General features: G+C 43.7%; 1 protein-coding gene across 1 annotated transcript; it reads right to left on the bottom strand.

Moving 5' to 3' along the window:
* Positions 1-89608: 89608 nt before the first annotated feature.
* On the bottom strand, positions 89609-141676 carry MDFI (MyoD family inhibitor). Its single transcript, XM_063119157.1, has 4 exons — positions 141546-141676; positions 104467-104688; positions 91422-91688; positions 89609-90136 (listed from the first exon to the last, which is right to left on the bottom strand). Exons 1-4 carry the CDS (start codon positions 141640-141642, stop codon positions 89880-89882), a joined length of 843 nt encoding a protein of 280 aa, XP_062975227.1. The 5' UTR covers positions 141643-141676; the 3' UTR covers positions 89609-89879.
* Positions 141677-144179: the final 2503 nt, after the last annotated feature.

Raw genomic sequence — 144179 nt, 5'->3', positions numbered from 1 at the left:
TAGGCTGGTGACTCTAGCCATGTGATCAGAGCAGCACATATGTCTCCCATTGCAGGAACAGGAATGGTGCACAGCCTCGGCCTTGAGGTGACGTTTCAAGTAGGCAATATGTTTGCGTGTGTGGTTCCAATCCAACAAGGGCTCTATGCACGCTATCTCTTGACATATCAGCATGTCTGAACCCAATCCAAAGAACAAATCAAGCAACAGATGACTGTGCATACACTGTCACGCTCATGGAGGAAAAATCAAGTTATGTATAGACTTTCATGTAAATATTCTAAACTATGGGCAGGTTCATATGGGAGGAGTTCAGGCTCTGATGTTAGCAATCCCCCTGGTACAATAATTTACATATTTAGTGGATTCATTGGACATGTTTCTCTCTCCCTCGTAACACTATTCTTTACTGCATAGAATTGTTGGATTTTTTGTCTTAAGGTCCCCTATTTCAGCTAACCTTTGGGATTCCGAGGTGAAAATATCTGGATCACCAGTTGTTCAAAAAGATAGCTTTACTTGCCAATAGGTGATATGTTCTCTGGGGCAGCATAAAGCACAGGGATCCCAAATTGATTCTAGAAGATGATTTTAAAGATCTAATGTCTCACAGTGGCCTAAACTTTGGCCAAAATAGACCTCCAGATTATGTTTTATGACATCCACTATACATAGGAATATGTTGCCTTTCTGTCTTTCCATTCTTTCCAACACTTCTCCTAGCCTTGCATTAAGATATGGTGAAATCAACAAGATTTCAAATACCACCTGCTAACCATATTGTATGCTTATGTTCTCAAGTTCACACAGATGGATTTGAATGGTTGGTGGATCAGATACATAATAGTAAATAATGTGCGGTTTCTCTATTCGTACTTACCTCTGTGTCTCTCATGTAACTCAGTGCCATGTTACTAGTAAACAAAGCCATATCTTTTCACTGCTGAATGTCTATATATAACAGTGAATGAAAACAAGTTAACCAAACTGACTTGTTAATATACTTTATTTTATTTATTTATTACATTTATATACCGCCCCACAGCTGAAGCTCTCTTGTTGTTTTAAGGATCTCAGTCTTTCCTGATTTCTCATTAAGCAATGGCAAAGGAAGGATCCTGGTTAGACATGGTTAGACTGCCTCCTCCTGTATGAGCCTATCCATACTGACCTCCGTCAGAACCCCCTCACTACTAAGAGAGCCTAGGTTGAAGGGTACACAAGACAGGGCCTTTTCAGTAGCAGCACTCTAACTGTGGAACTCCCTCCTGAGGGAGTTTGGATTGGCTCCATAACTACTGAGTTTAGATGGGCAGTAAAAAACTGCACTGTTTTGTCATGACTTTGATATTGATCTGGCTTTTTAAAAAAGTATGTCCCCCCCCCCTGCTCTTTTGGTTGTAATTTTATTGCTTTTTAAATTGTACTTCTCTTTGAGGGTCATGGTGGGTAGAAAATCAGTTTCTAAGTACTTTTAATAAATTAATAAATAAATACCATAAGTTTTTTTTAGTGTTTCAAGAGCAATGCTGCTGCTAAGCTCCTTACTAGCTTGGCCCAAGTGAGGTTTATTGAGAACAGGGGTGATGCCAACTTCAGCTGGGAAAGTTTCCTGCAGAAATTGCCAGGAAAGATGGCTGTTGTCACACGTGAAGAGGAAAAATTATCCCAGCTGCCTCACTGCGATCACAGTCCCAAACAGGTTCCCACCAATTAGGCATGAGGTCAGATAGGAAATTGGTAGGGATAGATGTCGGGCTTGTTTACTCTTGGGAGAATAATTTCACACACACATGCACATATGTAAGAAGGGGAAATGTTGAGGAGGAAGTGTGTATGGAACATTCATGGCCACAAGAGAGAGCCAGATAGTTACTGGAAAAATTAACCGAGGCCACATAGCGTCTTGATTGATTCTTAACTGTACTACTGCTATTAGAGCTGAACTGAATGGTTGTTGAGACATTTGTATCTGACAGATTTAGTGGATTTGCATTAGTGACAATCTGGACATGAAGCTCTTAATTATATGAATTTCAGTGGCAAAATGTGAATGCCAAATTTTTTAAAAAAACACGGGTCAGAACAAAATAAGGAATTCAGCATTTGCTTATTTAGTGGCATGGGGTGCAATGTACTGGAAGTTCTACATTAGCCCCATTGAAGCGAATGCTTGCACTAGAGAACTTCTGGGTGGATTTTAACCCTGGTTCAAAACATTCTGATGTTCTGATAGATTGCACCATTGGACCCCCTTTTCAGTTTACTTCCTGGACCCCCTTTTCAGTTTACTTTCTTTTAGGAACACCCTTTGCATGTCTAGTTTAATGCTATAGTATTATTTTGCCCCCCCTAGTTCCTTGATTATGCCACAGTTTCCAAGCTTAACGTTTGGTAGTCTATCATGGCAGGAATGGTTAAAAGATTGGATTGCATGATAATAGAGAAACAGACCCTCAGCAGGTCAGAATAGACAATACTGGACTTAAACGTCCAGAGCTGGCTCCATGTTTCCATGTGAACTTGGCATGCCACCACCACCCCACTTCACGGGAGACAAGTGGCTTCAACTCCTCATTCTCACCCTCCTGTCCCTTTGTCCTACACAATTCTGCTATCTGTGGGTGGAGAGAGGAAGAGGTGCTGATGGAGAAAATGAAAGTGGTGTTGCAAGTGGTGCTGGGGCAGTTCTGAGGAGACCACACGAAGCCCTCAGGAACTGCCCATCTATGCTTCCTGGAGCTGACTTGGTATGACAGTTCCTATGCAAATAAATATTATTTGATCTTCTGGCAGTGAAAATGTGCAAGTCTTCAGATAACTTTTCAGAGAACAGTAAGAACCTCTGTGAATCTTGAGAGCTTGTACACACTCAACAACAGGAGGTGGTGGAGTGAGGGAGAAATGACAAGTAGGAATTCTGTGTAAGGTGTGAGGCAGGCCAAAGAACCATTTTTTATTCAAGGAATATAATTCCAGCAGGCATGTTCCAGATACACTTAGGAGAGAGAAAAAGTAGGTGACATCACTTTACTTTCTGGATCATGCGCCGCAAGTTAGCAACTGCCACAACAGATTTCCCCTGCAAAAATCCATGAAAGGCAGTTATTTTCCTTGTGATGGGTCTGCTTGAATGGAGAGGTACATAATTTGCTTGAAGAACATTTCCTAAAGTTTACAGTGTAAAATTGATGATGCTCCCAATCTTGTAGTAGGTGAGCAAATGTGAAGAAATGAAAGAGGTGTGTGTGTGTGTGTATTCAACTGCCTTTTAAAAATATTTCTCTAGTTTTTTATTTAAATTTAAAACCAGTCTATTTTCATTTACTGAAAAATGAATGAGAAAAAATATGTTAAGAACATGGTGATAAATTCAATACAAATGATAATGGGTTTTTATTTTCAAGTAATGTAAAAAATTAAAAATGTATTTATTTAAAGCATTATTTATTCCTCATTCTACTCTAGTTAGCAAGAGGACAGATTAACAATTCACTTGCTGATATGATTATCTTATAGGATTTATTACCCCAGTTTTCATATGGGAGAGCTCCGGCTATTGGGCGGTATAGAAATGTAATAAATAAATAAATAAATAAATAAATAAATAAATATATGGGAATTATCTTATGTGAAAGCTACCCCACATGAAAAATTACAGTCCATGGTGACCCAAGACTGGGCAGTAGTTAAGTTCTCACTGTTGAATTTAATAGGTGTGGAAGGTGAATTCAATCCAAACAGCCTGTTCTCAACTCTTGCTGTTCATCTGTTTGAAAGAAAGCTTTTTTAAAATCCATTTATTTCAAAATGAAAAAAAAGTTTTTACTGTATTATTATATAAGTCACCCTAAATGTCTCAGTTGGTGATGCTGGTGATGTGGACATAGATGGGGAAAACTGTAAGCTGTTGTGTGCATTTGATGACGAGTATACTCTAAATTGATTATACTAGGAAAGAAAGTGCTGTTGCCCTTGCTTTGAGTCATCTTGAAATCTAGATTCCTCCTCAAGTGCTGGCACAACAAAGTGCTGGATACTGCATCAGTATGAAGCTGGGACAGAGGCAGTTATCGTGTACATCTGTCAGCTAAAGGGAATGGATTTGATCTCTCTTTTCTGGGTAAAATACTGAAAGCACTGCAGCCAGGGTATATAATTTTTTTTTACAGTAATAGACTATTTGGTATAGATCAATACAGGCTTAATTAAGATCAGATTAGTATCATGAACATGCAGGTGGGTTCCCTCCTCTCTGTTCTCTCTCACATGTCAGTTCCCTTCTTCCTTTCCTAGCTTGCCTAAGTATAATTTTCCATGATGCCCAATTTGGGCACACTAAAGTTAGTGCCAGCCTTGCCTCAAAACCATGATTTGATAGTATGGTTTGAAGTGAGTTTGCAAACCATGGTTTGGAATCAATCCTAGATAGTGTTAATGATAGTTTACCTAATTTAGAAATCATGGCAAGCTGGTCAGGCAAGCCAAGGAGGAGGAGGAGGAGGGAGTCTGCTAGCCTATGTTCCCAATTCTCCAAACTATAGCTGGGATTAACGTGATGTCTGGATTGTCCATAGTTGTGGCTGGCCTGTGGAATAGGGATTAGCTAATGACCCATATGTTTTGGTTATATAAATGCTTTGGTATCTTGTAGGAAGTTCTGTTTCCAGAGTACTGGATGATGTTTTTTTCTGTCCTTCATATCCTTTTTCTTTCTGGATAAAGAAAAACCATTGTGCTATTGATTCCATCTCCTCTCCTGAAATGCATAATCTTCTGTTACTTACATCTCCAAAACTGTTGTGGAAACAGATGAGATTACAACTTCAGATGAGGAATTTACAGTGAGGCCTGCTCAGCCTTTAAAATGGAGAGGAAGGGGGGGGGGGTTAATGTGAATTCCATTGGGGAATAAAAAGGGAGAAATATCTGATCTCTCTCCAGTCCAGCTCTGTGTCCAAAGAGAGGGGGGTCAGATATATGCCTCAGGTGTCAGTCCTTTGGCTTTGGGAGAGCTATGCCAATCACACATTTAGCACATTAATTTTCCATTGACTGGTAAAGGCCTTGTAGACAGTCTAATAGTAATTGGGATTATTTGGAGAGACTGGCGAGCCCAATGCGACCTGTCATTAAAGCGCATCGGATCTCACAGCTGTGAGTCATCGGGCATCTGTACTGCTGGGGTTGGGGAAAGACCTGGCTGGCTCAGATCTCAGATTCTAAATTCTGCAATATGACATCTGTTTAGTATGCATGTCAATGTTTATCAATATAGCAGGTGCATAAGGGGAATATTACTGCAATTTGTAGTCCTAACAGGCACTTAAATGTTTATTTGGATAAGTAAAGTTTCCTCTGTACCCAATTCTTTTGCTAACAGCAAATCCATACAATTCCATGGCAGTGTAGAGGTGACAAAAGGGCCATCTGAATCTATTATTATCATCATCATCATCATCATCATCATCATCATTATCATTATTTCTATACCACCCAATAGCTGAAGCTCTCTGGGCAGTTTACAACAACAGTACAAACTCTTGTTTAGTGTATAAGCAGAAATATTCCTAATATGGTTTGAACAGTAGGTGCAAAATCATAATCTGGCCTCAGTGTCTCACAGTGCAACCTGGAATCACTGATCACCAGCAGCTCTCCTTAGTTTCAGATAGGAGCTTTTCCAGCCCTACTGGGAGATGCCTGGGATTGAACCTGGGACCTTTTTGCATGAGAGGCATGTACCCTACCACTGAGCTATGCCTCCTCATTTGTAGGAAGTGGCCAGACATGCACAAGATGGTTGCGCAAACAGAGCTGTTGAATAAAAAACTAGAGCTACCTCCTGGATAAATGTTTCAGTGCTTTTATTGATGTTTTACATTGTCCTTTTTCGTCCTGGGCAGGATCTATACTACTAGTTTAAAACAGTTCATAAGAGTAGTGAACAACTGTTGGGGCCTAGGACACACTCCACATACTGTTTTCAAAGTGGGATACCCTGTTTGGTGTAGATCTGGCCCTGTACACTATTTTGAGCAACTTGCTTTGGAAAAGTGGCTTGTACAGGTAATAAAGAAGAAAAGCTTCAGTTGGTTGTAATACCATAGCTTGTGATTTTATTTACCCTCTAAACCAGAGAAAGGCAACACCTTTTTCCCATAAAAGGCTGTTCTTGTTACCTGTAGATTAGTTATGCTTAGCTATATCTCCATTTCTGTGGCTGCAGATAAATGTGGCTGAATGAAATGTAGGAGAGAGTTTAATCAGTGAAAATAGAGTATTATTTTCTATCTTTATTCTCATGAATTCCCGAAATAACTCCTGCTATTTGTTTAAGTGATTTCTTGTTTTGTCCTTAAGTTATTTCGGACATCCAGGAAGGGCCACAGTTCAGTCACAGAATATGTGCTTTGTTCAATCCCCAAAGTCTCTGCTTAAAAAACAACCATCAGGCAGCAGATGGTGCTAGAGACCCTGGAGAGCACCTGCCAATCAAAGCAGACAATATTGGGTTATATGAGCCAATTGTCTGACTCCATATAAAGTAGCTCCATATGATCACTTTCCACAAAGCCTCTGCCACTTTGTGACTGTGGTGATCTATTACATAAAGAGAAGTGTTAGTATGTGAACAGAATGCTGATCTAGATGAACTTTTGGTCTGATCCAGAATTGCTGTTCTTATGTCCTTAGGGTCAAGCAGTGAGATCAGAAAGCTCTTATAAAAAGGATTACATCATTTCTTCTCCTGTTTGTGCAAACCAGGAATTCCTGCCTACCTGGATATAAAATCTGGGGAAATTGTGGTAGCTAATCCATGTGAGAATGCTGGTTATCACGCTCCTTTGTCGTAAGTAAAAAAAAGTTTCACACCAGTGCAGTTCTGCGAATGACAAATGGGTATGGGTCACTTACGGACTTTTCTGGTATCACAGAGTTTGAAATGAAGTGATGTTGCTCCATTTTAATGCCTGTGATTCCTCATATGAAACAAACGAGACCTGCAATCCACTGGCCTGTGAAATGGTTTCCGTGTGCCCAGTGACACTTTTGACACTTTCTCCCCAGCAGAGCATTTTACCATGCAATGCGAGGAACTCCTGGGGGCGGGGGGAGATGTGGAGTGGGGGGAAGAAAATTGTTCTTCATGAACAATCCTTAGCACACATCTACAAAGTTCTCTGGATCAGAAGTGGGGGTATGAGTATGTGCTAATCTTCAGAGTGACTGGTACTTAAGTGATCAACTTGGCTCTTCTCATGGGTCCTGGTATTAACTTCTGCTATTTGGAAAGAAAAAGCTGAAGCCACCAGAGACCACCCAAATGAGTTTATTCACTTAAATATTTTATCCTGCTTCTCCATCTGTTCTATGTGTCCCTTGGACCCATTACAATAAATAAAACAAGCACTTCAAGTATTTAAAACAATTTTAAAGCACTATATTACAATTGTTTACTTTTTAAATGATATAAGGAAGGATTTTTAGCCCAGAATAGATAAGGGTATAGTTAGAGAATTCCTAGTTAGTTGTAATGAGTTTAAGTCTCCAGAGCCAGATGAATTGCATCCTAGGGTGCTAATGCAGCTTGTGGATATTATATCAGAGCCACTCTCATCTTTGGGATTTCTTGGAGAACAGGCAAAGTGCTGGAAGACCGGAGACAGATAAATATTGTCCCTATCTTCAAAAAGCGGGAAAGGGCAAAACCAGTAAACTACAGACCAGTCGCCTGATGTCAAAATTAGGAGCAATTCTAGATTGGAAGTGGGTAGAAATTTGGTGTGTGTGTGTGTGTGTGTGTGTGTGTGTGTGTGTGTGTGTAGCACTTACTTGGCCCATAATGTGCCTGTAAAGAATGCTGTGTTTTCCCCCATACAAAGTCCCTGGCAATGATGCCATGTCATCACAGTACCCCCTTCGGAGAGACAATAGTAGCCTCATTTCAAAGTAGCTGGCCCATGGGCTGCTATCAAGCATACAGCTTGTCTTTTTAAAGTTAAAGAGGGAAAAGGGACTTTCTAAACATTGAGCTATGAAATTCAATTAAATTCCTTGTTCCATCTTTGCAGCAAGACTATTATATGCAAAAAAGTGAAGATCTCAAACAATACCTTGTATGGATCAATGGTTAGATAAAATGTGGGATTATGCAATTATGGCAAAACTACAGCAGAACTGTTACAACAGCTTCACTAGCTATAAATCAGTTTCTGGGCACAATTCAAAGGGCTGGTTCTGATCTATGAAGTCCTACGTGGCTTGGGACCAGGCACTTTGAAAGAACATATTCTCCCCTATGAGCTTGAGCCAGATCTACACTGAGCAGGGTGTAACACTTTGAAAGTGGTTTTAAAACGGCATATGGAATGTGTCATGGGCTCCAACAGTTGTCAATCCTGTTATAAACTGTTATAAAGCAGTAGTGTAGATCCTGCCCTGGTACTAAAATCCTTGGGAGAAGCCCTTCTCTCTGTCCTGCCCCCTCCGGAGCATGCTTGGTGCAAAAGTGAGAGAGGGCCTTCTCAGTGGCGGCTCCCAGGCTCTGGAACTGCCTGCCAAAGGAGGCCACTCTAGCTCCATCTTTGTTGTCAAAGGTCAAAGACTTTTAATTTTATTTTGGCAAAGACATTTTTATTTTGAGCTTTTACGTTGATGTGTGCCTAAGTAGGTTTTAACTGGCAGGTGCTGTTTGTTTCATTTTTACTGATGTGTTCTTAATTCTGCTTTTAATTGATTTGATATTTTTAGAGTGCAGTCCTACGGGATTGATGCTGTATAGACAGAGGGGTCCAATCACAATTGTAACCGAATTCTTACCCAAACACATATTTGTTTGGAAGTAAGGTCTGACAAAATGTGGAGGGACATTGCTACCCGTAAAAAAAATGCATTGGTTTCTAGGAGCGAGGGTGGACCATTCAACTGAAATCACCAAGATGAAATTCAACAGAGATAAATATAAAGTCCTGAGTTTAGGTACCAAAAAAATCAAAATAAAAAATGTATCAAAGGCACACATAGAAAATGGGGTAGACCTGGCTTCACAGCAATGCATGTGAAAAGGACCTAGGGGTCCTTTACAAGTTGAACATGAGCCAACGGTGAGGTGCAGCTGCTAAAAACACGAATGCAATGATTAAAAGCATAGATCCAGAATTCAAGAAGTAATAGTTCCACTCAAGCTTGAGCTGATCAGGCTGTGTCAAGTTCTGTGTCCACCACATTATAAGGACATTGACAAACTAAAGTGTGTCCAGAGAAGAACAACCAGGATGGTGAGGGGTGTGGGTGACATTTAGCCTAGAGAAGAGCGACCACAACTTCCGGGAATGCTCTTGCCACTGCAGATTTCCTCTATGGCCATTTTTTGGGTATTTTTTTTACATACAAATTTTATTTTGAAATTTTTGAAAATTAACACTCTATTTCCTCCCCCCTACCTCTACATGCGATAGTCCAAGCATTCAGTAATTATAATAAATTAAGGCAGAAAAATACAGAATACATTATTCACATGAACCAGAGAGACCGATATGCTACAGGCAAAGTGTTATGAAATTGAATGTTACCAACATACATAATAAATTGATACCAATCCATAGTGAATGTATCGTGTTCCCTACTTCCTTTTGCCAATTGTAACTTGTTTGTTAATTTTTCAGATAAGGTAATCTTCCAAACCCGAGTCTACCAGGCATCCAATGAAACTCCTTTTAGGTCCTTCCAAAATTGAGCAATGACCAGTCTGGGTATTTTTTCAACACAGACCCTGGACAGCCCTTTCGAGCCACGGAAGAGGCCCGGATGTGCGGTAAACCATGTGGAAGTATGTGTCCTAACTACGGAGGTGGGATGGATAGTGAAGCCATGCAGCGGCACATGATTCCACAGTTCTGTGGTGGTCCCACTTGCAGTGGTTCCGTTAATCCTCCCCTCTTCATAGTTCCACTAACCACCACCAGCCTCCTTGCACGTGTAAATGGGGCCCAGCCCAGGTTGTCTTGGAAGGTGCGGTGGGCTCTCCTTTGCTGGAGGTATTTTAACAGAGGTTGGACAGCCACCTGTCTGGGATGCTGTAGTTACATTCTGCTTTGCAGATCCTGCCTTGAGCAGGAATTGGACTAGATGGCCTACAAGATTTCTTATAAATTTGATTTTTTTTAATTTAAAAAAGCAAATATATTAGAGCGCCCCCTCCAACATTACAGCCTCCAAGTACCCCAAGCTAGTCAAGTTATTTTAGAATCTAAAGCAGAAATTCCACTAGCAACTTTCCATCTTCAGGCCACAACACTACAATAACAATTGAATAAACAACTATTTGCTGCCCTTTCATGACACCCAAAATCAGCTACTTGAGACAGCTGCCTCACCCTGCCTAATAGTAGGGCTGGCCTTGCTAAGACCCATTTCTGAATTTTGGAGAGATCCATGCGAGTAATTGGAATATTGAGAATCAGGAATATTTGCCCCGCATGAAAAGACAACCTGGGGACCTGGTGCGTCAGGCTACCTACGAAGTTTGGCCACAGATGACCTGCTCCAGTCTTGAAATCGCAAGATCTATGTCATCTTTTCCTTTCTAACTAAGAAACTCATTCTTACCATTTCATTATATGGAGTCTGGGTTTTGGTTATATTGGGGTTCATTCCCTCCCTCTCCCCCCCTCTCTCTCAACTGAAATCCTCCAGTTCCCTTTCCCCACTATTCAAGAGCCTTTTCAGACCTCTCACAGTTTTCATTTCATGCTTCTCCCCCTCTCCCTCTCTTTCTCTTTCTCTCTCTCTCCTTTTTAAGGGGGCACTGAAATTTATACAATATTTAAGTAGCATAGCGGAGTCCTGGAAGATATTATTAATGTAAAAGGGACAGGCTGGAAATGCACTTGAACCTGGTTACAATTAGAGGGTGATTTTTCTAAAGGTCAATGAATTCAGATAATATCCACAGGGGGGAAAAGAAATTTAATACCTTTTTAGTGAATTAATTAATTATAATATTATATCGGCTTGGGGTTCTTTTCCAGAGTGATTAAGGGAGCGATCTGTCTTCGGAGAGGCTGGGGGAGTCAGCAAGTGAGCGAGAGACTGACAGAGTGAGGGAGAAAGGGGGAGAGAGGCACTTTAATGCAAGAATAATGGAGCCTTTTCTTTCCTTTAAAAACTTACTGTATTTCAAGGCCACGCGCTCTCTGCCTTCCTGGGCCTGCTTCTTTCTGCTCTTTGGCTAGGCATTTCCATTATGTTGGCACCAAAGCCCATAGAAAGCCGAGGCCTTTATTCCTTTAGGATGAGGGTCAAAAGCAGAATGTGGAGGAGAGAGAAATGTATACATGTGTGGCAGACAAAGCACAAGCTAAAGGGAAGTCTCTCCATTGACTCCCTAACCTTGTTGACCAATGCCCAGTGGAGCTCTTAAATATGTAAAGAATTTTTGCTTGATTAATCATTGCCCTTTTAACTGAACAATTACTTGGATTTACATATTTTGCATATTTCCAAATCTGCATATTTCTAAAACTTCAACATATGCATTTTTCGGAGATACTGAAGGAAGTCTGAGATAACATTCAATTTAATAAACAAAGACTGCTACTAACCATTAGGATTAAAGACCATCTTTAAGATTTTCTTCTTAATTCATTACAGTAACACACTAAAATTAAAACAGGCTTGGAAATAAACACATATGTCCCTCCTCACAGATTAACATTTGCTCTCACCATTTATTGACCACAGCTGCAATTCTAAACACATTTAGAAAGTGGGATTTACTTCTGTGTTGGGCGGGATCGACACTACTACTTTGAAACAGTTGACAACTGCTGGGGCCCAGGACGCACCCCATATACAATTTTCAAACCGTTTTCAAAGTGTCCTATCCTGCTTAGTGTATGTGCATTTAACATAAAGCTTCACCACTTTAGTTGATTAAACCAGCAATTGAACCAATTATGACTGCAATCCTAAACACACTTACTAAGGAATATACCCTACTGAACTCAGTAGGGTTTATTTCTGCATATTGACTGTACTGTAAAACCTGCAGACCTGCTAGCCACCTGTGCATCATGCTGTGCATCTTTGTGAACTTCCTAGAGAGCTTTGGCTATAAAAATGCAATAAATAAATAAATAAATTGCTATTTGAGGTTTTCTGTCCCCATCTTTTATACGTGTTTTGCCTGAAATTGAAGACACTTTTACTTTAACAGGCTTTTAGTGTGTGAAACCTAGTTTTAATTTTTGCTTCTTGGAATGTATAGAATCTCTTACTTTTGCTGCAACTAGGTTTTGCTTTGCTTGAAGTGTTGGCTGTGTTTTGTTATTGCTTTTTAAAATTGTTTCCCTATTTGCATTGTTATGTATATTATATAGTTTTACAGTTAAGCAGTATGTCACTCTGGGAACTTTTCATAGCAGAGTGAGATATAAATAAAAAAAATATTATTATCCAGCTCTGTCAGCAGACTGCTGTTGAATCCGAAAGTACCCACAGATGTAGCCACTTTGACCCTTGCATTTTCTTTAAATTTACTAACTTGCAACATCTCATGACCATCACAAGCCCATTCAGCAGATCCATCACTGTGCTGATCCACATGACAGAGCTAAAAAATCCAGCATGGAGCATCTGTCAACAGGCCCTTAAGAATTAAAGCTCAATCACCTTTGCATGTGGAAAGCCCAGGAAAACTTCTCTGTGCTAGTCTTTGGTCCATGGTGAGCCAGTTGTGTTTAGGGTGCCACTTAGGGCTCTTTCACGCAGAGTTTTTGTAGTGCAATCAAGATCAGTTACTCAGGGCTCATCTACACCAAGCAGGATATTCCATTATGAAAGTGGTATGAACGCGGTATATAAAAGGCAGGAGCCACACCAAGCAGGATATAGTGGTATGAAAGTGGTATATGGTATGTGTCAATGGGCCCCAACAGTTGTCAGTGCACTTCTATACCACTATAAAGCAGTAGTGTGGCTCCTTCCTTTTATATACCGCTTTCATACTGGAATATCCTGCTTGGTGTAGCTGAGTCCTCACTGAAGATTGCAGGTCCTTTTAATGATGTTGTCATCCTCCTATGCCTTTCCTGCCATTTTTTAGTTTTATTCCACCATGATTTAACTCGCCGAAAATGCAATGACAAGTATACACCGCCATCAAAGAGCTGATGTAATGGAACATTGCTGTTCCATTTATATAGCCAACATCTGCTGGCTATATAAATGGAACATATGGAACTTCCCCACAAAGGAAACGGTTAAAAAAACGGCAGGGAGGAAAGAGGGAGGCTCATGTATTGTGCCCATCGCAATCTCAGAAAGACTTTACAAGTAGAAAGCCCAGTAAAGGTGAGGAATTTTTTGCTTTAATGTCGAGAAGCCCTTACTCATTGCCAAAAAAGAAAAGAAAAAAGGCTAAAGGCATCACCAAAAAACAAGACATCGTTTTGCATAAAATTTCTTAAACTATTAATATGTAGAAATACAAATTTAGAAATAATCACTACAATTTAAATAGAAAGTCAAAACATTTCATCCTAGTGATGCAATAAATAAATAAATAAATAGTGGGAGAGCTGCGACCAGGTGACCTCTCTACCTTAAACTGAACTTCATTAGTGTCATTGTCATTGTCATCATTGTCATTGTGACCAGCTGCTCAGTTTTATCAGAATTTTCTTTCTTTTTTAATTAATTATTTTAACATGGTGTTTTTATTGTGCTGGTCACTGCTCTGAAATCTTTGAATGTGGAACGGAATGCAAATATTGTAAATAAATAAATTGGGAAGCCTCATGCACTGGAGTATCCTCATCTCTGCTGAAAGCCAAGACTTGTGCTGGATGACGGCAGCTCATGACAAGTTCACCTTAGGGGTGGTGGGGGTGCCACCATTTGCAAGTGATTGAAATATTTCCCTCACATCCAGGAGGTACCTAATAGATGTGCAAACCTGCTCTGGCAAGTGAACTCTGCATGTAGAGTAGAGATAGTGATCTGTCTTCCAAAGTATTATTTTCCTAATATTGGAATATCTCATTGGGCAGTATCCTTTGCTGCCTGTATGTTAGTGGGACAGACCACTAGCACAACAGGAAGCTAGCAATTCCTCAACATCTCGAAAGAATGGAATCACTCATTTCCAGAATGGGTCAGCTTAGCGGAGCTTGCAGAAGAGTGCTTTCAGAAATGCTAGTTCCTGTTGTGCTAGCAGTGAACTGTATACATGCAGTGGAACTAGTGGAGGCACAGCGGCAGTGTAGGATACTGCCCACTATCTTTAATGTGTTTATCATCATTTCTATAGTGCTTTTCAGTGTATCAAAGTTGTTGTTTCTTACTCTTATCTCATTTTATCCTCCACGAGTCAAGCGAGGCTGAGAGCCTTCCAAGTCCAAACTTAATAATCTCTACATGGCCAATGATCTTTTACAAAATCCCCTGACATCTCAAGAGAAAACTTGCCGATGGGCAACTGAGGCATAAGGCTAATGGCTATGGCCCCCTCAAGCCACTGGTACAATCCCTTCAGCTCTACAGAGCTGTCTTGGAATCAATGGCTTAAGGATTGCATCCAGAGTGCTTTGACCAAAGTTGTACAGAAGGTGGTGTGGGGCAGAGCTAGGTAACTGCTTTATCATCACACCACGTTCAGCTGGCTAGAAGGAAAGTAGCAGGGCCAGTGGGGCTGATGTCAGGTGTTTTGTACTGCAATTCCCATCATCTCTGATCATGGGTCACATTGGCTAAAGCCGTTGGGAGAGCACCATGTTGTGGGAGGTTGCTCTTCCCATTCAGTACTCTCTGACCATGTCATTTCAGGAATAGGAATGGCACCTGAGTTTGAGCTCCAATGGGAAGCCCTTGATGTGTGAGCACACTTATGTACCCCAAAGTCCTCTTCTTTAAAATGAGAGAGACAGAGGTAGCTTTACAGATGGATATAAAATGTGCAGATAATACGTTAAGCATTTATTATTATTTTATTATCTCTACCATGCAACAGCTCTAAGCACCCCCACGAGCCTAGCAAAACGCTTAAGACCCAAGTGCCTCGCTCTGTCGTGTTCGCTGGCATTAGTTTATCCTCTACCCAAGCCAAGGCTGAAATTTACACTCTCAGCTAATCCACCCAGCCAGTGAAATTAATTATAGCCTCATACATTAAAAATTAACATAACCTTTCTGGATATATATATACTTATAAGCAGAGGAGCATGCTGGATTCCCTCAGCTACTGTAATTGGAGTTGCTTTTTCCTAAAGCTCCCCCACTTTTTTAAAAAAGATGTGGACATTTGAAATCATTAATCATGGATCTTTGGAAGCTGGCAAAGTTTAAGAGCCTGTAATTGCATTCTGTCCTGAAACTGTCTGTTGGTGTGGGTAAAGGGGAGGCGTGTCTTATTTTTCATGAATATTCAAATATGGACATAGCTAGGGGTGGGGATGGATTTCTGAGATTTAATCAGTTGTCTTGCTAGGAGACCACCAGTCAAACAGAAGTTTTATTTGGGTTACACGATATTGTGGGTTTCTGAGAGCCTAACAGTGCTTCTGTCTCAATCGCAGAATTTAACAGGGGGTCCATATACAGCAATGTCAGCAATTTGTAAACCTCCCATATTCTCCCACTTCTACTTCTGTCTTTTTTCTTACCAGAAAAAAAATCAATAAAGAAGGAAAAAGATGGAACAGCTGCACAATGTTTTTGACTGGGAGTGTTGGGAATCTTCTGTCTGAAGAGAATCTACTCTCTAGCCCCTTGTGCTAGTATTTTTCCAAAATACAATTGGTGTTTTGTAAGTATGTGGTAATTAATACAGCACATTATTAATGCGTTTATAACATGATTAAGTGTCACACGCAAATGCATAGTGTCGTAAATTATTGCAGGAGAAGTAGGACAAGTTTGAACGGGCAAAGCACATGCTACAAGACACAGTATCGTGCTGCAATTCTGGGAGAAATGAGAGGACGTGCTGCTATTTCAAGTTCGTTCTTTTTTTGAGTCTGCTAACTCCATGCACACCTTGGAGGTTTAAAAATAAAGTGTGAGGTTATTACTGCTGCATAACTGTAGGTGTGCAATGAAAAACAGCCAGTCGTGGGGGGTGGGAGAGAACACCACAAATTTCCTGCTCACAAATCCCATGAAAATCCATGCAAGGAAAGTATGAGAAAGGGGGAAAAAATGGAGGAGGAGGAGAAAAAATGTAGATCTTACTATGGAAGCGGGAAAGGATGGGAAACAATGTTGCAAAGCAGGTTTTATAGGTTTAAAACCACTCCCACCACTAAGAGATATAACACCACTAGATTGGACCACACATGCCTTTGCAGCACATGGAAAGTGTAAGCGCTTAAAACTGTCATAAAAGTAGTTTGAGAACAGAAGAGAGAGAGAGAGAGAACTAGAAACAGGACAATGGGTTCCGCTGTGCATTGTGTGCCCACATGTGAGACAGATGTTACGTCAGGGGAAATGCGCTAGTGTAGAGTGGGTCTTGGAAGCACCCTGAATGATTGAGGGCCTACTTGGCATCTTTCAGTGATGCATGCATAAGCTATTTTGTTGTTGCTCTGATGATTTCAGATTGCACCTAGGACTGTTGGGATAGAAAAACAAATAAAAATGCTTGGTCCCCCATTTTTGCATATATAAACTCCAGCTGTTAGCTGGGTCTGTCTCTATCCTTAACCAAAACACACAAGTTCCATGATGGGTGGAAAACAGAAGCCGATGGAAAGTAGACGGATCCAGGTGTTTTAAAAAATGGGGTGGGGTTTGGGATTGACCATTGTTTTTTGTTTCTTCATCCCAACCGTCCTACAGATCTACATGCAATCTTTTATATGGCTTCAATATCAGCCAGCGACTTTCCTCCACACTCCCACTTTTCATTTGTTAATGTTTACCATCTAGCCTGGTGAAGAGTTCTTCAGAACTTGAAAGTTTTCCTACTGTTGGCTTGGCATGGCATGAACTTTGGCATGGAACTTTGGCTTGGCATGATAAAAATATTACTCTAATATGGATTTTGAATTCCCCCTTTTATTTCTCATGACATTTTATTTTATTTTGAGGTAAAGTTTTAAAAATGGCAACAAAAAGAAGATACATAATAATATAACAACATCACTAAAGAAACAAAGAAATTCCCTAATTATAATTCTTAGACTTGTGGAACATCTACAGTTAAACAGGCTAAGTAGGAGCTCAATATCTAATGACGGAATAAAAATACAAGTTAAATGGCATCTACCAGGACTGTGTGTGACTGTACTTGGTAGGAATTTGATCAAATGTTTGAAGAGTTTCAACATAGGGAATGAATAGTAACCATGGTGCTATAATAGAATTAGGGTTCTATGCTGGCTGCACTTGCTGAGTAAGTTCATACATAGACATAGGCCTTAGCTAGACCTACCTGATAATCCAGGATGGAGGAGGGAAGATCTCACATTGTGATTAATGCGAGACCCCTCCTCCATTTACCCGTGAGGCGCGACAACCTCAGGAAGAGAGGTGTTGCGCTCACCATTTTTTTATTTTTAAAGGAAAAGCAGCGCACGAACACTCATGCGCTTAAGGTAGGTCTTTTTTAAAATTTAACTTAATTTCCCCGCTCCCCTCACCCTACCCTCAATGGGCGCAGCTCCCAGCTCCGTGCGAGGAATCGTGCAGAGCTGGGTCAAACCACAGCAACGGACCACACGTTCTGCAGTCTCGGGCTCAAAGGGGTTCACCCCGTGATAAAGCCCAGTCTAGCTAAGGCCATAGAGCCAGTTTGCACAATTACAATGGGGGAAATAAGTCACAGTAGCTTATTTCCCCCCCCCCATGTGTGCTGGTTTCATCCTGGGGGGATTTGCATGATAACCCTCGTCGGTGTGTGGTGCTAACCCAGTGAAGGTGGCTTGTTGCCATGGTTAACAAGCCATCCAGAACTCATGGGCTGTTTTAGGTTTCTGGGGTGGCTTCTTAACCATTTCCAAAAGCCACCCTCACTGGGTTCACATGGAGCTTTAACTTAAGTGCCACTGATTTCAGTGAGTCTGCTCTAAGTATGACTTAATCAGAATCCAACCCAATGACTCTACTCAGTTTATATAAAATTTAGGTACACATTAACAATATTTTATCAGGCTCCCACAACAGAGTCCCTTTTAAAAAGGGCTTGCAGGTAAACTGGCTGGAGGTCTTGCAGACAGAGATGAATGTGTGAAATATTGACTGGAGATGAAAATGTGAAAATCTGGCAGCCGTTTGGGCCTTTGGCAGACAGGCAGGAACTACTGTGGAACTTCTCCCCGCCCCCCCCCCCCAATTTTAACACTCTCAACTTTACTCTCACTTTTCTTTTGCACTCTCTCTAGCCTTGTCCCCCCCCTTTCCATTCCATTCTGTCTCCTGCATTCTTTCATGGTTGCAATTTTTTAGACAGGACACACATGATGGTGGCTAGTTAGCTGTAGCAGTTCCTGTCCACTCCCTTCCTGTGCCTTGCACGGAATGGGGAGTGAGCCTCAGAACTTGCAATGCAATCCTATCCATGCCTATTCAGAAGTAAGTCCCACTGCATTCAATAGGGCTTTGGTGTCTGAATTCCTAGACAGTGACTAACAATCTGATCATAGGAGCAGAAACTGCAGTCTGTGATCTAAAGCAACCTTCCCCCAACCTGGTGCCTTCCAGATGTGTTGGACTACAACTCCTATCATTTCCCCATGCTGGCTGGGAATGATAGGACTTGCAGTCCAACACATCTGGAGGGCACCAGATTTGGGAAGGTTGATTGAAAGTGATCCCTGGTGTGTAAAGCAGATGAGATAATGTTGAAATCTGCTTCTGAATATTTACACAACTTGGTCCCAAGAGTTTCAGAAACACAAGAGAGGGGGGCTCTCGGTATTGTGCACATGTTACACCAAGTGCACAATACTCCTTTGGTTCTGCATTTGCACTCATGGTGAGGGGAAAAAAAACCCATCCTTTAGTGTGTACTAAAAGGGTATTAAGACCCCACTCTTTTACTGTGCTTTAATATTCGTTGGCCTGGTTCACATGACATAAGAGTGGTTAATAAGCCACAGTGGCTTGTTAACCACATCCATGCATGCCAACTCATTTCCCCAATTACCACCCAGAACCTGTGGGTTTTTTGTTTGTTGGCTTTTTTTTAAGGGTTCTGGGGTGGTTATTTAATTACCCTACCAAGTCACTTTCACTGGGTGTGGACAACACTAGACACCACAGTGGGGTGTGTGAATTGGCAATCTGGTGCCCACAGGCACTGCTGTGGTGATCATGCAAATCAGGTCAGTGCAACTGGGAGGTAAAGGATAGCTAATTTGAATGAACTTGAATATGCATGCTTAAGCTGCTGAGCTCTATAGTGGCTTTCAGCTCTGTATTCTACAAACTCATGGGGTGTTCTAAAGATGTGGCCCACGGTCTCTAAGCATAACAGTAGCAAAGCTCTGGATCCATAGTTCTTGCCTGATGAGCACTCTTAGCTCATTCCTCTTGCCTGGGCCTTCTTCTTGTAAAATATTTTGTGATTCTATAAGCCACAGTGTCCTTCCTCAAGCAAGTTTAGACCTCAGGCACAGTTCACATTCCCTTATTCTCTAATGCAGGGATGAGCCATTTGTGGCCCTCCAGATGTTTGACCTACAACTCCCATCAACTCTAGCCAGCAAAGCCAATGGTGAGGCATGATAGGAGGTGTAGGCTAAAATAGTTGTAACCACACATTGCCAGCACCTGCTTTAGAGAGTCTGCCGCTCTTGTCCACCAATGTCTTCCTGTTTATCCTTGTCCTTTGAGCAAAGTTAATAGCAACATCAGAAGAGGCTGATCTGGTAGCCTCCACATTCACTCAAGTGAACAAGATTGGGACCAAAATGGCAGGGACCCGTGAACATTATTTGATGCCTTTGCCTAGATGGGTCAGACAGAACAGGAATTCTGGTGGAACAAATAATCAGTAAATAATATCTGATCAACTTGTGTGCCTATTCATTTATTTATTTAATATGGGTGAATTTAAAATGGAGCCATGAGGCTTATACACACACACAAACAGGTGCTTTTTCTCAGAGAAAAGTCTTTTGTATAGAAAATAATGAAGCTGAAATTTCAGATTGGACGTGTGTATGTGTGGATATCAGTCCTCTTGGGCAAAACGTGTGCATGGATACCAGTGCCTCTTGAGGTGAAACAGGCCGAGATCATTTGAAGCAGTCTTAGATCCCTTTGGGGTTGCTGGTGTCAATTGTCTGACATTTAAGGACAACCTTGATCACTTGAGCCTCACCCACAAAGCCTCTTGCAAAGTGCACACTGCAGGGACCTCTGGAGCAGAGCAGCAGTGTGCTCTCTGGCTCTCTCCCTATTGAGTTCAGTATACATCCACTCAGCTCTCCTGAGCTCCACTTCCTTCATTTCTCCCTCTTACAAAACAAAGCCCACCATCTTTCCTCCGGCAAGCCCTTTCTTCCCTCCCCACCCCTGGCCTCCCCCTCCCCGCTGCCTGTACGGCTGTGCCAGAGAGAGCCTGCTTGCTCCCATTGTGCTATCTTTGGGTCCTAAATTAAAATTTATGACATCTTGAAATGAGCAGTGAGGGTAATTTTGCTTCTGAGTGAAGATGCTAATGAGTCTCCTTAATGGCGTGAATAAGGAGTTGACGGGTCGTGTGTCACTTTGCGCAGCCCGCGCCGGTGGTGTAATGGCCACAGTAAGTGTCTGTAATTATACCCTGTCTCGCTGTATTTTGGCAGCCGTTGTGGGAGAACAGTCGGCTCAGTCACATACATGGGAGGAGGGGGAAAGGCTGGGGGTGGGGGGAATCTCTTGCACTACTCTCTACATCTCAGGCCAGCCCTTGTGCCTTCCTAACCCCTTCAGCGGCAGGTTTTCTGGACTTGGCCCACAGAATGAATCAGGCTTGGGAATCTCCCCTGATTTCTCTTCTAATTTGTCTCCTGGGTACGCAGAAGATGGGAGTCCTTATGAATGTAACATCTGTTGGCCCCCTTCTTCCATCCTATACATCATGAGAAGGTCCAGTCTCATCACAACAAAGATCAAAAGTCACAGCTCAGATAAGCTGAAAGTCCACAGAGAGAGAGAGAGAGAGAGAGAGAGAGAGAGAGAGACTATTTCTATGAGAATAACAATAAAAAATAGAACAAAGGAAGAAAGTTTGCTACTTCTGTTTTTGGCATTCCTTTCTCCCTGCAACTCCCACCCCACACAAGCCACAGATGTGATAGCAATTGGCTGCTACGCTCTAGTCTGGTTTTCTGGCTGACTCCATATACATGCAGTAGCCTTTATCCATTTCCACAAAAGATGCTTTAATCAGCTTTTAGATTTTACATCTATATCAAGTGAAAATGCTATGATGTACATATAATTTTAACATGGTCCCCCCTCCACTTTCTATCTTGCTTTAACAACTTTCACAAGAGGCCCGTTCCTGGCTAACAGGTGTTATATAGTTACTTGTGGAAACTATCTCTCCCTGTGCCTTATAACTGTTCCCTCCACCTTATTATTATGGATGGGATTCTGTTCAGCCTGACCCTGACTAACCATCTACTCATCCCCTTTGGGAGAGATTTCTTCTCTTGGGTGCTGCCTTCCTGCAGGCCAATTTAAATGTGATAATGATCACACAACATGGGATTCTGATTTCCCTGGCTGGCTTCGTGCTTCTGATGTATTTAAAGAACTGCTTATTATTTTGTTCTTAAGTGGTTAGAACCAGACTTAATAGTACTTAGAGTAGACTTGTTGAAATTAATGGAACTTAACTTAGTTATGGCCATTCATTCATTTCATTTCTATACCATTTCATTTCTCTGAATGGTTTACAAAAATTACAAGCTAAAATAGAATATAATAAAACCATGATATAATATCTTTTCACCTAAAATAGTTTAAAACAATTATTTACATTGATTTCTAAATGTGATTAAGTCTGGACACAACCCATTTAATTTAATTTATTTATTTTTGCATTAACTGGGTCATACCTGATCGTAGTCTTCTTTCTCATGCATTTTTTTGGAGTGTTCCCTGTACACGAGGGCTCGTGCATTTGAGGGGAGCAAAAGAAGCATTGCAGGTTGCTTAATTGAGGGGATGGAATATATTGCTCTTTAGTGCACAGAAGTCAATAATTAAAGAGAGATGGTTGCCTGCCTTCAGGAACTATTAGTGCAAAGGTGGGCAACTTGTGGCTTTCCAAATGTTATTGGACTACAACACCCATCATCCCTCACCATTGGCTATACTGCTAGGAGTGATGAGAGTTGCAGTCCAACATCTGGAGGGGCACAAGTTAACTATTCCTTTATTAGGGGGACCAGATGCAATAGAGGAAAAAGCTCTTGTATCGTTAAAAGTAGAGTAGCAGAAAATATAACCAGTTCCTCAGCACTCACTTTAGCACTCTGATGTGTGTGTGTTTTGCAATAGCATTTTTAAAGCCATTCTTTTAAAAAAGAATTCCTGGAGCACAGAACAAGAGAATTGCATTTAAGCTTACTTAAGAGTAAACAAGTTTACAAATTGGGCTATAAGTCTCATCAAATGAGAATTCCCGATCTGTAGTCCATTTCACAACCAGATCTGATCAGCATTCAACAACCCGATCTAGTCAGTTTCAGAACCTGGATAGAAAACTTACCAGCTTGATATCCCCTGCTTGTTTGTTAGCTCTGACGTGCAGACCAGTGAGCAGAAAAGGCATGCGGCAAACACTAGAGAAAGCAGGGGAATCCCAAGAACGTTATCCATCTTGTCAGGGGACAATTCCTCCCAATGTGCCTCATTCGTGTAATTTTCTCTCCATATCTGCAAAGGGATTGCACTTAAATGCTGCTTTTTCCTTCCTTAATGGATTTGCTGTAGTAAAAAAAAAGAAAGAAAAGGGGGGGGGGAAGAGACCAAAGCGGTGGGAAAACACAGGAGAACATAAGAAGAGTCAAACTGGATCAGACTGAAGATCCACTCTGTTCACACAGTGTCCAACCAGCTGTCGACCAGAGAACCATAAGCAGGACATGGTGCAACAGCACCCTCCCACCCATGTTCCCCAGCATCTAGTGAATACAGGAGGATTACAACTGAATGATGATGTTGCCTGGAATCTCCATAAAATTGTGTCAATAAGGCATGGTTAAAAGCCTCATCTGGAAGCTTTTAACTGAACAATGCTGGCTAGGTTATATCGATATTAAATACCTGAGATGTGTCTTATGCAGGCATTCACCCTGCTTATATGTGAGCTAAAGGTGGGATGGAAGACATATGCAACCCCCACTCCAAATGTCCTCACAGGCCCAACTCCTGTGAAGATCTTCATGCATTTAGCACTAACATTTGAAGGGGGGTTGTAAGTACATTCAGCTGAATGTGTTTACAAACCTCCTCAAGATCAGGAACCCTGATAAGCATACACACACACAGCCACATCTCTCTGCTCAAGTTTAGTCCTCATGTGTTACAAAATCACAGTGCTGATGTTTTGGTCTAAAACTCCCATCAACTGTAGGGTGACCAGGCCTCCTGTATCTTTAACAGTTGTATGGAAAAGGAAATTTCAGCAGGTGTCATTTGTATATATGGTGAACCTGGTGAAATTTCCTCTCCATCACAACAGTTAAACCTGCAGGTGCCCTGCCCTGCCCTGCCCTCTTTTAAATCTGGCCACTGTAGTATAGCTCCTGCAGCTTTAACTGCTGTGATGGAGAGGGAATTTCACCAGGTTCTCCATGTATACAAATGACACCAGCTGAAATTCCCTTTTCTATGCAACTGTTAAAGATACAGGAGCCCTGTCCTCCTTTTCATATGGTCACCCTAATCAACTGTAGCTAGCATCGCCAATGGTAAGGAATGATGGGAGTTGTAGGCCAAAATAACTGGAGGGTCATAAGTTGTTCACCTTTGTGTTAAAAGGTGGGATTTTTCTTTATAGTTCAATCTAATATGTAAAGTGTGGGGGAGCTGGAGTTCTCTTTTGGCATGGTTGATGAGAGACCCATAACATTCAGTACCATAATGTTGTTTTATGTAGCATACAATTTCAAATTCAGGATAACCAGAAATTCATGTTTGTGGCAAGAGAGGCACATTCTGGCCCACTAATTATTATTAGATCCTTCTCCCATGGAGAAGGGGCAGGGCCTGGGAGGGAAATATGCACATTTCCCCCTTTAAGAAAGGAGAGTGAATTGGCTCTTAATGCCACATGACATGGACTTAAATGTGCTGAATCAGCAGATTGATATCTCTCCTCTCCCCTCCTCAAGTCACTCCCCCACGAAGTTTGCACATGCCCTGACATATAGCTCCATCGCATTAGCGATTTATTGCACTCTTGCCATGCCTGGTATGTGTTTTTGCAGCACGGTACTCACATGACATTGTCCCTGTCCTGCACTCATCTTGCCTGTTCCCCTCCGTTTTTTGTCTTGTTATGGAGTGGGGAAAGTCCAATTTCCCCCTCCGTGTGCAATACAGCTGCTCTTCTGTCCTGTGTATTGCTGTCCTTGTGCTATATTGGACCATCCCATTTTTTGTTGGGTGTGTGTGTGTCGAAGGGCCATCTTGCTGACAAAAGAGGAGGACAGGGTGGTTCTCCACTCAACTGCTCAACTGTGAAGGGGAGGGAGAGAGGGCACCCAAACACCCCACGGAGAAGGCGAGTGAGGCCGCCACTGCCCATGCCCGGGACTCAGTCCCATTCACCTCTATGGTTATTACTCCTGAGTAGGCACGTCTAAGTTTCCTGACCAGAATAATGTCAGCTTCCCATTGCCATGCCAACATTGACCACAAACTTCTCCAAAAACTAATTGTAATACTTTCTCTTCACTTATATGGTTTAATATGATCTTAGGGGAAAGCATAGTGTGTTGTTTTACCGTAATTGCACAGTTTCAGGCTGCCTTACTATTGTATTTGTGCAGAAATAAAAAAAAAATCAAAATGTATATACAAAATTGACTGCAGGGGAAGGAGATTTTCCTGGCATTTTAGCGCTCCAAGTGAAAAGATACATGAGCTGAAATAGTGCAACAACACACAGATGTGAAAGTGCCCAGAGCTAGACTTGCTAAGGAAATGGAGGGGGAAACAGCAGACTCAAAGCAGGGCAGGGGGAGTTGGTGTGACAGAGCTCATAATCCCTGCCGTTCTAATGTCTAAGAAAATGACCACCTGCCAATTCCTCTCAACCCTGGCTTATGCAGTGCCATCCCTGGGCAGCTCCAAGCTCTTTTTATGTCAACCGTGTGTGTCATCACTCCAGTGGTCTCGGCGTGTGGCCAACCAAAGCTCTCAGAGGGGCAAAATTTGGGCAACCCCCTGCCCGCCCTGACTCCAAGTTCTGCAAGCCAAGATAGTATCAGGACAATTACAAAACGAAACCCTCTTTCAGCTAATTCCTTCTGTCAGGGGAAAACACAGATGCCAATGGAACTGTGCCGAGGAGATTGGGTGCATCAGAGATTGCCGGCGTGCCGCGGAATCAATAAAAGTGTCTATTACAGAGATACAAGCCGCAGTGTTTTAGAGGACAATATCAATAAACTCTGGAGAGCTGTTCACACACTCAAATCGGAGGCTGGCAAGCAGATTGCTTCCCTGCGTCGGGGAGATCACGGCCATTGAAATATTGAAGTACTTGCATATAAACTGCTCTTTCAAGTATTTTTGACAAGGGTACTAATTAAATCTTAATTGACACCGCACTAATTAGCTTCTTAATTACATGGAACCACATAATTAGCAGCACACTCTGCGCTAATTGTTAATTAGGAAAACCAGGCCTCCCCCCCCTTGCCCGCTCCCCCTGTTGTCTCTTTTAACTAAAGGGCCTCTTGTATAAGAGAAGCTCTCAGAACAATAGGACTGGTAAATCCCTCTCCAGAAAGGAAGGCGCTGCTACTGCCGCGGCTCTCACAGTCACTGCTATGCCAGCCCTGCTGCTGCTGCTGCTGCTCTGACGGCTGGAGGTTTGGAGGAGGGGCTCAGAGGCACCCTGCGTCTACTGAGCCCGTCGGTGGCACCTTACCAGGGAAGGTGCTTAGACTACGAGTAACACTTGCCAGCTGCTAATTAATTATTACAGGATTATTATTCCACAGCATAACACAAGTCCACCATCTGGAATGCTGCCCGATTAACCACTGCTGTGCTGGTTCTGCAACCGATCCTGATGGTGCCCCATTTGATTAACCCTTCCTGAATGCAACAGAACCCCCATCTCTATCACTCTTCCAGACCTCTGCTGCTTAAACCCACCATGTGCCATGTTCTTCATTTTGCTTAAATTCCTGATCTGGGGGTGGGTAGGATGAACTGTTTCCTTTCGTAGATGACTCAAACTCTTGAATTAAACCATGAATATGTGATCATGTTTTAAATTACTCAGTGCGGTGCCTGCATTTAATGTGCTTAATGCCAGTTAACTCCTTGTGTGCTGTGGACTTTTACTTGTTCAGTCTCTTACAGGGCAGGCCTATACATCTCTATTCAGAATTAAACTCCTCATTGAGTTCTGCGGGGTTCATTCCCAGGAAAACTGGTACATGGCTACAGTCTTTAATCCCTTCAATAGCAATTCACTACAGCTATAGTGACCAGATGCACTGGAACACATGGCTACTGTAGTTGCTTAGAAGAGTGAATTTTCTGAAAATATAGTTTGTCACGTCATAGTATCATGGAGAGGAGGAAAACTGCAACTGCAAAAATGATCTTTTAAGCAGTCATAATTATACTGTTTTAATAAATGTTAACATGTATTTTTTTCTAATTCAAAGTCTACATTAAGAGAGGAGAAAAATTGTTAGGCCAAAAGAAGTTTCTTTTTAAGACTTTTTCTCCTCTCTCAAGACTTTTCTCTTCTCTCAGGCATTTTAACAGCATTTAACAACGTTAAGTTTGTTTTGAATGGACCCCAGAATTGTTGTTTTTAAATGGATACTGTTGTTTTTATACTGTTTTTATGTTTTTTAATTTTTGTATACTTTTAATGTTTACTATTTTTAATTGTTGTAAACCGCCCAGAGAGCTTCGGCTGTGGGGCGGTATATAAATGTAATTAAATAAATAAAATAAATAAGAAGTATGGTGCTTTCAGTAAATCTACCTATCCAATAGTTCTATGTATTTTAGCACACTTTTTTGTTTCCTATTTGAAAACTGCTGATTTCATATAAACACATTCGGGCACTTTAGCTCAAAGAGCAGTGTGCGGTGTATTTTAACAAGTGTGCAATAAATATACATTGGTTTCTCAATCCTACGGCTGGAATATTAGTAGATGTAAACCAATATGTTAATGGAGCAACATTTTTAGAGGTGTGAAAAGACCTGTCCCGACCTGACAGTGATATGTACCTTACGCTTCCCTATACAGCTGTGCCTAGTGATTGATGGATGTGTCATTCAGGTGTGAATTGAGGGTGATATATTATACCGTGGGGTTCTGGCTCATACATTGAAACTGGCATATGGGAGTAGGATTTGATATAGGTTTTGTTATGTATGCACATTTGTTAGATCCTGTTAGCATGTTATGATTACCATAAATGTTGCTTTGTTGGTGAGAGCAGCTCTCCATATCAGACCATATTGTAGTCCCATAGATTCCATAGGACACAATGCTCAAGACTCTTGACAGTTCTATAGAACAGGAAACTGTTATTCCTGGTGAAAGAGTGGCTCATCTGTTTCCCCTACTCTTTAAGGGAGGGCTGCAGGATCTCGGACACCTTTTCCCTGGCCCCACCACTTTCCCCCCGGGTTTCCTGGCTTTTCTTCAGTTCCCCACCCCCTTAATCAAAAGTTGAAATGTCTCTCCTGAAGTACAAAGATCCTTAATAAGTGTTTTATTATTGTACACCACCTTGGGAAGGCTTCTGCCCTGAAAGGCAACCAAGAAATATTTTTTAAAAATAAATGTATATGCTGGTATTTGGGGCCCTGCTACATTTGCCTTTGTCCCCATCTCCTTTTGCTCCCTGAAACCTTCTCTGAAATGGAATTTGGCACTCGGACTGAAAGAAATTTGCACCCCTGGCCTAAGCAGACCCAACTACTTGACTTTGATGTTTGTTCAGGGCCTTTGTTCTTGTATCATGATGCCTTCATACCTATTTGCCAGCAGCCTGGCAAAACACCAGTGAATCTAAGCCCTCGTCTATACGACAACGGGATTGCTCCTCATTAAATATAAACACGAATTTTCGTTGATTCAAATGTAGGTAAAGAGCGTCACACTGCAGCAGCAACAGTGATTTATTTCCTGATTTTTTTTATAGTGCAGTTATAAATGTGCACATGTGCATATACGCGGATTAGATGCTACGGAGTAGAGACGATAGAAACTATAAATTTTATATGCTGAGCTCCGCAGATTCATATAACAGACAAACCAGGAAGGGGGGGGGAAGGAACAAGGTTGCAGAGGAGGGTGCCCATTCCTCCTCTTTGTTTTAATAAGCTCTCTCTGCGGAGCTCCGCAGAATCAGAGAATTCAAACTAAAAATGGCGCGAAGGAACGAGGCAGCCGATAGGTAGGAAATCAGCCAATCATGTTGTCCTACCCTCAAAGCTCCGCCCACATGTCAAAATGCAATTTAACTCCCCCAAAGACACATAACCATAACACGGTGCAAACTTGGATATGATCGAAAAGTTGCAGTAAATTTCCACTACGAATATGCGCATTATCGCGTTAAAAATCCAGCGCTACGGCAAACAGACAGCTGCGTCATGTGTCCTGAAACACGAATATGCGCATTTAGGTTGGGGTGAACAAGCCGTATAGACAAGCCCCTAAAGCATAATTTTGGAATTCTAAAGTGGTAGTCATATTAGTTTGTTGTAGCAAAAGCTACAGAGTCCTGTGGTGCCTTAAAGATGAACAATTTTTTTTTGACATAAGTTTTCATGGGCCAGCCCCCTCTTTGTCATATGCATGAACTGCTTAGCCTGAGTTAGGCAGATTCCTTCACATGAAACATCTGAAAACAACGGAGCCAAAATGCCATTAACTTTGAGATAGCAATAGGTCCGTCACAGTTATCTGCTGAGTCGAATATATACATGATAAGAACAGTGTGACTCATTCACAATAAAAGGTTTTGGATAATTCAGTGTAAAAGAACCGTGTATGTTTAATGTTGGACAGAAGACTGAATGATGGGAGTGTTGTTCCTTACATTTTTCTTAAAGAATATGGAAGGCATTTATTCTTCAATAAAGTTAGGGCAAATACAAAGGAATGTATTCAAGCGTGCTTCCGAATGGAACATTTTGTGAGGGGCAGTTATGCTGCTTGTATCAGTGCAATTCATGCAGAGGCTTTAATGTCCCCTGAGTGAAGTGGCACAGATGAATCAGCAGATGTACAGATAAATCTCATGCTACTTGTTACCTCTTTGGCTCAGGCACCCTTTCTGGAATGAAGAAAAGAGAGATCTTCAAAATTCATGCTGCAAACAATTGATTAAAGCCCAGTACATTTTGATTTTGCATGAAACTGGTTCAGTTGCTCCAGAAGAATCTTCCAATTAAAAAAATGCTGTTGTCCTTAACACATAATTTTAAGTGCACCTTTTGAGGCTTCCTCACCTCTTAATTCCTATGCTTCTACCTTTCTTTTCTTCCATTCTGACATATCCTTTCTACTTTAGTTTTCACTGGGGGAAGTTGCTATCTGGATGCAGCCTAAAGAACAGAAAGATAAATTCAGAGAGCATGAACCAATCAGAGTATCACTTTTGAGTCCCATTCATCTCAACAGGAGGGATTTAAACAACATAGGAAGTCACCTTATACTGAGCCAAACCATAGGTCCATGTAGCCCGGTATTGTCAACACTGACTGGCAGTATCTTCCCAGGGTTTCAGGCAGGATTCCTTCCTAGCCCTAGTGGGAGATGGTGGGCATTGAACCCGAGGTCATCTGCATGCAAAGCATGTGCTCTACCACTGAGTTGTGGCCATTTCCCTAAACATCGCCGTTGAAATCAGTGTGTGTGAAGTGCTTAAGTTTGGTTAGATTATGCCAAGACTAAACATTAGGATGCCCTTTCTGACTGTAAAAGAATTATTGGCCAATAGCGGAACAAGAGAAGCTGTGGAGTCTTCAACAAAGGTTTTAAGGAGCAGCTGACTATGTCTTAAAAATATTAGCCAGGTATTCCTTAATGCAGGGACCAGAAGGTATGGTCATTGATACCCTTTTCAGGTCAAGGTTCCAAATTTTACCTACAACTCCCATCAGCCCTAGCCAGCACGGCCAATGGGAAAGGATGATGGGAGCTGTAGGTCAAAGCATCTGGAGTACTAAACATTGCCTAGCCCAGCTCCATAAGTCACCTTTCAGCATTTAGAAGAGCATAGAATAGACTTATGTCCAACTGCCTAATACTCTTTTAGCGATGCTTCATACAGTATATTGCATATTTAGTACGTGCACCCCATGCATCTAATAATACTGTCATGTGTAAAGGAGGCAAGCACATATTTTGAGAAATATGTACAAGTGTCAAGGATGTGTTGACTGGAGAAGCTCCTTGCCATTGTTACACTTTTTAAAATACAAGTGTTTGCCTCCTGGAACACGTGACACAATCTTGATTGAAAGTTCATTTTGTTCTGCTGACAACTGCTTTACATGCATGCGTATTTGATTTAGTCCTGTGCTAGTATAGCTCCAAAGAACACATCTCTGTGTTGCTGAGTGTTCTACTCCTACCTGCGCCTCTGATCTAGTTCAGACTCTCATTTTGCCTTTGAAACATCCTCTTCCTCGTTTAGTTGTTGAAGAACCAGCGTCAGTAGTCTCTTATTAACTTGCTTTCATTTTCACTCACTGCTTCTGGCCCTGCAGCATCAGTCCTTGTGCCTTTGCAAAGTCAAAACCCCAAGGCAAGGGTTTTGAAAGTGTCTCTCTCAGATTCCCTCTCTCCCTTTCAAGCACAATTTTCCAGGAAATATAACAGTGGCTTCACACCTGCTATACAGTTCAGCTTTCACAAGAGCCTGAAAGAATGCAGCTTTGGGACAGAACTGGCTCCCCTTTTCTGAGAAATGAGGGGATGGTGGGGTGGGGGAGAGAAACATGTAAATTTTCAATAGGAGGGGGCAAAAATAAGGAGCAAAAGAAATTATTCTCATTTGACAAATCTTTCTAATTAGGGGCCAATTATATCCTCAGATTCCTAATTGGGATTCTGGCAGTTTTTCAGGCTTGTAGGGTAATTACAGTCTGGTAATTCTATTAAGAGGGAAATTTGGGAGAAATACCTTATCATAACATTTAGCTTTTGCCATCTGTGCTGATGAGCCATGGCAGGGGTGGAAATGTGGGACTTCTCCTTTGGGGCTTGAAGATCTTTCCTTGTCTGACAGGCATGTTCATTGAGTTGGACCTTCAGCTGGTATTAAACGGCATTCTTCCACAGCGGTGAAAGAGAAGATCCCGTGGTTTTTTGGCTGTGGAGCCTCTATAGAACACACACTGTGTTCTTGGTTCATAGAACACTGACTTTCCTCAGGCCTCCTATAGGACACTAGACAAATATCTTACAGCTGGTAAGTCAACAACTAACATTAGGATGGATTCCCCCCCCCCCAAAAAAAAACACTTTCCTAATGCCATGTTCTCAGCAATGGGAGTTGTAGTTCAAAATATTTGGAGGATATCACATTGAGAAAGACTGCTTTAGGCCTATCACTTTTCTAAAGCTCTTAGTTCCAGAGTAAAGATGAATTAACATATATGGTGACAATCACTTATTAACAAAAATCCACAAGGTTAGAAGTTTCTATTATTCATCCATATGACTGAGTGCTCAGACCTTTCCCATTGTGACCCCCCATGGCCAGATTTTCAATTCATAGAATAGTAGAGTTGGAAGGGGCCTACAAGGGCTTTATTTTTCCAGGCCCATGTTCATCCGAGTTACCCTCTCTGAACCCTCTCCAGCTATTCTGCATCCTTCTTGAAGTGTGCTGCCCAGAACTGGACTCAAGATGAGGAATAACCAGTACCAAAAGGAGAGGAACCAGTTTGGAAGCTATACTTCCGTTAATTCAGGTTTCAGGGAACAGTGCCTGCCCTGCCCTGCACGATACAGGGAGAGCAGGGGGCGGAAATGAATTCCCTTAGGCCGCATGATGAGAGGGAAATATATAAAGGCAGGAATTGTTGTCTGAATGGTACAGGAATGGTGTTGGTCCTAGTGGGAACATGTGCACCGTTTATGTTCTATTTCAGGCATAGCGGGGGCGGGATATTTGGGTTTTGCTTTGAGCAGCAAAATTTATTAGGTCGCCACTGATTGGGAAGGTGAAAATGTAGCTGATGATTAGAGCTTGGGGTGTTTCCAGATGCACAGCTTTCCCTACGTAAGAAATTTTATGTGGCAAGAAAATAAAGGGGGGGGGGGAATTGGTGGGAAACCACTGGAGGGTAACAAATGGAAGATGACATCATCTGGATGCCCCCCAATTCTGTGAATGAGGTAGGGCAACTGCACAATAAAAGTGTCACCTGGAAGCACCCTTATAGTTCCAGACTATAAGTAATGTGCAGTGCAATGCTAAACATGTTTACTGCAAAGCAAGACCCACTGAGTTCAATGGGCGGTATCCAACTGTGTAGTTCTGCAGACTCCAATAACGCTAGCGAAGCGTTATTGGGGGGCATCCAGATGACAACCAATTAGTTTCCCTTTATCAAACCCCCCCCCAAAAAAAACACCAATCCTGCCGTCAAATAGCTTGTATTGATAGGAATTGCATTGTCATGCCAGTGGATGTATTACTAATACTGAGGGATAACTTATAAATGAAAACAAAATCCTTTTGTTTTCTTACAGTAAGCACTTCCTCAGTCATATGTTTCTTTGCCACTGCATGAGTTAGGAAACTTGCTTTCATTTAATAAATGAAAACTGCATTTTCATATGTTCTGCATTTGGAGTTTTAAACAAAACTCGCAATGCTTAGTTCAGGAATAAAGCCATGGGAGTCAGTGGCCTTGAGTGGAACAAATGATGATGATGATGATGATGATGATGATGATGATGATGATGATTTATTTATATAGCACCATCAATGTACATGGTGCTGTACAGATAACACAGTAAATAGCAAGACCCTGCCGCATAGGCTTACAATCTAATAAAGTTGTAGTAAACAATAAAGAGGGAAGGAGAATGCAAACAGGCACAGGGAAGTGTAAACAGGCACCGGGTAGGGTGAAGCTAACAGTATAGAGTCAGAGCAAACTCAATATTTGAAGGCTATAGGGAAAAGAAAAGTTTTTAGCTGAGTTTTAAAAGCAGTGATTGAGTTTGTAGTTCTCAAGTGTTCTGGAAGAGCGTTCCAGGCGTAAGGGGCAGCAGAAGAAAAAGGACGGAGCCGAGTAAGGGAAGTGGAGGTCCTTGGGCAGGCGAGAAGCATGGCATCAGAGGAGCGGAGAGCACGAGCGGGGCGATAGTGTGAGATGAGAGAGGAGAGATAGGCAGGAGCTAGACCGTGAAGAGCTTTGAAGGTCAGCAGGAGAAGTTTATATTGGATTCTGGAGTGAATTGGAAGCCAATGAAGAGATTTCAGAAGTGGAGTGACCTGGTCAGAGCGGCGGGCCAAGAAGATGATCTTAGCGGCAGAGTGGTGGACAGAGACCAGCGGACTGATGTGAGACGAAAGAAGGCCAGAGAGAAGAAGGTTGCAGTAGTCCAACCGAGAGATAACCAGTGCGTGAACGAGAGTCTTGGCAGAAGAGACAGACAAAAATGGTCGAATCCTGGCAATATTATACAGGAAGAAACGACAGGATTTAGCTACTGCCTCGATGTGAGGAGTAAAGGAGAGCGAGGAGTCAAATATAAAGCCAAGACTACGAGCTTCCTTGACCGGAGTAAGTGTGACATCGTTGACAGTAAGAGAGAATGAGAGGTGAGGAGAAGGTTTAGGAGGAAAAACAAGCAGTTCAGTTTTTGCCATATTAAGTTTCAAACGACGATGAAGCAGCCAGGCTGAGATATCTGAAAGACATGCCGAGATACAATCGTGAACATCAGGAGAAAGTTCCGGAGATGAGAGATGAGAGATGAGTAGATTACAGGATGAGGCCCATTGATATGGGCTGCTGAATGTACAGATGGATTTTAATAGCACAATGCTATATAAAAGGAATGAACTCTCCAGCAAGGCACCAACATGGTTATTTTCTAGGTGCCAGGTTAAGACCTTTATCTACTCTCAGGGATTTAGCAGCATATGATAGGTTTTAAATCAGGTTGTGGGATATTGATTGGATATGTGTGTTTGCTGTTTATATGTTCGTAGCGAAACTTTCTAGGATGACCATATGAAAAGGAGGACAGGGCTCTTGTATCTTTAACAGTTGTATTGAAAAGGGAATTTCAGCAGGTGTCATTTGTATATATGGAGAACCTGGTGAAATTTCCTCTTCATCACACCAGTTAAAGCTGCAGGAGCCCTGCCCTCTTTAGCTAGAGTGACCAGATACAGTAGAGGGCAGGGCACCTGCAGCTTTAACTGGTGTGATGAAGAGGAAATTTCACTAGGTACCTCATATATCCAAATGACACCTGTTGAAATTCCCTTTTCTATGCAACTGTTAAAGATACAGGGGCCCTGTCCTCCTTTTCATATGGTCACCCTAAGCAAAACTGTTTTTATATTATGCATAATACTGTACTGTTAAAGTTGTTATTTATTTATTACATTTATATACCGTTCCATAGTTAATCTTTGCAAACTGCCCAGAGAGCTTTGGCTATTGGACAGTATAGAAATGAAATGAACGTGCACACACAAACACACACACATATAGTGGGGCTTACTCCCAGGTAAGTGTGCATAGGATTGCATCCTAATTGAATTCCCCAATCTGGCGCAGATACTGCAACCTGTGGCTGCATTAAAATATTGGGAGTTGTGTCTAACACATTTAGAGGGCCCCAGCTTGGGGAAGGCTGGACTAAAGCTTAACATCCTAAAATGAAATGCCAGTATTCTCAATTTGCTGGCTTAAAAAGAAAAGTTGTCAAATTTCGAGCTGAGCGAAAAGGCTGAAACCTACCGCCCCTTGCCAAATCCAAACAGGGTTATTGGTGACATCTGCCTCATTAGTAATAGAAAGCGGCTTTGGGCTCCTGTGATGCAAGTCTATTCTAAAAATACTGCCTTATTGTACTTCATAATTTTTCTGATGCATCTTGGTAGGGTTGGCCCGGCCATCATAAAGTGCACACTTATGTGAGAGTCCCACTTAGGGTGGCCATTTCACCTCTTTTACAGCGAACAGTCCTCTGGCTGAAGGGCTGTCAGAGGACTGACCTCTGTTCTGAAGGCGCGCTCCAATCAAAGCGCTGTCCAGTCCAAGTCCAGTAAAATGAAACTAGAACCATCAATGGAAAGAGCTGGGTGGCCGTGAAGTTGCCTATCAACAGCATCTGGACAGCAGACTGAGCAAGGCACACAGGTCACCTGGCCCAGTTTTGTGTGCTGTTGTGAGATATACTGTATTTCTGTTTCAATTATAATCACTTCTTCTAAATGTGGATCTAGAGATATGGATTAGCATATGCAAATATTAGGCAGTGTGTGCTCTCCTTTTTTACGATGCAAACCCTCTTTTTTGGCGATTCATGTGGCCACCCTAGTCCTACTCCCACTGTTCAGCAGAGAATCCAAGTAAAGCCAAACCCTGTCGCCCTCTTTATTTATTTATTTTTTGAATCCTTGGGCAGCATGACGTGAGAGAGAGAGAGAGAGAGAAAGCAATATCCCCAGTTTCTCAAATTCCGGTTGTTGCTCCTAAGAATCCTCACTTCAAGAGAGAACCGGAAGAGGGTTAGCCAAGATGAATGTACAGAAGCTCACACAGACGGTGGCAGAAACCCCACCCAACACCCTTCTAATTATAATTCAAGTCAATTATTTTTCTCAGCTGCATTGGGGACTAATTCCCTCCCAAAGTCTCCCAGTAAACATTTTCCCAGTGCTATCAAATTTGCTACACAAAGGCAAGACGGGGCTGCGGCTTATCTCAGCTGAGTATTATTCCTCTATCTTTCACTATGTAAACCTACTCGCCTGCCGATAAGAGGCATTGCACAAAGGATCAAAGGAAGCAAGGCTCTTATGGAGAGGAGGGGTCTCCCCCCCCCCAGTGTTATTATAAATTTGCCGACACAGAAAGAGCTGCTTTCCATCCCAATAACCCAGATTAAAATAATTACCCCAGGCAGGTTTCATTAGCAAAAACCCAATCCCCCATTCCAGCACCGGGGAATAGGAAGCCCCATGTTAGCTGCTTGGCTGCTTAGAAGGGCTTCCATCCTTGCACAAGGGCCCTGAGCTGAGCCTTAAAAATGGCTCATGCTCCCCTGCTCCACTTGTCCTTTCTTGGGGTGGGTGGGGAGGGTGTGTCATTAGCCTTTCATTTGGACATTGTTGAAAGAAAATGCCACCAAGAATCTGAAGGGGATATAACTATAATAAATCAATAGTATTTGTTTCCCTCAAGGTGTTTGACCTGCATAAGAGAATGAACTACTGTGATACAGATGATGATTCTGAAAGTGTGTCTTGAATGCATGTTGCTCCATTCCAATGGCTGCTGGCCCACAAAAGCCGTATTATCAAAGATCGCTGGCTTTTAAAACAATCAGAGCCACTGTTGTTCATGGTCCATGCCTTTATTTCTCATGCTCTGCTGTGGTTTCTGGTCCAGTGGGAGATTTTATACCACTTCAGCTGTGATCTGAAAAAAAAAATCAATCTTCACAGGTACTAATGCAATAATACATGTTATGTTTTGGTTTGACTATTGTGGGTGCTCATTACATAATGCCCAGGTCAAGCAACACACCACACACCACCCTTTACCCATGGCAATGTTTAGAGTAGCTGAAACTATTTTAAAAGACTTTTAAATGTAACTTTTCTTCTCCTTTTTAATGGGCAACTGGGCACACTTCAAAATGAAGCACTGGGCTACACCCACTTGCCAAATTTACTTTCTAGGGATTCCTCTGGGGCTGGAGCTTCACTTTGCAGCATACCTGCCTCTCAGTTAAAAATATTATTTTAAATGAAAAAATAAAGATCAGGAGGCCTGATGGGCACCAAGGGAAGCATCTGCGGTGCCATGCCCACAGGCACCACATGGGGGACTCCAGTGTTATAGGATGCATGCAAAGCCATATATAAATGTGTTCATGTCATCCTGTAAGTCGTTTTCCTTATGGGTCAAATGGAATCGAGCAGAGACTGCTTGAAGCCTGACAAAGGTGGGGCTAGAGGAACCGACTGCAGTTAGAAATTAGGAAACTAGAGAAACCAGTCGTCTCCCACTTCAGCAAGGCTCCCCCATCTCGTCCCTACGTTACCATTGTAGCACACAGGTGGACAACCTGTTGGTCACTCTCTGTGCAACCCCCTGCAGGAGTCTTGCCAGTTCTGTCCAGCTGATCAGCCATCAGCTGGGTGGCAGGGGAAAGTGTGACAACAGCGATTTGATTCTGGGGAAGAAGACTTGAAAATCACTGAACCTCCACTGTGAAGTGTAGTAGGATCACTGGGAGGGGGAGGTGAAAGCTTGTCCCCCAGAGTGTGTGAGAGTGAGGGGTTGGGGGAAGGTGTGTTTGGAGGTTGCAAGAGAGAGCAAGAGAGTGAGTGTGCAGGGGGGTTAAGTGTGTTTATGTCTGTGTATGTGCGAAAGAGAGAGGGGGGAGAGGGGAGGCTAGGGTATGTATCTCTGTGTGAGTGAGTGGAGAGAAGGTTGTGTATCCATGTGTGAGAGAGGTTATTTTATTCTCTCCCTTTACTCAGCCTTCAGCCTTAAAGGCAGAGATTAGGAAAATATGCACATTCAAAAGGAAAGAGAAGGTCAGTGACACAGAAGGATTATTAGATTGTTTCTATTTGTTTCAGACGTGACAATGCACATTTCTCATGAGAAGGGCCAGCTGGTACACTGAGAATGTGTGCCAGGGGCATGCGCTTCAGCACATGGTGAAGCATGATTAGGCCTCATCTTGAATATTGTGTCCAGTTTTGGGCTCCACACTTCAAGAAGGATGCAGACTAGCTGGAGTGGGTTCAGAGGAGGGCAATGAGGATCAGTGGTCTGGAAACAAAGCCCTATGAGGAGAGAGTGAAAGAACTGGGCATGTTTAGCCTTGAGAAGAGAAGACTGAGGGAAGACATGATAGCACTCTTCAATTACTTGAAAGGTTGTCACACAGAAGAGGGCCAGGATCTCTTCTCGATCCTCCCAGAGTGCAGGACACGGAATAATGGGCTCAAGTTACAGGAAGCCAGATTCTGGCTGGACATCAGGAAAAACTTCCTGACTGTTAGAGCAGTACGACAATGGAACCAGTTACCTAGGGAGGTGGTGGACTCTCCCACACTAGAGGCATTCAAGAGGCAACTGGACAGCCATCCGTCAGGGATGCTTTAGGGTGGATTCCTGCATTGAGCAGGGAGTTGGACTTGAGGGCCTTATAGGCTCCTTCTAACTCTACTATTCTATGATTCTATGAATTGCTCAGGTTGTTGGTACTCAGCACACTGAGGCTTCCCAAAGATAGTGGACCTGTGTTGAACACACTGCTTGTTTGGGTTGAGATGGAGGGTAGGCTTGAACTGCATCACGAGTGCTTCATCATACATGGTGGGTTTATTCAGATCTACTCAACTCACAGTCTTGGCTCATCAATGGGATTGTATGAGTTAGCATCCAGTGGAGACTGTTCCCTTGAACATGTGGGAAGCAATATCCCATTTTTATAAACTCAGTGGAGACTAAATAGATGTAGTATGAAAATATCTAAGATCTTCAGGCTACTTGCATCTCACGCTAATAATGCATCCTAAGGGCCAGTTGATAAGTAGTCATCATCAGCCGGGGTGAATGCTGCAAATGACTGTGAAGTGACAGTGCTCTAATGCGGGACAAGGTTCACATGGCTGCATTTCCCTACCGCAACATGTCTGTTATCAGACACCTTACAGTATAGTTCCATAGAAATTCTAGTGCTGTGTTTAAATGCTGAATGTTTTGCGCTAACATGTGTTGTGCATACTTGATTTTTGAAGCTGAACCAATATGCGCTGGCTGCTCACAATATGTGGTGTCCCCAAGATGATGATCCTTGTAGACCCCTACCCACGAGTTAACTGCAGAGAAGCAAACTTTTTTTAAAAAAAGTCTACCATTCTCTGATTATTTCTATGATGAATGTGTGAGAGTGTATCTCCAGGAAGGTCAACGAGCAATGAAAGCTTCTGTTCCAAACAACACTCTTCTTCTGGCATTTCTAGCATTTCCACCACCCCGGAGAGGTGTTCATCTGACCCACCAATGGAAGTGTACGAAAGCAGGCTGCCTTCAAGTGATGAGATTGGTGGGGAGCCTGAATAAAGGAGGTGGGCAGCTGTCGGGGCAGAGGGGGCAAAATATTAAAAGTATGATGGATTTCCTCTGTCTTCTTCAGAACGAATGAGCCAAAGGGACATCAAGGGGACTTGAGCAAGTGCCAAAAGGAATTTCCTAACTGCTCTTTCAACATCCCCTCTGCCTTCTCGGCAAGGACATGACTTCTTCTTAAACATGAGCCAAGGCACAATGAGGCTGGGGGAGATCAGGATGTGGGGAGACAACAAAAGACCCTTCTGCCCATCGCAGCATAATCGGTTACCTATTAATCTGGCATTATTATTATTATTATTATTGTTATTATTATTAAACATCTCTCTTCTCCCAAATCATCTCTGAGCTGAAGCGATGTCCCCAGTAATAGCTCCATAAATTTCAGCCATAAAAAGTAATGGAGGGAGACAAATGAGATAATTAGGAATAAATCTTAGCGAGGTCTCTATTCATCAACATCCCCCGGAACTGGCCAATATTCCAAATCATTAGCAAAGCCCGTAATTAACAAAGAACCCAGGCTTCCAACGTTAATAAAGCTTTCCCCACTCTATATTATCAGGTAGCGGCTGACGAATCGGCCCCGTTAATATTATGGCCTTTGTTAAAGATCTCTCTTTCGTTCACTGCTCTCTCTCTCTCTCTCTTTTTTTAAAACTAAAAAAACCATGTCAGTTTTTTCCCCCTCTTCTGCTAAATTTTAATTAGATTTTGCATGTGCATCTGTAGAGGGCGAGTGTAGGGACAAAAGGACATGGGTTTTCCTTTCATACTCAGCAATGCTGGCAAAAAGAAGAATTCTAACTGCTGGCTTCCCCCCCCCCCCCACCCCCAATCTCTTTCTTCTGCTTCTATTCAGGACTATAAACCTCTCCTCTGGGTGCCTTTTTGAATCAGAGACCAGGACTCGTCCCCGAGCATTCCAGAACAGGGTTTCAAAAGGGCTCAAGATCAGTTTTCAAGGACTTAGTTTCCATTTAGATACTACTATAAAGTTATGTGTTTCAAAAGTGCTGATTGCCCAGTCACTCGCTCCCATTGTGGCTTGTCTGAAAGGGTTTGCAGAGAAGCCCAGCATCTCTATCTGCCATACATACATACACACACACACACACACACACACACACACACACACTGGTGGGATGTCTCAGGGCAGCTTCTTTGGAGGAAAGAATATAAGAGACTTATGATATCTTGGTAGACATCTGTCTATTTCACCATTGACCTGCTGAGAAAGTGTAACGGGAGTCCAGCTGCAAATGCTAGCTGTGCTTCCCAAGACAATTTGTCAATTGAGGCAAAGGGCAAGATCGCACCCCTCTCCTCAGTTCCATGTACAGAAGCTGACTGGATGGGCTGTTGAATTTTACTTCAATACTGGCAATGGAATGGGGCTTGCCCAATCAAACCTGAGAGCAACAATCTCATTTAAGGGGTATAGGACAGACTATTGTGTCCTTCAGCAGAGGGGAATGACTAGTGAGGGTGGGGGAGTCTCAATAGGAACATCCAAGGGGCTGCAGCCCCCCAGGATCTGGTACCTGAGATTATTGCCTCATTCTGCCTAATGGTAGGGCTGGCCCTGGTGCTTGTTTCAACTGGCTATGTGTCTTCTCTTACAGCAAGCAGTTCTCCATTGGAAGGGCGATCAGAGGACCATTCTCTGTATGAAAGACACAACCTACTAGGAAGCATGGCTGGGCAGCTACTGAGGAGCCAGTGCTGTCTCCTCAGAACTTCTCCCTCCACCTCACCACCACCTGCAATACAGCTTCCATTTCTTCCATCAGCACTGCAGCCTCTTCCTCTCTCCCCACACAAGCCTGTCTGCTGACAGCAGAATTGTGTAGGACGCAGGGGCAGGAGGGTGAGAGTGAGCAGCTGAGGCTGCCTGTCACCCACGGCAGAGCAGGGTGGCGGCAGCAGCAGCATGCCAAGGGCCCATACAAACTTGGAGCTGGCCCTGACTGCTCTATTTATTTCCTACTCTGACCAGCCATGGGTTCATTTCTCTGTTTTGGAGCTCCATCAGATGACCGTTTTATTGCACGCTCATTACTGGGCACTCACAGATTTTCATGGGTCCCTCACACAATGTCGTCTGCCTCCCGACCCTTCTAGCCTTCTTCGCGCCACAAAAAACCAGCAGTAAGTCCAACTTATTTTTAAAGACAGAAGTTGCCGCTATCTCCTGCTGTGTGCAGGAGAAGCAGTGCTATCAAAACGTCCCACGTGCACGTTGTTTACTTCCTCTTTCAAAAGAGGAAGTAATGAGGAACAAACATGCAGGTGGAGAAGTGACGGCAAGGAAACACAATTTCCCCCCATGTGATGACGCTCATAGTGCAAAGCAATATTTTAACTATTCCTGCCCCCAAAGGTGATCATATGCCGATAATATTTGTTGCCCATCAAGAGTTATCACCTGAACGCCACCCTGAGACCTTAATGTTATAGGACAGGATACAAATGTTTTAAATAAATAAATAAGCACACAGCTCACCTGGTCACCGTCTTCAACACTGGTGAGATGGACTCTACATCTATTAAAATTCTAATATTTCTGAATCTGCATCTATACGTATAAGTTAACCTATGCAAATCGGTGTCCTTTTCCTTAATTACATGTTTCTGCTTTTTTAGTGACTCAGAGGTGGCCACCCTAACTTCTGCCTTGAGACCCTCAACACACACTGGGTCTAAGCTTTTTATCTTCTCTTGACAGCCACTGACACACCTCTCCCTCTGCAGTCCACTTTTTCCTATGCCCTGCTTGCAGTTGCATATGTCCTTGGAAAGTTGGGTTTGACTTCTATGTTCTAGGTGGCCAGTCAGCAGAGCTGGTTGTTAAAGGAGTCTTTCTCCCCCTTGAGGGGGGGGGGGGAGTTAGAAATACGTGTGTGATTTTCTTTGCCCCTTGAACACACTGGCAATGTTGTCCCAATAAGTAGGGAAAGCACAAAACATTATCTGTGTCCCCATTTGGCACGTTGTCCCCTATCATGGCTGGTGTCTGCAGCTTTGGAAGAAATGCCTAACTAAAACCACTCTCAGCAAAAAAAGTATGGGAAAGCAAATTCCTCACACAGCAAAGCAGCTGTCACGGTGCCTTCATCCTTGCATGGCCCATCGCATGTGACAACAACCAGCCATTCCAAAACTACAGAATTACTGAGGGCGCAATCCTACGCATGTTCAGACAGATAAGTCCTACAACTCCCAGCCAGCTATGGATTGTGCTCTTAATTAGTTTAAGGCAAAATCTGGCCTACCTGGGGTCTCGATCCAACCCTCCAGGGTTCCCCAGAGCCCATGCCCCATTCCCCTGGCCCTATTGCCATTCCCCTGACTGCTAGTCGTTTGATGGTACCCCAGGTTTTGAATGGTTTGTTTCCCATTCTAAAAGTGTGAAATGCCTCTCCTAAGGCTTAGTTACTGGCAATAATATATTTAAGCTAAAACATGCTTGCATTTTTTGTATGTTGGCCCCTCCCCTTTTGCCTTTGGCCCTGCCCACTACTGGAATGCAGCCCTCGAGAGCTTCTCTAAAATAGAATTCAGCCCTCGAGCTGAAAGAGGTTCAACACCTCTGCTATATACCAGGATCATAATAACATAGAATTAAATGTGCTTAAACCCATTGGTTTCAATGGCCTTAAGCATTAAATATGGTTAACTCTGTGATAGTTTGTGGTTTGTAACAATAGTAAAGTGATCTAAAAATATAGACAACAAAAACAGGCATCCTTCATTATCCATTCCAAACCCACCAGAGAATTAAAACATTCTCTCTGTGCTTGAACTATAATAATGACTTTGGCTGGTGGACCACATTAATTTTAAATTTTAAATACGCAATAAATGAATATCAATTAAAATGGTTGGAGTGGGGGAATCAAAAACCCTCTGGCCAAATGTATTTGTTTTTTAACATTATGAAAGTGATCCACATTTGCAAATGAAAATCCAAAAATATTTGGAAATATTCAGACTGCTTCAGATATTTGGCTGCAACCCAACTCAGTAGGAATGTACAGATATGGCCAAATCAAGGCATATCACCCCATTTCTCTATTTCTTCAGCTGCAAAAGATCCCACTGTTTAAAAAGAAAACACTTTTCTGGTTCCTGAGGTCCCAATGCAAGGATGATTTATCTAAGATCACACAGCTTTGCCAACATGAGGCATTGCTACAGATTATCTCAGAGTTTAATTTGTAAAACAAACAAAGAAGCTGGGATTCCAGCTTGCCTGAACTCTGAAATAATTTGATGCACTCAGTTAGGTGGCCAGATAACTGAGCCCATGCTCTGAGGGATTTGCTGCAGGAGTGCTTCTGGACAGAAGGCTCCTAGTGCTATCAATGAGAAGACATTGGGTATCTTCAGATGGGCGTTTTTTTGAGTGATCATCATGGTTTGGTCACTGGTTTTCCTGCGGGCTTTACACGATGCTGTTGCCGTGCTGTTGTTGTCTCACGTCTTCCCCCCTTTTCGCGTCTTATTTTGCTATGGGGAAAATGCGGTATTTTTTGCAGTCATGCGATGAAACTGCCGTGTAATCCTCCCATTGTGCTATCTCCTGTTTTGCGTTGGGGGTGTTGGGCAACGCAGCATTGACATCAGGATCAGCTGGGAGTGTCTCCTCTCATGCCTCCGCCCCTCCGCCATTTCACTCCTGCTGGGCTCTGTATTTCAGGAATGTCTAATCAGATGGGCAATGGGGAGGGTGGTGGTGGTTGCAATGGATGTGAGCACACGCAGCCCTTTCCATTTAATCCCCTCTCCCAGTGTATACTCAAACGAGAAAACTGTTACTGTTGCTTTTACAGGGACAATACTGATTTGCATGTGGGGTTGGGGGAGGCAGACCTCTGAAGGTGCAGACTTCTGAACTTGCGAAGAATCAGCCCTTAAGAATGGGATGGGGGCTGCTCTGCACGTGCTGCTCGGAAAACTTTTAGCCATTTCTATTCAATCCCACCACACACACACACACACACACACACACACACACACACACACGTAAGAAATGTAACCCCCTTCCACTCAATCCACTCTGCCAGTGTATACACTAATGAGAAAAGTGTTACTGCTTGCTTTTACAGGGACAATACAGACTTGCAGGGAAGGTTGCAGATCTCCAAAGAAGCAGACTTCTGCACTTGTGAAGAAGTGTTTCATTTCACGCGGAGAGAGGGGAGGGGCTATGCCAGAGGGGTGGACAACCGAAAACCTCCTGCCAGGCTCCACCCACCCTTGTAAATGGCATATAGTGTTATGCATAAAAAGAAAAACCACCTGTATAAAGACCCCATTTAAATCCCAAAAAGAATCCACAACAGGAAGAAGCGGTAAATCACAGGAGAAAACAGCATCTTAAAGACCCCCTTTGTGCAGCTATCATGTCTTTTCCTCCTTAACGGAATTTGTGTGTATGTGTAAAGAAAAAAGATGGAGGAAGCGGTGGAAAAACACCAGAAGGTTACAAGTTGAAGACAACATCATTTAGACTTCTCCCCCATAACATTCCATGATTCATGCAGGTCGGTTTGGAAGAACCACAGGTACAAAGTAATTCTAAATACATAAATTTGGAGATCCTGATTTCCAGACATGATATTACCTCTGAACTTCATTCCAGGAGCCATTTCCATTGTGTATTGGTTCGGATTAAGCACTAGATTAATTGCTTTCAAGCTGTATTTGGGCCTGTTGCAAGGCAAAAATTTCCTGCCTTAAAAAAAATGACAAGTTTCCATTTAATTAATCTGCGGATGACTTTGGTTTGATTCATTGAGGCTATGTGCCTTCATATGTGAAGGGCCTCTTTGCCCTATGAACATAGAGTGACACAGCAGCTCATGACAGAGTGCTTCGCTCCACTGTGAGTCTAGAGTGGAGATCTTGTTTAGCTGGCAGTGTGAAGTTTTGGGTACTTCTCTTCTGAAGTTTGGTCATTAACTGCTGTTGAAAGTCAAGTGCAGGCTGATGGGATTTCCGCAGCAGATGCCTCTTTAATGCGGCACACAAAGCAGTAAATGTTCTGAAACAGCCGTTTGGAAAGGTGAGCACAGGCGATCTTAACAATTCATTGAGTTTTTGTGAAGCCTCTTCCAAAGGGAACCTTGCTCTCTCTTCATTTTGCATGGCTCGTGGGCACAAGCCGAGTGAGAGCCGAGATTGTTGGGCTTTCTAAAGCCCATTCCCCCAGATGAGACGATTGAAAGGGCCACCTGCCCCACCATTTCCAGTTAACCCTGGCTCAACCCTGGAAAGAGGGACGAGGATTCCTCAGTCTCGTTTCCACTTCTTTGCATCCACACCCACCATTTGCTATATTTGCATAATCTTGGAAATAGCTCTCTGAAACACCAATGTCCTGGCATACCAAGGGGCTAAAGTGATTGCAATATGTATTGCATAACACATTAGTACATAGTACATAGGTACATTTATCTAGTAAAAAGCCTGCCAAAGTCTTTGATTGAAAGCATGGTAACACTAGATTTCGCTTCGCAAGCTTGTTTCCATTTTTTCCCTCCCTGTCGCACCTGCCCGGTACAAGTCATACTGATGCTTTGTTCATAAGAGTAGCCATGTTAGTCTATTGCAACAAAAGCAAGAGAGTCCTGCGGCATGTTAAAAATGTATTGTGGTGTGCATGAGCTTTCATTAGCAAAACGGAGCTGACTTCATCAGCTACAAAGAGGCTTTGTACATCCCAGAGCCTATTCCCCTGACTATTTCAGTCCCTCAAAGCCACAGGAGAAAGCTATCCCGTATGACTTATAGTCACATCAGTTGCATCAGTCTGCTGGAGTGCACAGGATTCAGCTTTGTCTCCACCCCCTTAAAAAAGCTAGCAGCTGCATGCCAAAAACTGAACCCTGTGCTTGCTAAATAGCTTCTCGGGAATGCGCCAACACAGACAGACAGCATCTGAAATGTGGGAGCAGTGAAATGCACTTTCACATGTCTATCAATTCTTTGGAAACAAGATTCTCTTATACTTTCAGACGCACAATCATGTCTGCTGTAGTTGGGCTTAAGATCTTTAAATGCTATACTGACTTACCTGGGAGTAAGCTCCATTGAACTGAGTAAACATGCATAGGATTGCACAGTTGGAGTCCCAAATTATACAACTTTTAAATCGAAGCCAATGTGACTACCCCAGCAAAAACAGTCAATGACTCACCGCCCTTAGGAGTCAGTATGGTATTGTGGTTAGACTGTTGGGCTAGGACTACGGAGACCCGGGTTCTAGTTCCCACTCACCCATCAAACTTACAGGGTGAATTTGCAGTCACTGACTCTTAGCTACCTCACAAGGTTGTTCTGAGGATAAATGGAGAGGAGGAGGATCATGTAGGCCACTTTGGATTCCTTGCAAGAGGAACTCAAGGTGAGATATAAATGTAATAAATAAAAAATGATTAAAAAATAAAGAAGTAAATTATGTTGCTTCCATACATCAAAACATTTAGGTGCACATCTAAACATATGTGCATTCAAACATGTAAAGTTTGTTCAAGAATGTGATAGACATGGATCTGCGCCAATACATGTATCATACAGGTACATTCATCAGGGAGCTAGAACTGGAAGAGACATGGGATGGCAAAAGCTTCTTGCTTCTATTCCCACGCCAATGTAAGGAGCGGGAAGACAAATGTGGTATTCTTTAAAAGAAAGTAAAATATGGGAGTGTTAAGGAGAAAATGAGATTTTTATTATATTCAGCCAACCCATACGTGATACAGAGGGTTGCACTATTTGCAGTGAAAGCTACTGGATGTAGAACAAAGTTTTTGGATACTATCGGTGTGAAGTGTTATAAAGCTTCAGATATATAAATACAATCTGATTGACAGGTTATTAAAGGTTTCTGTATGTTTGCTGTCCACCCACCTTATTCAGCTAAGGATTTCAGCTAAGGATTGTTATGTATTTCATAGTTCTGGTGTTTTAACTTTATGTGTAACTTTTAATATTGTATAATAGTATTATAAAATGTTATGTTTGCATGTGTTGCAATGATCTGTGGATTGAGCAATAAACATCTGGAGATCATTTGGATTTGGAGGGGCCCAGAGATCCAGACATTGGCCTAATCTACACCTACAGCCTTTTGGGAAGTAGGGAGGGATGATCACGGAGTTTTCTGCGCCCGCAATCGTCCCTCACAGGCCACACGATAGCGCATTGTCCCGCAATTAAAGGAGAGCCGTCCCTGGTGAGTTTTTTCTTTTTCTTTTACTGCTCCTGATGCTTGTGCAAAAGCAGAGTTGTGATTGTGCATGAAGTGGCGATTTTTTAAAAACAATCAAACACACTTGGTGCTGGAAGACGCCAAGACCCATGCAAAAAATGGTGAAAATGCTCTCCCCCCTCACACCCGATACCCATGGGCATCCCCTGCACAGCTGCTTGCCTGTTCAATGAGCCCCACTACTTGCGAGGAACAGCGCTGACCTCAGGAGGGGGGGCACACCACCCATAGACCTCCTCTGTGTTTTCTACCCCACAAAGAACTTGGGGGAGGGGGTTTAAGCACATCCTTTTCTTTGCAAACCTACAAATTATAAAGGCTGCTCTTGAAGAAAAACACCTACAATTATTCATCTGAAACGTGGCAAGCTTGATCCCTTTTGAAAAGGCAACTATCGCTGCAAATGCCATTCAATTTTGCCCAGCATTTTTAAAAAAATGGTTTTCAGCAGTTCACTTAAAAAACACACAAGCCCCCCACCAACATTTAGAACCATCTAGCAGAAAAACAACCCTCCACCTATATCATAGGATCATAGAATAGTAGAGTTGGAAGGGGTCTATAAGGCCATTGAGTCCAACCCCCTGCTCAATGCAGGAATCCACCTTAAAGCATCCCTGACAGATGGCTGTCTAGCTGCCTCTTGAATGCTTCTAGTGTGGGAGAGCCCATGACCTCCCAAGGTAATTGGATCCATTGTCATACTGCTCTAACAGTCAGGAAGTTTTTCCTGACTATTCCGTGTCTTGCACTCTGGGCCGATCGAGAAGAATTCCTGGCCCTCTGACTTTTGGCAGATTTCATTCCTCACAAGGGCATATTATGCCTGAAAAATTCAACCAATTCTGTCAAACAGTAAAAATATTATAGTCATTTGATGATTTCCAATGATAGTCAATGGGAGGCATTAACCTTTCAGTTTCAGATCGATACTGAGATTTGCCTTTCTCAAGTAGACCTACACCCACGGGTGGGCTAGGGTTGGGGGCTCCCCCTGCTAAGTTTTCTCTTCTCCTCTAATCTTTTCTACAACCCCTCCTTAAAAAAACAGATTACAATTTTGTCTTTAAAAGGCCTGCAAACCAGATGAACTGCCCCTACTATTTTGCGCTCCTCCTCAGAACTTTTAGGCTGGCTACGAGTCAAATCAGGTGTGCTCCAAATTGTTTGGAAGCAAACCAGACTGTTTTGTGAATCAATAAACCAGGGTCTGATCTGAACCTTGTGGTCGGTGCACACCCCTTATTCTAGCAGTCATGAAAAGCTGAGTCAAATAAGAATGTCTTCACCATTCACCGAAAGACAAACAGTGAAGGAGCTACTCTAATCCCTCTGGGAAGAAATTTCCATAAGTGGGATACCACCACAGAAAATGCCCTGCCCCGTGTTCCCACCAACCTAACCTCATTTCGTGGTAAGAAGTAGACCAGGGCCTCAACCTACAGACATAAATATGCAGCCAGCCTCATATGGAAGCAGGCAGCCTGCAGATTTACACCAAGCAGGATCTAACTCTTTGAAAGCAGTTTGAAAATTCTATATGGAGTGTGTCCTGGGCCCCAACAGTTGTCAATACCATTATAAACCGTTTTAAGGCAGTAGTGTAGATCCTGCCATAGTCTCAACACAGGTTTGCCACCTCATTAACTGTTTCTGAGAACTATGCCTCTGGCTGCATCCAGAAGGCATTGTTTTCTGGGCTGTCTCTTCATGTAATGAGAATAGATGTTGTATTGTGTCTCAAATCTATTAGTGTGAAATAACAAGACTATACCAGAGAGACACCAATTTTATACCAGCTGAATAACTGTCCCTATGTCTTGCTCAATTTCTTATGCAGTTTATTACAATCTTGGCTGAGGAACTCCTGCGTATTTCTAAATCTTCTGGTTTTACCACTTCGGAATTTGCTTTGGTCTGAATGTACTCAACTATTTATCTCTCTCTCTCTCTCTCTGATATACACACAGCCTGCAATTTACAAACCACATGAATTGGATTCTTTTTCTTTACTGATTCTTGATTTTAATGGGCCTATAGATTGGACTTCTGAATACCTGAAGGGGATAATACTTGAACCATGCTACACAATTCTAGTTTTCCAATCTGGGGTTTTATTTTTTCCATGATTTAAACAAAACGTGTTAACGTTTGAAATATATATATATATGGAATTTAACATTGTGATTCATTCTCACATATGATATAAGAATGAATATGCTATGATAACACCATGGTTGTTCGATTAAACATGTTTTGAAACAGGATCTATGACCTAAGAAACCCTGGGTCCTTGTCTATTCCTAACTGACAAGGTAGAAACAGGGTGGCCACTTACCCATAGCCAACGAAGAGGAAAGGCATCACTGAAAAAGAGGACAAAGCAGAACACACATTTGCACATTCTAATTTGTATGTATAGATGCAAATTTGGAAATAATTACTATAATTTAAATGGAAACACAATCCATCTTGCCATAGTGGGAAAGTCTGTGACCAGGTGACATGTGTGCTTGTTCAATCTGCTCTCCAGCTGTTAACTGTTGGTGGACAATTTCAGGGCTCTCTACTGTCCCTTCCTTTATCTTTAAACCCGATTCCGTTGCCTTCTTTTATCTACACAGCCTTTCAAATAGAGAACCGTCCTCTGTAAAGTAGGACACCATGCCACCCTCAGTAGAAACCTTCATGATTACACTACAGGCAAACTGGTTTAATAGTCCTGTCTCTCTCCTCAGCAAGCCCTGGGAAATGTAGTTTTGTGATAGATAGGTGCAATGGTTTGGGATCTCTGACAGAAAATTTACATCTCACCACTACTGCGAAACTACAACTTGGGATTCTTTGAGGGAATTGTGAGGGTTGAATTGAAATAAAATCAAAATACATTTGGACTCTGCTTCTGCCAGCAGTTTTGTTCTTCTTGCCCTTAAAAAAATATATTCCACTGACAGCTACTGCTTAACATTACCATCTTTTAAAATCTAACCCTGTGGATAATTTCTGGGTCCATTTTCATAACATAGAATCAGATTTCCCAGAAAGCATATTAAAATCTTTGCTGCAAGTTAGTTAGTTTGTTTTTAAATGGGATTTGTTAACAGGGCAAAGCTTGAAGGCTTCTGCTGTTTATTGGGGCGGGGTGGTGGTGGTGGTAGAAGGGGGGACTTTTCACACCTGCATAATAAAAGTTGGCAAAACTCATAGGCTTCATGTAGCTCTCCAGCAATAGAAAAGCAGCTCCCGTTCCCCTCAGGCACATGGCAGGGACAGAGGAGGAGAGCAGAGTTTGACTGTGGGGTGGTGCCCAGTAGTACTTAAATAGTCCCTGGAAATGGTGTGAGGCAAGATTGGGGGTTGGGGTGGGAATGAAGCATCTTGTGTGTATGTAGGGTATACAGAAGCAGTTGGAGGGGACAGGCTATGTGTATGGCTCTCAGCCATATGTGAATTTCAAATACAGCTCTTCAATTCAAGATCTTTTGGTCTCTCTTGCCTCAGCAGATGGACACTTTCTGGAGCTGGCCAGATCCCCAGCTGCTGTAAATACAAGTTTGCTATAGAATTCTGAACAGCTGAGTCAAATTGATTGCGGGTTGGGGTTGGCTGGCCCAAATTCTACCTGCCACCTTGCCTCAGGGTCAGGTCACCTCTCCACTCTGTGGTATGATTTCTTTCTGGTGACATGTGGAGGATATTATTGGCAAACGAAGGCCATGTTTTAAATGGTAGGGTCAATAGTCGGTCCTCTAAATGAAGGAGGATTGAATTAATAATCAGCCACGAAACAGGCCATCTTTTAAATGTTTGAAAGGACAGCTGCGTTCTTGCAGCTGAGAAGGAACTGAGGTAGTTGCTGACCCAAACGACGGATGGATGAACAGCACGCAGACTAAAGGAGAGAGCTGATTATTTGATAACATCTGGAAGCTATTTATGAACAACATTCTCAGACTGAGGTGCAGTATAAGTAGAGCAGTTAGGCTGATTTTTGTAAGAGGGACCACTTATGAAGATGGTAAAATAAGGGAGGCACGTTCAATGGTGGGCAGGATACAAGTTTCCTTTTATTGTTGGTAGTAGTAATGTGTTAGCATCCATGGAGACCATTGTCCAACAATGGAGCCTTCTTAGGCAGTGTGTAGCATGTGAAGAGAAAGTCACTCCTGATACATCCAGAGAGCCTATAATGTCAGGAAGGCAGCTGAAACACAGCTAATTCAAACCAGATCCAAATCAATTGTATTTACGTTTGGCAATTTTCCTTTTTGCATATGGACATTAAAACAGGAAGGGCTGAAAGGAAGAGTAGAAGTCCTTAATGGAGGATCTCTACCCACCTATAGGCCAGGGATAGGCAATGTGGAGCCCACAGGCACCTGGGCACTCCCAAACGCCTTTCTTGGCAACTGCCAAAGTCCCCTACCTCCCCCATTTTTAAATTAACATTTTCTTAATAGTAGCTGTGAGTGTTGTGTTGTTAGTGCTGAAAACTGTGGGTTCAAAGGATGTTAGTGTGCTGTGGCTCAAACCCCACCACCACCACCTCTGCTTTGTACTCAGTTTTTTGGGCAGGTTACTTGTCCTTTGCCACACCTCATATGGCAGCCATTTTGTGGTGGTGACTAGAACAGTTCCTCAAATTGCTGGATGTGGCCATGACCCAAAAAGGCTGCCTACCCCTGTGCAGGCTGACCCAGTGCAGTAAAAGATGCAACATCCCATACATTTAACAGTTGTGTAGAAGAGGGGAAAGTATGCTGGGGCTGATCTGGGCTTGCAACCAACAGTACACTCAGCAGAGAAGGGTAGCCAACCCCAGCTTGATGATGAGTGGCGTCTGTTTAGCACATCCACACTTCGAGGTGTACACTTAAAACGTCTTAGGTGTGCACCTAAAACTGTAAAGTGGCTGAATAGAGCAGTTCTGTGGCTGTCCACAAGTTGAGATCGTCTGCCCCACACAGTGACAACGATGCTACTATAAAGTGCTGTCTTTTTTCACAAAAGAAAGCTCCACCGGGAATCAATTAACAACAAATGCACATTACAAGAAGTTGAGGGCATTTTAATTCTGTTAAGCACAATAGGTCTCATCCTGGTTTTGGGAAATTCATCCCTAGGGGAGAAACAGAAGGAACATTTCTCAGTCCCAAGAGAACAATCTGTCCTGTAAGTACGCATGAATCCAAGAACCAAGCAAATGAAATCCAGATTCATCCTGAAAGCAGGCACAGTAGCATTAAGAAAGCATTAACAGTCTCTGACTAAGGGGGAAATGACATGCATTCAACTAATGGTGAATCCCAACAAGATGGTTGTTGGATCCAGGAATTAGGGAAATTGCCTACTCTGGACAGGGTTGCACTCCCTCTGAAGGAACAGGTGCATAGTCTGGGGTTATTTCCTGATTCCACCTTGTTACTGGAGGCCCAGTAGCTGCAGTGGTGTGGAATGCTTTTTCAAGCTCCAATTTGTTCATCAGCTATGGCGGTTCCTGGACATGGATAGCCTGGCCACAGGAATTCATGTCCTAGTAAACTCCCAGTTAGACTATTGTATTGGACTATACATGGGGCTGGCCCTGAAGACTGTCTGGAGATTGCAGCTTGTAGAAAAAATTGGCTGTGCGAGACCATATATCTATCTGGCTATCTATTTGTCACTGAGCCTAGTTGAAGGGGCTGGTTTTGACATATACAGTCCTAAACAGCTTCGGAGCTGGCTACCTAAAGGAACATCTCTCCCTATATCATCCCATCTCTGAACTGAGAGCTGCCAGGGCGGTCCTTCACCTAAGGGCTCCTTTAAATGAGCAATTTGTTGTACATTTATGATTGCCCACTCATGAAAGTTTGTGGGTCTTTTAAACAACATAGTGAACAACCAGAACTTCTCCTGCTGCATCTGTTGAAAATTGTAATGAAAAGAACCACCCGCCCTGCTTCTCAACAGACTCCCTAGGTGAGCTGACAGAGGTGGTCTCGGGTGCAGGAGAATCTTACTCAGATTTTGTATAAAAACATTGGCAAGTGCTGCTGTTGTTATTAGTAAAAAAAACAACAAACAGACAGTCAATCTGAAATAGCAAGCTCAAAACTGGCTTTCAAAGATTATTCTTCTGAAATTTTGAAAATAGCACTTTTGAAAATGCTGACATTTGTGTTGTTAGTTCTTCTAATACTAATGCATTTTCTGAAATGTGGATTTCTGAGCTTTCAGTGAATGTGATGAATGAATAGAAGTGTATATGAATGCAAATAAACAAAAGGTAAGAAGATTTTCTGCAGGCTTTTTGCGCAGGAGATTCCATTGTTTTCAGTCTGAATGCATTCAGACTCCAAGCTGTGTGTCAAGGAGCAGAAATGATGTTACTGTAACTTTGTTTTACAGATATATGGACCAAGACGTCAAAGATCCTTTCTCAAGGTTTGAAAGAACTGGGATCTTTCTGAAGTTTCTTTTAGAGGCTTTTTCTTTTCTGAGTTTCTCCTTCTGCCAGCCTCTTCATTCCCTCCAGCAGAGGGCAGTGGTGTGTCTCTCTGGTATACACTCTTAGCCAGTTTATTGTGGCGTCAAGAAAGCAGGCATTCAAGTCCGATGAAAACATTATTTAAAAAGCCTCACAAAATAGCTGGCTGCAGGTATAAATACCACACAGCAGGCCAACTCTTGCCCTCAGTTATACCCATGCAAGACCTTTTTGAGTCTCTGTGGTTGCAGCAAAGCAATTAAACGCAGGATTTGGCCAGCTGCCTTAAATAAGCAAGATACAGCCCAAGTTAATTACAAAACCCATCCAGACCTCAGAAGCAGCTGAATACACACACTCACTCCTCAGTGTCCTTCCTCTCCCAACAAGTCCTGCCTATATTCAATTGCAACATCACAATTCCTTGTAAGGCAGGGTACAATTCACAACAGTCTCTAACACTAACTCACTTAAATGGTTCAAAAAGTTCCCAAACCCAAGTTAAAATCGCCTTAAGAGAATTCTAGGGAGTCATATATTTGAGCTCAAGGAAAAAAAAAAAGGATCGGACAGCCAGGGGCACCCATGAAATATTTTACTGGGTGAACATACCTCATCTGCAAATGTACTGCCTGAGGGGAAGGCACCTGCCCCCGGACCTATGTCCAGCCAATGATTTGATGGTCAGGGGTGGGAGAGAGCAAAAGAAGAAAAATCTACTAAGCCCAACCAAAATGACACAAAACAGTGAGCTTTCAGTTTACACCTATGACTGGTGGTAAAAAGGCAGTAGTACAGTGTGATCCCTTGGTTGGTTTTATAAAAAAAAAATCCAGCAGTTACCAGGATCTGTTTCCAGCATAAACAGAAACAAACAGGTTCCTTGCTAGGTAGACAAGAGAAGGAAGTGAAACTATTTTTCCTGACCATATATATATATATATATATATATATATATATATATATATATGCAAAACTTATCAAGAAACGAAGTGCTAGTGGAACACATTTGAATAGGACAGGACATGCCCTTCTCCATTCCATTCCCCACCATTTCGTTTTTCTTTTGTTTTCTGACATTCAACATCTCAGGGCCATTGGACATGCCCAGTCCTCAATGAGCTGCTTTTTTGCTCCCTCAGGGATATGTAGGTATGGTACTTCTGCCAGTGCAGGCTGGTGGCTCCAATGTCAGTGGGAAAGTGAATCTTCTCCGGGTTTCAGTCAGAACTCTAAAGAAGCTATCCGAGGTAGGATAGAGTTCTGACTGAAACCCGAGCAGATTTACCACCCCACTGACGTCAGCACCACCAGCCTCCACCGACTTCTGCAAACCTTGGGGTTCCCTGGACATGCTAATACCATTCTCTTGTTTATCAGTTGCTCACACACCATCTGTGTTGACTATTACAGAAAGTGATTGAAAGGGAAGCTACAAGAGATCTAGAAGGTAAAAATCTTTACTTGAGTATGTTTAGGGTGGAGAAATTAAGGATGCTTCCAGACAAGAGGGCTCCTAACGCTACCAATCAAGAGGCATTGCGAACCTATTCCATCTTTTCCTCCTTAACTTATCTGAACTGTCTTTAAGAAAAAAGACAGAAGAAATGGTGGGAAAATACAGGAAAGTTACAAATAGAAGACGATGATATCTAGACTAGATCCCCATAAAATTATGTGTTTGAGGCAGGCCGATTGTACGATAAGAAGCGCGTCTGGGAGCAGCCTCAAAGCTTCATCACACCGGGGGTTAACAGGCTCCCTACCTTCGCTTCTCCGCCCGTGTTTTCGTTCCTCAGTTACTTCCTCTTTTCAAAAGTCTCTTTTCCTCTTTTCAAAAGAGGAAATACAGAATGAGCACGAAGCCCATTGAGTCCGCTGTTCTAATGGTGCTGCTTGTCCTGCACACAGCAGGAGAGAGCAGCAATTCCGAGTTTAAAAAATCATCGGACTTAATGAGGGTTTTTGTTGTTGTTGTTGCACAAGGAAGGCCAGAAGGGGTGGAAGGCATGCGGGAGGCAGATGATGTCATGTGAGGGACTTGAGCAAACTCCGTGAGTGCCCAGTAACAGGCGTGCAATAAAACACTTGTCGGATGGAGCTTTCAGATGAAGCAGGGAATATGTGTTGCAAAAAACTATGTTTTGATCTAGATTGGAGAAAGCCTAAAATCTCCCCTCTTCTTAGTTTCATGATCATGTTGTCTAATCAAAGTAAAGTTCAAGCCTACTTTCTTTATGGTGGAATTATTCCCTACTTCATTTTTGAGTAGTCGGTGATTTGTGACAAGTTTTAAGAACACGCGAGCATTCTGGTGTTTCCAGTGTGTCGCAGAGTTACAATGCAATCCATGATTGCCCCACACTGGCTCCCGGGAAACCTCCAGCATCTGTGAGACTGATGTGGCTGCATAAAAGGGATCTGAATACTATCAAACACCACCAGCACCAGTGTGTGCATGAATAAGCCAACTATAAAACTGCTACATTAAATCTTTCTGCAGCAATAAAACTCACCTTTCACTGGGGACAGGGCCAGCATGGAGTGTGAAGATAATCTGATGGTGTGTTTGTGCTGGGATATGATCTGTGTCTGGGGTGGTATTTAAAATCCATCCTTGGGCAGGGGGTGGTTTGTAAATAATCCTGCTTTTCAGTGCAATCCCATTGACAAATGTTAACTGAAGAGATAAGGAGAACAATCAATTATTTAGAGAGTGGAAACAGCTTCTGGTCGGCCATCCAGTTGCAAGCAAACGCTCCCCAGGCTCAGTTACTTGGCAGGATTTCAGACCACATCTGAGCTTTTCTCTGCTACCCCCCACCCCCCGAGATCTGAGAAATCCTCTCTCTGTTCAGAATTTCTAGTGGACTTCAGCAACCAAGAAGGAGAGTACTTTGAGACATTATGGTGCCCCTGAGTTGGGAAATACCATTATTAGGACCAATGAAACTTCCACAAAATTGTGCCAGCTTTTAAGTTCCACAGAACTCTTCATTCATTCATTCTTATTTCTATACTGCCCAATAACTGAAGCTCTCTGGGCTGTTCACAAAAAATCACCAGGCAAAACGAACAGGGGATATGGAAGAAACAAAATCCAACAAATTGGCCAGGTGTTGGCCATGGAGTCTACCATATAGATAGATAGACCCAGTCTCAAAATGGAGAAGAGGACACTGATTTGCATAAAATTGGCCTATACTAATTTATTTGTATCAATTCAAATTTAGAAATAACTATTATAATTTAAATAGAAATAAAGTACATCTCAGCATAGGCAGAAGATTCTGACTAAATGACCTGTGAACCTACCTGTTTGGTCCGCAGCTCAGGAGCTAGGTATTGACGGGCAACACTTCTTACAGTCTTTCATCTTGAAACCAGAATTGAACAAGACAGTGCTTCAAACAGAGGACTGCCTTCTGTAAAAGAGGACATGTGACCTCCCTACTTCCTGCTTTTTGCTCCTGCATTTTTCTGTATTACTCTCTATAGTCTGTGGTGTCTCAATCCTGGAAGTTTCATCAGCCATATTCAGGCATTTCCTGAACCTGTGGAGGGAGGGGAGCTGCTGTGTTGCTGATTAGCCCCGCCCCCAACATCCCTGCACATACTGGGCCTGTCTTGACTAGGGGTTTGACCTGGGGTGGATTCAGAGTGTTGGCAGGTCATCTATATAATGCAGCTGCCATTCCGAAGCCATTCCGAGGCAAACCTCCAAAACTCCACTCACCCCAACTTTTTTGGAGACAGAGGTGTGCCACAGCCGATGGCAACCACTGATTGGTCGCCATCGGCTGGAGGAGGGCAGGTTCAGGCACCGCACATCCCTCTCTTCCACCCCCTCTGACTGTCCTGTTCCTTCCCTTCAATTTTTTTTTATCTATAGATGCAATCCTTCGCATCTATAGATAATAAAATAAAATAAAGGGGGGAAGAGGAATGGGACAGCCAGATGGGGAGGAAGAGAGGGACCCTCCCTCTCGCTGCCCTATTCCTCTCCCAGTAGGGTCGGGGGAGGAACAGGGCAGTGAGAGGGAGTTCAGAGGGAGGAGAGCCCATTCGCGTCCCTGTCTTCCTCCCCCTCTCACTGCCCTATTCCTTCCCCCTTCCTGCTGCTCCACACTCGCACTCCTTCTGGTGCAGATGCCAGGAAGGAGCACGAGTGCGGGAGCCCAAGGCATCCCAACGCCAACACGCCGCTGTCAAGGCGGGGCCATTGACTGCATCCCTGACCTTGCTATGTCAAGCAGGCTGATGTTTCACATCCTCATCCATTTGAAAGGATGGAGGACTACACTAGCATAAGGGGATGGTTTACAGTGAGTGAATCAGACAGACCGCCTCTCTATGCACATTTGTCCCCTTCCCCCAGATGTATGCAAGAAGGGCAACTGTTTTACTTAAGGAGGTTCACTAGTATGGTTCTGTCTTTGTCTGGGGTTCCTTCTAACTTCTGAAGCAGATGTGAGTCCTTGCTATACATGGTTCCTAATGCTCATTGCTAGTCTGAGAAAGAGCTAACCGTTGAGCTCCTGTGACACAAAGATGGCTCCCAGCTTAACTATTTGTGAATCACAGCATTCGTTTAATAGCTTATATACCCATTCGCTGAGGATAAGGCTATCAAAGGCTACTAGTCTATATGCTATCTTCCGCATGCTTCTCAGTAAGAGTTACTAATACATGTACGTCCTGCTTCTGGGTTTCCATGAGAAAACATGTTTGGTTGGCCACTATAGGAATCAGGATGTGGGACTAGGCTTTTGGACTGTCCCAGGAGGGCTCTTCTTATGTTCTTAGATGTAAGTTCAAGCAAAGCTGAATACAGACACAAAAGCCAGTAGAAAATGGTCCCATTATGAGAACGGAGGGCTTTACTGTGTCTCAGCCTTGTTTTCAGCAGCAGGCAAGCCTCAGTCATGGGATATGTGACATTGGGCCTGTCCAGACAACACGCTAAGCCATGGTTAGGTCGCTAACCGTTTTGCAGCTAAAGGTTAGTGAGGGAGTTTAAACCATGGTTAGAATGGTTCACATGACATGCTAAGTCATAACATTTAGCTCAAAATGTTTAACCACTGTGGCTTAGCGTGTGGTCTGAACAGGGTCATTAATAATAAAGCTTTGAGTAGGTCTATGGACACATGCAAAATTAATTTTGTTCACTGCAGCACTTCTGTACACTCCTGGCATTGACAGTGCAATTAGGCAATTTTAAACCCTGGACTTAATGGTTTTATGTCACCCCTTATTACTGCCATTATGAAGCACACAACTAACTTTGCTTCTCCCCACCTTGCTCTTCCATGCTTTACAACTGATTCTACACAGGGGCGGCGCTACCATTAGGCCAACTAGGCAGCCACCTAGGGCACACACCTCAGAGGGGCGCAGTACTGACCTTTAAGAGTCACAGTTTTATACAAATTAGCTGTTTTACAAAAAAACATAACAAGTTCAAGTTTTGTGCTTTTTATTTTTTCTACAAAACATCTGTTCTTAAAAATCGAAGTTGGCAATTTTTTGGTGTGTGTGTGTGTGTGTGTGCAAGTAGCTCGCCTTGCCTAGGGTGCAAAAAAGTCTGGCACCAGCGCAAAATAACCAAACAAAATTCTTTACCAACCCAGATTACCAAAATAAATAAATAATGCTACTACCACATGCACTTTTGCATTCTAAACTCACTTAAAATCATAGCAACGTCATGACTACAGGAATAACATGGAGTTTGCTTCTGCTGCCCTGAGGCTAAACATATTTATTTGGGAGGAAACATAATTTGGTTATAGGAAAGGATAATATATTTTAAAACTAAAAATGATAACATGAGAATCCATAACTGTGTATGTGCCCAGCTAGATGACTTCTGACTACACCTAAAAAAAGACACTTTAGAGCTGAGAAAAGTGCAGAAAAGGGCAGTTAAAATGATCAAGAGGTTGGAGCATCTCCCCTATGAGGGAAGGTTACAAATAGCTGGGATTGTTTTGTTTGGAAAAGGGGAGACATGATAGAAGTGTACAAATCATGCATGGTGTGGTGAACGTGGATAGGAAGACATTTTTCTCCCTCTCTCATAATACTAGAACCCGGGGTAATCCCATGAAGCTGACTGGTGGGAGATTCAGGACAGATAGAAGGAAGTACTTCTTCACCCAGTGAGTAGTTAAACTATGGAATTCACTACCACAAGATGTAGTGATGTCCACCAATTTGGATGGCTTTAAAAGGGGTTGGATAAATTCCTGGTGGAGAAGGCTATCAAGGGCTACTAGTTCTGATGGCTATGTGCTACCTCCAGTATCAGAGGCAGTAGACATATGTGCACTAGTTGCTGGGGAACATGGGTGGGAGGGTGCTGTTGCACCTGTGTCCTGCTTGTGGGTTCCTGCTTGCCAGCTGGTTGGCCACTGTGTGAACAGAGTGCTGGACTAGATGGACCCTTAGTCTGATCCAGAATGGCTGTTCTTATGTTAATTTTTTTTTAGAATTAGAAGAAACAGTGAGCAGTGGAAGCCGTGGCATGCCCATGCCAGCCAAGGTGATGATGCTGGGCCTGTATGCTCCTGCCCCATCACTTTGCTGCTCTCTGGGTGGTCATTTGGGAGCCCTCTTGGCTGCAGGGCTCTGGACATCAGCTCCAACATCCAGCTCTAGTTGCACTACTGGCTGGAACTGGGGGAGGGGAGGGCTTCCAAATCCAACAGCATGGCTTCTAGACACACAGAACTTCAATTTTTTTCGAAATTAATCACTGCAAAGATGTGTGTGTGTGTGTGTGTGTGTGTGTGTGAGAGAGAGAGAGAGAGAGAGATAGGAATGCAGGAAGACCATTCTTTTTCATTTAAAGGCAAAAAAAATTCCCAAAAAGTTGCTATATTTTCACTCCATAACTCACAGAGACATAAGGCCATTCAGTGTATTTCGAAGTGGGTTAAAGGTATGTCCCTTAATTATCCTCTGAAAATATTCTCGGTTAATGGCTTTCAAATGTTGGCAACTGTCCTTTCCTTGTGCACTTTGGCTGCAACTCCTCCAGGACTGAGATATTTAAACACCATCTCCTCTCCGATTTCAGCCGCGTGTTGTAAAGAAAACAACTCCTGCCGGCTGCAGCAGGAAATCACTATTTGGCTTTATGAGGTACCTCTTCCTGACTGCCCTCGCTGAAAAGCCTTTGCTAGATTTACAGGGTTAGTATCCCGCAGCCAGCACAAGCCTCTTCGCGCCCCACCATCGCAACACCTCCTGGAAAAGGCTGTGATGGTGGTGGGCCTGGAATGTGGCGCTCTCCGGAATAAGAGACCCTCCGCTCTATTCCCTTGTTAGGCTTGGCCATGACTGGAAAAAGGAACTGATGGGGAAAGGAGGCCCTCACTAACTGCAGAACCAGTGACCAGAAACCAGGGGTATAAAAACAGGGAGGCCCAAAATATAGTCCAAATGCAGAATAGTGTGTCTATGTAAACACACCGTGACAGAGGCCTGAGGCGGAAAAACATGTTTTGCTCCAATGTTCCAAACAAAGGAAAACACAACACTTGCCTTGCCCAGCCAATGATAATATGAGGCCTTTCCTTTTAAAATTACACCCCCACACACACACACTTTTTGTTCAGAAAAATGGTTCATGATACCAAGCAAAAGATGCAAAATAGCTTCACATAAAGGCACAGCTTGCCACTGGACCAGGAATGGACAGACAAATGGACATTGGACACCCAGAGCCAAACTTTAAGCCAGTCATGATTGGGAGGTACCACCCCTAAAAAAGTTCTGAGGGTGCTATGCTCTTACTCATTAAAATTCAGCAGGGATGACTCGCCTTGCCCATATCCCAACGTCATGAAGCATCTGACAAACGGGTTATGCACACTACCCTGCCACTTAGCCAAAAAGAGGATGGGTGGAAAGGCTCCCAGAGCGGCTTACAAATATCAGTAGCATGAAAGTCCCTGCCCAACAGTTTACAGTCTAAAAGACATGACACACAAGGAAAAGGGGATGGGGAGGGAGGAGGAAAAACAAACAAACTCAGACACCTGTTCTTAAAGATACTGTTCTTTATAATGACCAGCTGGAAAGGAAACACTTCAGGTAGCCTGTTGGAATGGCTGCCACTAGGTTAGGGCTAGCTTCAAGGGTAGGCATGGTTGGGCAACTCCGGTGAAGAGAGAGAGAATTTAACCCTTTCCTCCTCTGCTGTTGTTCTGAGGAAAATTCCCCCTTTTGAAGCTGGCATTTGCCTCAGACACGGGAGGGATCCCACATTGGCACCAATCCCTCACCACATCTGCTCTGATCTTGTTAATTATCAGCTGTCTCCACCAGCTGATACAATTTGCATTTTTAAAAACCTGCACATTAGATGCAAACACACATTTAACATCATGTGTAGTTTAGCCCTAACTGATTGACACTTATGTAGCTTGGTGTATTTAAAATCAAATGTCCTTTTTCTTCTTTTTTGTGCCCCCTGTAACGAGATGGGTTCTATCTGAAGTGACATAACAGCAGCCTTCCACCTTCTCTGTGAAACCGACAAAGCAAAGCAAAAGCTGTTGTTTTACTGATTCCTTGACAGGTTTCTAAAAATTATTATTAAAAAATTGCTACGTGTGTACACTAACATGGCAGTATCTATGCATAACCCTTTGAAGGAATAACAACAACGTATGACAGGCTTTCCCCACAATCTTGTCAATTCCACCAGAATCCAGAGCGGGTGGGGGAGAATGGGAGTTAAATGTCAGGTAAAGCAGAAAATATGGTTTAAACAATGACCTAGTTCATATAACATAAGCCAGAGAACGAGTTGACTATGGGTTGAATGTGGGTTGTCACTGAACTGTGGGTTGTTGTGTTGTGTGAACCCAACAAACCATGGTTAACCACAAACAACCCACAGTTTGCAACCCAACAACAAACATGGGTTCTCTTCGTGTGTTATTCGTGGTTAAGAAACCATGGCTTGTTAGCATGGTCACACATCACAACAACCCACGATTCAACAACAGCCCATGGTTCAATGACAACCCTCATTCAGCCTATACTGTAGCTTGTTGTGTTGTCTGAACCCAGACATAGTCAGATCACCAGCCTTGTTATGATGGGATTGCACCTGCAGCAGGGGCTAGCATCCAGGGTAGGCACATGTGGGAACACCTTCCCCCACACCAACTGGAGGGAGTGTGGTGATGTTTAAAATAATAATAATAATAATAATAATAATAATAATAATAACAACAACAATAAATGTCACCAGCCTCTCCTACCAGCAACCCTTTGTTTCGGAGGCAACTGTAGTAACTGGCTTCAAAGTGGAGTGGAACACATGAGATTTTGTCATACACCATCCCATCTTCTCTTGGGATGGTTCATTTTTACTCTCGATATTCTCCCCCATTTCTCTGTCCTCTCTCCACTCTTCAGCTCCCCTCAGGCCCTCCCCAATCTCCTCAGTTCCTTACAGCATTTCCTAAGGCAATGGTAAATTTTGAAGTACAGACACTCCTCATTACAGTCCCCAAAGCCACACCTCCAAGGAGAGTTCAAACATTCAGGAGGCTATATTGATGCATATCAACAAACCAGGTCTATTAATTTTTATATGTACCTGAAGCAGGATATTTGTAAAGCTAATGATCTTAATTGCCCATTCAAGATCAAGCTGCCCCAAAATACTTTCCATTGCAAGAGGGAACAATACATTGTTGCTGAGAAAATTCATTCCTTCCCCCTGCCATTGTCAGGACTGCATGTAAACTCAGAGGGAACTGGGGTGGGGCAGATGTTCCCTGCTAATGAAAAAGTGCTGGGGCTTTGCCCCCAAGAACCCTGGCTGCACTACACCACTGTCCGAAAGGCCAAAAAGGCCTGTGCTCAGGTATCCTACAGAGGACACACTTCACAAGGTTAGAACCATATGTTGTGAACTGTGGTCATGTGCATGTGCTGAAGCAGGGAAAACAATCGAATCCCATGTGTTCACTGAAAATGCCTCTGTGATGATTACAACTTCATGCTTACTTACCACAGGCAGCTATGCAAATCGGCAATTTACAAGCCTCCATGAAATTGATACAGTTGGAGGGTATGTAGCCCTCCATTTTCTGTCAACTTCATTTCCTCCTGCCCTGGCAGTATATCATTCCCTGTAGTGTATACAGGAGCCAAGAGAAAAGCGTTAGAGCCATCAACTGCTATATTATCCAGGCAGATCTGGGATCCAACGTTGGCACATCACTGCTGCTACCAAGGCTGTGTGTTTGCCCCTATTCAAGCAGCTGGGCACAGCTGGGCACCCAGTGATGTAGTTTGACTATGGCAGGGCACAGAAGAGGGATGGAATTGAATGAAATCAAGGCTGTTGAGCTTCTTACAGCTCCTTTGGAAATAGGAGCAGACTAGCTTTTAATCAGTAAAAAACTATCAGCCTCCAGTGTGTATAGAGCGTATATGCACTCATGTACATATCTGTGGGTTGGGAGATTGAGCATATGCAATGATCAAAGGTAGGAAAGTTCTGCCAGCCATGTCACAGTGGCAGCTTTCAGAGCAGTAAACCGATACCAGTTTGGTGTGAAAAAGAAAAGCAGCTCCAGATACCAGAAAACTTGGACAGCACTTCTGTGAGAATTGATGTAAACAAAACTGAAGTAGACTGACCACCCAGGGATTTTTTTTTTTAGGGGGTGAGAGTAGGCAAAGAGAATTTATTATCACTGTTTTTTATACTGTAGCACAGTCATTATTTAAACAATACTGCAATCTCACTGGCTGGCCTGGGAAATGGAAATGATCACATTTCCCTCACTGGTGTCCTTTGTTTGTTTAGATACTCCAAGCAAGTCATGAGGCTTCTTTAAATTAAGAGGAAATTGTGATTCCTTACTGGGGCTGTGCTTCCTGCTTCTTTGCACAATTGTAATGGGGCTGCATCACAGGGGCAGAGAGGGGCGACCATGTGGTCTATAATGGAAAATGTCCCCTCCTCTCATTGCTCATAGCTCTGAATGGGACAGCGCCCTCTAGTAGGTGATTTGTAGCACAACTTCCCGAGATATTTCAGTAGAATTCACAGGTGTTTTTATTTTAAAAAATGGAATTACCAGGGGGAGGCATGGGAGATGTGCAGGAAGTTGCTGACATCATCAAAAGGACCCGCAAACTTCCGTGAGTGGCCAGTCACGAGCATGCCTTATTTCACTTGTGTGAAGAAGCCCCAGATTCTACAAAAGTCTGAAAACCCATAAGAGTCATGTTAATGGACCCCAGATTGTCAGTGCTTTGCTGCATACACAGGCTCTCTCAGAGGCACTCTACACATGATGAAATTCCCACATGGAAGTCATTTCTATATGACTCTTGTGCATAGATCATCATACAAAGATATAATTTACTCTGTGCAATGTAGCAAACATGTCTTGGGAAGCCACAACCAAAGTGGCTTCCCAGACACCCATGCAATTAATTACTGACATCACATCTGCATGCTTTCTGGGGGAATCATACAAAATCCTTACACAGATGTGAGCTCTACTCACAGTTATTTAGTTTCTTTAGATAACGACGGGACCCTCCACTTTCACTTCTGGGCCTAACCAGGACTTTTGGTGAGTTTTTTTAAAGCAGGGAAAATGTGGCATTTAATTGTGAAAGTGAAAGAAAGTGTGATTCCTCTTGCACATTTGTGCTATTCCACCTAGTCTGGGTAGGACTACCATTGGATAGTGCCCATAGGAGCTAAACTCTTACGAAAATCCACTCTCTCCTTTGGATGCTTGGAGTTGGCTGCATGAATGTAAGTGCTCTACCAAGAGCTTCTGATACATATATAGTATTGCTTTGTTTGTCAATTTGCAACTGGTAAGAGCACTCTACGTCCAAGAGAAATTGAGCTTAGCGGCTGGGGCCTTCCTTGGACAAGAATAAGTTCTCACACTTGATTTTGAAGAAAAATCTCCTCAAATGTTGGTGTCACTAGATAGAGATCCTTTCCTCCCAACTCTGCCACCACAGGCAACTCCGGATAAATTTCACCATTTCTCCTCCAACCTGGTAGCAATGCAGAACATACAGAAATATGGCCTGTGCTCACTCCAGGCCGTGTGGGAGAAATCAGAGTTCCCAGACAGATTGCAGTTTGGCACACAGAGAACCTGGGTCTGCCAATTTGGCCTTGTTTCCAGGATTGCAGGATCCAGAATGCTTCTGTTCCCACAAGACATTACACGATAGCAACACAGATCAGACCTGGCTTTTCCACTCCTAAACAACTAGGCAAACAGTTTCAAGACAGAGCAAAGGTCTTATGTCTGGGAAATGTCTGGAGGTAACTACAATCCAGGATAAATGCAACATTACATTGAATATTTCTAATATTGAAAAGGTAAAATATAGATATTTTAATGTATTTTACCCATGCTTAAATAAAAAACAACATTGCGTTTAGCTGCACAAACTTTCTGAGTTAGATTACCATTCCCATTTTTTAAAAATATAGGAAACTGAGTGATTCAATAACTGCAGAGTGCATCCATGGTAGAGGTGGGATTTGAACCCAGATCCCATTCCAGCACGTTAAACCACACCTCTTTACTGCAAATAGCATTGATAGCCAGTGTGGTCCAGCTGCTGGGATATAAGTATTTGATGTTAGAAATCCAGGTTCAACTGTGCTCATCTGTGAATTTCACTGGGTGAGCTTAATCTGTCTCAAGGGGTTATTGCGAGATTCAAACACCACTTTAACTCCTTGGAGAGCATATGGGATATATACAGAGTCAATAAATAAACACATCCTTAGTATGCAGGTAATCTTTCTGCAGGAGCCATGTAGAGAAGGCAATAAGGAGTGCTCTCCCAGCTTTGCCTCTACTTATTCATTATTTCTCTCTCTCTCTCCCTCTATCCTCTTCTTGCCTGGAATATTTGTTTCTTGGAAGAAGATGAGTGTGAAGAACTCAGGTTGGTGCTGGACCAAATGGCCAGATGTCGCTTGGTAGCCACCAGTTGCTGACCTCATGGTTTTTAAACCAATGGGGTGGCTTCTTGTACAACCTCCAGGCAAAATCTGAAATGGTAACTGGGAATAGCATAGATATTTTCCATTCATCTTGCTGTTGTTAACCAATAAAGCCCTAAATGGCTTGGCACCAGGGTGCCTAAAGGTCTGCCTGCTCCCACATGAACCTGCCCAACCATTGATTGGTTTCAACATCCAGCTCTGAGTCACCTTACCATCTGAAGTAAGATGGGTAGTGACCAGAGATGGGTGAGAATTTCATTTGATTCATTTGTTTTAAAATAAGAATTTGCCAAAATTCACCAATTTCTTCATAAACAAAATGAATTTGAGATTTTTTTAAAAAAACCGAATGTACAACAAATTGAGATTCATCTGTCCAAGAGCTTAGTTCTTAAGAGTTTGTATTTGAATCCCTGTGCATTCAACCATGTTTGTGGTGCAGATTTAGGATTGCCAGGGGGGTGTCTAAACACCAACTTTGACCTGCAATGGCTGTGAATCGGCGCTGCATTGGTTATAGGACACAGCCACTGACTTGCAGCCACCATGGGGCAAATAGATGAAGCTGCGTACAGGAAAAGTGGGGGACTTACCCCCACTTTTTTCACTGAAGCGAGATCAGTATGGCTCTTCCGCCGTCTGACCTCGCTTTGGTGTCACACCAGGGGTGTTCCCGGGCAGAAGGTGAGTTCTGATTGGTCACTGGAAGCCGAGCAGGGGAAGGACCTGGCAAGCTGAATGGCCACCAGAAGGTTCACGCTGCCTCTTTGCTGGGGATTATCTGCTGCCACCCTGAAGCAGCAGAACTGCGGGGATTTAGTGACAGTGCGGCCATGAAGGCAGGCTCTAGCGCTCCCCACCCCCCCCAAAAGCTCTGCATTTTAACATCTACATGGCAGGTACATCATTATCCTCTCTATGCTGGGTATAGAGTACCAAATGAATTTGGTGAAAATGGGTGAAATTTTTATTCATTTTTTGTTTTTTTGCCAAGAACTTACCAAAATTAACAAATTTCTTCATATGTTGGGCAGAATGTAATTGAAGTTTGAAAAACAAATGAACATGGGAGAAAGCAAAACAGATAGGCTTGTCCATCCCTATCAGAGGCACCCCACCTTCAGAACTCTCTCCCCAGATTTATTTTTTTATTTGGCTTGGTGTCATCATTTGGCACCACGTGAAATCCTTTTTATTTACCTAACCCTATTCATTTTGTTTTTATGCTTGAATGTTTTTAAGATTGCTTTGCATGTTTTGTCTTTAAATCAAACTTTTATAGTATTTTATGTTTAAAATGCTAGGCGCAATTCCCATGGCCTTTTTTAACACGTTGAAGCCAACGGAGTTGAAATTTGGGGGTATTGAAGCACCATAGTTCTGTTTTGCTTACTTTTCCAGCCAGGCCTCTATTGTAGTAGATCTCCCTAGATAACCAGCTGAGCCTTGTCAAGTTGGGTTATTCAGGAATGCCTCCTGAAAAGGCATAACTATAACCACTTTTTTTTCTGCACACAGCACCACAACACTTTCTAGCATGTTCTTCACTTTGCTGGGTATTTATTCTCTTTGCAGGTTGAAAGGGAGGAGGCTGGGGGAGGGATCCTACATTCGCAAAATCAAGCCAGCAATTGTCTGAAGCGAGCGGGACAAGGTGAAGCTGCCGAGACTACAGCCGTCAAGCCATTTGTTTTCTGGAGGGAAAAGCAGCAAGTCGGCTGACGGATCTGAAATGTTAATTTCTTCCAGCTGTTGTCAGTCTGGCAGGCTCTCAAAGGAAGTTTAATAGACTGCAGCCTTCTCCGCTTGCCCCCGTCCCTTCGCAGAGCTCCGCTTAGCAGAGGCAGCATAGCACAGCCCCGATGATTAAACAAAAGTCCTCGTCTCCCACGGATTTGTTTTCCTTTTTGGCTTGGCTCAGTGCAGTGCCATGTGTTTCCCTACCCTTTAAATTTTCAGCTTGTTAAAGGGAAGGAAACCATCTCTGCAAAGAGAAGGCAACTGGTGGGGGCCACTTTTAAACGAGAACCCAGTCAGGGTGACTGGGCCTTGTTGGAAGCCATTTTCATGGCATGCCACAGCCAGTTTGGCACAGGGCCAGACAGGAAGCAGGATGAAGAAAGTTTTTGCAGGGAAGAAAGAAAGTCATGTTTGATTGATTTTTTTTTTTTTAAAAAAATGTAGCTAGAAATAGCATACTGTACGAGGTTGAAAGCAAGGACTGCCATACGTGCCAGGAAAGTGCCAGATTCAACCGGACTACAGATGAGTTTACTACATTATCCTGTGATTGACAACAGCCAGTGGTAGACACATCCCACGGTGAAGGAAAGGATAACCACAGCTTGGGCTATTCCACTTAAAGATAAACCTCCATAAGGGACTCAGGGCGACTACAGATCAGCCAGGGAAAACACCCAGAAAAGCAAACTATCTGCCAGTGGTTCTGACCAGGCACTGAAATACATTTTCCGGTTATGGAATGCAAGGTCTTTTGGTCCATGTTAGTGCCTCAATCTTTCTATAAAGCCGACCAAGACAGCATGAGGTGTGCAGTCCGTCCACATGGCTGGCTTCTGTTCTCAGAGTGAGCCCTGCATGAAGCATCCCAGTGGAAAACTTTCCCCTGGGATTATTTCTTGCATCAGCAGGTGTTTGCTAGAGCACCAGAACGGGAACATGTGAGGCTGTCATTTCAGTATGTGCCTGCTGTTTGTTGAGAGTTCAGCTGACTTTTTTTTTTTTATAATAGCAGACAGAGGTGGAAAAAATTAAATGTGGAGAAAAGTTCAGATCTTCTGACAAACATCGTGATTGTTCCTAGTGTAATCCTCTAGACTTAGGACAAGAAACTGTAAACAGAATTTAGATCTAGACCTGATCTTGGAAGCTGAAACTGCACTTGAAGCAGCAACAGGAACCCAATATCCAAAACATTTCTATTTGGGAAGAAAGTGAAAGAGACATGATAGGGAAGGAAAAATTTGTGTCAGGAGCCAATATCCACTAAATATTTTGGCTCAATACACCAAATCAACTCTTTTTGTATTTATTCAAAGCCCACTGACTCCTTTTCCTTTAAATAGCATTTGTTTCATTTCCTCGTCACAGTAACTATGTGTGATAGGTCTCTCTTCTTCCAATTTTATTAATGAGGAATTGAGATTCAAACTAGATAGACCATGATGTGACCAAGGGCACACAACGGGCCCAGAGTCATGGTGTAAACTGAACTTGGATTTTCCAGAGGCTGCAACATCTCAATAAATCAATTTACAAAGCAATCCTATGGTTATGACTGCCTGGATCCTCAGGCAATTCAACACAAGATCCCCTTTCCAAAGATCAGTTTACACAGATGCCCGTTCAAAAGACTTGTGAAATAACTTGCAAACTTAAACTCCCCATCACAACCCATTGGCTTCTTCACAGCATGGGATCCTCAACTTCACTTGGAAAATATATCCTTAGGCTAAAATCCTTTCAGCATGGTAGTTCCCAGTTGTCATACATAAACTGAATACCAAATTATCATGAACAAGAGTTCAAGGAGTTACTAGAGAATTCAGGCCTGGTAGATAGCCAAGCATTAAAGATGTTGATCTCCATGAGGTCTCATCAGCTAAGGCCTATGGGGTAGGCCTCATTAACCCTCCTCTTCTGACCACTGTTCCTGACCTGAACCTTTAGCTCATAAATGCAGAGAATGCCACTGGGGATGTTGCTGCGCCTCCCTCTTGATTTGATGTCTCTCCCTGGGTGAGAGCCCTGATCCCCCTGATCCTTAGAATCTTCTCATTCTCCCATTCCCATCCTCTAGAGGGATGTGACATGATGCCTTATCTTGAAGCTGGGCCAGATCTGAAGTTGCACTACATTTTAGGATGCACCGGGTTCCACTGCCTTGAGGTTTCCAACACAATCCTGGAGTCAAAATCATCCCTCTCTGATTCGGAATCAGACCCAGACTCCTCAGTGTTAAGGCCCTCTGAGATGTTTAGGTCAGTCCCACAACAACCTACAGAGCTAAGGCCTTGTAGATGAAAATCCCTGTTTGGCTCTTCACCCCCTTCCTTCAGCTGCAGAAAACTCCGTGGTGGCTTCTCTTCCAAGGTCACTGTCACAACCTTGCAAGAGAAAGGGGAGAGGAAAAGGTTGTATGCCAATGGGAAGGGAGAGGAGGAGGAGGAGAAGCCAGAATCCTAAAACCTCTCAAGTCCCCTCTCCTCCCACGGCAGTGCAACTCGACTAAACAGACTCAGGCCTTAGCTAGACCTACCTGAAAGTCCGGGGGAGAGGAGGGGAGACCTCGCATTGCGATTAATGCGAGATCTCACCCTCATTTACACGTAAGGCGTGATGACCTCAAGAAGATAGGCATTGCGCCCGCCATTTTTTATTTTCTAAAGGGGACAGAGTGCATGATCGCTTGTATGCAAAGGTAAGGATTTTAAATTTTTTAAAACTACTTTCCCCGTTCCCCCCACCCTACCCCTAATGGGCACAGCGCTCCTGAGGAGCGCTGCACCCCGTGCATGGCTCCCAGCTCCATGCGAGTAATCGCACGGAGCTGTGTAAACCTGCGGAAATGGGCTACATGCTCCGCGGTCTCGGGCTCAGCCCGAGACCAGGAAAAAACCGGGCCCAAAGAGGAGGGCTGTATCCCGGGGTAAGGGAGGGATCATCCCTCCCTGATCCCGGGATCCCCTGTGTGTCATCTGGATGCACAGGGACAATTCCGGGGTTCATACTGGGATATAGCCTGGTATGCCCATCTAGTGGAAAAAGCTGAAAGGGAGGACAGAAGGTTTCTTCACATGAGTGAAATAAGGCACACTTGTGACTGCCCACTCACGGAAGTTCACGGGTCCTTTTGACGACATTGGCAACCTCCTGCATGTCTCCCATGCCTTCTCCCAGTGATTCAATTTTTAAAAAGAAAACCTGTGATATCCCGATTCTGCTGAAATATCTCAGGATTCCATACCATGTACAGAAGAAGTTATGCTACTAATCACCCACTAGGGGGTGCTATCCCATTCAGGGCTATGAGCAGCAAGAGGAGGGGAAGTTTTTCATTATCGAACACGTGGTTAGTCCTCTCTGGCCATGTAATGCAGCCCCATTACCATTGTGCAAGAGAAGCAAGCAGCAAAGCCCTAGTAAGGAAACACAATTTCCCCTTAATCCAAAGAAGCCCAGAGAAGTGAAAATCACCTCCCATCACTCCTCCACCTTCGCTGGCAGTAGCCTGGCAGGGCATAGGATTTTCAGTAGTCTTCAAGATCTGTCTAGCAGGCTGCCATAGTGCACCTTTAAGCTGCAGTCCTATACACATTTACGTGAACTCAATGGTGTTTATTTCTGAACAGAACTGCCCTTAAGATGCACTTGAGGTCATCAGTGAAGGCCCGCTTCTGAGTACCCCCTGCATCTGAAATTTGAAGGGTGGTAATGGGTTGGTTAAGCGCTCCAGCCTGACATATCTGAAGCTCCTGCTCTGAGCCTGTGCAGAATATTATGCTTACGCTTGCATCTGACAAAAAATAAAGAGATGGGTGACACATTGCAGGTTATGACCTGTATTTAACCTTGATCAGATGCTGACAAGCTGGAACTGGCTTGAACTAAAAAGGGCCATGCTGAGTCGACAGAACTTTTAAGAAATAAAAGGAAAAAGAGAAAGTGTGCTGAATGGGGGTGGGAGGAAGATGTGTAGGGCAGTTAAGGGGGAGACATTAGTACCAAGTGGCCCTGGATTCCAGTAAAACTGAACTGAGTGCTATTGCTTTCGTTCCATGTTTTAGGGAAGATTCTGCTTTCATACAGATGCTGACAAAACACGTATACATGTATTGCTGATTCTGTGTAATGAATATAGCAAGCATGTACCCCAAAAGTTACACAACTTAACAAATGAGATCATGAATCAATTTTATTTAGAAGGGGAAGCTACTTGATTTCTCACAAAGACAAGAGAAGGATATAAAAGGAGGGGTAAGAATCATAGAATTGTAGAATCATAGAACAGAGATGCAGGAATCCACCTTAAAGCATCCCTGACAGATGGTTGTCCAGCTGCCTCTTGAATGCCTCTACTGTGGGAGAGCCCACGACCTCCCTAGGTCATTGGCTCCCTTGTCATACTGCTCTAACAGTCAGGAAGTTTTACCTGATGTCCAGCTGGAATTTCTTCTCACTTAACAAGGAGTTAAGTGAGACGAGACAACCTAACACAATTAGCCTCAACTGTGGGAAGCCCTTTGGTTAAGACTTAAAAAAAATAATAATCTCTGGTTAACAGACTCCAGGGTGGTTCTGCCTGTGCCATTATCCAAAGCCTGCTCAGGACTGCCCATAAAAGTCAGACTTGCTTCCCCCAGAAGACCAGAGAACTGCCCATCTCTCTTGGCCAAAGGTGTAACATTAGGCATGCAACAATAAAGAGTTAGAACTTTGTGTGCAATTGAGTTGTATTATTTGGTTGCCTTAGCAGCCAATGCGACAGATCTGTAATTAATACCTGTGTTGTATCTTTTCCCTTTTGTGGTCTAGCTTTCTGTTCCTGGGTACATGGTCTGCATAACCCTTATGCCGAACATTAAGGAGAGAGCCTTATGGTAGCTTTATGGTGATGGCATGCTCTCCCTGCGGAGGCTTACCTGATGCCTACGTTGTTGTTGCTTTGGCTCAGGGCTAAGACGACAAAAAATTCTCGCCGACCTCTTAAGATCTGTTATGAGGATCTTATGTGTTTTATGATGTTTTCAAGATATTGTGAAGTATTTATGTTTGTAAAGAACTTTTGTGTATTTTAGTCCCTGTGGTACTAATGGTGGCTTTAGCTCTTGTGATTTGCTTGTTTTTAGTTCCTGTTCTTTGCAAATTAGAGCCTCGTGTGCGCAGAGTGGTAAAGCAGCAGTTTCTGCAGCCGAAACTCTCTCCATAGCCTGAGTTCGATCCCAGAGGAAGCTGGTTTCAGGCAGCCGGCTCGGGTCGACTCAGCCTTCCATCCTCCCGAGGTTGGTAAAATGAGTACCCAGCTAGCTGGGGGAAAGGTAATAACGGCCAGGGAAGGCAACGGCAAACCACCCCGCTATAAGGCCTGCCAAGAAAACATCAACGAAAGCTGGCGTCCCTCCAAGAGTCAGTAATGATTCAGTGCTTGCACGAGAGGTTCCTTTCCTTTCCTTCTTTGCAAATTATTCATTAGGTTGGTACTTGCATTTTGGGGCTGAGTCTTAGGATTTTAAAAGATTTGTAGATTGGACAAATTGAGTTTGAACCAATTTTATGATATGTACAATGCCTACAGAATTTAAGGGAGCAATCCTATGGCTCTTAGATAGCATTTGAGGAGACACAGGATATTTCAGATTCCTAGATCCGAGGTCTGACCTCAGAGGGGGAATCTGTGTTCCGACCCACCCACCCTGCCTGCAGCCAGCATGGAAAAAACTGCACCAGCTGCTCTCCAAGGTCTGTGCTCTGCCCCCTCCCCCTCACAGCCAGCACAGAAAAAAACATGCCAGCTGCTCTCTGAGGTAGGGAACTCGATCAAGGAGGAGGAAAGGGAGGAGGTTTCTGTGGGTGAGGAGGGGAGGAGACAGAAGAGGACAGGGTACCAACTATCCTGAGGCCTCTCCAGCCTCCTTCCCTGCCCCCTCCAAACGTCCCAGCTAGACAGGCAAAAAAGCCCACCTAACAAATATGCAGAGCGGAAGTGTGTGTGTGTGTGTGTGTGTGTGTAAGCTAAGGATTGCTTCTGCAGCACCTCCTGCTCTGCATTGGGGATCACAAGCCTCCAACTTTAGAGACTTACAATCATTAGGGCAGAAACAATAGAACTGTGTCCTAAATTAATTAATTAACCTCACTTGGGATTGTCCATGCCACTAGAAGCCACGTCAGCATGAAATCCAGTGAAAGCAGAAACACATAAGTCAAGAGGTAGGTGGGCATGCCTGTACATTTATTAATGACACCCTAAGCTGATTGGATGGATAAACAAAGGCAGCCCCAAATCAGCAAGAGTACTAAAGAGATGGCTCTTGTACTAGGACTAATCAAGAGCTGTTGGTGGTGTTTTTTTCTTTTTAGCATACTGGCAGCTATGCTTATTCAGATGTTTTTCTCTATGCATTACATTCAAGGTCAATATCTTCATCTTCATCTAGCTGGACACCTCCCCTGGGTCAGGATTTCAGCCAAACCTCAACTGTTAATAAAAAAAGCGCATTTCCAAAAGCAATTTCCACGCAGAGGCAGAAGGCTGAATGGGCTTCTGTGCCTTAATGCCTTTTCCTGAGCTGCGCAGTGAAGGCAGAGTGCAGGGAATGTAGTTCCCTTGCAGTCAATTAGCAATTAGACAATAAACTTTCATTATTAATATGCTCGATAATAAATTGCTGGTGGTGAAGCTGATGAAAATTAAAGCTCTCCTAAACGTAATCTGTCAAAGGGGCCCTCTGGATGAAATTCACTCAAAAAGCCATCTCACAAAGTCCGGCTCACTTGCTGCTTAATAGATCCATCTGGAGTTCCAGAAAATGGATTCACATCTAGGCTGTTCTGTTGGACATCTTGATCCTGCACATTTCAGAAACACGTCAGTACTCATCCAAACATGAGGCTGGAGCAGGAAACATTCGCTTGTCCAGGACGCTAAAAAAGTAACAAAGCCTGAAACAGTGGGTAATGTGTGGATTCAAACATTACCCACTGCTGGAATATAAAGAAACTGCCTTATACTGACTCAAACCCCTGTTCCATCTAGCTCAGTATTGCAGCCATCTCCAAGCTGGCACCCTTCAGATGTTTTGGTCTACATCTCCTATCATTCCAAGCTAATATGGGACTCTTCTTGCTGGTTTGTGGGAGTTGTAGTTTAACATAAGCTGGAGGGTGCCAAATTGCAGAAGGCTGGTCTACACTGATTGGTAGTAGTAGCTCTATGGGGTTTCAGGGTTTGACCCAGCCCAGGCTGATATATGTTGTTTGTGGAGATGCAGGCAAGGGACTGAGCCTGGGACCTTCTGCATGTGAAGCAGGTGCCCTATCACTGTGCTCCATGGATTCGGAGCTTTTACAAAGGAACTCACCCCTTGCCTAACAAGTATTAGTGGATGACTAATATCAGCATTCCAGAACGAGAAGAAAATCTTGACTTTAGCTAGAAAGAATTACCTTTTCTTCCTTTTTAAAGTTAAACTAGATATGATCCAACTTGCACCAGCTATGTATGCGTTTTTAAATGATTTTGGGGTCCCTATTGGGCTCAAAGGCCATGCATAAATCTATAAAATTAAAAATAAATAAATAAATATCAGGTCGGCCCAAATCTAATTCTCTACTAACATTACTCCTCTCACCCAAACAGGGAGGGTAGAACAAGGTGTCTGGTTACCATGTTGTAGTATCCTCCAGTTGTTGCTGAGCAGGTTAGAGAAGGCTGGTACATGATATTTGGGAGATGCCCATTTCTCAATCCATGAATCAAGGTCCAGCAGTAATTGCACAATGTTCTGAATACTCCCCAAGACAGTGAAAATCAGTGAGGGATCAACCCTATGAAGAGCAGGATCATCTTGAAATGATGAGTGCACATGTATGCCTCACCTGGACACACCTCTGTGCAGGTGCAAGATATTGTGAGAACACAGGGCAGGCACAAGAATGCAGGACCGGGGCAGGACCCAGGGGAGTGTTTAGAAATGGTCGCCATGGCCCCATTGAAGTCTAATTCTTGAACGAAAATACAGGCAATTATTGTGTTAGGACAATAATTGTGTGTATATTATGTATATAATCTGTACAATGCATAAATTCAATGAATTGTTGCAGTAGAGACATGCAGTGATAGGGTCCCACAACTACAATGTTGCAAGGAAATGACCAAAAACAAAAAATGGGGGAGGGGAGCTCACCCCCTTTCATTTGCTGCGCATAACCACCATGTGACATATGGCACTCATCAAATAGCCCACTCTCAGTACTGTGACTCTATCGTTAATTCCGAAATTTTCAGGGAATCGGTTGCTGAAGCAGAGCTGTATAGACACTCCCCAAGGCAATATTTCAGAATGCCTTGGCTTAAAGACAGGCTGTTCCTCCTAGGATTTACTAAATATGGGCTAATTCTTCTTAGGATTTACTAGGTTGGACAAACAAGGGGAAGTCTGAAAAGAAGATCAGGAGCCTGCTTGTGAGAAAGAATCTATTTTAGATATGGAGCGGAATATAAATACTGTAAAAAACAAACAAATAATAAATAGCCAGTCTACATCCAGATTCTTATTTCTAAGAGTGCAATCTTATCCATGCCTATTCAGTAGTATGCTTTATTGACTATAATGGGGCATACACCCAGGTTAGTGAATACATAGGACATAGGTGTGCGCAAGGGGTATGCCCAGGCACACCCTAGTGCCTGAAGCAATAAGCATCTCCTCAACTGCAATGGCCCTCCCAGAGTCAGGCAAGCTGGACATGTAGTAGGGCATCAGTGTCCACAATGTTTAATAAATAAATGAATAAAAAATATCCTTTCTGATTGAGTATTCGATAAATGTTCACCTTTTAAAAAATAAAATTATCTTGGTGCACACCCTAATGAAATGTGCTGCACATGCCTGTGATATAGGATTGCAGCCTAAAAGTCCCAAGCCCTCTGAACACAACTGGACACTTGGGTGGTGGGTGTGGGGTCAAGCAAGCTTGTTCCCCAAAGTGACCTAACGTCAAGCACTAATCATTAGTCCGGGGTGACAGGGCCCTATCACATTTTCCTGACACCATGATGAAGTAGCTGTTGGTACATCCGTCTCTTTAGCATTTAAGTTTTAGTGTAGCACCTTTGAAGATTTGGCTGCAAGGAAGAATCATATAAATGGCTTGCTCCAGAGAAATAAGTCTCATGTCAACCCCATCAGAATAGAAATCTGCTTTGTGAGGAAAGTATCAACCCATCTCTTTGTCTTCTGCTTCATCTGATCTTACTTCAGACCAATTTAATGGTTCAATAGATGGACATGTTGACTCCAAACTTTTTTTCACTTGCTCCAGAGAGGATCTCAGGCCCATATCATAACTGCTATACACAACAACTCACTCTTCAACAAATAGCAATTTGCTGCACAAGGCAAAGGGAGGGATCCACCAAATACCACTGCCGCACAGGCTCCATTCCCTTTCGTAGGACTTGCACCCATGGTCAGAAAAACCTAGTTAGGACCAGACGACAAGGGGGCTCCTGTGTCTTTCAAAGGTCCACAGAAGGGGAAAATTCTCCCAGGTGTGGCTTCTACTGTCATTACAGCAATGTGGTTAGGAAAAGCTCAGGCAGTTCTCCCTTTATGCAGCTCTTAAAGGCGAAGAAGCCTTGCCAGGACAAACTTCCTAACAAACTTTATGCTCATAGAACACGAAAGAGTGCTGCTTAGCAAACATTTTGTGCAACCAAGCCCTCCGTTTAAGATAAGTCAGCCTATTGGATTTTTTAAAAAAATTCCAGCTAACATTCTGAATAAATGCTCTCCATTCAGTTTCACCCGAACTTAAATCCACATATTTGCCTAATCTGGACCGATTTTCAAAGTCTCCCTGAACACAGCGTGCCAGGTGGCAGCCATTCCTGGCCAACGACCCACAACCCCTTGGGAAATTGTCTGAGAAGCATGACGTCCAATGCGTCACTGCTGCCAACGTCAGGGGAAGTGGGCCTGTCTGGCCAGCTGGCACTGCGCAAATGGGAGAACAACAAACCCATTTACTCGCTGCCCCTGCCCAGCCAGGCTGCTCGGCCACCACGTGAGCCGCCAGGCCTGTAGGCACGGCGCTTACCTTGGCATCTGGACAGCTGCTAGTTTCGGAGAGGCTTCCAAGGGAACTGTAAAAACCAAGTGTGGCAGGAGATTAATTAATTGAAACTGAAGACATCTGTTGTTAATTAATCCCCCAAAGCAGAGTTAACTCTTTTCTTGCCCACTGCCTGACTGCAGGTTTCAGAGCTTGCAACCATGCCATCCTGCCAACGTCCAGGCTGTGCCTTGCGGTCGCAGGTTGGGTAGATAAGTGATTTCTGGGCAGAGGTAGAGTTATCGGGGGCAGGGCTTCTGTACCTTGATTAGTGGTACAGAAAGGGAATTTCAGCAAAAGCAGCTTTTCTCACCCCAGCAGCATCATAGCATGACAAGCTGCAGCTGCCGACATTTCCTCACCTCCTGGTAAAACTCAGGTGTAAATAACAGGCAGAAGGAGATGCCCGCTCTGGCTCTCAGACAACAGAAACTCCACGCAAGGACCTGGAAGGCTGTATGGCCTTAAGTTGGAAGAACTTCCTTGCTAATCATAAGTATTTAAAGCATGGCAGATAGTCAAACCTTTTTGTGTTCAAGCTACTAGCATCTCCTTCTCTGTAAACATTAGTTAATTGGAATTGTCATCCTGGTACTACATATGTTTGTTTTTTAAAAAGTTAGCGTTCCCAGTCCATTGTTCCATTGCAAGAACGGAAGAAGATTAGAGGTTTTTGCCAGATTTCACAGAATGTTATACTGTACTCAGAACTGATTGATTCAATTTGCAGCGTTTATTTTTCAGATAGAGGTTTCAGTGCCCAGCACTTAGGGTTGTCAACTTTTCAACTGGCCTCTATTTAAAAGGTCATTTTAACAGCAATGTGATGTGCTGAATTTACCAGCGGTGGAGGCTAGTGGCTTTAATGTCAATGGGGGGATGGATCTGTTCCGGATCTCACTCAGAACCAGTCAGAACTCTAAGGGAGCTATCCAAGCAGTGAGCTGAAGTTCACTGTCCCATTGACACTGGAGCCACCAGCTGCCACTTGTTACCAGGTGATAATAGGTGTGTTCCCCTTATTGCACACACATGTTCAACTGAATGTATGCATTTGGGGGGGGGAGGACTATGCCCTTGGTGGTGACACACCCACTGGTCTTGCCCCTCCAGCCAACAGGCACACAGAGTTATGTATGCAGGACTCATCCACTCAGTTGGAAATTCTAAGCACTTAGGGTTCCTGTTGGCAAGAGAGAGGCCTATCTGTATAGGGGCCTTTGTCATGAACCTTGAACATGCAGCTATGTGTGAGGGGGGTGGATATTTATTTATTTATTGCATTTCTATACCGTCCAATAGCCAGGAGCTGCATCACAATTGGGTTATGACCCCTGGTGACCACAGGATGGGAGAATATCTGTACATCCTTACATCCTGGCTGATGCTTCAGTCCTGATTTCTGCAGAACAAGCTGCAGTAAAAGGCACAAGGGCAGGGCAGCTTTTACTTTTTTCTGGTTGGTTGGGAAACTGCCACACTGGTCCAATACTGGGATTTTCTACATGAGGCTTTAACCTGCCTCTTTACCGAGACTTAGGGAGGATCTACACTATTGCTTTTAAAGCGCTTTAAAGCACTTTGAAAACGTTTTGAAACCTGTATATGCAGTGTGTCCTGGGCCCCAACAGTTGTCAAAACTGTTATAAAGCGCTTTAAAGCAGTAGTGTAGATCCCCCCCAATGCTTCCAGATTCTTTGCGAGATTTAAGATACAGCAAAAGCTACAAAAGTAGGAGTGAGTGAAGTTAATTTCAGATACATTGAATGTCTCACTTGTTCTTTATTTCAGTGATTTTAACATTAAGATGTTATGTAGAACAGATTTGTTTTAATTGTGTGCTGTAAAATCAGATATGTCACCAAGGCTATGTTCGGGTGGGCACGCCCCCTTGGTACTGGACACGCCCCCTGGGGCCAGACATGTTGGTGGGCATGCCCTTTTGGGGGCCAACCATGTTGTCCTCCTTTTTGGTTTCCAAAATATGGTCATCCTAACTGTGGTGCAAAAATAATGTTCTCTTCGGGAGTCGGGTTGAAAATGCCCTGGTGTCAGCCAGGAATCCTGTCAAGAGATGGGACAAGAGTCCTTGATCCTTTCAAGGGTCACTGATTGTCTTTCTAGACAGAATAAATCTGTGAGGCCTGTAAAACTGAAGCAAATTCAGGCATTGTTATCCTACAGCGAGTTAAACTACAGCGGGTTAAACCTGGGAATCTGTTTAGAACTATTCTTTCAGCTCTTCATTGAAAACCAACTGGGTAATCATGGTTTTCTCCCCTTTTCATCTGTGTTTAGTACACAGTCATCTGCTTCTGCCAAGGTATTTTTAGGAGACCCATGAAAGCTAATTAGGAACATGTTATCATGTGTGCAATTAATTGGCCAACGTATTTCGTATTTTGTAGAATTCAGGCTATTTATTCTTTCCTAGCAAAACACCCATCATTGCGGAAGGAAGAAGGCCTGTGGTTATTTGGAAGGACTCGGTCGGTGGTGGTGGAGGAGCGGAGGGAGGAGATGCATACCACAAGTCAGGTGCAGGCTGGGAGGCCTCATTATTACCTCTTTTCCCCTTTACAGATTTTTTTCTTGTTAGAAAAAAAGAAAAGAAAAAGCAGTGGGAAGCAGCAGGCCCCAGGTGGACAACAACGTTGCCTCCTGTAAAATTACATGATAAAAGCCACCTCTGGAAGCTCCCCTGCTTTTCTGTGGGAGAACATCTACCGGACATTCTCCAATGTGTTGTACAGATGGACAATATTTGGGATGGAAAACTGTGCAGAACATCCTATCTAGGGTTACCATATGGGAAGGAGGCCAGGGCTCCTGTATCTTTGTATAGAAAAGGGAATTTCAGCAGGTGTCATTCGTATGCATGTAGCACCTGTTGAAATTCCCTCGTCATCACAACAGTTAAAGCCGCAGGAGCCCTGCCTTCTTGACTAGGTACAAAAGAGGGCAGGGCTCCTGCAGCTTTAACTGTTGTGATGAAGAGGGAATTTGTGGGAATTTGTGAGAATTTAACTGTTGTGATGAAGAGGGGAGCGCCGTCCAGTTCAGTTTTATTGGATGAGTTTCATTTATTGAGGCCCGAGGATGTGGACAAGGTGCTTGGCCAAGTCTGGTCGACCACCTGTGTGCTTGCCCCTTGCCCCTCGTGGCTCATTACATCAAATAAGGAGGGGATTGCCGGCTGGGTCCAGGAGGTTGTAAATGCCTCCTTGAGAGAGGGAGTGGTGCCGGCCTCTTTAAAAGAGGCGTTAATTAGACCACTCCTGAAGAAGCCTAATCTGGACCTGGAGGATGTTAACAGCTACAGGCCGGTGGCTAATATCCCTTTCCTGGGCAAGGTGCTTGAGCAGGGTGGTTGCAGGACAACTCCAGGCACTCTTGAATGAAACGGATTATCTAGATCCATTTCAATCGGGTTTCAGGCGTGGCGCAGAGCGGTAAAGCAGCAGTTTCTGCAGCCGAAACTCTCATCATGGCCTGAGTTCGATCCCAGCGGAAGCTGGTTTCAGGCAGCCGGCTCGGGTCGACTCAGCCTTCCATCCTCCCGAGGTCGGTAAAATGAGTACCCAGTTAGCTGGGGGAAAGGTAATAATGGCCGGGGAAGGCAACGGCAAACCACCCTGCTATAAGACCTGCCAAGAAAACGTCAGCGAAAGCTGGCGTCCCTCCAAGAGTCAGTAATGACTCAGTGCTTGCACGAGAGGTTCCTTTCCTTCCTTTGGAACAGAAACTGCCTTGGTCGCCCTGTGGGATGACCTCTGCCGGGAGAGAGACAGGGGGAGTGCGACCCTGTTGGTTCTCCTGGACCTCTCAACGGCCTTCGATACCATCGACCATGGTATCCTTCTGGATAGGTTGTCTGAGCTGGGAGTGGGAGGTACTGCGTTGCAGTGGTTCCGCTCCTACTTGGATGGCTGATTCCAGAAGGTGGTGCTGGGGGATTATTGCTCTGTGCCGTGGCTCCTAAGCCATGGGGTTCCACAGGGCTCTATCTTATCCCCTATGCTGTTTAACATATACACGAAGCCGCTGGGGGAGGTTATCCGGAGATGTGGACTGAGGTGTCATCAATATGCGGATGATACCCAGCTCTACCTTTCCTTTTCATCAAACCCAGGTGAGGCAGTGACTGTTCTGAACCAGTGCCTGGGCACGGTAATGGACTGGATGAGGGCTAACAAACAGACTCAAGCCAGACAAGACAGAGGTACTGTTAGCGGGTGGTTCATCTGTCCGGCGAGGTAATGTTTGCCCTGTCCTGGACGGGGTTGCACTCTCCCTAAAGGATCGGGCCCGTAGTTTGGAGGTGCTCTTGGATCCAGAACTGTCACTTGAGGCACAGGTGAACTCAGTGGCAAAGAGCACCTTTTATCAGCTCAGGCTGATATACCAGCTGTGCCCTTATCTGGACAGAGATAGCCTAGCTACAGTTATCCATGCTCTGATAACCTCTCGTTTGGATTACTGCAATGCGTTATACGTGGGGCTGCCTTTGAAAACGGTCCGGAAGCTTCAGCTGGTACAAAACAGGGCAGCCCGTTTACTAACAGGGACTGGCCGACGAGACCATATTACGCCAGTCCTTTTCCAGCTTCATTGGCTGCCAGTCCAGGTCCGGGCCCGATTCAAAGTGCTGGTATTGACATTTAAAGCCCTAAACGGTTTGGTGCCAGGTTATTTGAAGGAACGCCTCCTCCCATATGTACCTGCCCGGACCTTAAGATCATCTACAGGGGCCCTTCTCCGTGAGCCCCTGCCAAAGGAAGTGAGGCAGGTGGCTACTAGGAGGAGGGCTTTCTCCGCTGTGGCACCCCGGTTGTGGAATGAGCTCTCCAAAGAGGTCCACCTGGCGCCTACACTGTACTGCTTTCGTTGCCAGCTGAAGACCTTTTTATTTTCTCAGTATTTTAACACTTAATTTTAACTTAAATTTAAATTTTACTGTTTTAACTCTGTATTTTAATTTTATATCAATTTTGCTGCGTGGTTTTTATCCTGATTGTGCTTTTTATACTGTATTTTGTATTTGTGCTTTGGTTGTTTTATTATGGTTTTAATTTTTGTGAACCGCCCAGAGAGCTTCGGCTATTGGGTGGTATAAAAATGCAATAAATAAATAAATAAATAAATAAATAAATAAATAAGTAAATTTCAACAGGTGCTGCATGCATACAAATGACACCTGCTGAAATTCCCTTTTCTATACAACTGTTAAAGCTACAGGAGCCCTGTCCTCCTTTCCATATGGTCACCCTATCTTAGTGCTGACTCATGACATTGTAAAGATGTTGGCAGCCATTTCCTGGTCACTTCCTCTCTACTCCCTTTTTCAAACACGGGTGGGGAAATGTGAATATCGGCAAGGCAGCTAAAGATGGGAAATGTGCCAGGCCACTTCCAATTCCTGCACCAGGCAAGTGTGGACACTGTGCTTGCTTGCTTCTCTTTTCTTTTTAACTCTGGCTCCTGAATCAGATGGAGGAATCTGCTCCCCATTATTGTCACTGGCAGTTTGTTCAATAGCTGGCATAGATGGAGCAGCGGCTGGTGAGCTGCCAACAAGGGCTAATTAGCACCGTAAGTGAGGCCTTTCGTTGGGACGCCGAGGAGGGGCTTCAGCTTCCTGCCAAGGTTGCAGCTCGTCTGGACTTACTAAGGGCTGATCTAACGAACATGGTAAAAGCAGTTCTCTTTCCCGCTGATTTCCATTAGGCCCTCTTTCCTCCTTAGGCTTCCATACATGGCCTTTCCCACCATATGTGATTAAAATGAAGTTTATATTTATTATTTATTTATTTTACAATGTTTGTATACCGCTCCCCATTCAGAATTTCGGGGCGGTGGACAAAATAAAAACAGAATAAAAACACATTAAACTTACATTTTTAAAAGAAACAAAGTGCAAAATAAACTGCAGCTGGCCATTAAGGGAAGACTTTTTGGAACAATGACGTTTTCAGGAGGTGCCAGAAAGAATACAAAGGTGGTGCCTCCAGAGGCAGGGAATTCCATAGGAGGGGGGCCCACCACACTGAAGGCTCTTCTCCTGGTGGACTCCAATTGGATGATAGGTTTGTGTGGAACCACCAGGAACATGCCCTCGGATGACCTCAGTGACCGGGCAGATTGAGAGGGGAGAAAGCGCTCTCTCAGGTATCCTTGTCCCAAGTTGTTTAGGGCTTTGTACACTAGTACAAGAACTTTAAACCTGGCCTGGTAGTGAATAGGCAGCCAGTGCAGTTCATTCAGCAAAGCAATTATATGTCAGAAAGGTGAAGCTCCGGACAGGAGATGCCTTTCTAGGCTTGGAAAAAGAATTCCATCCGCATACAAAACTAGGAGCATTCCTACACGAGGCTTTTATTGCATGCTTATGAGTGGTTACTCACAGAAGTTTCAGGTCCCTTACATGACAGCATCAACCTCCAGTGCATCTCCTGCACTGTTGGAGCTTTATTCCGCTTTTTAAAAGATCAAAGATAAAACAGTAAGGAAGGTTAATGTGAAATATTGATTCCTTTTAACATGGGACTTATATTGTGTGAACAAAATTGTCTGATCACAGAAGTTTGTGGGTCCTTTACACAACGTTGTCCACCTTCACGGCCCCTCCCACAGTTTATGACCCTTCTCTTGCTTTTAAAAAGATTGGAGATAATGTGATAAGGGGCATTATTCCGATAAATCGGCTGTGTAAAATGCCAGTATTGTGCTATAATTTAGCCGTTAGATGGCTCTGTGTAATAGAAAAGGAAGTTTTTAATTGAATTCAACTCAAATTAGGTGTCCACCATGTAAAGGAGCCCATTGTAATCCTCAAAAGAAACCAGAAGCAGAAAGCTCCAGTAAAGTTGCAGGATTTCAGCTTCATGTGATGAACCCCCTTTGTAGTAGGGATGTGCTCCGCTTCTAATTGGACTGGCGAATTAGAAGCGGAGCGGGGGGCTTCGCTTGCCCTTAAGGCGGAGGCGAAGAGGATTGGGGGGGCGGCGGAGCGTGGCGAAGAGGATCAAGGTGAAGGCGGATCCTTCGCCTCGATCCGGAGCTCCGCCGGAAAGGTAAGTGGGGTTTACCGGGCCCTGCCGCTGTCGCCCATGCGGCGACAGCGGCAGGGCCCGGTAACCACCACCGCCCTCTTCTCCCTTACCTACCTCCGTCCGCGGCCCGTCCGCGTCTTCAATTGAGCCCGCGGTTCAACCAGGAAGTCTGGGCCGCAAGCGGCCCAGACTTCCTGGTTGAACCGCGGGCTCAATTGAAGACGCCGACGGACTGCGGACGGAGGCAGGTAAGGCCCCCCCTCCCCCTTGGTCCCTTACCGGGCTCTGCCGCCGTCGCCGCACGGGCGGCGAAGGCGGCAGGGCCCGGTAAACCTCCCGCCCTCCTCTCCCGGCCTTACCTGTCGCCACTCACCTCCACTGCGGAGCTCCGCAGCGAAGAGGAGCGGAGTATGGGCAGAGCGGCGCAGAGCGGGCCAATTCGAAATTTTTGGATCAGCCCACGGGGCGGAGCGGGGGGTCCGTGCACACCCCTACTTTGTAGTATAAAATGACAGCATTGTGCTGTAGTTCATCCACTAGATGGCAGTGTATAATGGAACAGATAGAACATTGCCAAGAAAGGACGTTTTCAATTCAATTCAAATGTCCGCTGTGTAAAGGAGCCCATGTAATCCTGGAAAGAAATTGTGGAAAACCCGGAAAGGATGTGGGGTTTGAGCCTCCTGTGATGAACCTCTAGGTGTAACAAAGGAAGGTTCTAGCTTAGCTAAGTTTTCTATGTATAGGCCTCAGTGAGGCCTAGTGAATGTAGCACACACACCCCACACACACACTGTCATGCGAGCCTCCACCCATCGAGGTACTGCCCAGACACAGTTTGAGCTCCAGGAGCCTAGTAGTGGATGATCAGCTTGTTCGGTCTGCTGAACCTGTTTCACTGGATGCAGAATAAGCATTCAACTACTAGACGGAACCTGAGCTATTCATCATGTAATGCTAAGGAAGTAATAGATGTACAAGGATCCTGCGTCAGAATCACTCCCAGGCAAACCTTCCAGGGATGCATACAATGAAATTGCACTGTAAACATATGCCTTACCTGTTGCACAATGGGAAATGACACAACACAACCTAAAATAATTAAGTCAATAAGCACGGATTAGTAAGAATGAGAATCAACATCAACTATCTCCTTTCCTGTTCATGGGACACTCTACAAAATCTGGTGCTTCAAAACTTGGGGTGTCACTTGGGGTGTTCAGTTATATTGACCATTAATCTTATTTTGTCCAACATGAAGGAAGCTAACCTAGGATGGGTGATTTTTTTTTTATTTTCTTTAAAAAAAGCTCCTCCAGAGAAAGAAAAGCAGGGTATGCAGTGGAGCAAGAGTTTAACTTAATAGGAAGGAATCCAGCTTCAGGTTGTTAGTGATCAAGGGCATCTAAAGCAGCCACAGCTAAGGGGTTTTTTTTGCTGCTGGAGATCCCACTTTTCATAAGAATTGTACTTGCTATTACTGGTCCGGTTGCCAAGTATCATAACTGCACATCCTAGCATATTTCCAATTGTGCTAATTAAGTATTACCTTAAAGTACTATTTACAGCTCACCCCTTTCATTATTTCCCTTTCCCTTTAAATAAAATGTCAGTAGTAGTTGCTGCAGCAGTGAGCAGGACTGAAGTCATACTGTCCAAAGCCAGGAGTTTACTATTTTAAAACAGCTTTAATTGAATGAATTTCCTAGCTCTTGTTTGTGGAGAGTAAAACCTAAAATAAGTAAATTGGGATGCCACCATTACTGGCATAGAGATATTTGCAATTAATATTAAGCAATCTTTCACACACACACACACCTTCATATGTAACGTGGGAGATGAACTCCAAGAAATTTATCAAGAAACTGACTCATGCTCTCCTTTCTATGGTAACTACAGTTAGGTGTGTATCAGAATTCTAGAGCTCTTTCTAGCTACACTCGTAATCTTGAAGATATATTTAGTGAGACTGATATCAGATATTACTTCCTGCCTGTCCCCATCTGAAAAGAAAGGTCCTTCAAACAAGAGTTTTGTTTTTTGTGATTGGGTAGAAGTACAAAATACACACAAGTGCATAAATGTACGTACTGTCATGTGTTTTGTTTGTTTAAAGAAACAAGCCCCCTTGGGCATCATATTTATGTACAAAAATACCTCAACTGAAATGGATGTACAGTAGTGGCTGGTGTGTGTTGTGATTTTGAGTCCGATTGACACCCCCCCCCCAAAAAAAAAACCCTTCCCCCACAGTAGGGAGAACAGGCTTGATCCTGTCAGTTTGCAACACAGAAGAATTACCTTGCTCAGAAATGAAACATATTTTTATTTACAGTAACAAATAAAAACCAGACAAAATTAAAAAAAAACCTTCCCATCCTGAAAGGAATTGGGGGACTCAGTATGGCATGGCTGCCCATCTTTGGGTGGGTACCAGCTATCCCACCTCCTGGGCTCCCAAGACATGCTACCAATTTGAACAGCTCACTCGGAAGGTTGCCACGTCAGCTGTCCGGGATCTTGCTGACAGGTGACCACACAGATAAGATGTCTCCCCAGTCTGTTAAAAAGCCTCTTCAAAGAATCTCTGTTGGACAGTAGAGACAGTCAAGAGGCTCTGGAGAGTGGTGTGTACGGGTCACATGGGACTATCCAATTTCAACACTGACGTCCACAGCAGAAGGATGACTAAAAGTTTGGTGCGGAGGAGTGGGCAGGGCTGAGATAGGATTCCTCTTAAAGAGTTCACAGAACAGGTCAGCTTCTAGCTGCTGACAAATGCAGAGGGATCCTCACCAATCCTTTTCACTTTGGGTCAGGAGCTGCTCTGAGACTTTGGTGTCCTTCTGTCGTGCCACTGGAAGAACCTAGCTACAGCTGAGGATGGGCCTAGAGCAGCTGCATGAAAATATTCCTTCTTGGCACACTAGGCTAGCTGCCATTCCCTTGGGTGCTGAAGATGCTCAGTAGCCAGCCAGGAGGCAGCAAGGCAGCCAACTAGTTGGCATCAGTCCACATCATAAGGCGTTGGCGGGCAACCAATAAGCACCAGAGCTAGAAAAGCATGCTTCAGCCAGACGGCAGCAAGACCTGTTGACCAGTAGGTGGCACACTTTACTGGAACACTAGACCAGAGGCAGCCCAGCGTTTGCCCGTGGCCTTTGGCCCTGTTATGACTGCTCCAGATTCCTACTGAGCAGCATAGCTGGCTGTGCAGCTATTCTTCTTCTGCTCTTGGCTCAGGCAGCAGGAACACTGCTCTTCCCCAGCTCCATTAGGAAGAATCTGGTGGGAGGGAAAGTGTGTGTGTGTGTGTGTGTGTGTGTGTGTGTGTGTGAGAGAGAGAGAGAGAGAGAGAGAGAGAGAGAGAGAGAGAGAGAGAGCATCCACCACTTGTCCTTCAAGAACCCTGCAAATCTTTAATGTCAGTTTGGGGGTGGGGGGAGAGCTGCTTGTTTCCAAGCGGTTTTTCAAGCCCAGGGTTTTGGTTCCAATACTCAACGCTGTCACCTCCCCCGGGGACCATCGCTTGCTCCAAACTGAGCTTCTTTGGATCCTGATCGTTTGATGGTGGGGCAGAACAATGGAGACCTCAAGGTCAAGTCTTTCCCCCCTCGCCCCACCAGCGGCATACTCAGAGCCCCTACATCCTGGCTCCGGATTTCAGGAAGAGAAGCACAGGCCGCAGCACTCCATGCAGATCTCCAGGCAGTCAGCCGATTCACAGCATGCATCGATAATGCCACAGTCCATGTCACAGGGCAGGTCGCAATCGGCGCATTCCCCAGAGCCGCAGCAGCAGCAGCAGATGCAAGAATCTTCGGAGCTGCAGGAGCCACAAGTGGCACAGTCCAGCATGATGTTGCAGAGGGTCAGGAACTCACAGAAGAGGCAGGAGAGGATGCAGTGGACACAGCAATCTGGAAACAGAAAGAGGAGAGGTTGTCAAGAAGCAGGCAAAAGTTAGCGAAGTGTGGGAGGCGGAAATAGTTCAGGAAGAGGGGGGACTGGGCCAGAGCTGGAAGGCTAAGCAGAAATGGAAGGCGACATTGTGCGCAGCTGGAGCACAGCAGGCATCGCTCCGAAGTTGGACTGACACTGCAATGAGCGTTCATGTTGAAACCAACCAATTATATTCCAGCACCCCAAGGCTTCCATGACCAGCATGGGGATGGTACTTCAAAAGATCCTGCGGATGCTACGGCCAGGGCTTCAGAATATTCCCCCCCCTCGCCTCTATGACTCATAGTGGGAACTGATGGCATATTAAGGAAATGACTGAGTGGGAGCGATTATCTGGGAGGTTACAGCTAAGAGAAGAGCATCTCTTTGGCAGTTCCGAGAGATTGTGCTTCCAGACTGGCAGCTCTTAGCAGTGCTACTAATCCAAAGACATGGTGAAGCTATTCCACTCTTTCCCTCCCTGATGGATTTTCAGTGGCTGGGGAAAAAGTTGGAAGAAGCAGTGAGGAAACAGAAGGGTTTCAAATGGAAGATTGCATCTGGATCCCCTGTAAGATTAAGTGAATGTTTAAAGGTTCAAGACTAACATAAGTGAACGTGGGCCTGGAACAGACACTGAGTGTGGATAGTGAGAACAGCTCTCTCACTACGATCCATCATAGTGCTTTGCTCCCTCTCTGGTCCTGGTTTCCGCTTGCTGCCTACCCTTCTTCATTGTACCTGCCCACACCCTTGCTGACCCCTCTCCCTCCCTGCCATGGACAGGTTCTGTGGATTCTGGCTGGCTTGAGACCAGAGTCTTGTCTGTCTATGAACTGTTCACTTGGTAACTGAGTGGCCTAGAATATCTGCTGTTGGCAAGTCAGTTTGTGTTTCAATACAGGAACACTTTGCATCGATCTGCCCCATGAAGCAGTGCATATATGTGAGTACTCTACTCCGTGTAGCTGGGATCCCAAAAGATAGTATACACCAGCTTTCCCCAATCTGGTGCCCCCTCCCCAGATGTGTTGGACTACAACTCCTACCTGGCCAGTCATGATGAGTGTTGTAGCTGGAGGGAACCAGGTTGGAACACGTCGGCATACACTAAGCAGAAACCAGGGCATCAAAGATTCCCACTATCACATTTTCTATCATCAATTCACTGACGGCTCTTTCTGCTCTCTTTCTCTCACACACCCTGGTGCCAAATGAACTCTAAACGGTAACTGCAAAATACTAAAGTACAGGGAGAGATACCTTCCTGTGCTTCAGTAGGGATTTGAGAAGATGCAGATTTGGAGCTGCCTTTGCTCTTTTTACTGATCTGGCTGTTGATGGAGTGATGCGACTGTAGCTTCCGATGCGGCTTCTGGGAGCTGGAGAGTGACTTGAGTTCAGAACACAGGACACCGTTCCCAGCCTCGCCATTGGAACTGCCACGATCACGCCCAGCACCATTCTGCAGCAGAGGGACACACGTCGAAGCTGGAGGAGTCCGGACTGTTACTCGGCTCTGGGGCTGGCCTGTTGGGGAAAAGGGCAGGAACAGATTTGAGCATGGTACCCACGCAATGGTGGCAGAAATATATACAGGACTCCATACTGAACTCAAAAGGGCTGAAATATTTCAAATTCAAAATATGGAATTGTTTTAAACGTTCTCCCTTAGAGAACGCAGCTTGGACGTCCAACCATTTGTCCCTCTGCATTTTGCTTGTAGCCCCTCCCCCCCCCTTTCTGTACATTTCCTTCCATAATAATAAGCAGTACGTGAAAACATCAACAATTCAGGCAAATAACATGCATCTTATGCGGCATGGTCAATGACCTCTATCACTCCCTGTATAAAGTACAAACTGAGTTTTGTGATTTGGGACTCTTAACAGTGCAATCCTATGCGGTTCTACTCAGAAGGAGGTTCCATTGAGGTTGATGAGAGTTATTCCCAGGACTGTGTGCATAGGATTTCAACCTAAGTTATTTTACTTATTGTTTGTATTCCCATGCTGCCCCATAACCAACATTGTCTGTGCTGCTTACATAAAACTGATAAAAAAAATACAAGAAAACAAATAGAAATAAAATAGAAAACAGTACAGTAGACGACCCTTAAAAAACCTAGGAGGCAAAGTCTTCACCTTGTGGTGAAAAGAATACAAAATAGGTGCCAAGCAAGGATCTCTGGGGAAGGAATTAGACGCTACACTGAGAAGGGCCTTGCTAGATCTCTCTTCACAGTGGTACGTGCAGAAGGGCCTCCAGCAATGGCCTCAAGGTCTGAGTAGGTTAATATGGGAGGAAGTGATCCATCACCTGGTTTCAAGAGGTTTAGAGCTTTAAATGGTTGTTTTGTTGTTGTCTTGGCATTGTTTGTTAATAAGTATAAGAAAGCAAAAGGACTTTTGGCCTGTATATTTCAGAAATCAATAAACGATGTAAAATCCCAATACATTCCTCAGGGAATAATATGCTATCTGGTGGCTTTCTCCTACACACCTTGGGAAGAATCAAATACAACATGAGCACTAATGTAAATGATGTTGCACCAGCATAAGAGACTTCTCATGCAACACTGATGGCATTAGCTGGCATGATGGAATTCCCTGGAAAACCCACCGTGCCAGCTAATGCTATTGGCATTGCACCAGAAGCCACTTATGCTAGCACAATGTAATTTACATTAGCACTTGTGTCGCATTGGATATTGCCCCCTTTTATCACAATCATGTCTGAATATATATATATATATATATATATATATATATATATATATATATACACATACACACACACATACACACACACACAATGTTATATGTGTGAGTAACACCACATGCATTCTTACTTGAACATTCATATATCAGCAACATCTAAGGCATGTGGACTAGACATTTTCCTTCACCATCCTCCAACGCCCTTCATAAGTCACCACCTTTTAAATAATCTTATTGTGTGTTATTATGCATTCATTTTTACTTACTGTCAGCTGCCCTGGGGGCCCATCATCGGAGAGAAAGGAGGGCTATAAATATTTTAAGTAAATAATATATAAATAAATATACACGCAGCAACCAAGAGGCTGTGACTTTGCAAAAAGAGGATGTTGTACTGAACCCATGTGAGAGTGGAATGCATCCAATGATGTTTTCATGAAAAGGGCCTGTCCGAATGGATCATTTAAGTGTCTGAACAGCAATGGGGATTTTAAAAGCCCACCCCAAACTAATTTGGATGGGATTCAATTTTACTTCAATGGCACTTCCATATAAACTAACTGTGCAGAGAGGATCACAGCAGAAAACAAAAATTGAAACCACGCTAGCCCTTGGAGCCATCTGGCAAAAATTTGCTTGGAACACCGCAAGCATTGTAGCCTCCTGAAATCATTGTTCGTTCTTCCTGGGAGGGGGGGGGCTTGGGGAGGAGAAGAGACCTGCTTTGGGGGTCCACAGGCTGTGCCTTGGGAAGCAGCCATCTTTATTTTATGCATCTGTGCTCTCTTCTCTGGACACCGCCAGAAAAACCTCTGCTATGAAAGGCACGCAGGAGCTGGGGCCTGTGATCGCCTTCCCCCTCCAATTCTCAACCATAAATCATGCAAGAATAAAAGAATTGTGATTATAGATCATTGTCTGGTAGTGTCAACGTAGCTGTATTTGCTTCAGCAGCGGTTACGTGGTCTGATTCGGCGGGGGTTGGGTGGAGGCAAGGGCACACAAAGGCCTTCCATTGCTTTGCCATGTATCCAACCTTGCCAGATTTCAAACATGTATTCCGGCCCATCGAGAAGCAAGAATGTAAGCAAACTTGTTCAGATCTAAATGGCAGCATGCTATTAATTTTGGGAGGCAACACGCTAAATGACTGTGGTTTGGTGAACGCTCAGGATGATACAACACTCTTACTTGAAATGTAAATGGATAGGAAATCAATTTTAAGAGAGAGCTGGGAAGTGAAGTGAATGCAACTTGCCTAAAGCCATCCATAACCGCAGTCCTTTGTTTCAGGTCTAAGTCTAGCATTCAGATTGCAGTTTAAATGATCACATGGTCACACAGAGCTTTATTTTTAGGGGGTTCCATACACATCAGTATATACACAAAACAACCATGAAGGAGGATGAACGTAATTATTCCTGAACCCCAACTCCCCCGAACTTTAGCCAAACTCGTAGCCTTCTGAAAACAGTAGCTAAGGCCAGTTGTCCCTGTAAACTGAGCACTGCAGAAGTGATCATCATGAACACAAGATGAGTGATGCACTCCTAAGATTGCAAACTCCTATGCAAATTGCAGTTTGGCAGTGTTCACTGAAAAAATCATTTCAATTATCTTGGCCAAGAAGGGTATTTGGGGGAACGGAGGCACGATTTCAACCTGCACCCCTTGCACATTTCTAGTTTTCAGCTTATACACTATATAGTTTTCAGCTTATACACTAGCCCAGGGTAGAGCTAAGCAAAAGGGCAGGATTGGCCACAAAACAAACACCACCACCACTCTACCCCCTCTCCCCACAACTAGGCTTGTGTTTTTTCTCTCTGCTAGACTTTACATTTCTCTCCTCTCTCTGATCTGTAAACAAGCAGTGATTCAGCAGAAAGGCTTGAGGGCAGAAGGCACCTTGAGCCAATCCTGGGAACAGAAGCTGCATTCTCTCTGGGGTGTCAGCTGGACAGGACTTCTGGGATGAAAAGGGCCAGACTGAGTCATACCGAAAGCATCATGCATGACCTTCCAATACAAGATGTTTCTTGTCTCATGATACCGAGGAGCCAGGCAACACGCAGTAGGTGGCCAAAGGACAATCTCCGTTTCTCGAGTTTGGGTAACCTACCAAAGGGTGTTAAGTTTACACAAGGTTCTATTTTGACTCACATGGACTCAAAGAGAAAAGAAGTGGGACTGTAGATATTGGGAGACATAGCTGCCATCTGAGCTGAGCACAGAGAAGAGGGCCGACTGACCTGATTCTGGCCTTGCCGATGGAGACATTTGCCTAATCCAGCAAGAGTGATCTGGGCATGCAAACTGAACTGAGCTACTTCCTTCCTACTGTTCTCCCCCACACCTGCCTAAGAGGAGATCAGCACTGCCTATTTTTATTTATTTATTTATTTATTTATTGCATTTTTATACCACCCAATAGCCGAAGCTCCAGTGTGGTGGCGGAATGGGTCCTTTGTGTGTTTACATATATTGCTGCAGAAGGAAGTCTCTGGATTATTAAGACCCATAATATTAGAACAGCAAAGCACCTTGTCATCTTCATTCAAAATTTGTTCCAATGCTCAGAAAGCATGTGAAGTCATTAACATTAAGAATAGAATGGCTGACATTTTATGGAAGGGGTGAGCAGAAGGTAGATCTCCAGATGTATGGGGCTTCAGCTCCTTGAAGTCCCAGCTCACATGGCCAATGGCCAGCAATGCTGGGTGTTGACATCCAAAACATCTGGAGGGCACCAAGTTTGGTCAAGCTGCTGCATACAGGTTATCAGATTCTTCTAAAGATTATAGGGGAGTATCAGTGAGGCAGGCATAAGCAGAGCATGTCATCTCAAACCCAGTCCAACAACATGCATATGTGCACACACAGAGTGCTAAGCTAGACAAGCAAAACATCAAGAAGATTCTTTTACTTTATAGTGAGCCAAAGCTAATGGTATTCAATAAAGGGCTCTTAAAAGGAGCATGAATGTATATTTAGTCTTTTAGTGTCCTATCTTAAGATTTCGTCTAAGAACTGGAACAATGAGGCTTGACTTTTTGTAAGAGTTACTCTTCTACTGGGGCTGTGGAAGATTGCTTGATAATGAGCTCATTCACGATTATGAAACATCCTCCTCTATCACTGCTATTTTTAATATATTTTGGAGACTTCTGTACTGCATTTCAGTTGACAGTCCCAGAGCGGTGTACCAAATAATCATATATGAACGCATTAAAAATTCAATATTAAGACAATCTAACATAATAAAAACATGGATCAGTAAGAGCAACAGTCCAGCAACAATATTCCAATACTAATAAGAGGCAATAATTTCCAAAAGCAGAAAAGCCTATAGAAGAGCATTCCAAAACTTTTCGCTGGAGTCAAGTGTTGGATATCGTCACTGTTTATAGTGGCTAAGACAGTGCTTCCAGATGAGGTTTTTATTGTGCAATTGTACTGCCTCACTCATGGAATTTTGCTGGGGGTCCAGACGTCATCAGCCACTTGCAATCCTCCTGTGTTTTCCTACCGCTTCTTCCATCTTTTTTCTTACCAGACAAAGCTCTACTAAAGAAGAAAAGACGGAATAGCCACGTTTTGATTGTTAGCGCTAGGAGCCCTCTGTCTGGAAACACCCTATGTTTGCTGTTGGAAACTGACAACCGTACCTACACACAAAAATGGAAAAAGGAAAAGTATTTGAGAGATTGTCAAGACGGACAGAAAGACAAGACCTACTCTCGAAAAGGAGTTAGGCTGGTTATAACGGCAACAGAAAATGGACCAAATGAAATTCTCAATACAAATTGTAACGTTATAATTATAGATAGGCATAAACTTTGTTAATATTTTCTGAAAGCAAAAGAAAGAAGGCTCGGTTTCTTACATAAGCTATTGGGGAGGCTCCTATGGGCTAAAGCAAAAGTAGTTGGACCCACGTTATTGAAGGGCCAAACAACTTGTTAGGACAAAGATGCATGACTGTATCTTCACTTCTTTACATTTCTTTCCTACAGCAGCCCCAGGGCAGAAGGGTGCGCCCTGCCGTTTTTTTGCTAATCCCGGCTTCAGATAAAGGGATTTTCATCAGGAAAACAGCATGTATAAGGTGGGGGGGGGGGGGGAAGGGGACTGACCCCTATTCTCTCCATTCCAGTCTCCATCCAATTTGCCCCCCTCTTTTGGGGAAATAGACACTCTCACATCTTTAGCATCTTTCCAGGAGTTTTCTTCCACATGCTCAATAACTACATAGAGGGAAATTGGGAGGGCTGCATCCACTTGCCCTGCCCCAATGGAACCCCCATCGTGCAGATTTCCTTTCCACACTGGCTGGAAGATGATGGGAGTTGTAGTCCAACACATCTGGAAGGCACCAGGTTGGGGAAGGCTGATGTAGAGTATTCTATGTATATTCAAAGGATTCCCCTCTAGCTCTTTATCCTCTATGCAGTTAGATTGGGGGTATGGCTGATGGGGGGGATTAATGCATATAGCCATGTTCCATCTTCCCATGCATTTTGTTTTTAAAAAAATGCATGAGAGGAAAGCTTCTGAAATGGCCTTATGTTGTAATGCACAGTTTGGCCCAAATTTATTGCTACAACCATTCTGAAATATAAGTTAAACTAAATGAGAACTACTTGCCTACAGCTACTCAGATTAGTTCATGACTAAGAGGTTGGGCTGGCCCAAGACGTTTTCTTGCTGGCAGAAGAGCAGCAAATAGCACCCTGTCCCCCCTCACCCAGGCACCCAAAGCCCCCCAAGTCATTTGGCACTTGAGGCAGAAAATCCTACAAGTGCCTCTCTCCATCCTTCGCAGTAAAAGTAAAATAATAACAAATAATTAATGATTTGCTACCCTTTCATGACATCCAATATATCAGCTACCTGAGGAAGCCACCTCATTTGGCCTAATGACAGGGCCAGCCCTGCAGGGATCTGAAACTTCCTGTCTGACATCCAAAGCCAATGTTCTATCCACTACACCGCACTTGCCCCATTCATAATGGGCCATTTCGTATGATCATCACAGCCTACTGTGGCTTATTTATTTAAGCAACAGTGGGTTGTGGTGCGTGCTGTCTGCCCTTTTGAGTATTCAGGCCGCGATGGGCAATCATCATGCCATATTGTGTGGTGCAAACCCAGCGAGGGTGGCTTATGCAAAGTTCCAACAACCTCAGCATAACCCTAAAACAGCCACAGTGGAGGTGATTGTGCAAACCCGGTCATTGTGACATGGTCAGGTTTCAAGGCCACAAGCCTCATACTATTCTAACTAGCACAAGTTCCCTTTATATCCATACAGTCCTTACCAATACAAAAGCTTTTCTGAATTAAACTGTCTGTTAAATAAAGTACCCTTGTTTTGACCCATCCATGACCCGGCTACGCAACGAACAACATTCTGAAAAGACTATGTGCTGAGTTTTTCATTCCATTAGAATGCCACTTGTAAGGTTCTTCCGTGCCTTTTCTGACCTCAGAAACCACACATTAGCATGCTAACGGCGGCAGCACACAGTGACCACACATGAAAGTCGCTCACTTAATGCTAATAGCTTGCAGTATCCAAGTACACCTGCAGCTCCTTATCTGCCAGATGATGGAAGCGGACATAAAAACTTTTCTGGGAGGGGAAAGAGACCCCCCTGCTATATTCACATCCATCTAGTTTTTCTGTTTCAGCTTCAGGCAAAGAATGAATTTCACCAGCTGAGTTCAAATGGAGCCCATGAGAATATGGGTTCACACACTGACATGACCTTAACTGCAGTGGCATGAGTGAACCATTATAATCATCATTATTTCGGGGATGAAATTATAAAGTGGTGAATCCCCTAATCAGATAATTACAGGTGGGAATTCCACTGATGATAAGAATTCCGTTCCCAGCCATTTATTACCATTTTTCCTGGCTCTCCAACACAGCCTCCTTTCTCAAACCAGGCCAACACCCAATACACCATTAACTGCTTGGATTGTTTCTAAAAGGTCTCTCTGATCCTGGGGTGACTGGGGGCATGTAGCCTGAAGCCCCGCTCGGTACAATCCATAGGGAGCTGAACAAGAGTTGCACAAACATTCTATTCATATTCCCTTGGTTCTGTTTTCCATGGTGGGTGAAGGGTTGAAAAAAATAAGCCAGGGCATAGGCGGTATTTTCAGGTATTTAGCATAACCAGAAATACATTTTTTTCTTATTTGGAGCAAGACAGATTTTGTTTTTCAAGCAAGTGTTTTATCATAAGGAGGAAAGCAAAGTCAAAATTGTCTTGATTTCTCCCTTGCTTTTCTCTATCCCAAACCTGGTGAGGAGTGATGGTCCTACCTGCTGTGTAAGCATAAGAAAAAGCTCTGATTCAAAGTCCCAGCAACCAACAGAAGTGTTGTACTCTGACAGATGCAACGGCACTATGACTGGTCCCTTGATTTGATTACTACCATATTTATAATGTTGTAATGTAGCCAGGGCCTGTGTCCTTGATAGATGATTTCCCCAACCTCATGCCCACAAGATGATTGGGACTACAACTCCCAGCATTCCTGACCATTTGGGCCATGTTGTCTGGGGCTGTTGGGACCTGACATCCAAACCATCTGGAGTGCAACAAGTTGGGGAATGCTGATCTAGGGCAGTCAAATTACTTTAACAAGGATGATCTTTATCACACATTACAAACCTAGTACACAAACTTCAAAAGGAAGAGAACTGGATCTTATATAAAGTTGTGCCAGGTGGTTATCATCTGTCAGTGAATGTAGTGATTAAAAAATCTGTTTCTACATCATGCATCAAGTGGTATTTTTTTTAGTATGAAAAATAAAGTGAATGACGTTGTTTATGACTCTCTTGCAAGTAAAAAATTCTACTGATTGTAATTAGAGGGGCACAGCACAGGCATGAAAAGTTCTCCTTTGGTACAACCATTTCAATATTTTGCACATATTTTTTATTAAAGAAAATATCAGTCTAATTCTAAACTTGTTTGAAACTGGCTTGGAAAAGCCATCACCCTGATACACCAGAATGCCAAAACGTTGCGTATACAACTTCTTCCCATTCAGCCATGTATTGCCATTGCCATAATGCTCCTGAACAAAATCAGGGGGGTGCTTCCAAATGAAGCATTTCCAGCACTCACCTTCAAAAGGTATCGTGCACCTATTCCGTCTTTTCCTTCTTAAAGGGTTTTTTTCTGGTGAGAAAAAAGGGATGGAAGAAGTGGCGGAAAATGTGGGAAGGTTACATGTTGAAGACATTGTTGACTGGACCTCTCATAAAATCCTGTGGATGGGGCAAGGCAATGGCACACTGAAAGTTTCATCTGGAAGGAAGGTATATTGTGCCAGTCAAAGAATGTGAACGTTTAGACCCTCCATAAGTGGTTTTTCCAACAAAACAAAGAAATTTGGCTACCTTTGTATGCATTTGTGTGTAACATGTAAATCCGTAAGAGTGCTGATTACTTTCTATCCTTGTTTTTGTTTTAATTAATGTGCTTTGGATAATATCATATTTGGCCGTTCAGGAAGGAATCTACCACTAGACCAGAGAGAGAAAATGTTCTACTACGTGAAGAGAGACTTTGCACTGAAGGTGCCATTCTTTCACACTATGGAATTCACTACCACAAGATGTAGTAATGGCCACCAATTTGGATGGCTTTAAAAGAGGGTTGGATAAATCCCTGGAGGAGAAGGCTATCAAGGGCTACTAGACTTGATGGCTATGTGCTACCTCCAGTATCTGAGTCAGTAAGCCTATGTGCACCAGTTGCTGGAGAACATGGGCAGGAGGGGGCTGTTGCACCATGTCCTGCTTGTAGGTCATTGGTCAACAGCTGGTTGGCCACTGTATGAACAGAGTGCTGATCTAGATGGGCCCTTGGTCCAATCCAGCATGGCTCTTCTTATATTCATTGTAATTCTCCTCTGTATCCATATGTTTTGCCCAAGGGAAGAGGGAGGTCTGGGTTACAGACAGCCTTTATCTTTTCAGAAATGGAGAGCAGCCATTGCCTCTCTCTCTCACAATGTACTGCTGTCATTTTGAGGGCCCTTTGGGCAAGAGACCCTCAGTGGGCCCCTGCCTGAGCAGTGCCACCTCCTCCTCGCTTCTGACCCCACTTCCCATTTACTTCTGTTCTCCCTCTGGACCTGGTCTGTACAGCTGCCCAGAGGGAGAGCTCAAAGCAGATTAAGGACGCTGCTCTAACTTCTCGCTCTGATCACTGCTTGCACGCTTGCGAAGGGCAGGTGAACAAGCACTGGCAGCAAGGAGGAGGAGCTGCAGCCCTGGAGGCTCCAAGGTTGACAGTGGGGCCCCTTCAGGGATGTGGGCCTTGACAGGTCCCCAACCATACCTACCTCTGATGCCAGCCCTGTTTATAGAGTAACGACAAAATTGAAAGGAAACTCTTGGCTTCCTTTCTTTCAGGCAAGTCACTCAGAGAGTGGTTTTAGGGCTGATGTTAGCGCAAGTGTGTGTATGTAAAAACCTACAGGAGAGCGATGGTGGTAATGCAACATCTGGGAGCCAAGCTGCTGAAAGCTCCATCTCCACAGAGGGTGCAGCATGACTGCAGAGTGACTCATAGGTGCAGAATGTCAACAGGCAAGCAGCCCAGCACCAGATGCTCAGAGGCAAGCATGTGGCCTCATTGCGGCGGCCTTCCGAGCGCTCTTTCCTCCAGTCACCTTTCATTCTACTTATCTGTCTGAACAACAGACAATTTGTAAGACACATCCAACGTCTCTCTGCTACTCTTTGCACGAGTTGGGAAAATTCCTCGTATGACATCGGAGACAAAAGGCTCTTTAAGTATACAGGCGGGATCTCGCTTAGGACTTTATGTGTTACACATGAATGTGTGTGATGATAACCTGTTGTGTCGTCCCCCCCCCTTTTTTGTTGTTGTCATTGTTAGAAAAGCAGCTTATGGAGGGTGCACTTGGGAGCAGGGAAGTGAGACGAGGGCTGCACCAGCTTTCTAGCTTCCACCTCTGTGCCCCCATCACACCTTCGCAAAGCTTCCAGAAAAGAGAAGGGGGGTTTAAGCAACCATTGCATGTGTTTGCAGGTAAAATGCGTTTTAGCCTTTACTGTGGCTTCTGATGCTTACCTGTAGAAACACAGTTCTATGTCCCAAGACCTTTGTCAGCACCACTTTAGAGCTTTTAAACTTGGGCCAGCCAGCTTCAATTTGAAAATAATGCTCACTTTTTAGGGCACCAGTATTACTGCCCTGAAAAATATTGCTTTGTTAGTATACAATGCTGGACTCCATCTCTGGTTCAGAGGCCTGGAACTGCAGAGGCCACACCTGGTGTTACTTTTAATAAACACAGATTTTAAGGATCCTGGGTCAGTTTATGAGCCATTGCATTGGCCAATCATTTATTCTGGAATCACAGGTTCAGAACTCACTTCAATCTCCAATTGGTTTACATACTAAAAAGTGAATCAGAGGCTGGAGTAAATTAAAAAGGCATCAGTGACCACTGAGAAAATCAGGCATGCTTAAGTTCTGGAGCAAGCTTCCAAATTAACAAATAGCAGGGATTTCATTCCTGGCATGGGGAAATGAGTAGTATGTGATGGCATGCAGAGTTCCTTAGCAAAACACAGAGACTTGTGAACGATTCGTCTACAGATTACAAAGCAGCAAACATGGATTTACATCTGAGAGCCCCAGCTAATCCCAGCTCTCAGCTGAGTGTAATTGTTTGTATATCCATGTAATGTACTGTACATGTGCATTCAGACATCTGCTTACCACGTACCAGCAGGTGCTGCTGGGTTGCAGCCAAGCAGAAAGGGTGATTCAGGCAGAGCCTGATGATCATCGCTGGACTTAATCAGTGGTGGGGAAGTTGTGGTTCTCCAAATGTTGCTGGATTACAACTCCTATCAGCCACTGCCAGAATAGCCAATGGTCAAGGATGATGGATCATGGTCAGCATATTTAACATCTGGGATGATAGAGGGCCCACAGGTTTCCCACCACTCATATAAACTTTAAAAATCTTATATGAATAAAAATGCAATGTCTGGGGTAGGGATGTCTCCTATTTTAAAACTTAGTCAATTAAATCTGTGTCTATATAAAACAGTTGTTTTGAAGGAAGAAAAATGCACAGAAAGTTTTTAGATAATTCTTAAGACACCCATCACCTTAGAAAAGGAATTCCCTTCTATGGCCTAATCTACACCAAGCAGGATATTGCACTATGAAAGCGGTATATAAGAGGCAGGAGCCACACTACTGCTTTATAGTGGTATTGAAGTGCACTGACAACTGTTGGGGCCCATTGACACATACTGTATACCGCTTTCATACTGCTATATCCTGCTTGGTGTAGATTAGGCCTATATGAGAAGGGGAAATGCCTTTCTAAGATGACACCCGCCATTTTGGCTTTTATTAGTACTTATCTAAATAATAATAATAATAATAATAATAATAATAATAATAATAATGATGATGATGTCCTATCAGGTGTGCCTTTTTAAAATTGTTCCAGCCAATCAATTAATTAACTAAATTTCATAGACTATAGAAACCATTATAGCCCAAACTGCTGGTAATTCCTTGCTCTGTAGACACAGTTTTTGCCTTGGGACAGGGATGGGCAAGTTGTGGCCCTCCAGAAGTTTTGACTTACAATTCCCATCTTCTCTCATAACTGGCTATGCTGGCTAGGGCTCATGGGAGTTGTAGGGCAAAGCTTCTGGAGGGCCACAACCTGAAACAAATAGCCACTTCTATTTGATTGTGTAAAACACAGACACACCCCTTTGCATGTGTTCCCAAACAACATGAATATTGATAAAGATCTTATAACTGGAGAACCTATAATTCCTCCAGTGCAAATTTCCTGTATGCCTGTTGGCTATACCCTCCTGTATCACTCACACGCTAGAGTCCCAATCCGGATCAGGGCCGGTGCATCTCCTCTAGATAAAAAATGGGGGAGGGGGGGAAGTCATAGCTGCTAGATATGGATGTGTGTGAAGTTAATAAATCAGACAGATTGTAGGCGGGGAACCTCAGGTCTGGGGGTTAAATCCAGCATCCCAATCAGGCCCTCTGGGTTTTCCCAGAGGACCACATTTCCTTCCCTTGTCCCCAACCACTGGTCGTTTGGTGGTTTCCCAGCTTTTGTGCATCCCGACCCCCTTCTAAAATGTTGGAATGCCTCTGACAAGGCATGGGCCTGATCTACACACAGCAGGCTATGACACTTTGAAACCGGTTTCAAGACTGTATAGGGAGTGTGTCCTGGGCCCCAACAGTTGTCACTACTGTTATAAACCGTTTTAAAGCAGTAGTGTAGATCCTGCTATGGTTACTGGCAGCGAGAGTTTCAAACTCCAATAGGGCAGTATTTTTTTTTGTAATCTTGGCCTGACCCCTTTTGCCTCTGGCTGCACCCCCTTGCCTTTTGTCCTACCCACAACTGAAATGCAGCCCCCTAGAGCATCTTCTCAGCTGAATTTAGCCCGCAGGCTGAAAGAAGTTCCTCAACCCAGAGACAGATAATGTATGTGTGTATATATATATATGGACCAAACGTACGTGTCACAGCTTCTGCTGCTACTGCAAAGTCATCCTCTGATTTTCCCTTGGCTGTTCCATTCACCAGGGATCTGCGAGATGCTGGATGAACTTCTGCTGGGTTTTCCTCCTTCACATCTGTGTTCTGATTCTGAGAAATCCGAGCTGGGGTTGGAGAGTTTGGAGTCGTTGGTGCTACCGCTGAATTCGCCACGGAGGAAGGGCCCGCATTTGTATCTTGGCCTGAAAGAGATGAGAGGGTTTTGACCAAAGTACCGCTTTATCCTTGAGAGAGCAGGCTTACCTGGTGCCTGAGCACCTAGAAAACATGTATCTTCAAGATGGCTCTCAACTGATAGAAGTAGGATCAACACTGAAGGCACAGAGCTATTTAAACACCTGCATACATGCACACCTGCACCCACACACCCCTTGATACGGTTTCGGTTTGGACTGTAATAAGCTGAGATATATATGAGGCTGGTGCTTATGTGATCCATCCTTGCCCCACTCCTTTCCTCCTTGATAGGTGCATGCGGTTCAACACTTCCTGGGTAAGTAACCACAGTCCCCCCTTATGCCCAATGCATTCCCAGTTCTTGTTCAGGTGGACAAATGGTAAGGCCACATTCAAACTATTCCACTTCCTTTTTTCTACCGCTTGGGGCACTGGTTACACCTTAACTGGGAAGCTATGGTAATCAAGATCAGAACTAACCAGGATCTTAAATCAATTTGGAGCTGCAGTTTATGTTGTGGCTTATTCCAATCCTGGTAGCCGTAGCTCTCCAGTTTGGATGTAATGATAAACTATGGCAAATTAACACAGGAACTGTTTAATTGCAGTTTGGCAAGAAGAGAGACGGGTGGCAGATGGGTGGAATGCACTGGCATAAGACGTGTGCGTATCTTGGCTTAATAAACCAAGATATGCCTGTTCAGACCAGGCCCCAAAATTGTGATGCATTAAAAGATTAAGTAAAATATGTTTAAATGTTTTTACTAACCTGTTGGAAAGGACAAAGGGATAAGAAATGGGTTTTAAGTATCTTGCAAGGAAGAGAACAGTAGAAATGCCTTTGTGATCCATATTTCCATTAACGCTAGACATAGCCCATAGCTAGACAGGGCGATATCCCAGCGATTTCCCTGGGATTGTCCCTGTGCATCCACATGATGCAGAGGGGATCCTGGGAGCAAGGAGGGATGATCCCTCCCTTTCCCCAGGATATTGACCTACAGTTGTAGCCCGCTTTTTCCATGGTCTCAGGCTGATCCTGAGACCGTGGACCATGTGGGCAGGCATCGCGGATTGTCACGGCTCCTTGCGGTTACTCGCGAGAAGCCAGGAACCGTGCATGAGGCGCAGAGCTCCTCAGGATCGTGCCAGCGCAGGAGAAGGCCGAAATCAGCCCTGGGGGGGGGGGGAGCTGGAGGATGCATTACGGAAGTCCGGGAACACATCTTCCAGCCTTTTCCCCCAGTGAATTGGGGCCCAGTACCAGTTGCCTCGGAGACCTCTGTTTTTCCGGAGGTCTCCTGGGTTTCCCAGTGCATGTGGTCACCCTAACACGGCCAGCAGGGACCAGAACAGGCTATCCAGATATGGCAGGAGGCAGGAAGGTACTGTCTTTGCCAGGGACATTTCCAGTGTATCTAGTTATGTACTACAGCAATGAGCTGTGAGCAAGGGAAGGTACTAACCTGACAAAAGGTTGGATGCAACTGAGGAATTTTACTGGGTTGAAATGGGAACTATTCAATGGAAATAATTATCAGACATACATATGATGAAATCCTGAATTCACTAAAATCAACGAGACTCTGGGAGAGGACTGACAAATCCATTGTTTCCCCATCCAGCAGCACCCGCCCCCACTAGTTCCACCCACAGACCTGTTCACTTCCCCCCACCCACCCCCATGCCGTCTTGAGAGCCCCTTCCTGCTCCTGCTTAGCACTCAGAATAGAAACAATTTACACACAAGATGAGCAGCTGGAGCGCAGCAGCTTTGGAGGGATGGAACCACACTTTATATAAAGTAAAATTACACCTTAGGCAAAGAGAGTGAGGCCAAACACCCATAATTACACTGACGGTAACAACGAGGCCTACTCGCAGCCAGGCAGGGGGCTGAAGACAGGAAGCCAGAGGCCTCGGACCCATCATTATATCGAATATAACAAGAGGTCCTACATGCAGGCAGACAGGGAGGAAAGGAGACAGACCGCGCACACATAATTATAGCGACTGTAACACAGAGCCCAGCATGCAGAGTAAGGGCCGGATCCAGAGGCTATTACGGTTAATAGGCAACTTTCTTCAGGCTTCTGGAGGATCTGTATCAACCATTTACTGACTGGCACAGCAGCATCACAAATCAGGATCAAAATAAGTCCAGCACACAGGCTTAGATCCTGAGGTAAGTTTATTCATGTGTTTATTTACGGCATTTGTAGGCCGCCCCATGTCATAAAGTTCTCTGGTTGGCTTAAAATAAACAATAAACAAGCCTAGGAAGCTCACAGAAGGAAGGTGTCCCATCCTCAACTCCACCACCAGCCTGCAGCCAAATGCGCCCTCCGAAGTCCTCCTGGAATGGATTGGGGGGGGGGGGCTGCGGGGAGAGGAGAAGGGAATCACACAAATTTTGGCAGACCCCATCCCACATTATTCAGGACCTGGCGAGGTTTTTTGAAGGGCGCAGATGGCTGCCGAAGGGACAGGGAACTTTACTTCCGTGAACTTACTTAAGTTCACTTATCTTATACTACAAGCCATGGAATATGAAAGTGCCCAACATGAAGTCTCAAGAGAAAAGGGGGGGAAGCTGAGAAAGCACAAGAAAATGTGAGAGAGGATTAAGGCTTGAATAAGCCATTTTAAGCAATACAAGGAAGAGGAACAGAACCACTGTATTCAGTGCTTAATTTTGAAAATAAGAGATGATGGAGCTTAAGCTTGCCCAGCATTCATTCTGTTTACTCTGCAATAATCCTAAGAGTGCCATCCTAGCCTTGTCTACTCAGAAGTAAGTCTCACTGAGTTGTTAATTGCTGTATCAACTCTCAGATTCACCACACAATTGAGATTGAACTCTACACAAAGAACTTTTCCTTTCCTGCTTTCCGCTAGATAAGCTGTAGGTGGCACTGTGCTATAGCGCTATATTACAATTACACAAGTAGGAAAATATCATTTCTTTTGCTTTCAGAAATAATGAGTTGGCAAAGGGCAGTGTAGTGGCTAGCATGTTGGACTTTGGTTGGAGACACCTGGGTTCATATCTCTGACCCACCCCTGGGAAACAAATGCAAGGAATGTTAAAGCACCATGTATTGCATAGTCTGCCATTTATGATGCTCATTTTGAACTGAGGCTCATTTTGAACTGTTTATAACTGATTATATGGCAAGAATTTTACTTTTAATGTAAAGGACAGACATCTTCATATCTGAAAAGTCATGAAACCTGCAGGAAAGACTCTCTCTGGGTAATTGAATGAATACGGTATTAAACAAAATCCATGGTAGAGAACCCAAATATAAACACAAGGACCATTTTTATCACTTCCTCTTTCACAGACAGACAGACAGAGGAAACATACAAAGGCATACAATATTAGAGAAGACACAGAAACTTGCTGCTTCTTTCAGACAGAACAACCCCAAAGGATATGAGAGGTACAGCTAGGCAGAAAGATACATAAGGAGGAGGTATATGAGCCTGCTTTGGAGGAGGAAGATTACTTGAGAAAGGGAAAGAAAGGGTCCCAACCTGTTTCCCAATAGCACGAGATCCCCAGCTCAAGATTTTCCAGTTTATTTTCCCAACACCATTATTATTATTATTATTTATTTATATAGCACCATCAATGTACATGGTGCTGTACAGATAACACAGTAAATAGCAAGACCCTGCCGCATAGGCTTACAATCTAATAAGTTGTAGTAAACAATAAAGAGGGAAGGAGAATGCAAACAGGCACAGGGAAGTGTAAACAGGCACCGGGTAGGGAGAAGCTAACAGTATAGAGTCAGAACAAACTCAATATTTGAAGGCTATAGGGAAAAGAAAAGTTTTTAGCTGAGTTTTAAAAGCAGTGATTGAGTTTGTAGTTCTCAAGTGTTCTGGAAGAGCGTTCCAGGCGTAAGGGGCAGCAGAAGAAAAAGGACGAAGCCGAGTAAGGGAAGTGGAGGTCCTAGGGCAGGCGAGAAGCATGGCATCAGAGGAGCGGAGAGCACGAGCGGGGCGATAGTGTGAGATGAGAGAGGAGAGATAGGCAGGAGCTAGACCGTGAAGAGCTTTGAAGGTCAGCAGGAGAAGTTTATATTGGATTCTGGAGTGAATTGGAAGCCAATGAAGAGATTTCAGAAGTGGAGTGACATGGTCAGAGCGGCGGGCCAAGAAGATGATCTTAGCGGCAGAGTGGTGGACAGAGACCAGCGGACTGATGTGAGACGAAGGATGTTTTATCTTGAAGTCAAGAAACCAGTTCTAGCAGTTTTCATCTCCAGCTAGGAGCGTGTTTTTTGCAAAGCTTATGGGTCTTAATTGTCTGTTCAAGACCGAGTAAAAATATTATTAATTTATTTATTTCTTATTTGTTTTATACCCTGCCCTTCTCCTAAGCAGTGGTTCTCAAGGTGGCTGATAAAAGTAAAAACTTTGAAATAAAACTTTGTGGAAACAATCATAAAATGAAAACATTAAAAACACAATTAAAAGTACAACAATAAAATAACAAAGATGGCACCCAACCCAACAATCCAGCTTACATGCCAGAGGACTAATTTCCCTCAGCAGGCAGTCCCAAAACCTTGGAGCAGACACCAAGAAGGTCCTTTTATGGCGGTGGCACTAAGAGAAGGGCCTCTCCAGAAGGCAGGCTCATGTGGGAGGAGGGAGTCTTTCATGTTGCCTGATCCCAAACAGGATAGGGCTTTATAAATCATAACCAGCACTCTCCAAAAACAAACTGGTAGACAATGAAGCCCTTGCAACAAGGGAGTCACATGCTCCCTGTAACTAGCCCCAAACAACTGTCTGGCTGCAGCATTCTGGGCCAGCTGAAGTTTACAAAGGCAGAGTACATTACAGTAGTCCAAAAGGGATGCTACTAAAGCATGTACAACCATAGACAAATCAGACATCTCTAGGAATAGGTGGAGTTGGTACACTCGCCTCAGCTGTGCAATCCAGCTATTCCTGTTGCAATTTTATATTGCAACAGAAAGAGCTGACAATAATATATTGTTGCTGGGAAAATACTCCCCACCCCACCCCCATCCCAGCTACTGTGAGGATTGCAGCTAAAGCGTCGATGGAACAGGGAGGTTTCAGGGCCTCGGCGGATGGCGTCATCATCTTGCTAATCACATGGTCCTGGTGCTTCAACCCAGCAAGGCCAGGTTCCACTATAACACTGATCTGAAAGTGGTGTCTCCCCTTTTTTCCTTTCTTTTAGACATGCATGTCCACCTTCTGACTTTTCTATCTAATGCAACCAGGTTAAGTAGTAATGGGCAAGCCCCTCCTAGCTTGAATCAGATTGGTTAAGACATAAACTGAATAAACTAAGCTATTCTCCCTGCCCCGCCCCACACCCATCCTGCCCGCCCACCAATATTGAAAAAGCTGTGTATTTTCAAACCAGTCCAAATTAGGATTGATTAAAAGATATTAAAATATGAAATGATTATAAACATTTCACCACCTTTTGGAATGGGGTTGGGAAATGCCTCTCCTAAGGCTTAGTTACTTGCAGTAATTGCTATCGGCCAAAATATGTTCATAATTTAGGCCCCACATCCCTTTGGCCCTGTGTGTCGCTGGAAAGTGCCCCCCAAAAGGGCTTCTCTGAAACTGAATTTGGCCCTGGGGCTGAAAGAGCCTCTGCACTTCTGACCTAAAAGACACGACTTTCTTGCAGCTAAGCAGAGCAGCCCATGCAGCCTTCCACTTATTCGAACATACACACATACACACAGATGGAAAAAAACCAGAGCCCCATCCAGTGGGAACAAACCACTCTGGGTAGGTATTTGAGAGGAAACCGGACTGTTCCATTGCGAGGCCCCTTAAGATACAGTAAATATACCACAATAAGCCCCAAAGTGAGGCCTTGAACCTTAAAGAAAAGGAGAAATTTCAAGGAGTCCGAAGCCTTGTGAAGGAAAAAACCAGGCAGGCTCACACTTTCCATGAAATGGAAGCATTCAGAATCACTGCACTTTTCCTGACCCAGTTCAGCTGTGTTCACTGAATGGCACTCAAAGGACTGGTACTTGAAGAGTTCCCTCTTCAGTCTGCATGTCACATTGGCCCATGCTGGATAAAGGGGCTCTCTGAAAGCCCTCTCAGACACACAACACACATATCCTTGAATCTAAAAACAGGAAGACAAATATTGGTTTGGCCTACCATTTTTCCCCTCCTCAGCACTGGAATTATTTGAAGACAAACCCCCTCTTTTTGGAGCGATTTTATCTGCAAAGGATCTGCTAGATTAAAGTTTCTACATTTTGTTTTCTATCTGGAAAAGGTACAAAATATTATCCAAAACAGTTTTATTACATATTTTTAATTTTGCCTCCTTAATGTTTGTAAAACACAATGCGTTTGGAATGCAAAGAACAGATTATTCCCTGTTCTGCCATATCCCTTCATCCTCTCCTAGGAGGAAGTCATCACATACCATGAGTTACTTCAGTCACTCTTGGCTTGGCTGGAGGAATGTGGTTGCATCACTGCAGTAGGAGTGAAGGATCTGCCAGAATACACCTTATAAAGCTTCAGAGTATCCTAGATTTAAGGTATTTTTGTAAACATGTAATTTTAAAATGAGGTGTGATTTACTTTAGATATCCAATAAAATCCCACAAACAGTACAATTCAAAAGTAAGTCCCATTGAACTCAACATAACAGCATAATCCTTCTTTACTTCTGAGTAGACATGAGCAAGATTGCATTGTAAATCTCTATGGAACTTTGACTACACCAGCTCGACTTGCTGGCATCAGTTTTCTATATTCTAACACAAACTATTGCGAGTGGAGAAGGAAGCATGGAATAAAGACACAGACACCAGAGATTGGGATAAACTAGGGCCTCTTTATTTAAACAAGGGAACTTCACCCCTCCATGGATCTGCATGTGAAAGTGCAGGAATCTATTTGATCCTTTCTTCAGGCACCTAGCCTGCCATTAGGGGCAAGCCCCTCTCCAAAGCCAGGAGTCAGGTAAACCTAGCCCCTCTCTTATGTGACGCTTTGAAAGTGTGGGGAGACCAAACTGCGTCACCCCTGCCCTGAGCTGCACAGCTCCGAATAGGTGAAGCAGGACCATAGGCAAACCATACCCTGACTCGAGAGCTGCAGTGCACAGTCCCTGAAGAGCAGGTCCTCTGGATGTGCCAATCACCAAAAGGTGCCAGAGTGCTCACCATCCCTATTGTAATATCATGCAAATTCCCGCACACCCCTCCACAGGAGGGTGCCAAGCCTCTGCTTCGACGCCCTACCCTCACCAGCCCAGGGGAAATCCTACAGGCCCACATTCAGATGCTGCAGAAAAATATATTTGCCTGCATTGGACAGGTGAACCTGTCTGCCCTATAAGGTTCCCCTCTGGTGAAAATAAGTTTTTGTTTGGCGGATCACACATCCCGCCAATCCTTGGAAACATATGAATTTGATTAGCAGATATGCATTCTCATGACCAGTATATGTCTCCATTCGCTCACACATATTTGTCACTTCCAGTGCCATCAAAACTGATGATACGATGATGGATCAAAAGTTTTCACTGGGGTTGCTGCTTCTCTTACAGCAATAAATCCTCACTACGGGCCAACTCTGCTCAGCTCGATATGAAGTTGGGTCAGCAATTATAAGTATCATTGGAGAACTCTTTGGAAAACAATAATAATCTGTTTTCAAGGTTCTAAATTGACTAATGTTCTGTGCACACGTGTTACCTTTTTGGGACACATGTACATTCCTGCAATGCCAGTTGGGAATTGTAGTGCAGGCAGCGGTGTAGTCCTATATTTTGAAGTGCAGGCACTCATCATGACAGTCACCTACAGCCATGTCCCCACAGAGAATCCAAAAATGCAGGCAGCTTTGTAGATCCATATCAACAAACCAGTTCCAGCAGTTTTTACCTTCATCAGGAGCAGGCCTTTTGTAAAGCTAATGGGTCTTAATTGCTATATTCAAGAACATGCTACCCCCAGCAAATACTTTGCATTACAATAGGGATAGCTCACAATGATTGTTGCTGGGAAAATCCACCCATCCACACCCACCTACACCCACCCACACCCAGCTACTGTGAGGATTGCAGCTAAACTCAGAGGGAGTAGCAGATTACATAATTCTCCCTGTTAATCAAACTGTCCTGGCACTTCAAGCCTGAGTCCTGGCTATGCTACACCACCGAGTGCAGGATTGGGGGGATGTAACTCTAGCAATTTCATTGGTGGTACTACTGCCCCTCACCAGGTAGGCAAAAGCTGTCCTCACAGAGAAGATGCCAGTTGCCATGCTGCAACTCCTTCCATTTTCTTCCAGTCCTCCTTATGAGCAAGTAGAGGCAGATCCTGGAAAATGGCAGTGTGTGTGTATCCGTCCGTCCCCCAACCGCCCCCAGTGGTTAGACTCATAGTTTAAAAGTCACATTTCATGCTGCATGTGCTTGGGACATATCTCTTCCTCAAATCTGGACATTCCTGGGCCAAAGGATTGCTGAGGAACAAAGCTACTTTTTGTAAATTACATTCATATTTTTAAAAAGCTATAGCTATAGCAAGGAAGGTTTTTATGAAAGTTTGGGTGAAATTGATCAACTTCTAAGGATGCACCAACAGTGACTGCTGGCTTTGAGCACCTTGTCTGATGAATGCAGCACAAAAATTCAGAATAGTCTCATTTTCTTTCCGAGGCAAGGTAACTCTTCGGAATACATTACCAAGGTATTAATAACTGGGGAAATGTGTATTCTGAAATCATTATATCCAAACCTTGATGGCATCACTAATGATGGTGAAGATTAACCAATGTGATATCACAACAGTAAAGGAAACTAAAAGCTGGACTTCAAAAACTTTACAATAGTTTCATCAGATTGTGCTTACACAACTGTACATCAAAGTTGAGTGGAGTGGATACTGGAATCCATGGAATAGCTTTACTGTATTCAGCAGATGCTGCTACGGTTCCATGCTGTTGGTACCCTTCCATATCCTAGGACTGCAGATTTATATTTGCAGCAGATCAAAAGTTTCAGATCAAGAATACAGAAAAATACTAAGAATTTGTGGTACTGCATCATTCACAATCTGACAAATTTTGCATTAAACTGTGGGATGATCTTTACCCTTCAAAAGTTTCTGATGTGTGCTTTTAAAACATGTGGTAGGCTACCATTGGTACAGAAATTTCTTTGCCAAATGAGTATCCTGGCCAAATGGGTTACTGGTTTGCCCAGACTGCAAGACAATGGAAGACATTTGGGGAATTAATTCTTCAAGCTGAGAAACACCAGTTTATGCATTTATTTTATTTAAAATATTTTTATAACAGCTTTTGACACAAAGCTCCCTTGAATGTCATGTGCAGGAGGAGGAAGGAGCTTCTTTCTAATTCACCCCAAACCATGAAGGAGAGTCTGAACTGAATTCCTGAGTTTTTGATGCAATTGGATCTTATGATAACAGAAACTAAAATGCCATTGGATGTGTATGTCACTACATCACATTATTCTCATGTTCTGGACATTTAAGATTTTACTCAACAATTGCTGCCTAGCTACTTCTCCACCATGGGGAGTCCCAGCAGTTAGCATGGCAGATCAGGCAATCTGAATTCTGTTCTTTGTTTTGCCTACATGTTAAGTGTTACTTTAATAAAGGACTGCTTTGTGGCATCTGAAAACGCCTAACAGATTTATTTGGGAATAGGCTCAGTGGAACAGAGCATACTTGATCAGATGCAAGGGCATCTTCAGATGGGTACTGTGCAACTGAAGAAAACAGTGAAGGAACTCACAGACAAAAGAGAAGAGAGCTGCGTATACCCTTTGCTATTATTAATTCAAAATCATTAAGAAAAACCAAATGCACAGTGTAAAATATGCAAATTAAACAGACCTTCACACATTTTGCTTATTTTGCATAATCTATTCTGTTCCTACTAATGGGAAACTGATTCCTACCATGTTAATGTGTCACCTGTTTTTTATTGGGGTGGGGTGGGGTTAGTTAACTGCTTATTTGTATTCAATGGTTACCGGAGTTTTTAAATCTATGCTGTAAGCCAGTCTGAGTACATCAGTAGAAGAGGACAGAAATAATTAAGAAGTATTTATTATTTTATTAATGGGAAAGGAACTATGCAAAGGAAGGAAGCTCCGACCCCCATATCACTTGGAATCCTACTGAGCCTCTTTCTGAATTCTGAGAGTTAATCAGATGTTTCCCACATACTGTCGTGTTTCTCAAAACCTCCTGCTTGGGAGACAATAACAACGCCTGCTAAGTAATCCACAAAGCTTTATTCAAGCAATAAACATCTTTTCCCACCTGAAGAGAGTCTAATCTCTAGGAACTTTCCACTAGGCAAAACTATGCAAACTAAGCGAGACAATTGTCCTTTCAAGAAGAATGGAAAGCCTTTTCCCAAGACACGTAAACTTCAGAGAGACTAGTTCTGAGGCGGCTTCTGATGAGATGCAAGCCGGGCTGACTTCCTCTCGCCTTCCTTTCGCTTCGCCTGTTTTAGTCTGCGGCATACTGTAGGATTGGCTAACCTGTCCGTGCTCTCTCCTTCGGAAGAATGTTGGCTTCCCACTGACTGTGTATGATTTGCCCTTGACGAGATAAGCTCTGGAGAGAGTTCACCACCAGCTGGTGAAGAGATCACGAGAGCTTTCTCCCCCACTGGTACAGGCTGGCCTGTTTCTGGCGCCGACTCCTCTACTTCAGAGTCTGATTCTGACTGATCACTTGAAACCCCTTCTTCCAACCCAGGGGGAGCAGGGCTAGACATGACAAATACATTCAAGCCTATCATAGCTATGAGAGATAGAAACTTAAAATAAAATATAAAAAGCCAAGATGCACCCCAAACCAAATCCTATGCTTTTTCTGTGTGCAGAATACACACAGCACTGTACACATGCTCAAGCAAAGCTAAGAACATTTTATATTTCCCCGGGAGATACACTTCTTTACAATTTATTCAATAGATAACTTGCAATATTATTTCATGTGTGCACCCCTCCAGCTTCCTGCCAGATGTGCAGTGTGATCCTAAGCATGTTTACTCAGAAGTAAGTCTTATCAAGGTCAACTAGTACTTGATAAATCGTATCAAGTTCAACTAGTCGTACACCCTAGTAAATGTCATGTATGGCATGTTTTCATATATATACCATAAAGGGCCCCCAAAGTGGTGGTCACCTCTAAGCAATTCTATGATGTAAGTATTGACCCTTAGCACGTCTAAAACTTAGCATGATCTCTGCATTCATGCTTTTGAGCATGCAAGAGAGGAAAGAATTGCATGGAGAGAGACAGAGAGTGAGAGAGAACGAGAGAGGAAGCAATCATGTGTGTTTGTAAGCAGAGAACTTTGTATGTGTCAGCAATGAACCTTCCCCCAGTTCATTCAGATTTTACATCATTCTTTCAGAGAAAGAGATGTAAAAATAGATTTGGTTGCAGACAGAAACCCACAAATGGGAGGATGTGTTTTGGTGGCAGCTGGGTTCTGTATATTGTCTTCAAAGCTATCATTCTTGTGGGCAGACTCTTGGGCCTTATAACAGGGAGGTCAACGCTGTGGTTTCATGAAGTCTATCACTGCAATCCTGCAAGCAATTCATACATGCCAATGTCCCATTATTCTCAAGTGAGAGAAGGACTTCACACTTGATGCTTTTCCCACAAGAAGAGCATCTCTGTGAAGGAAAAAACATGTACATCAATACTTGTGAAGACAGGCAATTGTTTCTTTTCCCACATACATGGGCCAGTGAGATGTTGCATGCTTCATCTTCCTGACACATATTTTGCCACAGCTACATAAGTGGCAGGGTAAACACCTTTCCTACCTGCTGATTCTATGAAAAGAGGACTTTATTCTACATACTTGTACAAGCAAGGTGTGATACATAAAGCTTTTGTCTACATCAGGGAACAAGAGTAACCAAAGATGAATTATTATTATTATTATTATTATTATTATTATTATTATTTATTTATTTATTTATTTAATTAATTAATCCCACCTTTTTCCTCCAAGGAACCCAGGCAGTGTACATAATCCTCCTCCTCTCCATTTTATCCTCACAAAAACAACCCTGTGAGTTGGTTGGGCTGAGAGTCTGTGACTGGACCAAAGTCACCCAGTGGATTTCCATGGCCGTGTGGGGACAAGAACCCGGATCTCCTAACTCCCAGTCCAACATTTCAGCCACTACTCCACACTGGCTTAAAGTGATAAACTTTAAGCAAGTTTATCACTTATTCTATTTAAATTTCTCCCCATATGGACACTTCATTCTACAGCATTGTGGGAGGTAGGGCAGGAGGAATTAAATCAACACCTGATCCCACTGCATCTGGTAAAAATGAGCAACAATACTTAAAATTCTGGTCCATGAGTTTGTTCTCCAAATGGAACATTTACTTTCAGCCTGAGGGCAGGGGATCAGGAAGTCTATATCCAATGCCTCAAGAATAACAACCCTATCATGTCCATTATCTCAAGTTGTCATGGCTGCGGTAGCAATCGTTCATGACATCATGTGATTTGCCAAATTCCCCATCTCATTTAACTATCTTTGTAACAGATCCATACATAAAACAACTTAATGCTTTAATTTTAATGTTGGTTAAAATGGCAGCAGTTCTTATTGAAAGTTCCTTCAACAGGGAAATGGGGAAAAAATAGCTTATCAAAATGGAGATATCATACTCCATTTTATATTTGTATAAATGCACAGATGAGCTTGAAGGCTGGGAGAAAGATGCATATGGTACAGATCACCTTCAAGAGGTTCTGGAAACAGCAGACCTTTCACACAGACTGTCATGCCAAGGAAAATTATGGAGTGTCTAATTAAGGACATGCTGGTACAGTAATTGTATAACCTTCTTGGGTCAAGCCAGCACAGGTCCTTCAAGGGGAAATTGTGCTTCTCTAACCTATTAAGAGATCTTTTGAGAAGTTAATTGAAGATTAGATATATGGGAGCTAGTGGACATCATTATTAATGAGAATTATAATTTGAACATATCCAGCTCTTTCACCGCAAGTCACACTCATCCCTTAGCTTAGGTTTTATTCAAATGGTATCATCTAGGCCAGTGACAACATAAGATCACCCAACATTAGATTATTAATATGTATATGCCTGAATGCTCATGTACAGAAGTTCCCAAATATTCAATGCCTGGATACCACCCCAGCTAAGATCTAAGGGCGTGTGCATATTATTTGCCATCCAAGTGATTATTTGAACACCCTGATGAAAGGATACCATGTGATACTGACACTGCAGACCAACTTGAAACAGTGTGGGATTCAAATTTGGTGGATGTAAATCAGGGTGTGGCTTTGGCAGAAGCAACTTAAACAACAGTTGTAGTGCTTTCCACTAGGATGAGTCAACAGATGGTTACATAGGAACCAGTGTCAATATACTTTAAAGAAGTGTACATATGAGGGAGAAAAACATCCACATGAAGGCAACTCAATTCTGTGCCAATAATAGCCCGTTTCTGCAACCTGTGCCAACAATGCATATTAGGCAAATTTGTATATACTTGCATACTATTCTAGATTTGTTACTCATGCGGAAAATTGAAGAACAATGGATGGCCCTATCACTTCCTCTGCTGGCTTCTTAGATTTTCAAGCCTATCTCCACAGTCTTAAGGCCTAGAAAGTTTGTTTTGAAAAAGAGAGAAATCTGATCCTCTCAATATGCCTAATTCTACAATCAGTACCATTTTTTTTGTTCTTCTGCCATGTAATTATGGAATACACCCTGCCAGTATTCATAATTATAAGTTTGTTCTTCAACAAAACCGAGGCGTGAAGATAGCATCTCAGAGAAGATGCAGTGCATAAAACAAAGTTGAAAGAACTCTAAATGTCACCTAGACGAGCTTTCTGCAAAATATACAGCTCCTAAGGTTTCGCAAGTTTATCATATAAAATCTAGGATTTAAAATCTAGATTAAAATCTAGACTTTCTAATATAGGATTTATAATAGGAGAATTCCCATGCACTTATTTACATATCCATTTCTCACATTACATTCCATAAAGTCCGCCATAAGCAGAGAGCAGGAAGGTGAAGCCCATGAAAGTGAAATATCTTCTCCATCACTTTTTAAGTCTGTTTAGAATGGTGCATCAGCAACATGGCTGTCCTGAGGTTTTGGACGGCCACCCTGACCCACATGAATCACTTCTGTACTGATACAAAGTAAGATTTTCATCCCATGTACTCTACTGGCAATCTCAATTTTTTACTTGGAGAAGATCAGGGAACAAATGAAAGTACACCCTATATGAAGATACAAATCAGTCGAACCCAGATTGCAACACTTCCTAATGTGAATCAGCATGTAGTGATTAAATTCCCTGCAATAAATTTGCCAACGAGACAGTTTTGTGGCTATCATGAGTATGCAAAACTGTTGCAGCAGATTAATCACAACCCCATGGGCAAAGCAAATTACAGTCCATAAAGGCAGCCAATCTCTGCTTGCATCCAATTCAGGTTCACAACCTTTTCCAAAAAGGCTTTGTAGGAAGGCTTAGGCATCACAACTGAAAGTTGCCAAACTGGATAAGCAACCAAGATGGCATAGGAAACAAGCTGAATCGACAGAACAACAACTTGAAAGTTGAGTCTCCACAGAAAGGCAAGATTCAGGTCTAATCCCAATTCACGCTTTACATGGTAGACCTATTTGCTGTGTGCACGCTGTGCATCCTAGCTTAAAGGGGAAGTGTGTATAAATAAACGCATTGTAGATATAAGCAATGGAGCCAAGACTAGGTGTAGTTCCTTTGCATGTGTCCACTGCATGTTTATAAACAAGCGTTTCTCTCTCAAACTTCTTGGTGTTGTTCACACCAAACCCAACTGGACAAAAAGCAAACATGTTTGGTGGGCAAAGTCCCAATTGTGCCAACAATGTACCTACACCATGGATGCTCAAGAAAATGGCATCTGCAGCAATAACACAAATTTTCCAGAATAGCTACTTCATAAGTGGACTTGTGAAAGCTATAAAGATGCTATCATTTCCCATTTTTTCAGTTACTGCAAAACAACACAATACGTGTTTGCATAAATAAGGTGTGAAAGGAAAATGTGTGGCACTATATTATGAGAGTTTAAGCAGGGCATGCTGATACCACAGAAATGAGCAACAGCAACTAGTGCCAACTAGTGTTTATAATTCCAGAAACAAGCTTTAAAATCCCATAAAATTCTCCTGCAACCTTAGGTGTCAGCTGTGGAATGCCTTGGAAGTACATGCACTGCATGCTCTGAACTGGTTCTTTCAGTTGTTCACATACGCAAGAGTGAGTAGCTGGCAGGGCTGGCCCGAGACATTTGCTGCCTGAGGTGAAGAACAAGTTTACCCCTCCTCTATTCCACCTACAGAAGCCAAGTGGACTGGCAGTTGGATCTTACTTCAACACTGGTGACGGGATAGCACCCTCCACCTCACCTGAGAGCAACAGACTAGTGAGCAGGGCAGGTTGCCTGGAACGCATAGCTATGCCCTCCCACAGAAGGGAACAGCCAGGGGGCTGCCATTGCTGCCCTCTCCACATCAACCTCAGAGCTGCTGCCTGAGATGATCACTTCACTCTGCCTCGCTGCAGGGCTGGCCCCAGTAGCTAGAGAGGGATAGGAGTACTGTACTTCTAAAGCACACCCAGGCATTCCTTTAGCACCACGACATATAACACTATAAAACAATAAATAATTTAAAACATTACAGCAAAGACAACAATAAAACAGTGGCATAGTCCCTTACTGGTCAGAACAGTAGAGGCTGGTGGCTCCGATGTCAGTGGTGTGGTGAATCTGGGCACTTCAGTCTTTAGAGTCCTAACTGGTTCTGACTGAAACCCAGAGCAGATTCATCACCCCTCTGACATCAGAACCAGCAGTCACCATGGGAAAGGCCGACTTGTGTGCTATCGCCTGGTCAGAGAATTACCAATTAGGTCTTCTCTGAAGAAATCAGGGTTGACTGGGAGGCATCACCAATTCTTTCAACTTATTGCTTTAAGTCTAACGATTGCGCAAATACAACTTTGAAACCTTTTCACATAGCTTCACCTGAAGACTTCAGATCATTACATGCCCAGAGAAAGAGGACATGAGCAGAAAAACCCAGTTCATTCTGGGAAGGCTGAAATAGGGCCCCCAAGATCTGAAATCACTAAAGAGACCTAACCCAGATCTGGAACCATTTCAACTGGAAAATGAACTCAGGGGGTCTCAAATACGTCTGAAACGGATTCATTTTTGCCAGGCTCTGAGGATACAACAACAACAACAACATCCAGGTTTATGTTATCTTTAATTTATGGTCTTTTATTAATTAGATTCTTTGCTCCCATGCTGCCCTAATTAGGAAGCAAAATGCAACATGCCAACAAGAAACTCCCAGGCAGCACAAAAAAGAAGACAAGAGCTACACCCTTATGGGTCCAGGTATAAAAATGTCATTCTATGCACATTGTGTATTTTTCCAAAGTTTAATGTAATAGACTAGCGGGGTGTAGAACTTGATGCAAGGCACAACTCCTGCCGATGTCACATGCCCTTTAATGTTGACCCTCCTTGTACAGAGCGTCACAGCCTTCCTGGAATTTACAAGGCTGGCTGATGTAGACAGATGATCTTCTCTCTGTGTATGTGAGAGCAAGAGAGCAATAAAAAGGCTTAATCCGCACAGTGTTGGGAAAGATACGTCCCAGGTTCTCCAAGCAGATCTTAAGGGGAATGGGAAACTAAACAAAAGGTCATCTTATCCAAAAACAACTTACAAAGAACTGGCCAGAGGTCAGCCTTTATCTCTCCCTCCAGTGTAAGGATGAATAAACCTTGACCAGATTTTCCTGCTTCTGTAATCTCCCATATCTTCCAATACAATAAAACATTTTTTCCTGGAGTTCCAGCAGACACCTTGTGTTCCACCCCAGATTCATTTTGTTACCTGTCTTTGAAAATGTTCAAATATACTATTTCTTTCAGAGATAAATAGAAGCATAACACATGTGTGTTTCCACTTTTGCTCAGCTAAAAGTAAATAGAAAATGCAATTGAACACAGGCTGACAAATTTCTGAAATGCGCATATATGCACATATATAAAAATTTAGGGCAGCCCCTAAGTACTGCATGCATCTATCTATCTATCTATCTATCTATCTATCTATCTATCTATCTATCTATCTATCTATCTTATTTATCTTATCTATTTTACAGCATTTCTACAGCACTCCACATCAGATTCTAGATCTACAGAACTAGACCCTATTGCCTCAGAATCCAAGCAGTAATCTGCTTGTTAGGCTTTATTGATTTGACCACCGTTGGACAAATATTTTTTTTAACAAGGCTCAGGATCTTTATTTTGGACCCTTCTCGGGATCCACTGAGGAAGAAGTAGGAATAACTTTAATACCGGCATCTGGGCTATTTGAACTTTTCAGAGCTTCAAAATAAATTCTCGCAGTATAGCTGAAGGATCAGAAGAGTTGAAAATCAGATGTCTCCTGTTTTATTATTGCTTGTACCACAGAGCAGAGAAGACCTAAAGTAAACCCACACACACACAAAAACCTTTTGGTGAGTGCTGTAAAAAATACAGCTTTGTACATAGTGTCTCCCCCTTTGTACATAGTGTCTCCCCCTTTACAATCTACTTAGGGCGTGTCTACACCATGCCTTATCCCGGGGATCGCCCCGCGATCATCGCTGTGCATCCACATGATGCACAGGGGATCCAGGAGACAGGGAAGGATGATCCCTCCATTTCCCCAGAATAACCGGGATGGCTTTTATCCTGATTTTTCCCACAGTCTTGGGATTGTCCCTAGACTGTGGAAGTTGTGGGCGGCCGTCCCGGTTACATCCCGGCTCCTCACGAGTAAATGCAAGGAGCCAGGAACAAGGCACGGAGTTCTTTAGGTGCTCCGTGCCCATTGGGGGTGGGAGGGGGAGTGCGATCGTTTGATTTTTTTAAACTTACTTTTGCGTTGGAGCGCTTGTGCGCTCACCTTCAGTTAAAAAAAAAAAAGGCAGGCGCAGCATCCCTCATTTCTTCCGGGATGGCGCACACGCCGCCTATCCAAAGTAGATGATCCCGTGAGCAAAATAACATGAGATCCTCCCCACTCCCTCCCGGAATGCCGGGAATGCCGTCTGAATGAGAAATACTAGACAGACAAAAATTGAGAAATTGGAGTGGATTTTATTCCTAGTTTGCAGATAGCATAATTAAGGCTCAGGAATAGGGTATTTTCATACCCTAAAACCTTCTTTCTTGCAGACATAGGATTGTAATTTCAGTCTCACTGAAGTCCTATTGATTTCAATGGATCTACTCCAAGTAAAACTAACATTTGATACAACCCACTGTATTAAAAAGAAAAAAGAAAAGAGTTTTGATCTCAAAACACTGAACATTAGATATTTTTAATTTATCTTAACTTAAGCAAACCCAAAAACTATGAAATGATTTGAGAGCTGTTATACTGTAGAGCTAAGAGACTGAACTATGAATTAGGGAGCCCCTTTTTTGAATCCTCCCTTGCCACAAACTAACAAGATAGCCTTAGACATGCCACTCTGGCCAGTTAACAAAAAACAAGAAGCCGTGGGGCTTCTCGTTGTGGCAGTGACCACTTTGAATATTTGCGGCATTACATGGGCACACCATAGTTTCTCATTATGTGTGAACTTGGTGAAGGGGGTTGTTGGGGTGGTTAACATGCGACCCACAACCCTAAAATAGCCCATGGGCTCTGGGTGGCTTTTCAACCATCCTTGCCCAGTTTGCACATAACGATAAACTATCGTGCATCCCCATCATACATCCCCATCGTGCATCCCTGGGAAAATTCTGGAGCAGATTATAAAGAAGTCAATCTGTAAACACCTTGAAATCAATGCAGTGATTACTAGAAGCCAACATAGATTTGTCAAGAACAAATCCTGTCAGACTAATTTGATCTCATTTTTTGATAGGATAACCTCCCTTGTGGACTGTGGGAATGCTGTGGATGTCATATATCTTGACTTCAGCAAAGCTTTTGACAAAGTACCACATGACATTCTGATTAACAAACTAGCTAAAAGTGGGCTAGATGGAACAACTATTAGGTGGATCCACAGTTGGCTACAGAATCGGACTCAAAGAGTACTTATCAATGGAACCTTCTCAAACTGGGGAGAGGCAACGAGTGGGGTGCCGCAGGGCTCAGTCCTGGGCCCAGTGCTCTTCAACATTTTTACTAATGATTTGGACGAGGAGGTGCAGGGAACGCTGATCAAATTTGCAGATGACACAAAATTGGGTGGGATAGCTAATACCTTGGAAGACAGAAACAAACTTCAAAGTGATCTTGATAGGCTGGAGTGCTGAGCTGAAAACAACAGAATGAAATTTAATAAGGATAAATGCCAAGTTCTACATTTAGGGAATAGAAACCAAATGCACAGTTACAAGATGGGGGATACTTGGCTCAGCAATACTACAAACGAGAAAGATCTTGGAATTGTTGTAGATCACAAGCTGAATATGAGCCAACACTGCGATATGGCTGCAAGAAAGGCCAATGCTATTTGGGGCTGCATTAATAGAAGTATAGCTTCCAAATCACGTGAGGTACTGGTTCCTCTCTATTCGGCCCTGGTTAGGCCTCATCTAGAGTATTGCGTCCAGTTCTGGGCTCCACAATTCAAGAAGGACGCAGACAAGCTGGAGCGTGTTCAGAGGAGGGCAACCAGGATGATCAGAGGTCTAGAAACAAAGCCCTATGAAGAGAGACTGAAAGAACTGGGCATGTTTAGCCTGGAGAAGAGAAGATTGAGGGGAGACATGATAGCAGTCTTCAAATACTTAAAAGGTTGTCACACAGAGGAGGGCCAGGATCTCTTCTCGATCCTCCCAGAGTGCAGGACACGGAATAACAGGCTCAAGTTAAAGGAAGCCAGATTCCGGCTGGATATCAGGAAAAACTTCCTGACTGTTAGAGCAGTGCGACGGTGGAATCAGCTACCTAGGGAGGTTGTGGGTTCTCCCACACTAGAGGCATTCAAGAGGCAGCTGGACAACCATCTGTCAGGGATGCTTTAGGGTGGATTCCTGCATTGAGCAGGGGGTTGGACTCGATGGCCTTGTAGGCCCCTTCCAACTCTGCTATTCTATGATTCTATGATCATGCCCCAAATATTCAAAATGGCTACCTCCGCAACGAAAAGCCCCACAGTGAAATTCAGCTTCTTGTTACATGTGAATCAAGTCTCTCTCAGCTACAGCCTCCCATCTGCAATATATAATAGTCTTAGGTAATAATCATCCTGATTTATCTTACAGGGTTATTGTAAGGATTACAACTAGATAATGAATGTGAAGAGCTTTGAATACTTGATAGGCCTTTATAAAATTAATTGTTGTTGTTGTTGTTGTTGTTGTTGTTATTGTTTACAAGCTCCTTCTCACAATTGCATCTTAATATTTTGTAACTGTCTTATTTGCTTTCATTAATTCAGCCCGGCTGTGAGGAATCATCATATGGCAAACCAAAACACTAAATAAGCAAGAGTCAAGAGTAAGGAATCCTCCATTTTATGGCATTTAATGACCAATCTTCGGTTCAGATCTATCAACGCAGATCAAGTTAGGGAATCTATGGATGGAAATAGCACAACCCAGAGCCTGGCATGCATGTGGTTTTACAATTCTGGGAAAGAATGAGAAATAAGAATATGAAACTCAAGAATACCCAAATGGGATGCTGTTTGGTTTCTGCAACTAATAGAATATAGTCAGGCAATTTCAAAGGAACTCCAATTAGACATTAGTGCAAGAATGCAATGTTTAAACAGCACAAGGCAGATCCCAGAAGGGGAATTTATTTGTTTTGCTTTAAAATTGGAACCTTTGAAAAGGGCAAAAGGCTGCTCATTGTTCTTCCCGTCTTTCTTCAGCCTGTTATTATTTTAAACATATGCAGATATTTCACAAGTTGCAATGAAAGCTGGAGAACAAAGTTGACACTTCCTGAAATGCAAAAGTTCTGGTACATGGATGGCGTGGTGGAACCCCCCAAAAATGCTCTACTTGTCTAAGAGAGTCATTGGCAACTTGTGGCCCCACAGATATTTTGGCCATCAGCTCCAGTCATCCTAGTCAATGCCGAGGAGTGATGGGAATTGTAGGCCAAAAGCTGGGCCACAAGCTGCACATATACATGATACTTGGCCAACACATTTTTGAAAAATCTAGGCCATGGCTAGACCAGGCCTATATCCCGGGATCATCCCTGTGCATCCACATGACGCACAGAGGATCCCAGGAGCAAGGAGGGACGATCCCTCTCTTGGCCCGGGATTTTTCCACGGTCTTGGGATGATCCCGAAACCGTGGAACAGGTGGGTGGGCGTTGTGGCTTGTCCTGGCTCCTAAAGAGCCGGGCATGGACCACAGAGTTCCTCTGTGCCCATCAGGGGTGGGGGAGGGTGAGGGTTGTTGTTGTTGTTGTTGTTTTAAAAAAACTTACCTTGTTTTCGAGCGTTCCTGCACTCATTTCCCTTTTTTAAAAAAAAACCCAAAATGCAGAGAAAATAGTCAAGGACTTACCCTGACTTTTTTCTCCGGAGCAAGGCTAATACAGTGCATCCGCTGTCTATCCTCACTCACAGCGGAGGCATGGCCTGGCAGATGGCGGCTCATGATTGGTCGCCATCCACCCAGACAAAGGGCGGGCCCAGGGAGCCTAATGGCCGCTAGAAAGCCCGTGCCACCCTGCACCAGAGATACCGTCAGGTTTGGCAGCAAAGTGGCGCCAACTCAACACCGTGAAGACAGCCCCTTGGTCTCTCCAGAGCTGCATAATATACATATGTGTGTGTGTGTGTGTGTGTGTGTGTGTGTGTGTGTGTGTGTGTACAAAATCAAACAATTAAAAAGAATTGAATGGAAGATGGGGTGACAGGAAAAGAAACAGCATTTCTTTTCCTTTGACTCTACAATCAAAGGGAGACATAACAGCCAGCTGGCAACCCTACTGGAGAAAAGCATGCTGTTACATGTCTTGTTATGGTAGGACAAGAAAAGCTGTATACACCATATTGCTAAGAATCCATTGGTGGAAGTATTATTATTATTATTATTATTATTATTATTATTATTATTATTATTGAATCAGGAAACAGTCAAAATAAAAATTGTGTTCAGATGTATTATGGATAATCCCACTCTTCTTTAATGAAAAATATAAGATAAGGGCATTAGTTGGAAATTTGAATTACAGGAAAGTTGTAGTTAAAACAAGATTGTGGTGTGTGTGTTTTTAAAAGAAGAAATGGTTCAAAACGGCAAAATCCGTGAGTCTATGGGAAATAACGATAGGACTTTGTTAGAGCATAATGTTCAAATAATAATAATAATAATAATAATAATAATAATAAATTTCTTACCCGCCTCTCCCTTTTTGGATTGAGGTCCAATTAAAATAATTAAAATAAATAAATGAAGAGAACATGGAGTACAAAAAGGAACTTGACTTCCTTGGAAAAGTTACTGCTGAATTTAAAAACTTTCAGAGGCCACTCATCAAAAGTTTAGGATTTATTGTTACAAGAAGAGGTGGCTGTTAAAAAAGAAGAAGCAAAGGTTAAAAATTAAATGGAATAATGACTGTGGGGAGGAAATTAACTGATGAAAGGTGGGAAACCGTATTTACTAATGAGATAAGCTAATAGAAATGGCATAACTAAAGAGAAAATCATTATAAAGTTTTCTATAAATGCTATCTCACCCATTGTTAAGATAAGCAAGTTCAATATGGGTATACCAGATATATGCCAGCGGTGTTCAAGATGAACTGCTGATGACACGCATACGCGGTGGAGTTGTGAGGTGATTCAGGACTATTCGAATGAAGGAGCAGAAATTATTAGAGATACCGTATTTCTTCGATTGTAAGACGCCATCGATTGTAAGACGCACACTAATTTCAGTACCACCAACAGAAGAAAAAAAAGCCCTAAGACACACCCGCGATTCTAAGACGCACCCCATTTTTAGAGATGTTTATATGAGGGGAAAAGTGCATCTTAGAATCGAAGAAATAGGGTAAATCTTCATACTCAATACTTATGTCTCCAATAAGGTTTCTGCTGTTGGATATATAAAAGTTCTGGAGCAAAAGAAACATCAAGGAATGGTTGCCAATTCATTAGTAACAGCAAGAAAGGAGTTCTCTAGCAAATGGAAGACTGCTAAAGGCCATGGATCACCAGGCAGGTTAAAAAGGACTTCGAACATTTTGTATGTGGTTAAAGAAACACATGTGGTAAGATGTAGGCCTAATCTACACCAAGCAGGATATTGCACCGTGAAAACAGTATGAAAGTGGTTTATAGAAGGCGGAAGCCACACTACTGCTTTATAGCAGTATTGAAGTGCACTGACAACTGTTGGGGCCCATTGACACAGACCATATACTGCTTTCATGCTGCTATATCCTGCTTGGTGTAGCTCCTGCCTCTTTCATAGTGCAATATATGGGGTAGATGAGGCCGTAGTGGGAAGAGAGAGGTGGCCAGAGCAGAGCAGGGGAGAGAGCTATAAGGGAAATGAGTATGCCAGCTTTAGGTGTTTGGGTGTGTGTGTTGAGGGGGAAAGGGGGCTTTTGAATCCAACAGATCCAAAGCCTCCCCACATAAATCCTGGCTTGTCCCCTTTTGGTCAGTACTGCCATAGGAACACCGGCAGCTAAGTAGCTTTGGTGTGGAGGTCTCCCACTCTTATGGCAGAGGCTCATGAAGGCTTCCCTCTTTGTGGCTGGAGGAGACTGGAGAGTGTCTGTATGCCCTATTTACTTTGTCCTGGCTATGCAGTGGGGCTGCGTTGTTTATATGATGCAGCTGCCCACATGCAGCCACGATGGGCTATTCCTCCCCAAACTGTGCTTCTTGGAAGTGTGGATTTACTGTGACTTTTCCCTTTGCTGTGAGATCACCACGCTGTTTCTTTGTGCGTCAGTGGTGGCCTCAGTTTGGGTCATGCAAGTGGGCATGGCTGTGGTGGGTCAGGAAAGCACAGGAATGCAGGGTAGGGGGAGGACTTGACAAGCCAAATGGCTGCCGGCGCTGTGCTTTTCCTGGTCAGATAGCCCCCACTCCCTCCTGCTATCTTACTTCATCGTTTCTGCCTTGCAGCAGCAACGTTGCGGGGTTTTGAGGAAATCAGACATCAACGTGGCAGTGTATAGACACCCCCTTGCATTTGCCTAAGGCCCCCCAGGACATCCTTCCAGGGATCATAGGAGTGCAGCCTATGTAAGGTAAAAAGTTATTACGATAATTAAAACCTGCTTGTAATATATTAGAATATACAGTTTAATCATTATGTTCCCTTGGACATATTAGCATTTTGATTGAAATATTGAAGATTCTTCTTGGTAGATTGAAATGTATCCAGTGAATTAATTATCAAGTTTAATTGATACTCCTGCTATTGACATTATTGGTGTTGATGATTTATTTATCCTAGGAGCTGGATTTCCTCCCCACCCACCCCCGAGAAATACGTTCTTTTAAAGAATGGCTTATATTAGATAGAATGGGGATCAGAGTAGCCTTGCTTGCTTTTTGATGTATGGACTTCAGTTCAGTATTTAAATGATAAATACTGACCACATTATGAATTTTGTATGTATCTGTTTATAACCATTTTTTAAAAACACACCTGTAGAATCAATGAAACAATGCCAAAATTTTGACACCCCCCCCCAAAAAAAAGCTTTATTTTAGGACAAAAAGAAGAAGAAAAACAGTGTCAAAGAACACGTGAGAATGTATTTCTTTCATGGTTTCCTTTTGGTGTGCATCGTGTGGAAGTCAATTTCTGGATACAGGCTTTATTTGGGGATATTTCAAGCTACAGTTGCCAAAAAAGAAAAATACTTTCCCACATTAATGAGTAAATGCAATTCTAGGTTTCTGTGTATAATTCAATTTGCCAAATTACATAAAAGCATACAACTGCCTAGTCTTCCTTAGGGTACTCACTGGGGTTAGTTTAATTCTGATTAAAGCATATTTCTTCCTTTAGAACATAAACTTCAATAAGCAGCCTTCAATCAGACCTCACACAGATGTAAATAAGCTCTGGCTTGAAACATGGTTTAATTTATATTTATTTATTTGTAAAGATATTTCGTGCCACTTTTCATCCTTCAAAAGTGATTCAAGCCAGTTTACAACTAGGGCGGTCACTTACACATTGCCAAAAAAAAAAAAAAGAGGAATTGCATCACCAAAAAAAGAGGACAAAAGTTGGCACTAATTTGCATAACATTTGCATATATAATTTAAATAGAAATTCAATACTGTTCACCATAGTGGAGATGACTGACCAGATGACCTGTGTACCTGCTCAGTCTGCTGGCCAGGTGCCAACTGGAGATGGGCAACTTTAAGGCCCCTCCTTGCTCTCCCCTCCCCTCCCCTCCCCTCCCCCTGATGGTTCTTTGAAATTAAAGCAGACTTGGACTGGGTGGCCCATCAAATACAGGACACTGTCCAATAGAGGACTGCTTGCTCTCCAAAACAGAGAATTGTCACCTGGCCACCCTATTTGCAACCAGAAACATACCTCCTAAAACAATAAAATATTTTAAAAAATACTTTAAAAGCAGCATCGAATGTAGCCAATTAACTTACTGCTTAAAAATCCATAAAAGCCTCACACAATAAAAATGCCTTGCCCACCTGCCTAAAAGACATCAATGGCGGGGGGGGGGGGGGCATAGTCAAACCTCTCTTGGGAGAGAATTCCAAAACTGGCGTGCTGTTACTGAAAAAAGAAAAACCCTGCCTCATGCCATTACCAAGTGGCCTCCCTCAGTGGTGAAACACAGAGCAAGTCTACTGATGATGACGAGTGCAAGTGATGGGCAGGTTCACGTGGGAGGACGTAGTTCTTCAGATATCCTGGGGCCAAGCCACTTTGGCTTTATAGGTAATAACAAACTGCTTGAATTGGACCTTGAAACAAACAAGAGCAGTGTAATATAATCCAAATAGTGAGCACCACAAAGTGTTCTGGCTGCCGCATTTTGCACTAATTGCAGTTTTCAGACTTCAAGAGCAGACCCATATCTGCATTACCTTAATCTAAGCTGGATGTAACTAAGGCACACGTAACTGTTCCCATATCTGCCTTCTTTAGGAAGGGACACAAGAGGCACACATCCAAAACTGGGCAAAGTCACTGCTAGCCACTGCAACTATCTGAACAACCAGATAGTTGCTAGGTCCAGCGGGATACCCAAGCTGAAAATGGGGTCCTTCAGAGGGACTTCAATCCCATCCAGAACAGGCCATATTGCCATTCCCAAATTAGCTTTTCTACTGAACACCAGTACTTCTTTCTTGTCTCAATTAAGCCTCAGTTTGTTAGCCCACATACATCCCTCATAAATGGTCACTCACGGAAGTTTGCAGGTCCTTCTCATGACGTTGTCAACCTCCGATGCCTGTCCTACTGTTTTCAAGTGGGAATCTGTCATTTTATAAAACCTTGAAAATGTAGTAATAAATGGAAAATGCACTATAAAACTGCACCATCTGTTGGCAGTAGAATTGAAACATACAGGGAGGGACTTGCAAAAACAAGGGGGAGTGTGTGTATTTTGCCAATCACTAAACCCGCAAAGACTCCAGAAGACAAAGCCCTGATAAGGCTGTGGGATTTTTGCGGAATGTGGAGAAGCCCTTTGAGGATCCACATCTATGATTAAACCAGCTGAGTGAATATAAGAAGAGTCTAGGAATCCACCTTAAAGCAGGAATGCTTTAAGGTGGATTCCTGCATCGAGCAGGGAGTTGGACTCAAAGGCCTTATGGACTCCTTCCAACTCTACTATTCTATGATCAGTTCACAGGCCTGTCTAGTCAAGCATCCTGTTTACCACAGTGGCCAAGCCAGTGCCTGTGGATAGTCCACAAGCAGGACATGAACGCAATAGCACTCTCCTACTCATGTTCCACACTAACTGGTATTGCAGCATAATGCCTCTGATTCCATCAGGACTCTGCAGATCCAAATTAGGAGCTGCCTTACTTACACCATCAGTTCAGTGGTCCATCTAACACAGTATGGCTGGTGGCAGTTTCCCAGTTTCAGGAAACCAGAGGTTGGACTTGGGAGCTTACCCACGAAGAGCACATGCTCCATCCCTGTGTTAGATACTCCCTCGATGTTCTCATACTCTGCTTACTGCAGACATCTGTGATTAGAACTTTTTCCATGCTTAGTTTTTGCCTTTTCTCTATTCCATAATCTATATCTGCACAGGCTGCAGCTGTTGCCTCCAGCACAAATTCTGTCCTACAAAGGGACAAAGCCCGTTGGTATTGGCGCAACATCCTTAACCAGAAAGTGTCTGGAAGGTTCCAGCTTAAGACAAGAGAAAACCATCCCGCCATGACAAGAGCAGTCTTGATCTCTCAAAGGAAAGAATAAGTTCAACTTCTCTTTTGCAGCACTTACATTCTCCCATTTTTACCTACTTCAGAAATCAGGCAGCAAGGCCCCAAACACTGGGCAGATCCAGAGCCAAATAAATGACACATGAAATTATGGTTTTAATGTATCACAGAAAGATCTCCATATGGAGAGGGCTGAGTATTAGGCAGATGAATGGACTGATTGGAGGCCGCACTGTGCAAAGCATCAGTTGAACCCTCTTGTGAAAGATGCATTGTTTGGAACTGTCCAAGGGGCCGGCCAGCCCAACTAAGTCAGGATATCTCTAGACACAGAATGGCTTTCAAAACCACACTATAGCTCAGGGCAAAATTGCTGGGAATGGTTAGAAAGCTGCTCTGTCCTAGGAGAAGTTAGTGCTCCCTGCCCCCCCCCCTTTACTAATGCAGAGTGGAGAAGCCACAGAGCCAGTGGCTCAAGAAGCAAATAGGGGTGCAGGAGCAGGAAGGAAGCCAAGAAAGAAAGTTCCATAGGCAACTGCCTCCCCCTTCCCCAAAAAAGCATTCATAGTTTCCTTGGGAAATGTACTCATCTAGCTGTTTAGCCCACTGAATCTTTTCAGCTCTACTCAGAATGCAAAGCAAAGAGAAAAGGGGAAGGGGGTGGAAAAAACAGGGAGCACTGAAAAGAAGAAAGAGGGCACGAGAAGCAATAGAGTCTAGAAAGAATGTGTGCAAGATGTCAAATGTGTGGCAGAACCAGAGTTTGGTCTACTTGCACAAACCTGCCCATTGTTTTAGGTATCATCTAGTTCGCCTGATTGTGAGGGATAACAATTAATCCTCTTCTAGCAGTTCTATCAAACACCAAAGAGTCTTGGGGCACTTTAAAGATTGGGGCACAAGCTTTGGTGGACTGCAGTCCAAAAAAAGTGCTATTCATCCAACCCCCTTCATGTGTACATCCAACATGTGGAAGGCACGGAAGAACAGGTCCTCCTGGCCCACCACAACATTGCACACCCCACTGGCAACATTGCAACACCCATGCATTCAGCACATTTGAAAGAGGGGCCTAAGAGCAGAGCACTGTATGTGCATAGGCTCTCCATATGATTAAGAACTCTTCACGCTCAAGATTGACAATCATACAGTGTCAACAAGCTCTACATGGGTAGGTCCCCCTCTCAAAATGGGAATCCAGAGAGTGCTGGGGCTACAATTGTACACCCCTTTTAATGGCACACAGAAGCATTTTTTTTTTACCAATTTCCCCCAAACTAGGGATGGTCTTGGAAATGCCATAAAATTCATTCAAAGAGATGGAAGAACAAGACGATGATTTCATTGACTTTAGCCCTTTGTCAGAAGGTGGGGGGACGGACTGCAAAATGCAGAGAGCAGAGGAAAGAGACAACACACCTATGTCAGCCTTTCCTAACCTAAGGTCCCCAAATGTTATCAGACTACAGTTCTCATCAACCCCAATCAGCATGGCCAATTACTGGGGATGATGGGAACTCTAGTCTTAACATTATTTGGGGACCCTAGCTTAGGAAAGGCTGGCCTATGCAAACAAGATCTCTTCTAAGCTAAACTATGTCTGTTACAGCCACTTCAGCAAGTCAATCAATTCCCAGTGGTTTCCATCTGGTTCAATCTGCCATTTGATTACCAAGATACTTTGGATAAGGTTCCCATGAGCAAACCCAGAGAGACATAAATCCTGGATTTAAGAAATTGTGCTTCCCCAATGAAATGTCATGAGATGACCATGTGGGAAATGTGACATTCCCCACTGTGAATAAACAAGCAACAACCAGGACCAGACATCTGACGGGTAAACATTAGAAAAGCTAACAAGTGCATTTGTTGCTAGTGGGTACTTCAGAAAAAGAGCTTTAAACTCTGTACTGAAATTTCACAGCAAAGCATGAAGAGGATACAACCATCTTAGTGTACCAGGTGCAATTCTGGGTTTGCCTCCAACCAGTGGTTTTAAGAAGCTTAAAACAATGGAATGATGGAGCAATTTATAGCTGTGAAGATTTATATTTATACCCTTCACCTCCTGAACTTTCCTTAGAGCAGAGATGCCTGTAAAGGATGATACAATAGGCAGTGGTGCAGCTAGGTTATTTTAGACCCAGAATGTGCCATTTGTCCCTCACCTCAGGCAGCAAAATGTCTTGGGCCAGCCCTATAACCATGATTTGTCATGATGTCTGAACATGAGACAGACAGTGCTTAGTTTTAATCATCTTTTGTCAAAATAAGCTAACTTCAAACCATGGTTTATTATCCTGGTTTGTTCATTGAAGCCATATTTAATCACAGGGCGGATCCGCACGTCGGCCCCAGAGCGCATTTATGCGACTCTAGGGCACCCCAGAAACGATAGTCTGTACTTGCCTGTAAAAAGAAACTAGGAAGAGACGGAGACAGAGCCGCCGCCGCCGCCACCCAGCTCTCCCCGGCCAGCTCAGAGAGCTCTTTTTGAAGAAGGCGGGGGTAAAGAGCTTCTTCCACTGTCCACCCAACCTTCTTCCGCCGAGCTCTCCGTCCCGGTCGAGGAGCCGGCCGGGGAGAGCTGGGCGTCGGCGTCGTTGTCTCCGTCTCTTCCTAGTTTCTTTTTATAGGCAAGTACAGACTATCGTTTCTGGGGTGCCCTAGAGTCGCATAAATGCGCTCTGGGGCCGACGTGCGGATCCGCTGTTGGTCTGTCCTAAATTGGACACAATGACAAACCATGGTTAGTTGAAAACAGAAGCAAATGTTTCCACTCTCCTCCTTGTGGTCACTCTGAAAGAAGAGCAGGGGAGGAGGAACAGGTTTGTACACCTAATGCTAAACTTCAGTCAGCAATTATTAAGCAGGTTGGCAATGCCTTTCAGTCAAATCTGTTCTCTCCATGCAATCAACAACTGCACTCCAAGGAAAGGTGTCATCAGATTGTAGTAGACACACTGATCTCCAGGGTGTTCTCATTCATGAGGCTTAAGTCACCCAGGAAGAGTCTCTCTCACACTATTTATGTGGGCATTTGGATCCTCGTCTTTGCAGAAGCAGAAAAGAGGCATTTGTTCTGTGAATGAGCATTCTTACCGGCGTCAGTTTTCCATTTGTATTATAGACTGATTGAAGCAAGAACATCCCTTGTGAAAACGTCATGTGCAATCCTCATTTCTTTACTGAGGTTTACTAATCAAGATGATTGGGAATTGAGGCAAAGTTGACCAGAGTTAAGCTGAAGCAAAGCGCACCACAAGACAACTCCTTCAGGGCTCTCCTGTTACTGGGTCCCTTTGTCCCTTCTCACCTTCATTCCTAGGAGTGCTGTGATTGAGTGCATGTATGTTCAAGACTAAATGCCTGAAGCAGCCATCAAGCAAGGAGGAGGCAGGACAAAAAATTAAGCTGCATCCACACAGTGAGTGTAAAGCGCCAAGCTGAATTTATGGTAATTCAACCCCATGACTTCATCTTGTATCTGTCTGCATGAAGCGATGCACAGCCAAGAACAAATTATCCATACTTGGAGACAGTACACCTCTCATTACCAGAGGCTGGGGACAAAACGGTAGGATATGGCTATTATTTTTCTGGTGCCTCACGATTTCAGACATAATGCTGGACTTCCATTACAATCCAAAACACACATGCCATGGAGTGCGTCCCACTGAACATAAAGGGATTTATTTCTGAGTAAATATGTATAGGATTGTGTCAATGATGAACTTTTAGCCTAATCCAGCAAGGCAGTATTTATATACTGTATTCAGTCCACCCAGTATTCAGTCCACCCAGGCTGAAATGATTGTAAAAAGCGCAGCCCATGTTTCTGCAAGACGTGGGATATCAGACTGCAAGGGAAAATGGGACCTCCAATATTTGATTTGCACACTTTCCATGGAGATATAACCATGGATAGCACACATGAATTCTTGAAGGAAAGTGCTTTCTGTGTAGAAACTAAAGTTTGAATGGACCCAAATAGTATGATACTATACTCAGAAGTCCTACTGAGCACAACAGGATTTGCTTCTAAGCAAGTGTATGCAGAGTTGCAGTCTGCAGCCCAATCCTATACATGTTTACTCACCATGTTCAGTGGGGCCACTTAGGCTGTTTCTACACCTGCCTTTCCCCCTGGGTTCGCCCCTGTGCATCCAAATGACACACAAGGGATCCCGGGAGCAGGCAGGGACGATCCCTCCATTGGCCTGGGATAATTCTTAGATGTAGAAAGGGCCTTACTCTCTGGTACATATGCATAGGATTGCAGCCTTAGAACCAAACTAGTTATTACATGCAGATATGTGTGAGCTGGCCTAATAAAGGCATTACCTCATACGGATTTTGGAAGTTACTCCAACAGTCCTTTTTAAAACAACAAAAGCCACTTTCGGTGGAAAGAGAAAAATGGTTGAGGGGAGGGTTGCTTCACCTTTCCCTAATCCAAAACCTCCCCCTGCAGTTTTCCCCCTATGGAGTTCCAAATGCAGGAAAACATTCATTTAGAACTTCATAGGCAAGAAGCTGCTGCTCAGGGCGGGTGGAGGGAGGGAGAGGTGGGGCAAAGGTTAAGCACCCACCAATTCTCCAAGACCACAATTACCCACCCGCAACCTGAAGCACTTCTAAAGCAGGAAAAGCTGCTATCAGGGTGAAGTTGGTCATTGGTGCATATTTTTTAACATACACAGAAATTCTGAAGGCTATAGTTATCAGTTCAGAATTGCTATCTGAGTCGGTGATCACGAAAATCCAGGCTGTGCATATGCTGTAATTTCATGCAAGTTCAGAAAAGCTCGCAGAATTCAGCTTCCTAAGAAATGCAGCCTTTTGTTGCTTTGCAAAGGAACTTTCTTATGGGTTCCTCTTTATGACTGCAAAAAGATGCTTGAAAATGTAAGAAGTACCTGGGAAATGTTCAGAAGCCAGAGGAGTTCCCAAAGTTTCCAGTAGTCAAGAGGCCAAGGCTTAAATTCCCACCGAAAGACTAACAAAAGCAGCCTTGCACAGGGAATGGGAGAAATGTAACTGTGCAGAATTGATACAAGTTGCAGAATTCTATTCTTGTTGCAGAATTTGATTTTGCTAGAGTACACACACAGCTCTGGCCCATCTCTTCCTTAGGTGAGGAATGGCTTGTAGGAAAGTATAACTCATGGTTGCTAGACTGGTTTACATTTGTTACTAGAAATGTAAAGAGATACAGTACCTTCAATACAAGAATGGCTGGGAAAATTGTAAAGTTTTTTATTAATTAAATAATTAATGGCATTCGGCGAATCCTCAAATGCATTTGAACATGATAATGACATATGGAGCCCAGTAGTTGTTTTTAATAAAGAACTCTTTGTCACTGGATTATAGAGGGTAATAAAATTATTTTAAAAAAAGAATTCATGAGCCAGTGGTGAAAGTGGAGATAGTGGATGGAGTGCGAGACCTTTATGGGGAAGATCAAGAGTTCAGTCTTCTAGGTCATGATATTCAGTGGGTGGCCTATCAGAGTGATTCCTTGCATATCTCATTCATTATATTTAATCCCCATAAATCACACAATTCTACTGGAGTGGTTCACCTATGCTGCATGTGAATGATAGCAGTCATAGGGACAGCACTGTCTACCCACATCTCTCTGTAGGCAGCGGTAAGCAACTTCTCCCATGCCACATCATCCCTGTTGGAGTGAAACAGGGGGACGTGTTCTCTGCACATTCAGTTTAGAGCACCAACCCTGAAGGCACAGAGACGGCCCTGCACACCTTGACCATCACAACATGATGGTGATAAATTTGAAGCATTCTTTAAGGCAGTGTGATTCTTTGGGATATAGGAGGGGGAGAGAAGAGAAGAGCTCAAGTAGAATATTCTTTATGTATGGATAGAGATGTTGGAGAAATCTGCAACAGATTAAAATGAGTTTGGATTTCTATCAATCCACCCTGTGGATTTTGCATCATACTGGCTTTTTCCAAGTCATGCTGATTCCACAGACCTATGGAGCATTAAAAAAAAGTGTGTATGTGTGTGTGTGTGGGAGATTTGTGCACATTTGCTCTAATTTCGACTGGCACTGATGCACACTTGCATTAATGCGCATTAACAAAAGTGGAATGAAATTCGTGTACATCCCTAAAAAAAATAAGTCTGAAACCATCAATGAGCAAAAGACACCTGAAAATCCACGAAACAGAGCTAGAATGGATTTAACAAAATCTGTACGTCCCTACCTGTGGCCACAATTTAAAGCTGATTCACACAGCCATCATGTTCTTTGCAGCCTACCTGACATGTTGTTCATGGCAACCTTGCAGGGCTGGCTCTAACATGAAGCAGAGTGAGGCAACTGCTTTGGGTTGCAGATGCTGGAGGGCAGCAGTTGCCTCGACCATCCTACCATTCCCTTCTCTTGGAGTACAGAGCTGTGTGCACACAGCCTGTCCTGCACCCTCTAAGCTAGCCTACTGACTTGGTTGTGGTGGAGGACATACCCCATTACCAGTGTTAAGGTCAGATTCAACTGCCAGTCCAGTTGATTTCATGGAATAGAGAGGGTGCCATCTCGTCCTTTGCCTCAGGCAGCAAAATGCCTGAGGCCCTCCAACCTTGTTACTAGCTACAAAAACTGCCAGTGACTTAACGTGGTGAAAGAGCCAGAAAGCATACTTTGTCATGAGCGTGGAGGGGAAGGGAGCCACTGCAAGAAGGGTGGTCATGTGCATCAGCCCTCAGATGACAAGCAGGCATGTCATTTGAAGCAGTCACCGGATCACTTCACACCACTGGGAAAGAGGAAACTGCACCACTGGTCCATCTAGCTCAGTGTTGTTGACACTGATTAGCACAGGCTCTCCAAGGTTTCAGGCAAGATTCTTTCTCAGACTTACCCGGAGAAGCCAGGGATTGAACCTGGGACCATCTGCTTGATCAACATGTGCTCTGCCACAGAGCCACAGTGCAAGCGCTCCACACACACACACACACTTTCAAGTCCTGATTTTCAATGCTTTTTAAGGCACCACAGAGCTGGTGTAGCACACATTTTAAGAACACAAACTGTGATCTAGGACAGCTTTCCCAAACCTGGTGCCCTCCATAGCCATGGAGGCTGGTAATGATGGGAGTTTCAATCCAACATATCTGGACCGAACCATGTTGAGGAGGCTGACCTAGAAAGTCTGGTTGAAATTCAACTTTCCACCCAGCCTAAATTCATTGGGCAGGCCTTAGCCGAGTCACTCTTGCTCGGACTCAGTATTAGGACTCAGGAAACCCAAGTTCAAATTTCCACTCAGCCATAAAGTTCACTGGGTGACTGTGGGCCACCCTTTACCCCTTGACCTAACCCATTTCACAGGGTCAATGGGGGGAGAAAAAAATAGGCTGGCCATGTATGTCACCTTGAGCTCTGGGAAAAAAAAACAGAATATAGAGGAATGGTGTGGCAGTACAAAATGTATGGAGGTCAGCAGGTTGGAGAAGGCTGGTCTCTATTTTATTTATTAAATTTATTTCCTCTATAAACTGTTTTTCCTCCTCCAGAGCTCAAGTGGAGATTTGCCGAAGGCCTTCACAAGGAATTCATGCAGGGAAGAGACTTGAACTTCAATCAGACTTTCGAGATCTGCCTTCCCCAACATGTTGTACTACAACACCAGTCATTCCTGACCATTGGCCCATGGCTAGAGTGGATGAGAGCTATAGTCCAACACAGGTTGGGAAAGGCTGATAAAAAACTACCATCTTGGGTTCTTGCCTGAAACCAAACCTACATATGTGTAGGTGAAAAAATCAAGTATTTGTTTCCTCCTTGCCCCAGTTTTCCCCTTCCTGTTTTCTTCCCCGTTTCCAATGTTAGACTGTATGCTCCTTGGGGCAGGGACCTGTCCTCTTGTGCTCTGTAAAAAGCCATGATGGTGCTATATAAAGAAAAATAGCGGTTAAAGCAGGTCTAGAGAAGAGCTCCATCAAGTTGCAAAGTTATGACTGTGGAAAGCTGGCAGAAAATCCATTTTGAAAATGTGGGGCTTGAGGACTGCACAGCACCACACACATCCCAACCCAGCCCACATTCCCACATCTTAAACCAGTAGCCTCCAGCCTCAGCTCCAGCAAGGGGCACCTCTGCCGTTGCCGCTCCGAACCCCAGATACAGTTTGTGTCCAGGCTTGCTCCAAAAATGGTGGAATGCCCCCTCCTGACTTCATTGCAGGCTGCAGCCCCTTTCCCCCATCCCAGTCCTAAAGCCCGAAGCAGGATCTGTGGAAAGGATTAGGTAGAACAAAGGAGAAAGCTCTTTCCTGGCTACAGCCTAGGTCTAGAGGATGTTATTAAATTTAATATGATCAGGGCTCAGAGAGGGGCGGGGAAGGAGGCCGAATCCCACAAGGCGCAGGCCCAGAGCCAACGACACACGTCTGAAGGAAGACCTAAGTTCTTGGGCGAAACTCGGGGCCTCCCCACCCCCACCACTGCCGCCTCAGCCAGCCCCCAAAGCCTGCAACGAAGCGCAGGCAGAAACAAACACAAGCCCTCTTCCCCGCCTTGTAAAGCGTTCACGTCCTGCAAAAGAGCGGGGCTTGGGAGGGCGAAGGGAATGGTCGGTTTGGGCTGGGAGGGGAGGCGGAGACCCCCGCAAGCCCCCAGCAAACGTGCTCTCGTGAACGCCGGAGAGAGAAAGAGCGAGAGCGAGAGCGGTGGGTGGGATGAGCGCAAGGAAGAGCCAAGGCGCGGTGGGATTCGAGCGTCGAACTCTGCAAACTTCTAATAGGGAAGAAAAGTTTCAACGTTTGCGTGCGTGTGAAAAACAACCACCACTACCACCTCAACTTTCCAAAGCACACATGCTGGGCCAGCGCCTCAGCTGGTGATGGGGCTGAAACCAGAGCGTCCTTCCGTCGGTTACTGCGGGGGAGGGGGGCGGTTGGATGGATCTGCCACCGCGCCAGACCCTGTGTGTGTGTGTGTGAGTGCGAGAGAGCGAGCGCGCGTGTGCGGGCCAGCTGGCACGGATTACAGGAGCTTTATAGAACTTCATACATACACGCAAAGTTTGGCGGGGTGGGGGGGGGGAGGAGGAGAAAGAAAAGGCAGCCTCTCCCCCTCGCTGGGGTTTCCTGTTTTATAGCCCTTAAGAATCAGGCCCGCAGTTACACACGCACACCGATCCACGATCCTCTTTGCAAAATTATGGAAAAACGTAAAACAATTTCCAAAAGAAAAAAGAGCGAGGCACTTTAAAACAAAGAAATAAATACATGCAGAAACGCCCCGAAGTTTTCGGTAATCGGAGTTGCCCGTGCTAACTTACCTGTGCTGGGGGATGGGAAAGGCGCCGGATCCACCTGGGGGGCTCCATCGAGCGGGTCAGAAGAACGGCTGGGGAGCCCGTTTCTCACCTGGGACATCGGATTGAGCCCTGCGAGAGACGCCGCCGCCGCCGCCGCCACGCACGGAGGAAAATCACGCACCGAGAGAAAGGGAGGAGAAGCTCATTGAAGGCGCTCCCTCAACCGACGGCCCACAAGGCGCTCTCTCCCATGGGGATGAATCAGCCGTTGAGGTGGAGAAATCGCACCGCACCAGCCCTGGCTTTCTAAAGTCTCTCGCCCCAAAACTTGCCCCGAAGGCCGTTCCGTTCGCCAAAGGAATCCCAGCCCGACCCAAACTTCTCTAGACACCTTCCCGTCCTTTAGCAGCCCCCTGGCGAAGCCCTGCAGTCCCGCCACCTCTCTCCAAACCCACCCACCCCCGTCACCAGATGAGGTTTGGTTTGGTTTTAAAAATGGGTGGGAGGGGACTTACTTCGGGGTGAATCTTCAACAGCGCTCCCACAAGCCGAGTGTCATCTTATTGTCTTCTCCATGTGAAACTCTCTCCACCTCCCCTGGTCTTCAGCCCTCTTTAAACGGGGCTTAAAGTACCAAAAAAAAAGCTCCGCTCCCCTCGCACTTACTACGACTACTTCATAAAAGTAAGAAATGTGAGAGCTGGGGAGACGCGCCGGACTTGCTTTATCTCGGCAGTTCGTCCTTTATGGCAATGTTTGGTTACAAAGGGACAAGTTTTTGCCTTCCCCCCTCAGCCCGTTCAGCTCTGCCTCCAGCCTCTTACACAGGAAATTGCATTCAGCCTTGATTACTCAGTTTCCTTGAAGCAAGAGATATTTGGAGTTCATACAACCTATAATAAGTTGCTTGGCGCGAAGGTTTGTGTGTGTGTTTGGAAAGCAGCAAGAGTAAACACACGCTGGCGCGCACCGCACACTCGCACACCAAATCCCACAAACCCACTTTAGCAAAGTCGAGAGAAAAAAAAGAGGTTGGGGGACGGGCAAAGTGGAGTGAAACTGATTCGCATTCCCGTGAGTGGAGTAGGAGAAACAACGTCTCCAAATTTACATGTGGCCAATCTGAAAAACCGCTGAGAGATTCTATTATATTCAGCGGTATATAAATGTTAGAAATAAATACAATTAAAATTAAAAGTCAACGTTTGTGTCAAATTTGGGGTGAGGGGGGAGCAGCCCTTGTGAATATAAACGACGACAGAAGATGCAATGGTGCTGAATCCAGGTGATAAAGAAGGGACTTTGCAAAAGATGTTTCAAGAGATGAAAATAACCCCTGGTGTGTGCTTTACTTTTGAAGAGTAGACATGGGTGATGCAAAGAGGACACATGAGACCACACTTCCTAAAGGTGTCTGCAATATCAGAGTCCTAGAGAAAAGGGCTCCGGGTTATTACCAGTTGCTCCAATTACCCTATCTTTCTTCTTATTCTAATATACTAACATGATATATGTTACGTGATACATGTTAGTATGATACAGTGTATCATACTAACACTGTTTTTGCTGCACTTAGAGCATTATTGCACGCTCATTACTGGGCATTCACGGATTCTGGCAGGTCCTATTCATGATGTCGTCCGCCTCCCGTGTGTCTCCTGCCCCATCTAGCCCCAGTAAATCTGATTTTATTTTTAGAGACGGAACTTGCCACTATCTCCTCCTGTGTGCAGGAGAAGTGTTGTGATAAAAATGGCCCACTGAATGGGCCACATGGACATTGTTTACTTCCTCTTTCTTCTCTGTGAGAAAGAGGAATTATTGAGCAACAAAAGCGGGAGCAGAGAAGTGACGGTAGGGAACTGTTATTTTCCCCTGCCTGATGGAGCTCTTTGGGTTTAAGTTAGAGCGCGACATAGCAAACTACACATGGAATACTATCTAAAGTTCTGGTCACTACACAAGGATATTGTAGAGTTAGAAAAGATTCAGAAATCTTTGGGCTGGAGCAACCCCCCCCACACACACACAATGAGAACTTTTCAGCTTAAAAATATAGTGAGTAAGGGAGGAAATTATAGAGATGTATAAAATTATGCATAATATGGGGAAAGTGGGTAGAGAGAGGATTTTCTCTCTCTCATAATACAAATACTTGGGTTTTTCCAATGAAGCTGAATGGTGAGAAATTCAGGGCAGATAAAAGGAAGTACTTCTTCTGAGAGTGCATAGTTAAACTTCAAAATTCACTACTACAAGATGTAGAGCCAGCTTGGGTAGCTTTAAAGGGGAATTAGAGAAATTCATGGAGGCTAAGGTTATCAGTGGCTACTAGTCACAATGGCTATATATTATTTCCAGTACTAGAAGCAACATGCTTCTGAATACCAGTTGATGGGGAACATGAGCAAGAGGGTGCTATTGGGCACATGTTCAGCTTGTGGGCTTCCCATAAGCATCTGGTTGGCCAATGTGGTTACAAAACGCTGCACTAGATGGACCTGTGGTCTGATCCAGCATGGCTATTCTTATGAAATCATCACTTTATTGCATAGCCAATGCCCATGACAAGACATAACAGTGTGATTCTATTTAGCATTATTTTACTGGTTAGGACTCGGAACACTGCATCCAATTTGTTGTAACCATGTTCTA

The sequence above is a fragment of the Elgaria multicarinata genome, chromosome 1 (genome assembly GCF_023053635.1).
Source record: "Elgaria multicarinata webbii isolate HBS135686 ecotype San Diego chromosome 1, rElgMul1.1.pri, whole genome shotgun sequence".
NCBI lineage: Eukaryota > Metazoa > Chordata > Lepidosauria > Squamata > Anguidae > Elgaria > Elgaria multicarinata.
This window is presented reverse-complemented; position numbering and strand designations above follow the sequence as displayed.

Bases quoted from the DNA above. Each gene is read 5' to 3' on its own strand.
- MDFI (XM_063119157.1), bottom strand. From the start codon at position 141,642: ATGTCCCAGGTGAGAAACGGGCTCCCCAGCCGTTCTTCTGACCCGCTC. The intron at 91,689-104,466 runs GTACGTTTGGTC...TTTCCCCAACAG, and splicing joins AGCAGCAGAAGCTGTGACAC to GCCAGCCCCAGAGCCGAGTA. The intron at 90,137-91,421 runs GTATCTCTCCCT...TTCTGTTTCCAG, and splicing joins CCCTACTGAAGCACAGGAAG to ATTGCTGTGTCCACTGCATC.